The sequence below is a fragment of the Camelus bactrianus genome, chromosome 20, assembly GCF_048773025.1.
Source record: "Camelus bactrianus isolate YW-2024 breed Bactrian camel chromosome 20, ASM4877302v1, whole genome shotgun sequence".
NCBI lineage: Eukaryota > Metazoa > Chordata > Mammalia > Artiodactyla > Camelidae > Camelus > Camelus bactrianus.
The window spans coordinates 3,752,622-3,895,366 of NC_133558.1; the positions used below are offsets into that span (position 1 = coordinate 3,752,622).

A 142,745-nucleotide genomic window follows, 5' to 3' on the forward strand; every position below is an offset into this window, starting at 1 on the left:
TATTTCCTCCTTCCGTAAAGATTCAGAAATCAATAATAAAGTGACAGTGCCGGGTGAGGAGGACTATTCATTGTTTTGCTTTCATTTGCTTTTGGAAAGAAACTGGAACAACTTTTCTTCTGAAATTTTTTTTGAAATATTTGCAGAGTCACATGCAGCTGTGAAAAATACTACTAAGAGATTTTATGTTTGCTTTACTCAGTTTCCCCACTGGTAACATTTTTCTACACTACGGTGTAACAACCAGGATACTGACGTTGACATGACTCACTGATCCTGTTTAGATGTCCCCAGTTTTACTGGTACTAGTGTTGGGGGGGGCCCTCTGGGCAATTTTATCATCTGTAGATTCAGACGCCCACCACCACAGTCAAGACACTGAACAGTTCCACCACCACCAGGAACCTTCATGTTGTCCTTTACAACCACACCCAGCTCTCCTCCAAGCTTCTGGCAATCACTGATCTGTCCTCCATTTCTAAAACGTCGTCACTTCAAAAATATTACATGAATGTGGAATAATACAGTTTATTACTTTTCAGGATTGGACATACTTGTTACTCAGCATAATTCCCTGCAGACTTGTCCAAGTCACAGTTTGCACGCACTCACTGGCTTCACCATTCGCCTGGCAAAGAACATCTGAGCTTATTCAAGACTGGGCTGTTAAATTAAACTTCTTAGAACCTTAGTGTGGTGTTTTCAGTATCAGGCTTCTGATGGGGAACATCTATACATCCTCACTGTCTAACTGTAATTCCTCTTCGGTGAACTAACATTTCACATCCTACTCCCATTTTCTAATTGGACTGTTCCTTTTCTGACTGTTGGGTTTTAAGAGTTCTTTCTATGTTCCTTTTATACATTGTTGAATTCGGTTTGCTAATTTTTTGTTGAGGATATTTGCATCTCATTCATTGTGAGATATTGGTCTTTGGTTCTTTTTTTGGACTGTCTCTCTGGTTTTGGTATCACGATAATACTGGCCCCCAAAAATGAATTAGGACACGTCTCCTTCTCGTGTCTTCTAGAAGAGATCGTGCAAGCCTGGCTGTAATTCCTCTTTGGCTAGTGTTACAGAATTCTCCAGTGTGCAGGAAAGAGTTAACACCGCAGACCTGACACTGTGATTCTAACAAAGACCTGCTTGCGAGATTGTCCCTTAGCTGGTGTCTGGGAACTCGGGTGGTAAACAGAGCCTCCGGCGATAGACCACCTTCCCTAAATGCGTGGAGTGGCTGTGGTGGCCACGCCGGCAGGGCAGCGCGGCGATGCTGACACTGCTTTCCTTCTGGGCGGGTGGGACTTCATGCCCGTGGTCAGTCACACGGGCCTGGGGTTCCTGTGTGAGTAACCCCGATTAGAAAAGAAAGAAACGACGAGATTCTGAGGCTTGGGCGAGAGTCCCAGGTGGAGCCCACATCACATGGGTTGTCGCAGCTCTTTGCTGGAAGATTTAAGACCTGTGTGACTCCACGGGGAAAGGACTCTCGGAAGCCTGCACCTGGTATCCTCCGGGCTTTGCCCCAGGGGCCTGTCCCTTTGCGGAGTTTACTCTCTATTTCCCTGGATTTTGCTGATTTTGCTGTAATCAGTCTTTGCCATGAGAACAGCAATATGCTGAGTCCTGTGGGGCCCTCTAGTGACCGTCCTGGGAACCCCCAGCACACGCAGGGCAACCATCTGGGCCTAAAGATTTGTTTTTCATGGTAGTTTTTATGGCAAATTCAATTTCTTTAATCGTTATAAGTATGTTCAGGTTACCTGTTCTTGTTTGAGTGTTGGTGGCTTGCTTTCAAGGAAATTGTGCATTTCTTCCTAGTTTTCAAATTTATGAAATAAATTTCAAATATATTCATTTTCATATTCTTTTTCATTATAGGTTACTGTAAGATATTGAACAAAGTTCCTTGATCCATATAGTAGAAATTTGTTGTTTATCTGTTTTATATATAGTAGTTAGTATCTGCAAATCTCGAACTCCTTAATTTATCCCTCCCCCCACCAGTATCTACAAGTTCGTTTTCCATGTCTTTGACTTTGCCTCTGGTTTATAAATAAGTTCATTTGTCTTTTTTTTTTTTTTTTTTTGAGATTCCACATATAAGTGATATCATATGGCATTTTTATTTTTCTGGCTGGCTTACTTCACTTAGCATGACAATCTCCAGGTCCATCCATGTTGCTGCAAATGGCATCATTTTATTCTTTTTTATGGCTGAGCACTATTCCATTGTGTATATATACCACAGCTTCTTTATCCAGTCATCTGTCAACGGGCATTTAGGTTGCTTCCATGTGTTGGCTATCGTAAACAGTGCTGCTACAAACGTTGGGGTGCGTGTGTCTTTCCAAATTAGAGTTCCCTCCAAATATATGCCCAGGAATGGGATTGCTGGATAAGTCTATTTTCAGTTTTTTAAGGAACCTCCATACTGTTTTCCAGAACGTCTGCACCAAACTCCATTCTCACCAGCAGCGCCCTTTTGGTCAGGAGGACGTACTTCCTAGTAACGGAGCTGAACTGGCCTTGGTTCTCACTTTAAGGATTCTTTCCCTTGTTCAGGCTTGGCAGCCATGACGTATCTGGGATACAGCCAGAGGAGGTGTTGACCAAAAGTTGCAAGTATAAGAAGACTCCAAATAGTCTTTAAAAGAGCAGGGATGAGGCTGCCTACCTGCGCGGAATTGGCCAGGGGGCCCGACATAGACGTGTCCCTTTGGAGTCACACCTGGGACCCAGTCTGGGCACAGCCTGGGCTTCTCCTCTCTCCTTCCCCTCCCTTAAGGAGAAATCCTCACCTTTGGTGCGGATAAATACAGGTAAGTGAATGCGGCTGGGGTTGGGAGCAAGCTGGCTGGTGTGGGTGAAGATGGCACTAGAGAGATGTGCCACAGCCTGGTGGGGAGAAGGAGGAGGCGGGTCCCACACGGTCCTTTGTTTCGTTCCTTACAGTTAAACACTGAAAAAGGCTGAAATGCCCGGAGACAAATTCTCCGTTCTCATCTCCACTAAGCCCAAATTGAGACATTTATTAGAGCTGAATTTAAATTTTTTTTAAATCTCTTTCATCCTAGAGGGAAAAAATCCTGTGTAGCTGGTGTGCCCTGTAATAATGGCTATAATTAATCTGCTGAAGTTCTGTGCAACCAGAAATGCAGCAGACGGGGCCAGTGGCTGGGCCTCAAAGCTGCAGCCTGTGGCTTCAGAACAAAGGCTGCCGGATGGAGAGGCCATGACACCACGTGAGACCCAAGGGCCACCTTTTGTCAGCTCCTCTGTTACATCCTCAACTGCAATGCCCCATGGGTGACAACTTCGGGGGGAAATGTTACATTTTAAAAATCAACTCTCCCATGTTTGGCTATAAATCTCGTATGGAAATTAAAGATGAAAATCACATTTCTTTTCCATTGGTCTCATTTGTCTAATAAATGCCTCAGGGACTCACAGCTCAATCAAGGCTTCCAATCTCCTGAAATTAAATTAACTTCCTTTCATGAGCTAGATAAAAATGATTTAAGGAGGTGGAATAATTTGGCTCTTATCTTAGTGCTGCTGACTGAACGGCACTGCCATCAGGGTCTCTCCTCTCCTGTGTTACTTACTTCAAAAGCAACCTGAGGGCACTGAATACACATACGTACACATGTGTATACACACACATACATATACATGTACATGTATATTATTTCATTAAAGAGCATGTTTCCAAAATAATCATACTCAGCAAATAGAGGGCACCCCGTTTACCCTTTGGAGTGAAAGTGTAAACTTGAGGCCAGTGGCCTTCCTTGAGTGAATGTGGATTTGGTCTCCCCCACATCAGGGCACTCGTGATAAGTATAGAGCGTTCTTACGAAAGGGAAGAGGAGGACACAAATCAGAATTACAGAAGAAACACAGGAAAACCCTCCGTCCTTTTATAAGAATAGTTTATCTTGGTGTATTTTAGTTCTTTATTATACCGACATACCATATGCTACCATATTGGATAACGTGATTCTAAAGCCATCTTTCTCAGCCTTCAGTCTGCATCAGAACACCCAGACCCTCTCAGTTCTGATCCAGGTGGTCTGGGTGAGGCCCCAGGGACTGATGCTACTGAGAAGCAGTACTCAGTACTGAGTACTGAGAAGAGGGACTCAGGTCCTAGGAGGTCAGCATGGGGCTGGCACTGTCACGTCCGTCCGCTGCACCGCCCACACCGCCACACGAGCCAAGGCAGTTGAGTCAAGAACAGCTTCCAAGTTTACCCCCTGGAAGCCGAGAGCCTCTCTGGGCACAGGAAGGAGGGGGCAGGCCGGTTAGAGGGGAACTTTCTGGAGATGTGATTTCTACTTGAACAGCTGGAGGCCAGCATCTCTGTCCCTGGTTTCCCCGCCTGACAAGCACGTGGAGCCCTGGGATTTGGACAGAACCACTCCGCAGCTGTCCCTGACATTTTAAAACCTGTTCCCAGTCTGAACGAGGTGGGTCACCAGTCTCGGATTTGAAAGCTGTTGCCAAAAAAGGTTGTAGAAAGCAGTTTATTGCAGCCTGTGCTCCCGGTTGCAACTGACCTTCTCCGTAAAAATGGGCGAGACCAACAGGCTTCGCTGTCGCTGCTGAGATCAGACCCCAAGCCCTCCCAGGGCTGGTGGCCTGCTGTCTGCCTCCCAGAGAGGGGCTCTGCCTCTCTCCCCAGGCTGGGCCCGGTCATACTGAGGTCTGTGCGAGTTTTTGTTTGTTTGTTTTAGGGGAGAGGTAATTAGGTTCATTGAGTTATTTGTTATTTTAATGGAGGTGCTGGGGAGCGAACCAGGACCCCGTGCATGCCAAGCACGGGCTCTACTACAGAGCTGTGCCCTCCCCGACGCATCCTGGAGGTTAAGCTGATAAAATGTGCTTATTCCACGTGTGTCTTTTCCGTTTTCTCCAACTGTGTGAAGCTCCGTCCTCGGGGAAAAATCAAACACTGGAGTGTGCTCCGAGAGCTGTTCTTCTCCCGTTCAATAAAGGAGGAACTATTTATGTGTTTCCATGATTTCCATTTTCACAAAGACATGTCATTTTATTTAAATATTTCCTGACAGGCCTTTAACATCTTATATTAATCTTCCCAAGACAACTCATTACAGCTGGAAAAAAAAATCCTCCTCTTGCAAAAATCAAAAACGCTGATCACTTTAAAACTTCCTCCTGCTCTGGAAAGTGTGACAATTAGAGAAACGCAAAGATGGTGGCCCTCTAACGGGAAGCGGGCTGGGGCCCCTGTGTAGACGTTCTTCATGGTCTGAGGAAGTGATACTAGAAATGAAAGTAACCATCTCTGCTTGCAGCAACCAGTTGAACACTAGCTTTAAATTTGGTTTTAAGTTGCCCAGGTGCTAGGCGGTCATTGTAAAGGAAAGGTAAGGCAGAGTAATCCAGCGCCTCCGGCTGGAGCGGCTACAGCAGGGAGGCTCAAGGGACGCAAACGGCGCTCTGTAATCCCAGACTCACCGATAACAACCTTTGTGAAGTTAGGCGAGAGCTGGAACCCTTCTGACCCTGCCTTCACTCCTTGATCACACAGTTCCTCTGTTTATTGAAGCAACAGAGTGCTGTGGTTCGGGAAGTGGATTTGAGTATCAGCCCCAGATTGGAGTCTTGGCTCTGCCCTTATGTGACCTTGGACAAATCGCTTAATTGCTCCAAACTTCAGTTTCTTCATCTGTAGATAAGAAGCATACAACACCTGCCTTCAATCCTGTCAGACACACATCTGGCCTCTTGGAAGCCCTCAAGAATATTAGTTGTATTACTATTATGATATTATTATTATTATCGTCAACTAACACTAAGGACCATGAATAGTGGGTTAGACACCATTCAAGGCAGCAACAATGCTCAAGGATAAATGGCCAAGTCCCTTCTTCAGCGGAGAAGCCGGACACTGATCTGACTGCCCATCTAAACGAGTGTTGCGAAGCTCAAGTAAGAAACCAGAGAAATCCCAGGGTGGAAGTGTGTGCTGCCATGTCAGTGTCCATCTTGCGTACAATCTTTTTTGTTGGCAAAACACAGTAACCAAAGCACGAATGGAGTTCTGGGCCAGTCATTCCCTCCTGAAATCGGCAGGCTTCACTCTGAGGTGAGTGGGAGTAACTCACTCTCCTTTAACTGAAAAGAGTGGTTTCTGCCTGTTTCCCAAGAAGCTCAAATCTTCCGAACCCCGCTGTTAGGAGCCAGGGCTGTGCTGATGTTTTTCTTCACTGCGTCCTCTGGGCAGAATTACTGCGCTCATTCACAGAGAACCCGGCCCCCAGTGTGTAGTGAGAGTTATTCCACAAAGGGGTTTACCAGGTTTTTAGGGCCAAATATATAAAAAGCACTTTCCATACCTACTCGATCCAGTTTCGTTTTCAAACCTGAAACGAGGGTTTAGCAAGCTTCCTTTTATAGATGAGAATCTGTGACTTGCCAAGGTCACACAGTGGTCAGTGGTGGGGCCAGACTGAGGATGAAGGTCAGTGTGACTCCACCCACCGCCTTCAAAGCTTCCTCTCCTGGTGGGGGCTTAGGCGAGAGCATTTGCTGAGCAATAGTGCTTCCTGTTTGTTCAGGGTACACGGAACTGGTCACACATCTTTAGTTGCTCTTCCCAAATATCCGGGGGGGTCTCCAAGGAGACCATCCACTCGAAGTTGCACCAGCAACTGTCTGGAATCGTGTTCACTGTCAAGAGCAATCTGCACACAGTCCCACGGAAGCCGGTGGTGACGGACAGACTATTTTTAAGCGACTTCATCTTTGATTCCCTGATGGGGAGTCTCCAGTCTTCAGGTTCAAAAGCTCGAACAAAGGAAAGACCAGCTTTTTGAGCAAGAAAGGGACAACTCAGGGCCGTGAGTCTAACACAATTAAATGCCAGGTGAGCAGAGGTCACAGCCGTAGAAAGCACTGTTTTGCCTGAAAAGCACAAAGTACTCTTTCCCACTTTTTTCGTCAATAACCTGACAATCGGAGCTGACACATCCAAGCTTCAAAGCAAGAGCAAAGCGCTCGGTTTGTGAATATTAAGCGTCTTGCCGTGAAGAGGTCTGACCCTTTGTTTCAGCGGCGTCCAGGGGAGACAGGAAAGGTACCATTGACTAGCCCCCTTCAGGGCTGGTCACCGCTGGCCACCTTCCATGGCCTCTCTCTTCTGAGATTTCAACGTCCTGTTTTTCATCGTCACTTCAAATTTCTAGTGGGAAGATGCTTCTTCTTTTCTTGTTGTTGCTTTTGTTTTTTGTTTCTTTGGCAGGGGGAGGTAATTAGGCTTATTTATTTATCCATGTATTTATTTTTAGAGGAGGCACTGGGGACTGACCCCAGGACCTCATGCATGCTAAGCACACGCTCTGCCACTGAGCTCGACCCTCGCCCCGCCTGGAAGATATTCCTTCTAATGAGGAGATGTTTATGACCCACCTAGCTCCACCCATTTAGTCATTGCCTTGGGGTGTAGGGCCAGGCTTTGGCTGAACAGAAAAGTCTGCAGGCGAGATACCTGAGAAACTCTTGAATCTGGCGCTGAGGGCATCCCCCAGTGTCTGGTTTCCTCGAAAAATAAAAGTACTCGCGGAAAAGTCTACCATTTATTATGATCGACTATTTCAAAGGTGAAGAAACTTACATTCAGAGAGGTTATGTGACTTGCCGAAAACACACAGGAGAGGCTAGATTTCAGCCCAGGCCTCCCTGGCCACAAACCCATTCCCTTTGCACGACTCTAACTGGCCCTCCTCCCCTTCTGCTGCAATTCTGCTCGGACCGAGGGAAGCCAGGGTCCAGCCACTCCTTGCAACTGCACAGGCCGAGCCCATCAGCCTCCACATGGTGGAGATAATTCGCTTCAGTATCACTTAGAGGGGAAGATAAGCAAGCAGAAAGGCACAGTGCGAAAGAGATCACGTCCCCAGGGGCCCAGGCCTTGAGTTCCGGGCTCTAACTGTCTGACTTGCAACTTGTGTTGATCAACGTGTTTGATCTTGGACTTGCTACTAACGATGTCTCAGTTTCCTCACCTGGAGAACAAGGATTGTCATAAAACAAGTCCAGAATCCCTTACCTGAAATCTCTGGGTATAGACATATTTTAAGGTTCAGAATTTCTTGATTTTAGAAAAGCAATAGGGTTTATATATCATAACAGCCCCAGTGGGGTCGGGGGCAGGACCCACCACCCACTAGTCAGTCACATGAATACTTCTGCCGTGAGACAAATTAGTATTCGCCTAGGTGAGATGAGTTAAGATGATAAATTAAGACTATTAGACGCATGAGACCTTAAAGTCTTATCAATGTAGATCAGAGTTTCTACCAAAAGAGTTTCAAAAAAAATTTTTCTTTTTTCGAGACTGGGATTTCAAAGTTGTACATGGAAGAATCATGGGGCCTCACCTACTTTGTATGTGTGTGTATATATATATATATATATACACACACACACACACACACACACACATACATATATATATATATATATATATATATATATATATGTTGGAGTGCTTAGAAGAGGCTCCAGTGCACAACGGGGGTCCAGCCCACTTGGCTTTCCTTATTGATTCCAGAGGAGAAAAAACACAGGCTACTTCAAAGATTATTATTTATATGTCAAAATTTCTACTGAGATGGCTTTGCTATTTCAGAGAAGAGCAAGCTCTCCAAGATGTCTCTTCAGAAAAATTCTAGGTCGATCCAGCAGCCACTGCCAACAGAGAGGAATCAAGAAAACCTCCAGGGGTCGGAGGCAGAGAACGGGGAAGTTATTTTATTCCAACTACCACCTGCCAGCCCAGCAAAATGTGCTCTCAACTTGGCTTCCACGTGGCAAGAACAAATGCTGTAATGACCGGCGGAAGCGATGGAACCAACTGCAGCTGGAGGCAGCTGAAGCCTGGTCCGCGGATGCCAGCGGCCACAGCAAACAGGGAATCCTCTCTACACCAGGGAAAGCGCACTCTCCGCCCTTTACCACACTTCCGGTTTCCTCCCTAATGCTTTTCCTCCCGTTTATTAAAATCATTTCAGTCTCATTAGAATGAAATCTTGAGAGCATTCTCAACTTGAGCAGGGATTTAGCTACAAGTTGCTAATTTGTCCCATTCCGTAGAGAATTTCTAGGCAATGTGCAACAGTCCTTTCAGACGAGACCTGCCCTCCCCAAGTCTCAGAGCAGTTTCTTCTGCCTTAATCAAACACCACAATTTCTTCTTTTCCTCATTGGGGGATGGATCAGATTGAGCTACAGAGCCCACCTCGTCCTTGGCCCAGGAACACAGTCCTTAATCAAGCCAAATCACTTCTATTTTTGGTTTCTCATAGAACTTACAGGTTCATTTAGGAACCAAGTGCTTTGCATATTGTGGCCCCAGAATAATTAAACATTAATAAACTTTAATTCAACATTAAATAGTAAATGCGGCAATAATGAGGAAATTGGGGAAACTGCTACAGTGTATCTGCTGGAGCGAACAGTTATTGGAAAACCCTGATGAGTTACCAGGCTGGGGCAAATTAAAAAAAAAAAAAAAAGAAAAGGTTAGGTGTGTATATGCAATAAGCTGAAAATATTTCAGAAAGTTCGGTCCAATTGTCTGTGTGAAACCCAAGCAATTTTTTTAGGAAGCAAAGTCTCTTTTACTAAAAATAGTACTAGATAAATGTGTTGATTGCTGTCTCCTCCCACTCGAAAGTAGGGGGCTCAATGGTGAAAAGGACCTTGTATTCCTGGTTTTTGGAATTGTGTGTTTCGGGCTCGCTGACGTGCTTAATGAATACTTGCTGAATAAATGAGTGAGTGAATCTGAAGCAAGAAGGCAAATCGATGATTTTGCCCTGCCTTCCATAGAAAGCAGGTTGTTTCTACATGTTTCTATGTGATACGTGCATGGACTCCATGATACCAAGGCTCCAAGGGGTTTTAATGAGATCTCACGCTTTCCTGGGGAGGAGGCTTCCAGAAGTCTGGGAGACCGTGGAAAGACTCTGCTGTAAAGCTCAGCCGGCTGGCACCAGCTCTACAAGATACCCGTGCAGCCTTCGTAGCAGTAGGTGTGAACACAGCCAAAGAGTAAAACACCAGCCGTCAGCCCAGGGGGCGGCCCCATGGCAGTCCCAGCGAGGAGCCGGGCACCTGCCCTCTGCACCTGGGGAGCTGCGTTTAGGCCGCACTCAGTCCAACCCAGAAGACAATAGCAAGAAGCGATCACACCTGTCTCGCCCCACCGCAGTGGGGCAGAAACACAGGGACAGGCCACAGAGAAAAGGGACCACTTGCGAGGGCCGGAAGGAGAGCAGATGTCACCTCACACCGTGAACGCTGGAGGAGCACGAGAGGAGAGCGGCCGCAGTTGAATGCAAACAATGACGACGAAGACATGTTTGCCCTTGGAGACAAGGGGGCTCTACCAGCTGTGCTGTGCGGTCACGGCTGCCTGCCCGCAGCTGGCACACGGGACATCAGTCAAACCGCCCCGAAGCCCCTTCCATGCACTGGAAATGCAGTGCCCGCCCGCAAGCTGGAACCTGTAGTCCCTTGGGAGACACAAGCTGATGCAAATGTGAGACCCCGCCCTTTTCTCAGTACACACACGTTCCTGGGGTGTATGTCGCCACAGACCTGTGTGGGTCACAGAGGGCAGAGAGCTGGCGCAGAGCACACCCCACAGCAAACCACCCAGAATCCATCCTTAGAAGACCCTGGGCTCGTCCCACTGCAGGCAGCTGCTTCCTCCCCCAGTGGCAGCCTTTCCCCAGCTCCTTCCCCCTCCTTCCCTCCCACCTTTCTCTCTTTCCGCTCTGCTCTCTGCGGCAAAATCCAGGGATCAGATGTCATCTTATTTCCTCCTGTGTTTCAGCATCACCCTGACTTAAGTCACTGCACTCTTGCCCTCCGTCTCCCTTTTATTAAGTCTCTCCTGAAACAGAAGAGCTTTCTTAAGAGCACTTTCAGTGACAGCCATCGTGATGAGCACATCTCCACCTGGCGAGAAAAATAAGGCACCGCCCCCAGCAGACCTCTACGGAAAGCAAGCTTGAGACACAGACGACGAGGACTATTTAAAAGAGTAGAGGAGGAGGGAAGGCACAGTTCAGAGGTAGAGCTCGTGCTTAGCATGCATGAGGTCCTGGCCTCAATCCCCCAAAAATAAAATACAAGAGTAGAGGAGAGACCTGAACAGGGCAGAACAGCACAACTTCTGTAACGCGATGTGCTAAGGGGCAGGAAGTCAGCGTCAGAGCCTGCTGGGGTATTTGATTACCACCTACATACAGGCAGCCATATTTTAAATAACGATCATCAACTGATTCTAATTGTATCTTGGAGCTAGAGAACAGGACATTCTCAACAAACTCTTTTGCTGCCTTTACAAAGCTCCAGGCACTAGGCACCGATTGGACCAGGTGAGCCCCACTGATGGCTTCCGGCAAATCCTGGCTCTCAGTACAGGGCTCCTGAGAGAGAAGGGCTCACTCCTCATGCCTATGTGGGTGTGCTACGTGTTACACAGGATGGTGCCTGTCATTTAGTACAGGAACATTTTATTAGGAGCTTAGATGATTTTTTTAAAAATTGTGCACTCTGCAACAGACCAAACCCCACCATCTAGAGTGGAGGGTCTCAGACTGTGGCCCCCAGACCAGCAGCAAGGGGACTGCGTTAGAAATGCAGGTTCTCGTGCCCCACCCCAGACTGGGTGTGGGGCCGGGGATCTGTGTGAAGGAGCCCTCCAGCTAATGCTGCTGCCCTTTCAAGTTCTAGCACCACCGTGCCTCCAGAGCCCCCGGAGAGCCCATTTCGAGTATTTCCAGACGCCAGTGCAGGCCCTGAGTTATGATTATTTTCATCCCTTAGGTTCTTTGACTCACAACAATCTGGAGCCCGGGCCTCAGACGACATGGCTTCTCTGTCGGGGCAGCTCGTGGTCTCTGCTCCCTGCTCTGCCCTGCAGGGTCCTTGACTGGTGGGCGGTCCCGCTGTTTCTGCAGGGGTCGCGGGGCGTGGCCTCAGCAGTGCTCCTCACTCTTGGCTGGCGCTGTCCCAGCAGCTCCTGGGGCCCCACGATCCTGCCCTGGAATCGCCTGTGGTCGCGGGCTGCCTCCAGGGTCCGCCGCTCTCCCGGGAAGCTCTCCCCTCCTGAGCGCTGCCCTTCTGCCCTCACAGACCAGGTGGGGCTACTTTGTCTCTTTTAGAGCAACGTACCCACCTCTCCTCTGGGCCTCAGACTTCCCCACGGGTCTCACAAAAGCCGGGGTGTCCGAGCAAGTGTCAGACCCACCCGGTGGGCTTATGACAGCAGAGGGCTGGGCGCAGCCAGGAGCTGCTGGTTCGGCTGGTTTGCACGCAGCCTGGAGCTTGCATCTCTAACCGGCTCTTGGTTGGAGCTGATGCCGTCGGCCGGGAACTGCACTGGGAGGATCACTGCTGAAAGCCAGCATCACTGAACCTGTTTGCAGAAGAGTGCCTAAAACACACGTCCCAAATGACCACACCCTGCTGTCTCCCCAGAAATCCAAAGTATCCATCAATTAAGTCAACGTATTTGTCTTTCCTGGTAATTAAATTCCACTTACTTTGAAAAAAGCATTGAGGTGACTTTAATTATGATTTAAGTCATGGACAGAAATAGTCAATTGACCCAGCGCACTCAGAGAAATGGTCTTCCTCCCAGGGAAAGTGTTCTCTGTTGCTTGTCAAACCTGCAGGCCTTGGCCCTGACCCCGGGTCTCTCACGCTAAGCCAGAGTTGGGATTGGGGTGGGACTCGAGGCTGAGACACTTGGCTGTCACGAGGCAGGACCCCAGAGGCAGCAGAACAGGGAGAGAGAGTCTTGGCTTTGAAAAGAAAGTGGGACATGTCATTAATAATCCCCCCAATGACCCAGGCAGTTACACCCCCATCTTCAAGGGGAGGTGCTCACTTCCCCATCTTTCCCCGCCCTTCCCTGCCCTGACCTGCAAGCTGAGCCCAGAAATAGAACCCAGCTCACTTCTGGGGACCGTCCCCTCCCCCGGTCTCCAGAGACCACAGCGGCCGCCCCGGAACCCGACCCTGTTCTCACAGCTGCACACATTTTGCTGCTGAAATTCCAATCCTGAGGACAGAGCTGAAGCCAGAGGCGGGAAAAGTGCTAACCAGGCAAAAGCTTCCTTCCAGACCCCACAGGTCCCTCTGCAGCGCCCCCAAATGCCAGACGCTGGACACCGGTCCCGGCCAGGCCCCGGGTCCACAGACCACATCGGAGGCCTGCGGAGACGGGCGCCAGGCGGTGGGAAGCACGTGGAGGCCGGTGGGCTGGCTTTCCTGAGCTCACTGCCCCACTGAACCCTCCATGGAGGGCTGTCTGGGGGCCCAGCCGGAAGGTCACATGGCACTTGCTGTCTCCTCCTTTGAGAAAGTCAAACATCCACCACTCCGGACCCAGACTGGCCTCACCCCGCAGATTTAAGCGCCGGAGGTTCTGGGAGCTGCACTCAGAGGCCCCTCTGCTAACTGCCTTTTGCATCTCACCCCCCAGGAGCGTGAAATGTGAGAAGTGAAACTGAACAAGTCACCCCTCTCTGAGGGGAGAGGAAGCACCCTGGGGCCTTTTCTGTTGGGCCAGTTTTTCTTCCCTTGGTCACACACGGGCCCTCGCCATGAAGGGCTTCGCAGCCGCCTTCCTCGTCTGGGCCCTGGTTTCTCCCCAGGGCGGCGGGGAGACCTGGCCCGCACACACGGCCTGCAGGGACGGGAACTTGGAAGTGCTCTACCAGAGCTGCGGTAAGGGCTTTCTCAACATCCTTTTCCATGGGTGGGAAATTAAGGCTCCAGGTGTGCGTGAGCGGCCTGAGCGCTTGGTGGGGCTGGGGGAGCGGGGAGGGGACGGCAGCGACGCCCGGTCTCCGCTTGCAGCAGGCCTGCAGCAGCACAGCGAGGCGTGTGACAAGGCACGGGCGGCCCACAGAGCCAAAAATAGTAACTATTTGGCCCTTTATCGAAAAAGTTTGCTGCTCCCTGGTAAAGATCAGGAAGAATCCCCCAGGCGCTTCACCAGGCTCTGGTCTGGGCAGTTCCAGCCACAGAGAGACCGCATGGCCAAGGGAGCCTGACGCAAACCCCACCAAGACTGCAAAGCATCTGTAGGCTACTTTGGAGAGAATCACCACGTCATAACAACCTCCTGTTTTTGCAGAACACTGTAGTGTATAAAGTCCTTCCGCTTAGAAGGTCTCATTCAGTACAAACAGCCCTACGAGGTGTGTAGGATGTGAATCTCCACTTCCCAGATACAGAAACTGAAGCACATGCATTTTAAGTATGTTAACAAAGTAACACACCTGAAGTCATCATGCGCCCGTGACTTAAAGCCGATCGCAGAATTCTGATCCCGAGCAAGCCATGCCAGCTGATCCCAGAATCAAAGGTGGGGACGTGGAGAAGGCACAGCTCAAAAACTGACCCTTTGGGTAAAGAGGTGAAAACCTTAAGTACTAGCAAAAAAAAAGGAGGAGGAGGACGAAAGAGGGGAAGCGGGGGGGGGGGGGGGGGGGGAGGCAGGAAGGAGCAGGAAGAAAGGAGGAGAGGGAGGAGAGAGGCTTGTCTCCTGGTTCAAGGGTTGTTTCCTCATCTCCCTCCCTCCCCCGCAGCCTCCCCTCTCTGCACACATCAGGCCAGTCTGGCTCCTCCCAGGCCTCCTCCAGGGACCTCCAGCAGCCACAGAGGAGGAGGAGCACACGCGCCAACATTTCTCAGCCTCGGGTACCAGGTTCTTTTTTGTGCCAAGGTGTCTGGAAATGACATCTCTCAAATTAAAAGAAGCAAATGAAAGGCCATTCTCCTGCAAGTAAGGACAGCATATTTTATAGCAAAGCCCTCCTGGGCAGGCATCATGATTCCTCCAGAGAGAAATCCTATTTCCCCCACACCTGAAAGCATCTTCCTCCAGGGGGAAGTTGATGAGTGGGGTGGGGTGGAGGGGATGGGCAGCCCTATCTCCAGCAGTAATTTGAGGGTTGTAAGCGGTCCCCATGGGACCAGGACGGGCCACCCGGGAGGTTCTAGGATCAGGGGACCATGGCATCTGATCACCGTGCTTCAAACTTTCAATCAGCACCTGCTCTCTCTCCTTGAAGGGATCAGCCTTGTTCACTTCCCCCCCATATAGGTTCCACTTTATCTGACCTCCAAGGATTCCTCAATGACAAAGTCAAAATCAGGTCAGGCGCACCTGAATAATCCATCAAGATAGTCACACAGGACATTGAACGGCTCTAAGGATGCAAAGCGATGCTGGCAGCATCTTCCAAACAGAGGGTGAACTGCAAAGGCCCGGCGGCAGAGCAGAAGGCACAGCACATTGATAAAATGTCACAGAAAAAAAGAAAATTTCAAACAGCCTGGAAGGAAAGGGCGGGGGTGGGGGGAAACCCGCTTTTCTCAAAAACTAATAATTCCGAAGTAAACAGAGCATAAGACGCCCAAAAGAAGCAATGACATCAAAAAATAACAATACAAATGGAAAACATCACAGGCCAGTTATTTGGTCATTTAACAATACTTTAAAAAAACGATCCGCAGGAAGCAATTGCTCTGTTTATTTTCCTAGACTAGGAGGGATGTAACTGCTGGGCGAGGGAAGAAAAGTAAACAAACAGCCGGAGAAACAAAGATGCAGTTTCAGAGGGACGACCTGGGGCAGCAGGATTAAACAGCCAGCAGCCTTGAGCAGAAAGTGCAGCCTTTCTGCCCACACTTAAAGACAGGAAGTTGATTTAAAGAAAAGAAAAGAAAAAGAAGAATTTCAGCCCTGAGATGCAGATTTTTTAAAAAGGGAAACAGGAAAAAGTAAAAAGTTGGCAGGAGTTTTTGGAAACACAGCCCCGCCTTCAGGTGTGCCTCTGCAAGCCCTCCGGGGTTCCACCCTGCTTCCCGATGGCTGTTATCACCTATGGCCGAGACTCCAAGGCAACGTTACTTCTCCTAAGTGCTTTGCTTTGTTTTGTTTTATTTCTGATTTTTTAATTGAAGTATAGTCGATTTACAATGTTGTGTTAGTTTCTGGTGTATGGCACCGTGATTCAGTTTCATGTATATGTTCCTTTTCATATCCTTTTCCAATATAGGTTGTTACAAGATATTGAATATGGTTCCCTGTGCTGTGCAGTAGAACCTCGTTGTTTATTTCATATGTAGTAGTTAGCATTTGCAAATCCCAGACTCCCAATTTATCCCTCCCCATCCCTCCTTTCCTCCTGGTAACCATAAGTTTGTTTTCCATATCTGCGAATCTGTTTCTGTTTTATAAATACGTTCATTTGTGTCTTTTTTTTTTAGATTCCACTTAAGCGATATCAGATGGTATTTTTCTTTCTCTTTCTGGCTTACTTCACTTAGTATGATCATTTCTAGGTCCAACCATGTTGCTGCAAATGGCATTATTTCATTCTCTTTGTGGCTGAGTGCTTTCTAAGAGATGCTAACTTAACTGAATAGGGACTTCTGGACAGAAAAAAGTCGAGTCTGTGAGTGGAAGAGGCTTTTTCCATCCTCAGGCAAAATCAGAGGGGCAGCTTAGCTCACGTTTGGGGAGAAGCCTCTTTGGGAAGGTAGAGACGGGGTAGGGCTGTTCCCCGCTGCAGCTGTTTCTACAGAGAGGACAGCACAGAGGATATATTCCCAAAGCAGCCGCCAGCGTGAGGTCCTGGACCAGGGTGCAGACTCAGGCCTGCAGAAGGGGGAGTGCGGGACCAAAGGCAAGGAGCCCCGCTCACGTGGCTGGAGCACCTGGAAAAGCCCGGCAGGCACCAGGCTCCCGAGACCCAGGCACCCCCAGCTGGCAGCGCCCTCTTTGGTCAGAGCACTTGGAAGGCACAAAGGGGCGTGCCCACCAAGCTCGAGGTTAGAGGGGTGGGAGGCTGGGAAGTCACTCCCCTCCAAACCCCAACCCCAAACAACAGGCTAGGGGTGAATGTTAATTAAAAGAAAAAGGCGACCCACCCAGAAACTGCGTGTCCTCTGGGCTGGCGTTCCTTCCTTGTCTGGGATGCCTTGTGAAGTGACAGCCCAGGCTCCTGACCCAGCATTTCGTTCTGGGGTCCCAGAGCAGACAAGTGAGCCCCCCCAGAAGTACGCCGGGGTCTCCCAGGGAAACCAGCATCCCAGTATCCCCGCCCCCGCCTGGACCGCGCTGCGGTGATTGCTGCGCGGCGGGCAACTTGCACGCCAGCATCTGCCAGCCTCCTTGTGAGGGGTCCAAGGAGGCCTCACTGTGCCTCCGTGCCTTCTTGGAATTCTGCGCCAGTTCCCCCTGCAGTGCCTATCTGCCTTCAGAACAGAAGTGAGCGGTAACCAAGCCAATGGCTGGGAGGAAAAAGAAAAGGATGCTCAGCCCAGAAAGAGCCACTTCCAAGCACAGATACGGTGAGATTCACACAGGCTGCCGGCCGAGCCAGTGACGTTCACGGGCTCCCTCAGCTGAGGCCTGACATCTCCGCTCTGGCCAGGAGGAGCTGTGCCAGCCCCAGTGAGAACCCCAGATTAGAACGACCAGGCTCCCTCTGCCTATCTGCTGTCAGAAGCCTTCCCCACGCTGAGCTCTTTCTTACTGGGAGGGAGGGCTTCTCTGTCTGTTTTAGTGCTCAGTTCAGTGCTTCCCGTAAGTATTACAAATATCCCTTCGAACAATTAAACTTCTACTTGCATAATTAATAAATCAAAATTTTGTAAATTTAGCCAGTTAACTGTATCACAGGCATATCTATACATGGGTCACAAATGTATTCATAGAATTGTCTTTAGCATCTAAACAAATTCCTTAAAAGCTTTAAAAATCGTTAAAAGCAGGCAAAGCCAGCGTAAGTCATCACAGTATTTGGTCCACCTACTAGTAACCTTTTCCTAAACTGGTGTCAAAATATTGGTACTGTGGGTTTACCTTTATTAATCATCTTTACATTGATATTTATTCTTCCCTGGATTCTTGTATTTTCCTGGGGCTATGGCAACGTACTCAGTATTTTCGGTATTTGTTCAGTATGTTCAGTAATATACTCAGTACACTCAGTATTTTCCTAGGTGTCGAGTATGTTCCAGACCAAAGGTGAAGTCTACCACTCAGACCAGCCAAGGCCTTGAGTTACCAGTCAGTTGACCCTGGGCCTGGTGGCTGGTCAGAAAGTCGAGCTCTCGGCCCTCAAACTTGACCTATTACGTCCTGAGGACCCTTTAAGCCCCTTCCTTGCACAGAACTCCCTGTACCCTGCTGCGCTCTCGTGGTCAGTCGGTGTGGGTTCCCCTGGGTCACTGCGATGTCGTTCATTGTCCTAGCGCTGCTCTGCATTAGGCGGGCCTGTCAGCTTTGCTGGAAAGGCCTCCCTGCCAGCTCAGTGCCAAAGATGTAATCAGAGGGGTCATTCAGAGGAGGTGGTGCGTTCCGTCTGCACAGAGGAGGCTTGTCTTTACAACATTTTGCCAGTCATCCTCTTAGAACGTGGCTTTGGACTGTCTCGCGACCTGCATGTTCTCTGTGGTTGCTGGTGCTGATGTGACTCTGGTCCAGCTTTCAGCCCAGGTTTTATGTGAGACCACTTGGGCGGATTGGTCCTTTTGTTCTAATTTCTTCTGAGTCCTTTTGTTACGTGTGTGTGTGTATATACTTTTTTCCCCCCTAGCTTATTCACAATTCTTCGTCCTTACTCCCACCTACTTACAAAGATAGAAAAAATGGTGTCGCTCTCTCTGGTCTATCCAGTCGGGTGAAAACGCCCTGAGTCTCCAAATAACTAAGAACAAGGCTTCGCGCTCATCCAGTGCTTAGGATGCGACCCAGCTTCCTCCTCATCTTTGTTCAGGCTGCGTCACCCGGACAGGTCTGCTAAGCGGTTCTTAGACGGCATGAGGAGAGATGAGGTCTTCAAAGCCACAGGCACGGCCTTTCTTCCTGGCCCCAGAAGCTGTCTGGGAGTATTGCCCCCGTCGGCAAAAGAGAGGACGCTCCCAGTCACAGGTGGGAAACAGCCCCACGCGCGCTGCCTTGCTGTCCGTCCCCAGGCCCGTGGCCGGCGTGGAGGTCTTCCCCGCTGCAGTCTGCAGTTGCTGTCTGGCTGCAAACAGCGGGGAGGGACGCATGTTCCAGCCCCGGGCCGGGTTCCTAGAGCAGCTCCCGGGCGCAGCCTTATGCTGTGAGGCTGAAGGCTCAGTTTCTGACAGTGGAACTTTGTGGCCACCTATTGTGGTCCTGGATGTGAACTGGCTTTGAAAGGAGCCAGGGTGGCCAGGCGCTGTCACATGACCACTTATTTCTCCACAAGCCTGGTGTTCTGCAGGCACGTGGGGAGAGGTCGGCATCCTTCCAGCCCCCGCCCACAGGCTCAGGGTACACTGGGGACCTCTTACAGAGCTGGGAAATGTTCTGGCTGGACAGAACCTCAGGGCTTCAGTCCAAGCACCTCTGTGTTCAGAAGAGGAAACTCAAAGCCCAAGAAGCAACGTGTCCCGACCACAGCCGCAAAGCAGGACCCTCCCAGGCCAGCTCCCCGTCCTCTCTCTGGCCTAAGAGCCGTGATGTGAGCTCACTCAATTTCAGGTCACAGAGACCACCTGCTCCAAGACCAGACCTTCCCCTTCATACCCTCTGCCCCGAAGTGCAAAGGATCCCCTTTCTAGGCGGCCCTTCTCTTAAGGTGTTTTACCCACGTCCCTTCTAGCCAGGCCCCTATGAAACAAGACCTTTCTACATACGAGAGACCTACGGGGGCTCATTTGTAATACTGAGAGGACCATTTCGTTCCATAAATGCATATCATTGCAGACTCCATAGAAATGACATCGTTTCATGGCGCAGACAAGGCAAGAAGTTACTTGGAATAAAAGCTGCCTTCTTCGGTGGTACAAGCCTCACTAAGGATTCCAACACCACTTAGAAAACAAGTAACCGTAACAGAGGACCCCTGATGAAAACACAGCAGGTGACTCGGGCCCCTGAAGCCCCGAAGCTTGATGCCAGCAGCCTGCTTCCTTTGCTCCTTCCTCCACATGTAGAAAATCTTGCCAAGTACAACCAGCTCCAGCCACCAAGGCAGATGCCCCAGTCCTCGCACCCCACCTCCACTGGGGTTGGCAGGCTCAGCTCTGGTTCTTGGATGATGGCTATTCCAGAAGGGAAATCCTAGGAGCCTCAGTTCTCAGAGGCTAAATTCTGGCCTGACCTACACGGCGCTGCTCGGAATCCAAGCAAGATGGAGAGCGGGCAGAGAGACTGTTTTCCAGGGCGAACGGCCCCTCCGCCTCACATTTGGCTTTGGCTCTAACTAAATGAAAGAACAATTTTTGTGTGAGTGACAGTGTACAGCCCTCCCCTCGCCCAAAAAATGCGTGAGGAGAACATTGTCCATGGCTCTTGGTTGACTTGGACCAGAGGTTAAAAGCAGCACAAGTTAGCTAGCAAGTATCATGTCCTAATGCAACTGTGTCTGGGGTTTCAGAGCCAGCAACCAACATGACGAGCAGGAGGTGACTGCAAAGACTGCCTGCTCTCGGGGTCTCAGCAGAGCTGCCTTCCTTGGGGAGCAGACCTTCAGGATTCCGGAGAAGTGGGGCAGGAGAGCAGCAAGAGAGAGCAGGCCATGTGGTTCCTGCAAAACTCCCCGTCTCCTTCCATCCCGCCCATCCCAGATGTAGAGCCTGGGTCAAATGCTCAAGTACCCTCATGGAAAAGGCAAACTGTGAGTGAGTGACGTGTGTCAGTTGTAACAAACAACAGAAAGTGACAGTGACAGGAGCCCTTGTTTCGTCTCCACGTGGAAACGACTGTCTGGTTCAGTTCCAACCGATCACCACGTCGGACTGTGGGGCCTGGGGTGTCCAGTCTGCCTCGTCTCATGTTTCAAAAGAAAAGTTCCTGATCTAGAAGCACAATCTTCTGTTTTATGAATTTGGCAACTAGTCTGAGTGTTTTTAAACCTGGTGCAGGCCAACAGAGCACCTCTTCAAAGCTAAGAGCAAGTCAGGGCCTAGCCATGTGCAGCCTCTGCTGTAGGGAGGGGAGAGTTCAGTCTGGTCACGTTACTGAACCAAACTTGGGCCCACTCGTCCATGCACAGAAAGCCAGTCTACTGGCACGGGGCTGTGCTGAAGGAAAGGGCAGCGTTTATTATAGGCACCAAACAAGGAGCCCTGATGGCCAGTGCTCCGAACACCCAGACTCCCCGATGGCCTTCAGGGAAAGGGTTTTAAAGGCAGAAAGTGCTCAGGCAGAGCCTTAGGTGACCGCAGGAAGGCTTTGGAGGGAATGAGCACTCTGCTGCAGCGCCCGTGTGCATTGGAATCACTCACGTACACAGAAGCTCTCACGACGAGGAGACTGGCGGAACAGAGACCAAGACAACCCACAAAAAATGACCCGTGCATACAGAGCGAGCAAGCTTCTGGTCTCCACATCATGGAAAACAGCCTTGCTGCAAAAAACCTGGGTAAAATGGGGCACAAATATTTTTAAATGCATAGCTGAGCTTGCAAGACAAAAGGATAAGTGGGAGGTCTCCAGAAGCCAAAACTAAGAGAAAGCACAAAAGCAGAGTGAAAGCCAGCACCTAAGCCATGTCCGCCCCCAGAACAGCTGTCGGTCTCCAGGAGCCAGACGTGGCTTCCACGGCTGTGTGGGAGCCTGGCAACCATGCCTTGTGCTGCACAAGATGGAAATCAGTCCCACCATGAAGCCAGGACCTTCAAAGAGTTACAGACACAATAAAAAAAGTGGGTAAGAAAAAAAATCCACTCTTCAGCAAAATGGAAGACAAGGAAACTTACTTGACTCTGCCTGGCCTCTGGAGAAATAGGGCTTCCCTGAGAATCAGTCGCCCCAGACCTGAGATCACCACAGGTTGGGGCTTAAATGTATGTTATCTTCATGATCCAGGAAGTCCCAAGCCTAGAAATTTAATTAAAGTAGGTCTTGATTGGGAACACCTGGGGCCAACTGGCAAGAAAAAATGTAGATTATCTCTGGAGGGACACACTTTCAGTTCAGATTTCACATGATTTCTCAAGATTGAGTTCACAATGCAAAATTTTAAAACACAAAGAAATAAATGACCATGAGGGAAAGTCATCAGAAAAACGAAAAGCAGAACCGTATCCCTAACTAAGTAAGATTTAGAAAATACAAGCTACAGAATATAAAATAAGAACATGTCATTTGTTAAAAGTTAAAAGAGGGAAACTAAAATGTGAGCAAGGAAAAATATAATGTCAAAAAAAAAAAAAAAGAGCCAAAAGGTTTGAAAAAGAATCAAATAGAAGCCCTTAAAATAAAATATATAATTGTTGAACTAAAAAAATATAAGGGTTAGGTTAAAACAGATTTAAAAATAGCTTAGTGAGAACTAATGAACTGGATGAACGATCTGGAGATATTACTCCAAATGCATCACAGAGAAACAAAGAGACATGAGCTCCAGCTACAGAACAAAATAGAGAAAACAGGGAAAGGGCAACTTCTGAAGACAGAAAGGCTGGGATTCTCTGGAATTGATAAAAGACATGAATCTTCAGATTCAGCAAGCCAACAATTCCCACGTGGGATTCACGAGAAGCATTCCTCAGCTAGACCATCGGAGTAAAACCACGAGCTAACAAAGGAGAGACAACTGGTGTAAGCAGCAAGAGAGATCACGCGGCAAGAAATCCTGTGTAGACTGACAGCAGGTTTCATCGCAACAGCAGGACACTGAGGAAAAAGGACACACCAGTCAACCTCGAATTCCGTATTTAGCGAAATACCACTCAAAAATAAGAGGGAACTGAAGGCTGTTTTGGACAACCAAATCTAAAGCCACCAAGAGACTCTCAGGGATGGAATTTTATAAAGCGTACTTCAAAAAAGAAATAAAATGATCCCAGAAATAAGTTCTGAAACACAAGATGGAATGGGAGGGAAAGATTGAGAAATTTAAATAAGCAGTAAATGTGAGGAGGATGATAATAGTATCTAATTCGAAACAAGAATGTATTTTTCCTATTGTCGTGTAATGAATTAACCTAAAAGTTAGCTTAAAACAACAAACATTATTATCTCACAGTTTTTAATGTCTGAATATTTCATTTTATATATATATAAAATACATATATATCATATATATATGTATCACAACTTGTTTACCCAGTCATCCCTCAAAGAACATTTAGGTTGTTTCTATGTCTTGACCCTTGTAAATTATGCTGCTATGAACATGGAGGTAAAGATATCTCTTTGAGTTAATGTTTGTGTTTCCTTTGGACATGTTCCCAGAAGTGGAATTTCTAGATCATATGGTAGCTCTATCTTTAATTTTTTGAGGGTCTACCAGATTGAATTTTAAAAACCATATCTCCACTCTTTAGAGAAATGTACCTAAAAGACAGATCGCCAGTCAACATCACATTTAACGGTGAGACACTGGAAGCATTCCCTTTAAAACCAAGAACTGAGCAAAAGTGCCCACCCTTGTCACTTCTATTCAACATTGCACTGAAGGCCCTAGCCAGCACAGTAAGCCAAGAAAAATAAAATGCTTAAGGATTTGAAAAGAGGATATGAAATATTATTACATGCATACAGTATGACTGCTGACATAGAAAAACCTAATCTAAAATTTTTTTGGAATTAATGAGAGAGTTGAATTAACAGTTTATTTTGGGACTAACATATTACGTGATTCCAAGACATAGCTAGCATGCATAGCGTTGGCTAACCCGTCTTCACAGCTGTGGAGTGTATCATTATTTGCAAAGACTACAATTGTATACATTCTCCTTTTGATAAATACTTAGGTTCTTCCAATTTTTCACAGTGACTAACTGTCATGGGCGTCTATGTCTTCTTGTGTCAGAAAAAGCTTCCCAGCCCAAGACTCTCCTTTCCATTTCTCTGCAGCTTAAGTCTGGGCAAAGGTATGTAGAAGAATTTCTCTAGCTTCACCAGTTTTGTCTAGTAATGTTTCCATACAGTAATAGTTTTTAAATGCCATGTTCTGAAAACACACGAACAGATGGCAAGAAAAGGCTGTAAGATATCCAAATGGTTCCAGCGGTGGTGCGAAGGCGACGGGTGAGGTGTTGAGTGAGACTTCGCTGGGATCAGCTCTCAGGCTGCACTGAACTCGCGTGCTGGTCCGTGGGGGCAGGAAGGCTGTGCTTGTTCTGCAGGTGCACAATTCGCATTTATTCATCTGAAGCCAGGTCTCCCATCTTATTTTTCATGCCAGTTTGCTATCTTCCAACAGAACTCTCTTTATATTTTTAGCAAGAGTATTTTTAATCCTCTAATCAAGAGGGAAATAATAGGATTGTGTTGATTCAGGAAGCAGAGAAATGAGTCCTTTTCTTAATTAGGAATCTCATTTGCTGGCAGAGGGTCCAAGCCAAAGGCAGCTGGTTCTTTCCTCCTCCAGCATCGACCAGTGAGTGCTTGCAGTCCTGCTACTCACGCCATGGGAGACTATTTCTGGGTGGTCTGTGTCACACCAGTGAGAAGCATCTCCCACTTTCCCGTCAGGGACAGACTTATTGCCAGGTCGGGACATCCAGCAGACCCATGCTGCTCCACCTCATGATGTGAGAAATGCAGTGGGATGAGGAATCTGGCTCCCCTGATTTCAGTACAGGACACAGGAACTCCCAGTGGGTACCCACTCCACCTTCTCGGGAAATCTCCATGGTATCTTTAGGAAGAGTTGATTTCATGTCCTAGAGATACTGCCTCTTATTCTCCGGTGAAGAATGAGTCTGTGATCCCCCTTGAACACTTTGTCTTCCTTCCAGTGTCTTCTGTGAGGCACCTGTGCTCATCCTAAATCAGAGTGGTCACATTCAGAAATAGTGTCCCCTTTGCCGACTGCTAACAGTGAAGAGGAGGGTCTTCCCACCTGTTATAGACTGGACGTGTCTCCCCCAAAGTTCCGTGCTGAGGCTCTAAATCCCAATGTGATGGTATTTGGAGGTGGAGTCTTGGGAGGTGACTAGGGTTAGCTGACGTCATGAGGGTGGGGCTCTGTAATAGGATTAGCACCCTTATTACTAATACATATATTAGTATATATATTATACACTCTCTCTCTCTGCCATATGAGCACACATCCAGAAGCCTGCAAACCAGGAAGAGGGTTCCCACCAGGACCCGAATCAGCCAGCATCCTGATCTTGGACTCTCCAGCCTCCAGATCTGTGAGAAATGAATGAATACCCAGTCTGTGGCATTTTGTGATGACAGCCCAACAGACTAGGATAGCCCATCGGCTCCGTCACTAGGCTTGCTTCCTAGGAAGGGTGTAAATTGATGTTTCTTCATGTGGGTCTGATGGGGGACCAGAGGCAGCAGTGGACGATTCATTACCAAGCATGGGGAGAGCAACACTCGAGGGGGAGAAATATAGAGTAAGTTGACCTCACACTAGAATGAACTTGGGGGAACAACTCTCAAGAATTATCCCTTGTTCTTCAGGACTCCAGGTGACAAAGTGTGACCAAAACTGCCTCGGGGGCCCTGAACGCAGCACTGGGAAAGAAGGGGGGATGGTAAAGAAGGAAACCCCATCACGGTTGGTCCTCCAGGCTGCCCTGCCCCATCCAGGCGTTAACAGTTAGCCATGGCTGTGTGCACACAGCACGGCTCCTGGTGTTCCATCATTCCTGGGAGCGTCAGTCTCCTATCATGGAGGGAGTTTTGCCAGAATCTTGAAGGCTGAGTGGGCATTGATGCTGTTGACCCCACGTTGACTGCAAGCCCCTCTCCTGATTTCTCGCAGGGGACAAGATTCTTTGGCAAGAGTTTCTCTTCAGAGGACCTGCCTACAATGCTGGAGGGAGTGTAAAATGTACAGCCACTCTGGAAAACGGACTGTTTCTTATAAAACCAAACATGCACTTACTTTTGCATATTCTTCGCCCAGCAATCTCAGTCCGGGTATTTATCCCAGAGAAATGAAGACTATGTTCACACAAAAGCCTGTAGGTGAAAGATCGTAACAGCTTTATTTGTAATAGCCCCAAACTGGCCAGAGGTCCTTCAACAGGGGAGCAAACGAGTTACATCCACGCTGCAGAAAACAACTCAGCGGCAAAAATGAACTAGCTACTGACACACACGACCCCCTGGATGGGGCTCCAGGGCACTAGGCAGAATGAAGAGCCCCAATCTCAAAAGGCTGCATATGTGGTGGTCATTTTGTAATGTATGAAACTATTGAATCACTATGCTATACACCTGAAACTATATAATACTCTAAGTCAATTATACTTCAATTACATATATACACATATATCTATAAGATGTATATATATATATAGCAAGTTAAGAAGAAAGCTTACCTACTGTATGGTTCTATTTATATAACATTCTCAAGATGACAAAATTGTATTGATGGAGCCGAGACTAGTGGTTTCGAGGGTAGGGAAGGGAGAGGTAGGGTGGGAGTGGCTGTCAAAGGGCAGCATGAGGAAGGTTGTGTCTGTATCTTGATTATGCTGGTCGTTACATGGGATAAAATCGCACAGAACTGCACATGCCCACGTGTGCACGCACACACACGAACGCATGTGAAAAGTGGTCTGTGGCTTGCATCAGTGTCCATGTCCTGGTTTTGAGATCCAGTTATGTAGGACGTTAGCGTGACGGGAGGTTCCTAAAGGACACACAGAACCTCTCTGTACTCTTTTGCAACTTTCTGTAAGTCTATCAGTATTTCAGAATAAATAGTTTTTAAAAAAAAGACCTGACCCCTAACTTTGAGCCAGCGTCTCATTTTCAGGAATACTGTCAGCAGGGCAGGTCCCCACCCCACACACAGTGCAGACTCCCCGGCCCTGGCCATCTGAGGAGCTGGCACCAGAAGAAAGTGTGGAGCTTAAAATGGTGCCAAGTTCCTCCTTTTTCAGGTGAGGCAGCGCAGGGAGGCGGGGTGATGGCTGGCTGTCATCCCGACGGAATTCTAAGTAGGAGCAGCTGTTCCTAGAACTTCGCTGAGAAAGAATTCCCTAAAGCAGCCTGGACGGCCGGAGCGAGACGGGGCGGGGGTGTTGTTTCTGTGGGTGGGTGTGTATATGTGTGGTGGGTGTGTTTGTGGTGGGTGTGTATGTGTGTGGGTGGGTGTTTGTGTGTGGTGGGTGTGTTTAAGGGCTGCAAAGGCAACCCGGCTTGCTGTCAAGCAGGAATCAGGGGTGCAGGAATTCAGGCCCACGCGACGGGTACCCAGCTCTTTGTCGGAGATGTTGAAGTAGCCCCTCCCGCTCTTACTTTCTCGGCATCTACCCAAAATAGGAAGAATTAAATTGCGGGCACACTGTGAATGCTGCTCTGGTTTCAGGTGTGTGTCCCAAACACAGCGGAACTGGAGGACTATTTACTGCCCCCTCCCCGGACTGAGTTCAGAGAACTATGACAGGGAGAGTAATCTTTATGCCTGTGTGTAAGGAGAGGGGAAACTGAGGTTCAGACTTATTAAAAAGGAAACATGTCAGCAAAACAGTTGAGGAGCTAAAGGACCAGGTGACCTATTTCCGACATCAGTTCAGTTACAGCTAAGGTGACATGGTCCCTTACTTCCCCACCCTAACCCCCCATGTGATTGTTTATCAATGTTCCTTCATTCACTCAACAAACATTTATCCAGCCCCCTTCTCATAGTGCAATGAGCCAGACAAGGAATTGTCAGAGTGGGGAATTCAGAAACAGTAAAGGAGCTGTGAGTTGGGTTTTTCCTTTCATTCTAAAATTCGTAGGGAGATATAATCTGGATTGTCTGTTTATAGCTTAAACCTTCTTTCCTGAAAGAGGAAAAGTTGTTCTTGGGGGTACAGCCTATATTTGTGCCTGTGTCCAGGGACAGAAACAGCTGCTCAGTAAGGAAAATCATGCTCAGGGAAAGAGTTGATAGACGAGTAGACATTCTGTCCCCAAAGGTCACGGACGCCTGCAGACAGAAGTCAGACGTGCACGACATAACACGACACGCTCCGCCGAGAGTGGTACCCAACCCAGCACCTGGGCCGCTTTCCTAAGCACAGAGGCCGTTGGAAAGTAAAGCTGATCAGGCTACAAAAGACGGGGCTGGCGTTTTAAGCATTTCCTTCATTAAGGCTGACGTCTATTATTTACAAACACAAGTTTTTTTTTGTTTTGGTTGCATTTCGAGGGTTGCTTGGATCCCCACACACAAATGATCGCTCTCCCCTTCAGCTCAGGGCTCTGCGGAGCCCCCGCAGGTCCCGGCTCCCCAGCCCCAGGCTCCCCAGCACGGCTGCCCCACCCTCTGTGCCCTGCCCTGTGCACCGCCTCCACCCCACAGCTGACTGTCCATCTTCTGCTCTGCTCTGCCCAGCCCTGGTCGCCCCATCTCACACCTTTCCCTGCGTGAGTTAGTGTTTGGCATTAAGACAAAGCTCCTGAAGTTAAATACAAAAAAAAAAATCCCTTAGGGGCTGTTACAAGGGTTCTAACTAAGCAGATCCCTGCCTTTCTTGCAAGAATTCCTTCGCAAGTCACTCCGGGAGTTGCTGAGGCCCCAGGGACCTGGTGGCTTCCAAGTGCTCAGCACAGAGATGAGGAGAAACATTTTGTTATTTCTCTAGAGAAGGAGGTTAGAGAGATGAAAACGGAGGGAAGGAAACAGGAACAGGATGACAGGTAGCCTGGGGGTGGGGGTTGCTTCCCTGAACCCCCTAAATCTTCACAAATTCTGTGAAACTTGGGAAAAGGTTTGTAAGGAGATTTCTTAGGAAATCCGTGAAGGGGGTAAACTTTCAGCCTGAAGTGATGCAAAGCAGGTCTAAGAGCCCCGCAGGCAGCTCCCCCACCGGGGAGTGCGCACAGAACTGCTGTGGCTCCCAACAAGACTGGGTGAATTCCTCGGCGCCCAGGCAGCACCGGGACCCTGGGGGGGACCCAGGCGGCAGTAACTGTACAGAACTGCCCGGAAGACTCCACTGCGCAGCCAGGTCGGGGAACCAGTGGAGAAAGCCATCCCCCACACAAATGGCGATTGGCATGATCCTTCTTCCACCTCGAGGGCTGCAAGGGCCTAGCTGACATCTGGGTTTTGTTTCAGAAACATCTCTTGCGCTTACAGAAATTATTTTGAACCTAGAGTGGTCTTGCGTTAAGAAGAAAAATTTGAAAAGAGGTTGGCTTCATTTTCTGCAACTGCAGAAATGTGAGAATATTGCGTTTCCAATAGGATCTACCTTTTTTCCTCAACTATCCGGGGTCCACTATGCACCCAGCACTGGCCTGGATGCTTCCCATGCATTATTTTTCTCAATTCCTACAAATACCTTCTAATGCCTCTGCATTGTTCTCTGGCTATTCCAGCTTTCTTTGGGCTGAGAAACAGCTGTCCCTTTGCAGATGACAGTGGCCTGTGCAATCCTAGCCAACAAGCCCGGAAAACTGCAGCTCTGGGTTTGCCCTGTCCCTCCCCATGATCAGCCTGAGGTGTGACAGAAGCAGGGACTCGGCACGTGTGTTTGGACTCTTGGCTCTGCCCCACGTTCTGCTTCTTTCTTCAGTTAGTCGGCCTCCCTTGCCTTTGGTCTCTCGTGCACAGCAGTGTGAGGACAGAGGCTGAGTCTGGAGACTTGAGACGGTCACTCGGCTGCCCTGGATCTCAGCCCCTGCATCACAAAACGGGACATTAATACCTGACGCCCTGGCCACTCATGAGGCTGAGAGAGAATCAGTGATTCAAATACATGTTATTTCTCCTAGGGCAGTCTACCCAGGCAACAGAAATGCAAGCCAAAATAAACAAATGGGACCTAATTAACCTCATAAGCTTTTGCACAGCAAAGGAAACCACAAACAAAAACAAAAGGACAACCCAGGAATGGGAGAAGCTATTTGCAAATGATGTGACTGACAAGGGCTTCATTTCCAGAATACACAAACAGCTCAGACAACTTAGTAACAAAAAAACAAACAACTCAATCCAAAAATGGGCAGAAGACCTAAACAAGCAGTTCTCCAATGAAGACATACAAGTAGCCAATAGGCATGTGAAAAAATGCTCAATATCACTAATTATCAGAGAAATGTAAATCGAAACTACAACGAGGTGTCACCTCACACCAGTCAGAATGGCCATCATTCAAAAGTCCACAAGGGAGAAAAGCTGGAGGGGCTGTGGAGAAAAGGGAACCCTCCTACGCTGCTGGTGGGAATGCAGTTTGGTGCAGCCACTGTGGAAAATAGTGTGGAGATTCCTCAGAAGACTAAAAGTAGACATACCCTGTGATCCAGCAGTCCCGCTCCTGGGCATGTCTCTGGAGGGAACTCTAATTACTGGGGGAAAAGGGGAGGGGGGAGGGATAAATTGGGAATTTGAGATTTGCAGATACTAACTACTATATATAAAATAGATAAACAAGTTTATACCATTAAAAAAAAAATGTTAGAATCTCCTGGTACTTTGGGTTCAAATCCTGTTCTCTAAATAAGCAACAACAGGCTGATGTCACTCGTCACCTCCCAGCCAGGTTGCCAAGCCCTGTCACCCATGCGTCATGCTGGGGACAAACATCTTAGCTGTCTCTCTGGAGCCGTGCCCCGTCCGTGACTTTCAGAGGCAGGAGGGGACTCCTTTGCAGCACTTCCCGCATTTGAGGAAAGCCCCAGAGCGCATCTTCACAACGTCACCCACCGTCAAGTCAACCGCCCTGTTCATCGTGGCCCGGGGCTTGTCCCTGTCAGAGCAGGGACAGATTGGCAGGACCTGCGGACATAAGATATGACACTGGCTGTGTCTTGGTGTCACCAAACGCTGCCATGGTTCCCACAGTTCCTAGGCCCAGGAATCCAGGAGCCCACAGACTGCCTTCCGTGGAGGGGTCTGCCTGCTAGCGCAGTCCGAATCCTCACCCTGGACGTGCAGTGCAGACGCACGCTCTGAAATCTAACCTTCCAGAAAAAGACAGAGCAGCCTAGCTTTCCTCAGTCCTCCTGCCTCCCACGGGCTGAGCTCAGATTAGTAACAGAGCGTTAAACAGTTATCAACACCAAGCCGAACAGGCAAACCCCCGGTGCTTCTAGACGTGGGGGAAATTGGTCATTTGGGCTGTGGGCTCTGGGCTCTGGGCTCTGGGGAAACTGGCCTGGTCGGGAGCTGGCCCTGCCATGGCCCCACAGCAGTGAGCACTGTCCAGCCCGCATCAGGTAGTTAATAAATACTGTTGAAAGAATAAAGAGCAACCCTGTCACTAAGACTGAGTTTAAACTGCAAAGGGGCCAGGCCAGGTCGGGCGCAGCGAGCCCATGGGAGACATGCCCGGCCCACGGAAGCCTGGGTGACTCGACACTGACTACAAAATGAGAGATTCGAGTATCCGTGCATCTTTCATTGAGCCTATTTTTTGGTCACACAGCATCATCTGATTTGTCTGTGTCCCCGAGGCCTAGCGTTCTTCTGCCTTGTGCCAGGAACTCGGTAAAAGGAATGAGAAGCTACGTCACAGTTTCCATCCTGGAGCCACTAAGGTGCTCCGTCACCTGTAAGATAAGGTCAAGTTTGCTCTGACCCTCACGTTGAGATTCCACGTGGCAACGTGGTACCCCCTTGGTAACCCAAGGTTCAACCGTGCACTCAGTGTTCATTGTCCGTCTACGCCCAAGGTAGCGTTACCTTCCTGGAGGCTTCGGGCGGGGGTCGTAGATGAAAGCGTGTCTTCACTGCCGTTTATCTCTTTGTCTCTAATGTTTCTGTGATGATACAGAAACCATCTCCTCCTCAGCTCATGGAAGCCAGTCTCGGGGTTATTCCGAGGAAGTGGGTTTCAGAGGCCAAGGGGGACAGGCAGGTCCGTGCCCCTCCCATTTCTTTTGCATAAAGAGGCAGACAAGGTGAGGGAGCCAGAATTTTGAACGTGGCGGCCCAAAGCTACCTTCCCACTCGGAGATGAACCCCCCAGTCTAGCAGGCAGCCCGCGGGGCGCAGGGCCTCCTGCCCGCTCTGTAACGAGCACACAGTAGATGTTCCACTGTGACCGTGTTCATTGTACTTTGGGTGTGTTTGAGATCAGGATCTGTGTTTAAGCACTTTGCACACCCACTCCACATAGCAGAGCTGAAGACGCAGGAAGCTAGATCGTGTATCCGACCCTGGCTGTGTGAGCCGATTCCCAGTGGAATGCTGATGGGGAGACTTCGGCGGGGGTGGGGGGCTATAATTATTTGAAATAATGGCCCATCAGGGGGCTTTGCTGTACTGTCCTCTAGTAATAAGATTTGACAGGTGGACAGAAAGAAAAATCTGGAAACAACAGAACAATGAGCTAGAATACCTTTACCACCTTGTAAGTCTTCTTCTTCAAAGGCGGGGAAGGAAGGTGGGGGAAGGAAGGTCAGGGAAGGGGGAAAGGAACTCACCCCAGTTCAGCAAGGACAGAAAAGAGGAAATTAATTTTGTGTTGCCATGGTAATGGATTTCCAGCAATGGCAGTTTGCCAAAGCCTTCCTCACAGTCTTTTTTGAGAGATCCACAGTGACCCTTGAATGCTATCCTAGGAATCACACGAGACATTGAAAACACCCCAATCAAAACACAGCCGTGCAGGATAGCAAACTTTCAGAACCAGGCCCAGCCAGGCCTGGACTGTAAACAGAGAACAGTCCTGCAGGACTGGCAAACACCCCGCCTAAGGGAAGAAGTCAAAAGCAAGATCTGTTTGTTATTTTGTTTTATTTGGAAAAGAATTCTGCAAGATGGCAGAGGTACATCTGCTGACATCTGGCCTGGGACTAGATTTCCAGCCACACTCAGGAACTCCATCCTAAGCGCCAAAGCAAATATTCCCTGTTATTACGGTAATAACGGTGATGTACCGACCCCTTCCCAAAGAGCCTTCCAAGGGAGGGGGAAATCACCATCACTGGCTTCGAAACTCAGGCTTCCCAAGTGATCACCAGCCCCCATCAAAGCTGGAGGTAAAAGCCCAACTTCCCTTCTGCCTTCATCAGACTGTCCGACCTTCTCTCCTCTCCTTCTGCTTATCCAACCAGCTGACGAACCTCTACGATCAGCAGACTTCGAATAAAGCAGGTGATCCTCCACCGTGTATGGGCCTCGTCCAATCAGGTGAAGGCCTTAAGACTGAGATGTCCTGAAAGAAAGGCAACTCAGTCTCAAGTCTGCAATATAGAAATGCAGCCTGAGTTTCTGGTCTGCTGGGCTGCCCTGTAGATTTCAGGTTGTCAGCTGCACCCAGTTCCTATCCTAGGAGCCGATTCCTTACACTAAATCTCTCCACAGATGATCGACAGGTATCGCATATGCTGTGTACATTCTGTGTCTGTACATGACATATGTTCTCTATGCCCTGTATCTATGTCAGCACCTATTTATGTATCTATTCTATTGCTTCTGTTTCTCTGAAGAACTGTAACATATTGGGTCTTATTAAATAACAAGAAATAACCAGTGCCACTTTATGAACCAACCAGAAGCAGACCAGTTGTGCTCACAATCTGTTGGCCCAAGTTTTCCTTCCCTCCATAAACTGTTAGAGTCGAGTTCATGGTGCCTCTGAGTGATGGGCTGAGGGTAAGCCCCTCCCTCGCCTCTGTTGTGCGCTCGACCCTCACCGAGTCTCGCTCGCCTCTATTGGAAACACACCATGTCGTATGTAACACCCCTGGGGTAACCTGTTTCCTGCCAACAGCACTCTCAGGAAGCAACACCAGCTCCTAAAGTCATGTGGGTCCCAGGGAAGGAACCACGAATGTTAAGGTATTTTAGAAGCAAGTCAGTGTTCTGGATCTCAAGATGTGGTCCATCAAAGTGCTGGCGGGGAGCACAGAGAAAGAAGGAGGGGAGGAAGGAGGGAAGAGGAAGGGAGAAGGAGAGGAGAGAGAGACTACCTTCAGGCAGCAAGAAGGACACGGACAACCTTGGGTGGACTTGGACCGGAACGTGGGAAAGGCTGGCAGAGGAGAGGCTGGAGGGTTGTCAGCTCTTTTCCAGGGTGACACTGATGAAGGACTTCCGTCCTCCCACGGGAGCAAGAAAGCCAACGCTCCACCCACTTTGCAATGATTTTTAAAACCCAAGCAATAGAACTCCAAGCACAGGCACGCACGCACACGCTGTACAAGTGCCCGTAGGACCGGTGAGATTTGAAGACGCTCTGTGAATTGTGCCAGCTTCGACCTCCTGGCTGGATATTGTGCTCTGCGGGAGGTGTCACCGTGGGACGATGCTTGGTGAAGGATGTCTGGAACTTCTCTGTATCTTTTTGCAACTTCCTTTGAAAATACCGTAACTTCAAAGTACAAAGTTCAAAGAAAGCTCAAGCAGAGCTATGAAATATGGAAAATGGGATGGGCCGCATGAGAGCTGGCCCCTCCTCTGTCCCTCACACCACCCAGTCAGAGACACAGCAGCCCCCCCCCCCGGGTCCAGCCCCGCCCGGGAGACCACAGGCCACCAACAGAGCTCGGAAGACTGGCTCTGGAGCAGAGACATGTGAAGACTCTGCACACGCTAAGCCCACGTGTTTATCTCAGTCCGCTCTGCTCCATGGGGGAGCGAGGAACGGGCCCATGACACGTTTGACTGTCGCCGCTGGCAGCTTCCCCACCCACTTCCTCCTGCCCCCAGGATTTATATCTGCTCTTTGGAGGAGCCTGCCTTCCAGGCACACGTGTCCCGGGGGCGTGGGGGCAGCGAGACAGTTTGGGGCACGTCAGGCTCACTCAGTGTAAGTACCACCCTCCCCCGGGCGGACGCCGCACACGTGGACAGAACAGACAGAAAGAGCCTGCAGCCTAGAGTCTAAGGAGAAAAGATGTGAATGAACAGATCGCGGATTTCCCCACGGAGCTTGGCCTCTCTCCTCAGCTCACGTGCGGCCACACGATGAAGGGTCTGGAAGAAACATCAAAGCCCTCAAAGCCCAGGACATCAGCTCTCGTGAACTGTCCAGTTGTGTTCTTTCAGGAGCTCCAGATGCAGATAATCCAATTTATATGTGATAAAAATTACCCGAGGCCAGTGTCCAAGGGAAAGCCTTCTCCCCGTCAACTTTATTTTTTATCATCTTTACCTTGATGTTTATTCTCACCTGTATTCTTATATTTCCCTGGGGTTATATTTAGTTCAGGATGTTCCTAGGTGTCATATAGTAGGTTCCAGATCAAAGAGGAAGGCTATCACTCAGGCCAGACAAGGATGCCTCAATTCTTATACGGTGTAAGAAAAACTACTTTAAAAAATGCAACCTGCTGTCTTTTATTTTGCTAGGTGTTTTGGAGGCATTTGCCTGGCAATTGAGAAAATAATTCTTTAAAGCAGTGGTTCTCCACCCAGGAATACGTGGCAGACGTTTTCGGTTGTCACGCTGGAGTAGAGGGCGGTCCTCCTGGTATCTGGTGCGTGAAGGTGTGCTAACATCCTACAGTCACAGGTCAGCCCCCACCAAAAAAAAAGGATTTCCACCCCAAAATGGCAATAGTAACAAAGCTGAGAAACCCGGTTTTAAAGCTCTCAGCAAGCTGACCACCTCTAAGCCCTATTATTCATTCAACAAACCACTACCTGGAACCTGGTACAATCTTAAGACCTTATGCTGGGCCCTGAGGCGGGGAGCCTGCCTGGCAGGATCTCGCAGAGGAATGACCGGTTTACAAGAAAATCTAACGCAGCGCAGAGCGTGCTAAGCGCCTGAGTGAAAACGCAAGTCAGCGGGGGGAAGCTGCAAGCGCGTGGGGGACGGAAGGCACGGATGGCACTTTCCCCGAGACGCCTGCAAACTGCACATTCGCTCTCAAACGTAAAATTCACTCTCAAATATTAAGCTGAAATAACAGCAAGGAAAGATCACCAAGCCCCAAAGCGCGTTTTAAGCGATCTTTCTGTTTTTATATTCACGTCTCCAGAGACAAGCAACCTACTGCTTTCTTCAAGACTTTGTTCCTTTAATAAGGATGATTTTCCTAACAAGAATATTCTTCCTGTGCCAGGGACATGTTTTGTTTCCTTCTCCCGCCCCTAGTTTGCTCTCTCCAGCTATACCTTTAAAATATTGATAAGAAGACAGCATGATTCTGTAATTGCTAATTAGCTGAGCGACACATGCTTAGCCTCTCTCACCCTTCCTCAGAAAACAACTTAAACACAATTTTGAGGATGCATTTTCCTAAATGGCTATGAGTTGGCCTCTTTTTCAATGCTGAGCGCCAAACATGTAGCAGGAACGAGTGTCTGCGTGCCCCCTGCCCCCATTCTCTGAGCTGAAATAAACCCTGGGAGGCACGAGATGTTCATGGGAAAGTAGCAGGAGCCTAAGGGAAAACGGCTTTTCCCCCCAATAAAACCAGTGCCCGGGCCAGAGAGGGTTCGCTCGCACGGGGGCGCGCCTGGATCAGACGTGCAAGGCTGAGCCCCAGTGATCGTCCCCACAGCAGACGCCGCCAACAGCCGTGCATCCGCCAGCTCTACCACGCGGGCGATTTAACTGTCTGGGACCCTCACGCTGACAGACGCGAGCGCGTAGCTGAGCAGAAATGGAGGCCAGTTATGAAACAGAACGACCAGATGCCACATGCCTGCACGCAGAATATTCCAGGCACTCTCACAAATCAAATAATCAACAAAAAACGTCTTCAAGTCTCTACTTTGGGAACGCCTCTGCACAATACTGGACGGCAAATTTTTATTTATTTGTTTTTAAGTCTGGGTTTGAATCTTGGCTCTGCCACTTTCTAGTTCTTGAACCTGGGTAAGTTATCCCCAACTCTCCTGAGCTGAGAAATGAGGAAAGTCATGCCTGTCTCTGATGACTGGCATTCACTCCAACAGTCTGGGTCCAGTCCGAAACTCAGAGACCGTGTCAGTTAATTTAACAGAGAACATTTAACACAGGGAATTGTGGTGGTTAGAGGACCAGAAAGGCAAAAAAAAAAAGGGTGCTGAGTATAATGAAAAAGAACATGAAAAGGAATATATATATATATGTATATGTATAACTGAATCACTATGCTGTACACTGGAAATTAACACAACATTGTAAACTGACATTTAAACTTCAATCTAAAAGGTGGGGGGTGGGGAGGAAGCAGCTACCACCTGAGAGCCATGAGCAGACGACAGAGATTGGGGTTCTTAGAATCTGGAAGTTTGAAAGACAAGCCTGTGGAGCTGAGATGCAGGCTGCCAGGTGGCAGCCCCTGAGGTCTTGTCATCAGAGAAGCTTAGGGGCCAGTAGAGCTGAGCTCAGCTGATTTCAGGAAGGTGCAAAAGAGGGCTGGACACTGGAACCAACTGCCACTGGCAGGGTGATAGGTCATCACCAGGGACACACTTAAGGATGAGTGACTATGTAAGAAGGAGCAAGTCCGTCCCCCCACTCAGCCTCGGTCTCCCTCCGGCATGTCTCTGGCTGATGGCAGAGGAGAAAGGTCATTGCAGAGAGCCCCTAGCTGCACAGCGCAGAAGCCAGGAGGCTGGATCTGTAGCTGAGAGACCACAGCTTAACACATGGAGCACCCTTCCATTCATTCTGTGCATCTGGGGAGAGGTGACTACGCGTCCAAGGGCAAGGCTCTGTGCTGGGCACTGCAGAGCCTGGGGAATTAAGTATGCAGCTCAATGACTAGCAACATAGACCCTCAGTTCAAGTCAGCTGTCCTCTCTCGGAAACATAAAGGGAAAGGAAAACATAACAACGGAAACAGAACAAAACCCTGGCTCCTGCCTTTTAGGAGTCCCGTGTTCAGATGAATTATTATGGGACAAGTCAAAGAGCAAAGTACACCGCCATACATGCTTGTACACGTCAAAAACTATTGCAGGCATGAATGTTTTAAGAATTCAGAGAAGCAAAAGAATAGTTGGGGGACTGTCAGGGGAGCCGTCACAAAAAAATAGGAATGAGCAAGACCTTAGTGTTTAGACAATGGCCAGAAGCGCTAAGACCACGAGAAACGGGAGAAGGCACCTGTGACTTGCCGGAGAACGTACTGGCTGGAGAGCTTCCGTCGCCACCCAGATCTCCAGGATGGACTCGGCATGTACGGTACGGAAGGTGGGGCCAGCAGAACATTTCTTGACTCTTCTTCCAAGGCGTCGACGAGCCACTGGAGCTTTCTGAATGAGCAGAAATTGCGTGTGAAAAATATTGCCTTTGGAGCCCTGATACCTAACACAGTGCCTTGCAGAAAGTGGAATATTTGGAAGAAATTCCTACGTTGAATGGCATGGGATGGGATGGGATGGGATTATAAAAGCAGGTCTTCACTTTGAAAATCTGTACATATTTTCATCTGTTTTAATTATACTAATAAATGCTTTGTGAAATGTTTTATGCAATCAGGTTTAAGGCCAACAGTTCAGGAAATAAAAGAACTCAAACAGTCATAAAAGTTTTAACGAGGAAGGATGGAATCCGCCCATCAGGACACTGTGCTTATTTCACAGACTGAGACCTGTCATCGGAAAGGACATGACACAGACTTGGCAGAGCCTGGGGGGTCTGCTGAAAGCATTAGGGACTTCTGCAGGAAAAGCATTGGGCGATGCGTTGTTGAATTCATCTTGGTAATTCATATGGAAAAAAGTAACATAATTGGTGTGGATTTTGAATATGAGTTTGCAGAATATACAGTGTCCTCACACCTGATCTTTTGTTTTCTTCTTGGCAGACCCGCTACAAGATTTTGGCTTTTCTGCTGACCAGTGTTCCAAACAATTAAAACCAAATCTCAACATTCGATTTGGAATCGTTCTGAGTAAGTAAAAATTATTGACATCATATAAAGCATTGCACAACCTCCTCCTGGCCCACACACCCTGTCACTTACATTCACTGCGGTGGCCACTAAACCACTGTTCCCATCACCCTCCAGAATGAGCTATTTCCACGTTCGCTTTCTTCCCTCTCTCTGGGTAATATCCAGATAGAGCAGAATTCTCATTTATTGCTGTGCTTTTGTACTGAAGAGACCCTAGACACTCATTTGATGACATAAGCACCTGAAATCAGTATATCCAGCAAAAAAAAAGAATATTTTGAGCCTAAGTATTAATGTCTGCTCAAGAGAGACCTTTTTGCTTAGTTATCTCAGCAACAAACAAGTCTACTTCCTACCAGCAGCTTTGCATGATTTCATCCCCCTAATCGCTCACATAAGTTCCTAAACCTCTACAGCAGCCCAGACGTGGAAGAGCGCCTCCCTCCTCCCGCATCGATGTGCTAGCATGCTTTCTGACCGTGTGCTTCCGTGTGGTCGTGCTGTTACAGTCAGTGTGTTGCTGTGGCTCGTAGATGATCCCCCTTGTAACACCGTGGCATCAGAGCCAGAGGAGAAGGACTTAATAGCCTGAACACGTGGAGTCATTCTAGAGAAACGGAGGGACCACTCCCGGAGGCCAACACCTCTCATGCATCATTCCAGACCCGGCACAGTATCTGGGTTCCATAGCAGCAGCTCAGTGAATGCTCTGGGAAGAGAAAGAGAGAGAGGAAGGAGAAGTGGAAGGAGGAGTGGGTGGAAAATTAAAGGGAGGGATGGAGACAAAGGCAGAGAGAGTGGGGAGTCAGCCCTGCAGAGCAGCTGAAGCTTCCTGGCATGACCTCCCGGCATCAGCGGTAGGGGTGGGCAGGCTGGACCACAGCCCCGCCGTTCTCAGGGGAGGCACCCAGACTACGTAGCTGAGGAGCTTCAGAAGCCAGAGGCCAGGGCGTCAGGGCAGGACTGACAGCAGAGCAACTCCCTGCTCCAAGCCCACAAAATCCATGGAAGGGCCGAGCCTCACACCCAGGCCTGTCCCGGTAACATCGCAGTCCCCAGTCGCCTTGCCCAAATGCTTTTACCAAGAAGAAGAGAAAACTGTTCTCCATAGAGCGCAGACTGATGGAAATAAAAGTCCCCGGGCTCATGCTTTTATGAATCTGGACATCTCTGGTGCCCAGCGAAACTCACACTGACAGGAAAGCTGGTCTTCCCTTTCCCTCCAGGAGAGGACATCGAGGAGCTGTTTCTGGACGTCGCTCTCTTCGCCAAAGGCTCGTCCATCCTGAAATTCTCCTACCCCGTCTGTGAAGTGGATCTTCCCAAGTTTTCTTTCTGCGGAAGAAAGAAAGGAGGTAAGGTGTCTGTCTGGTGGCTGCGGGCCAAGGCCCAGAGAGACGTGGACCAGAGCTCGCGGCTCAGGTCAGGACACCCAGGAGTCCGGGTTCCGCCCTCACCAGCGGACGAGCTTAACCTCACTGGGCAGCACGGGGGACATAACAGTGACACACGGCCGGTCCCACGGGGCTGCCTTCCCGGGCGAGTGTGACCATCAAATGAAAGGTGCATATCGGGTTTATGAACAGAAATTGGTGGTGGTGGGACCTCGTGAAAAATCACCTGGTGACAGGAAGAACCAGTAGCCTCTCCAAATCCACCGAGATGCAAAGCGTTTCCAGGTTTCTCCTCAGCGATCTCTTCAGTGGCAGGGTCTCCTTGATGGATTCTGGGGGGAAAAAATGAAGCTTTCTAACCGTCATTGGTGGTTCCCTTTGAGTCAGTGGCTGAGGGGGACATTAAGTGTCTAGACTCAAAGTTCAGAAGCATAAAACCCACCAAATTATCTCCTCTTTGTCTAATTCAGTAACCCCCAACCCTCTGCTGTGGGTCCCCTCAAAGAGCACAGGAACCCCTCCTCTGGCCTGTCCCCCTCCACTCCCCCTTGTCCTCACCCGCCATCTTCACCGAGGCCCTGAGTGTCTGTTTATTTAACTAAAACTTGGATCTGATCTGTGCCTGTCCTTCACCAGGAGCTCTCCTCTTCCCCGTTCCCAGGGTCTCCTTCTGATTGCCATTGGCCAAGGGAGAGCAGACCCTTAACCCCACACCCCAGAGACACCCGCTTCTCTATTTCCACAATCAAGGAAACCACAGCAAAATCACCCGACTGTGCCTTCTGAACAGACGACCTAGAAGATTGGGGTCCCCTTCCCACACTAAGGGATACAGACAAAGGAAGTTTGCACAAGAGAGCAGGGAATGTGAGGGAGTGCAAGCGGGACGAAGCCAGGTGGCCTTGGCTGTGACGTGTGGAGGACAAGCCTCCCCTCAGCCCGCCCTGCCCGCCCTCCTGCCCGCTCCCCGAAGGGTGGGACTCGTAACGCTGTCACAGACCCGCCATGCTGGCCTATAATCGTTCATTCCCACTTGCCATCCCCAGTAGACTAGGAGCCTCCTGCGGATGGGGCAGGATCATCTCCGTCTTTTCATTTCCAGGATTTTAAATGTGTTGCTATGGGGAGTGCTGAGTACAGGACGCCATACAGAGTGAAACAGCTAATGTTATTAAGCACTCGGACCAGGCGCTGTTCTAAGAGCTTTACGTCCAGTAAGTCATTTACTTCCTGCCCCGAACTTAAGAGTTAGTACTTTTCATACTCTAACTTCACGGATGCAGAACCCTAGGCACAGAGAGCTTTAGGACCTGTGCCATCCCAGAGCCGGTGATAAACCCACAACTCACACCCAGGCGGGCCAACCCCAGAGCCCAGGATCTGAGCTTCTAAGGAATGAATGAACAAAAGGACAAACAACGAAATGAATGAACGTGCATTTTGACCAGGAGTTTATTTAAAATTATCCTTTAAGAATTCTTTCTGGCCAGTGATCTGACTTGGTTTCAATTCAGGACATTTAAAAATTCCTAGCTAACCTACCACAGAATGATTAGTCAGGTTTCCTCTCTCATCTTACTGGAAATACTTCTGATTAATTGACTGCATTCGCGTCTCTCCCCCCACGGGGAACTCTTGATGAGTTGGTCACTATTTGACCTTCTCTACCTGCCGTTAGCCATGCCCGTCCCAACCTCCTCGCCCACTGTCAGTCTCCTTCCCTCCTCCCCTCGCCTTCCTTCCTCCAACACTAAGTCCCTCCTCTGTGCCAGCACCTGGGGGAGCCTGAAGATGATCCAAGAACAGTTTCTGCCTTCAAGGACATTCGTGATGGGCGAGAAGAGATTAGAGACTCAAAAACAACTCCCCCAGGTTGCATTAAAGAGGCATAAAATGCCAAGGAGACTGGAAGGGCACAGCTCATTCCCAGTGGATTCAACCTGTTGGAACATGGGCAATCTGGACAATGTAATACAGAACTGCTTTCCTGATTGCCTTCAGGTTATTTAAAAGCCTGTTAGAGGCTGTATATAAAATAACATCATAATGCTGATGGTCTGCGAGCATTCCTGACTTTATGTAACATTTAGGAGGAACTCAAAGCATCTTAAGCTGCTAATTAAACCACAAACCCAACAAGAAAGACAACTTCGTAGGCTGCCACCTCTAGTTGGCATCTACTGTCCTATCTCCTGTCTTTGGCTTATCTTTCAAATTTTCCCCCCAAGTAAGTATTCTTGAACCCAAATGTGGAAACAGGTAGGCTCTGCAGTACCGCCTTGTTGGTAAGAAAGGACACACACTGGGCTGCCCTTCACTCCTTCCTGCTACTCCCTGGATCGAGTCTCCCTCCCGACCTGCTGGATGAGGGAAACGGCTTCTCACTGGTCCCCTGCCTCCCCACTGCTGCCAGGGTGGTCTTCTCACATACGGATCTGATCATGTCACCCACCTTCCCCAGAGTCCCAAGCGCCCCCATCCCTACCGAACAAAGTCTAAGTCCTTTAGGGACCAAAGTCTGTCACAAATTTGACTCTACCCTGCTTCTAGACACATCCTGCCCCACGTGCGTCATTTGCCACTGTCTGACCACGCCCTGTGTTTTCACACATGACGTGCCAGTGGTCCCTTAGCCTCGAAAGCCCGCTGCCCTTTGTCTTCCACCCAGACCTAACTCCAGCATCACCTCTTCTCAGAAGCCCTCCTCCAGTCCCCCGCCACATGAATTGCTCCTTCTGGACCCTCTTGGAATATTCCATTCCCACTTACCTTGGCCGGAATTGTATACCATAGTGTGTGTGTGTGTGTGTGTGTGTCCCTTGAAGGCAGACGCTTCAACCGTGATCCCCTCGAAGGCAGGAATATTTCTGGCTGTCCCTGCAGACTTGACTAAGAGAGCCTGGCACAGACGAAAGATGCAGTAAGTGCTTGTGGTGCTGTATTTGCATACGACAGATTGAATGCAGGTGCACCAGCCCGCCTCCAAAGTGACCATCTGAGGACACCTATGCAGACCACAGACGAGGCGCATCACATCTAGCAAAAAGTAGAGTATCTTGGTCCTCCAAGTTTAAGAAAACCAAACTTTTTTTTCCCTCTGTGAATGGTTTTGACAGGATTAATAAAAGAGAAGAGCTGTTGTTCCCGGAACTGAAGTGTCCAATTCAGTTCAGCAGCTTGAAAGGCTGGTGTTTATCGTATCCAAATGCTGGGCGGTTCTGAAGCCATTTATTGGCTTTATTGCTGTCGGGTTGATAACAGCACAGGCAGGCTGAGAAGCCGAACTTAGGGAATTGCTAGGAAATTTTAAATAGTATAAGAACGATCTGAAAAGTGATACACAAAGGCCACATAAACAAATGATTATGGAAATTACATAAGCCGGGAAAAGTAAAATCTTAAATTCGGAGGCTTCTTCTGGGGTGATGTAAGTTTTTTCAGCCCACCCGCAAACCTACTGCAGGAATGATTCTATTGAAAAGAAGTGATTCTTTCTAAGACCAGAGGGGAAAACGTGGCGCTGAGGGGAACTGAAGTCAATGCAAACCGAGCACAAGCATGTCACAAGCATGCGACAATGTAAGCTGGAAGCGGGGTCCCTCTGGGGTCGCAGGCCCTTCCTAGAAGAGAAGTGAGGCGACTTGGTGCCCACTGACCGCCCGTCACGGTCTCAGCCGCAGCTGAGCTGTTTGATGTTTGCACAGCATCACGGTGCATTTCTCTGCACCCTACTGGCTGTTCTCCGAGCCAGGTAAAACTGCAGAACAGGTCAGGTTAGTGGGACCACATACGAAATGTCGTTTCCTCTTCTTCTGCATCTTCCTCCGCCTCCTCTAAGGCAAGAGCACGCTGGATTGGAAGGCCCAGTGATGCTCGTGTGGCGTTGCCATTTACGATGCGATGGGTCACTCTGCGGAAACAGCCTATACGTCCGATTGTAGGGAAGTGGCCGGGTAGACCACTGTTCAGCCAAATAAAGGTACAATATGCTGTGCTTTGAAGTGAGGTTGAAGGAGACTATTAAAGTACAGGAAAATATACTCGTAAGAATATTGTTAAGTGACAAAGAAGCTGCCACAAACGAGGGCTCACTATTGGATCCTGTTTTTACTGAAATGCGTATAAGTGTGTACGCCCAGGAAAACGCCGAGATCGTACGCACTTAGGAGCTTAATCGCAAGGACCTGTAAATGGTGGCGCTGCAGAGCTTTATTTCCGTCTCCTTGGAAATCTCTTTTGCTTTTATAATCAATGTACAAGGTTACTCTTTCCAATCTTAGTTGATCTTTGTAGGAAAGACAAAGGAGGATGAATTCTCTTCCCAATGTGAGTACGTTTTCACAAAAAGAATCATAACCTACTTAATACTCAGTGACACTTGGAATTAAGCAAAATCTGAATCCAAGTGTTGCATAGAATGTCAAGGGCTCGTGTAATGTCCACTCTGAGCTCTGTCCTTGGGTGCCTGCGGCCCCCTTTACCGGCTGTGGGTTCACTGAGAGGGGCTAAACAGGCCCCCGTCTTGCTTCCTACTCTGTTACTGCTCCCTCGTTCCTTTCTCTACTCTCGGCATCAAGTCATGCAGATGCATTTGCTTTCTTTGATCTTGATGCTTTCAAACTCGCTCTGCCAATTTTTAAGACTGAACTGGCATTCAGCTGAATGTCCTTAATGACCACAACTAGTTACTAACCCTGAGGAGGGAAGCTTCAGTAAACCGCCTTAATACTCAACTTCTAACAGTGATGCCAGTAGAATCTGCATGTTGTTAGACAGCTTTGGTCGGGTCCACAGTCACGGACCGCCCTTACCCCACCGCATCTCAATCTTGGTTGCACATTCATTAGATTCATGCTGTTTTATGTGGAGGCCACTAGCCACATGTGGCTACTCGGCCACGGAAACATAGCCAGTCCAAATGGAGATGTGCTGTAAAGGTAAAATACGCACTGGATTTCAAAGGTTTGATCTGAAAAAAGAAAGCTGCACATTTCAATCGCTGTTGTCTTGGGTACATGTTGAAATGATAATGTTTGGGATATACTGAGTGAAATAAAACATATCATTAATATATCACTTATTAATTATCAACAATAAAACATGATATTTAACATTGTTAAAATTAACTTCACCTTCTTCAACGTTGCTACTAAAAGATGCAAAATTACACATGGGGTTCTCATTGTATTTTGTGAGAACAGTGCTACATTATAATGTCCCCTTCAAATTTTTGAAGATCCTAAAACTCCATACCCCAGACCAATGAAACCAGAATCTCTGGGATTAGCACCCAGGCCAGGTGGTTTCAGCCAAGGTTGAGGCGTAAGTACAGCCTTGGCTGAAACCTTGGCCCTAGGCAGGGACTGGACTGCACGATAGCAAACAGCATCCTCTTAGCACGTGAGGTGTGCTAGGGGCTTTCCAGGCACCTTGTGAGTATTAACTAATTAATTGGCATCAACCTTTTGAAGTATAGAAACTACCTTTATTAACCTCATGTTAACAGATGAGGAAATTGAGTCCCAGAGAGGTGAAGTAAGTTACCCTAGGTCACACAGCCAGCAGGCTAGGGAGCCGGGACCTGGTCTAAACCCATCTGCTACATACCCTCTTTGAACACAAAGGAACTGCCGCCGTAGATGTATAACTCATTTCAGCCCCCTACCAGGACTAGAGAAAAGATTTTAAATGCATGACCAAATTACAGGAATCAAACAATCATCTTTGGGTGTAACCAGCAGCTACATAAGGCCGTGTTTCTCAAAGTGTGGTCCCCAGACCGGCAACGTCAGCAACATCTTGGGAAAATGTTAGAGTCGCACGTTTTTGGTCCTCACCCAGAGCCAGTGAACTAGAAACTCTGGGCTGGGGCTTAGCGCCCTATGTTAACAAGCCCTTAGGTCACCGGTCAGCAACCTTTTCTGCAAAGGGCAAGACAGCAGACATTCAGGCTTTGCAGACCACGTGTCTCTCCCACAACCACTCACCAGCGCTGTTGGAGCGTGAAATGACCACAGACAACGTGGAAATGAATGGGTGTGGATGTGTCCCAATAAAACTTTATTTATGGACACTATTATCTGAAATTAAATATTCCACCTAGGTTTTCCACAACATGAAATATTATTCTTTTGAGTTTTTTCCTACCCTTTAAAAATGTAAAATCCATTCTTAGTTCACAGCTGCTCAAAACAGGCATTGGGTGGGATTTGGCCCATGTGCTGGAAATCACCAGCCCTGCCCGAGGTGCCTCTGTAGCAGACTTGCCTTTGGGAAAGACGGCTGTGAAGCCAGTCAGAATTCAGGGCTCTTCATCAGATCTGTGAACACACGTACCCTCTGGCTTTCGTTACAGTGAACACCAACCTAAGGTTCGGGATAAAATTCAGATCCAGGCTTCTCAGGAAAATATAACGACTTGACATTGACTCTGCTTTGGCACATGCCAACAAATTAGATTTGGGACAAAGAGAGGGGACTTAGCACAGAGACGGATGGTGGGAAGAAAGAGCACCTGATGGAACGTGCACCCCAGTGTTCACAGCAGCGCTATTTACAGCAGCCAAGGCATGGAGACAACCTAAATGTCCATCGACAGATGCCTGGATAAAGAAGCCGTGGTATATTACAGTGGAACACTACTCAGCCATAAAAAAGAATAAAATAATGCCATTTGCAGCAAGTGAAGTCAGCCAGAAAGAAAAAGAAAAATACCATATGATATCACTCACATGTGGAATCTTAAAAAAAAAAAAAAGACACAAATGAACTTATTTACAAAACAGAAACAGACTCACAGGCATAGAAAACAAACTTATGGTTACCAGGGGAAAAGGGGGTAGGAAGGGATAAACTGGGGGTTGAAGATTTGCAGATACTAACTACTACACATAAAATAGATAAACAAGTTTCTTCTGTGCTGCACAGGGAACTATACTCAATATCTTGCAGTAACCTACAATGAGGAAGAATATGAAAAGGCATATATATATGCATGTATGTGTATGACTGAGACATTATGCTATGCACCAGAAATTGACACAACATTGTAAACTGACTATAGTTCAATTTTTTAAAACATGGGGAAAAACACAGATCTGAGAGAGAAAGAAAAGAAAGAAAGAAAGAAGGAAACAAAGAAGGAAAGAAGGAAAGAAAAAGAAGGAAGGAAAGAAGGAAAGAAGAAGAAAGAAAGAAAGAAAGAAAGAAAGAAAGAAAGAAAGAAAGAAAGAAAGAAAGAAAGAAAAGGAAGGAAGGAAGGAAGGAAGAAAAGGAAGGAAGGAAGGAAGGAAGGAAGGAAGGAAGGAAGGAAGGAAGGAAATTGAAGACCACCTGATGAATAAGCCAGGGAGCAGGGCTCCTCCCCTCCCCATGGCTGCCACCTGCAGGCTAGGGCAGAGCCCTTTCCTTCTGGAAGACTTTTTAATCCCTGCTTCTCACTTACTTCATCCACGAAACGGGAGTAACCAGAATACTTCATTGGAAGACTAAATAAGAAATAACAACAGTAATAGTGAGATACATTTAAAATTTAGTCCACCACTGTTTCTCTGTAGCATCTGGAAAGCTTGTAGCGAAAATAAATATGACAATGACACCGCTGGAAGCTGAGGAGTCCTTAAGTCAAAGACATAACGCTCCCTGGTTTATCTTTCACATAAATCGGAACTTACCTACTTTGTTTGTCCAGAGTGGGGAATATGTCATGATTAGGTGAATTTCAGCGTATAGCAAAGAAGATCTGCTGAGAGCTGGTTTTCAAGCCTGACATGGCAGTGCCCGCCGGGCAGGTGGTACCCCTGACAGCGCCTAAGGGATTCTGCTCTGAATCTCACTGATCTCACACCTACAAATTAGACAAGGTGGAAGTGCAGTGGGTACTCGTCTTGGCCGCCTGTCCTCCACCCCTTTCATTCACTTGGGCGTTTCCCATCTGTCCTGGTTCACGCTGAGCCCGTGCCCCTGACCGTCCCCCGCGATCAGTCATTGTCAAGGATTCCCCGAGCATCAGTCTTCGCAGACGCTTCTCAGCCTCACTGTCTGCAATTATTCAAACTTCGGTCTGAACAGTGCTATCTGGATCAGCAATTCACTTTTTGGCAGCTCAAGTTCCTTAGACTTCACTATCTCTGTTTCTAAATGCTCCTTTTCACAGGTCTAAGAAATGGAGGAAATTTGGAAATTGCCTAGATTTGGAAATTCTTCCATAAACAACGCTTTCCACAAAATGCCTTCTACCTTGCAGCGCTGTAGTAGAAGACAGGGCAAAAAAGCACCTTCCAGGCAAGTGCTGCCTGGAAGAAGTTCCACCATTAATCTCTGCCCACGACCCAACAGCCTCCGACAAGCACACTGTTTTGCATTCACCGCACACGTAGTAACAAATGCAGGTCCAGGAACGCGCTCATTGATTTCTGCTGTAAAAGAAGGGGAGAAGCGGCTTTATCTGAGGCCTCCAGCTTAAAACGCATCTTCTCTGGGGTGGCAGCCCCTGCCTATTCTCTTCCGTTTGATTTCCTTGCCGTTGCAGACCTCCTGCGTCTCCAAGTTGCTTGGCTTCAGGCTTTCTGCTCCGCTGGCCCTGTGCTCATTCTCAGTCTCTCCCTAGTCCCGGCTTCTGGGCCTGTCCTTCACCCACCGCAGCTAACAGCCCAGGGACAAGGTGGCGCAGGTGGGGACTAGTGCGTCTTGCTTCCACTTCCTATGCTGAGTCAACAGCTCCAAGGAGGGAGTGGTTCTCCATGGTTCTCCGCCACCTGGGAAACTGCAGTTTGTCCGCCATCCTCACCCCCGCTGTCACTTTATAACTGCAGGCGGCTGCTGCCCAAACCGCTATCTCTCTATGAATTTCCTGCTCCCTGCTTCGCCGCACCGCCAGGCTGCCTTGGAGAGCACGGACCAGTATCACCCGGATGATTGTCCAACCGCAGATTGCAGGATCGACCCACAGCTTCCCAGCCAGCACGCCTGGGGGTGGGGAGGAGCCTGAGAATGTGCATCCCCAGGTGAGGCCGAAGATGCTGGTCCGGGGACCACAGCTTGGCAACCACAAGCCTAGTTTTAAGTAAGCACAGGGTTGGAAGCCAGACTTACAGAGAGCTGGACCTTTACTGTCACTTGGGTTATGTGACTTCCGGCAAACTACTCAGTCTCTCTGAGCCTCAGTTTCCACATCTGTACGACAAGGAAGATACTTCATGGCACTGCTATAAGGATAAAGCCAGCGGGGTGGGGGGTAAAGTTCAAAGTGGCTAGAGCTCATGCTCAGCATGCACGAGGTCCTGGGTTCAATCCCCAGTCCCTCAAATAAACCTAGTTACCTCCCTCCCCCCACCCAAAAAAGAAAAAACTAAATTGGGCTGCTCTCTGCAAAGCCCTTGGAACAGAGCCCAGCACACAGTAAGCACCGCAAAAGTGATCAATGGTTACTACTTCACGCAGCTGATTAGGGGTTTCTCAAGGAAGGGCTCTGAGCCCCTGAAGTCGTCAATCTCAGAGTGGAACCTGCATTTCAACCAGGCCTGGAGGCGTGGTGGAGCCTCGGAGCCTTAGACTTTTAAGAGCTGCTCCTCAGGGGTAGCAGGAACCTGACTTCGGTGCGAGCTGTGTACCCTCTGGCGGCTGACCAGGCCAAGCCGAGACTCCGTGGCCCCCTCGCGCCTCTGGGGAGAGAGTCTCGTCTGCGTTTCTCATGAAACTGGAAATCTGAAGCACCAGCCACTCAGCCACCTGCCTTTTCTCTCTTCATGTTTTAGTCTTTGTCTGCACACTTCAAGCAGCTGTGGGTTTCCCACTTGTGATGGCCGGGCAGATGCTGCTGCTGCAAATTCATGGAGCATCAACAGCAACAGTGATTTCTTCTCATATGAGCAGAAAATGCCACCCTTGAACTGCAAAAAAAGACGAAGAGGAAGAGGAAGAAGGAGGAGGAGAAATAATTATCCCTCTAGAGTGAGTACCAGCAATGACCAAGAGAAAGAGGACTTTTTTTAAGAAAGGAAAGGAAGGAAGTGAGAGAGAAGAAAGGAAGGATAGATGGATGGATGGATGGATGGAAGGAAGGAAGGAAGGAAGGAAGGAAGGAAGGAGCGAGCCTGTTAAGGAATCCTTTGCCCTGGGAGCTTTCCCTCCACCTTCAAACTGAAGTCTTTGTAAATGAGCCAGGAATGTGTTGAACCCGTCCTTTGACACTCGTCAGTTCTTTATTTTTGTTGAGCCCCGCTACTGAGACCAACAATGGCCTAAGACCAAAGCATTTTTAATTTTCTAAAACAATACAGGATCCTTTACAAATTTACAATACAGGATCCAGTTGTGGAATTTCATAAATCTGGTTGAAGGACTCACACTTCTGTACAATAATCGTTTAGGAAGTTAATTGAGCAGGCCGACCCCCACCCCCGGGTACCACTTCAAACCTCCGGCCAGGCTTGCCGGTGTTTGCATTTTAATAAACATCCCCAGAGCTCTGCCGGGCGGGCATGGGCCCCAGAGGCCGCCAGTCTGAGAAAGGTCACCCTTCGTGCTGTCTATTTCATTATTTCCAATCACAGAGCACTTCCCCGTGGCTGCCGCAGGTTTCTGAAGATCAGCTCAATTTCTTCTTTCTTTCCTCCTATCACCATCTTCTTCATTTCCATCTCTGGGAACCCAATCAGCCCACCAATTCACAACTTGTATTTTGAGAGTCGTATTAAGTGTTTATCTACAGAAATCCAGAAATAGGTTGGTAGGGGGAAAAAAAAACTTAAATCCTCCTTCCTCTCTCATTGCCAGAAGTTATATATTTCACAGAGGAGACTTGGGCAGCTAAGACAAAAAGCTCTTGTAGGAAGAATAAAGTTGAAGGAAATTATTTCACCTTCTGGGCTGCAATTTCTCATCCACAACTTAATAATTGGCCCTGTCCGGTGTAGCAGCCACTAGTCACATGTGGTTATTGAACAGCAGAAACGTGAGCAGTCCAAAGAGAGATGTGCTCTAAGTATAGAGCAGGCACCAAGTTTTGAAGACTTTGTATAAAAAATAGCATGAAAAAAATTTAAAATATCTCATTAATACTTTTTATATTGGTTCTACATTGAAATTATATTTTTAATATTTGGATTAATATACATGGATTTTTTAATTAATTTCACTTGTTTCTTTTTCCTTTTTTTCAACTGTGCCCCTAGAAAACACAAATTAGAAATGTGGTTCGCATTATATTTCTATTAGACAGTGCGGACCAAAAAGTGCACCATCCAGTATGGTAGCCACTGGTCACCAGTGTCAGCTTAAATCATTTACATTTAAATTAAATTAAACATTCAGCCACACTCACCGCCTTTCAAGCTCTGAGTGGCCACATGTGGACTGCAGCTGCCATGTTTAATGATGCAGACACAGAACATTCCCATCTTTACAGAATGCTCTCCTGCACATCCACATCGCTGACCTGGTAGTTTCTATATTGCTTTAAATATTTTTAACTCTCTGTCCTGAGTTCAGTTGTATGAATTTATATTGGAAATTTCACTCTCTAGCCCGGTGGGGCCCCACGGGACCGGAGAGTTTAGAGAAAGCAGAGCTGGTCAGAGCCAGTCAGAGCCGGTCAAAGCCTGAGAGGTGAGGGGCAGTGCCTGAGCCTCCACTAGTGGCCAATTTGGTGCCTTTAAGGAAACACCCAAAGGCAGAGATGAGGCTCTCAGTCGGCCTGAAATGCTCTCTCCCTTATCTCTTTCTCCTGGGACCACTGCCCACAGCAGCCCCTGTACAGGGGTATCCCAGACCCTCACTCCCTCCTACTCACTGGAGGGCAGGATGCGGGCTGTGTCCTAGTTCAACACTGCGCCCCAGCCTCCAGGGCTCCAATGTGAGTAAATGAATAAATGATGATTTAAAAAATCTTTGTTCTGGGTGGGGAGGTACAGCTTAGTGGTAGAGAGTCTGCCTAGCATGCATGAGGTCTTAGGTTCAACCCCCAGTACCTCCATTATAAATAAATAAACAAACAAACAAGCAAACAAACCTAATACCCACCCCTCCAAAAAAACCACCTTTGTTCTGAACACACTAATCGGCCTATTTATGATCAATCATAACTCAGTCTTCTTATACTGTCAAAGACCCTCCTGATACTTAAATACTGATGACATTTTTGTAATAAATTTGAAAGAATGGAGGGGATTCCTGTAAGATACTAGCAAGGTCTAGGAAGTGGTGCAATTCCGCATAATGGAATCCACACACTCAGCGAGCACTTCCTTCCGGACCAGCATGTGAGCTGGTGACTGAGCACAAGACGCTGGAGGGCAGGACACAGCGCCCGGCCTCATGCTGGTCTAAACCTAAACCCTTAGGGATCTTTTATTACCACAATTTAAAAATCCATTTTTTCTCTCAGAAGACACTAGGTACAAAGCACACAAAGATCTGGGTCCAAAAAATAAAGACAATTGGCAGAAAAGACTTCATGTGTTCAGAAGCAGGAAGGTGAATTTTTTTTAATCTACTGCACATGAAAAACTTATCAAGATTCCAAGCGAAGGAAAGGAGGAAGCGGGTACAGATACACTGGGGCTCTTTTTATAGTACTGGAGTGTGAGGATGTTAATTAAAGGAATCTCAGAATCGGAGATGATCTGAAAAAGGAAGGAGGGAGAATTTAATTTTAGGTGTTGTTTCATCAGGTTAAAAAAAAAAAAAGACAGTTTCATGAGTTACTTGCGGAAATTCTCAGGGACTTCATGGGCCCCCAGAAAAGCTCCAGTTGAAACTGTAAAGTGAAGGAGTTCATGCCAGTTTCTCGCCCCAGTAAAGGACCTTAACGGTGAAGCACAAGTGAGCAAAGCTCAGGACGTTAAAAGAACGTAACAAAATGTTGGGGATCATCTGACTGGTATTCTTTTTGAAGAATGAGCAGCACTCATCCACTTTTTAAAACAGAAGCTAAAAAAAAAAAAAACCAAGACACCAGCAGAACTTGGCTGTTGTGCACACTGGCTCAGGAAAAAGGTCTCCAAACCCAGCCTCGGTGTGGTTCCCAGTATCCCACGTGAGCCTTCATCACATCACTGTCCTTCACGTCTGCTGAATAACTGTACAACAAGCAACTGGGGACCCCATTCTTCTCCGCGGGCTTACCTGCAACCTCTCTAGTCCCCTTCATGCCCTGGAGGGGAGGCGTTCCTATTTCTGTCTGGCAGATGCAGAAGCTGAATCACAGGACGGTTAAGCAAATCGTCCACCAACACTTAGTAGGAGAGCTGGGTCCTGAACCCATCGGTCTGCCTCCAGGTCAAGCCGTTTGCACTACGCCCCTTAGGACAGCAAGTAGAAGCATGAAGTGGGCATAAGATGCGTCCGAGGGAATCCAGCCAGACCTGTGGACGGGCACACTCACTCTGCTTCCAAGCTAGACGCGCCCCGTGCCCTGAGAGCCAGCTGGAGTGACTCTAACTGGTCCATACCCATGGCAACCTCAGTCCTTGAGCTGCAGGCGGCAGAAACCTACTCCAGCCAACAAAAGCAACGGGATTTTCTTGAAAGTCTACCTCGGAGTCACAGAACTTGTGAGAAGGCTGCAAGGCAGAGAGTGGACAGGTCTAGACTGGACAGCTGAAACGAAGAATATCTGGGTCTTGGGTCTCTTTGTGCTTCTGCTCAGACTGTCCTAGCGTGGGTCAGAGCATCCACTAGGGAAGAGAGAACAGATTATTTTGTTGTTGGTGGTTAGGTCCTTGTCTCACTGCAGAAAGAATTCAGAGACAAGACACGGAGGTTAAGAAAGTAAAGTGAGGACTTATTAAAGGATGGATAGGACACTCTCAAGGCGGGAGCGACAGGCTCAGGCGAGCGGCCGCGCTGAGTTTCTTTGGCAAGCTGGTTACATAGGACGTAAAAATGAATGGTTGGAATATTCACTGGGGAGGGAAGGGACTGGGGTCTTATTCCCAGATTTCCATCCCAGCTCCACCTTCCAGTGGGGAGGAGGGATTTTTGTCCTTATTGAGTCTGGATCGGAAGTGTTACGGCCTCGGTGCATGATGGGTACTTCAAATCTGCAAGGCTAATTTTATTATAATGAGGCCATAATGAGCAAATTTACACTCGGACACTAGAGATTTCTGCCTTTCCCCACGTTTCTTTGTCTGCCTCCAGGACACCTGTCACCCCAAAATGTGTGATTTCTTATCAGCCCCGAGGTTCCTGCTTTTCTGTCTGCCCGAGGATCCCTGTTGTTCACATGATGTATGGCCTTCTGCCATTTGGCCTGGGCCCCCCTTTCTCTGCTCATATTTAGCTCTCTCTCTGCTCTGACAATTTCCTTAAAAGAAACCACGTGCTGGTAGCTGGGCCTCCGTGTCCCACAACCCCAGGGGGTCCATTCATACGGACTGTAACAAACGGTCGGCCCTGGGTTGTAGGCCGACCAGGACCACAGGCAGCACCCCCGCACCGCTGCTCTTTTAGGCACACCGCCCACACGCTCCGCTTACTCCTCACACAGTCAGCTCTCTAGCCGGATGCTGTGTCTTCCCCAGCTGCCCTGGGAGACCCCTAAGTATACACCCAGGACTATAAGACTTCTGCTTCTGATACCACATCACACAGAGCAACAGTTTCCAGTGAACCTCTTGCTTATACCCACAACCAAACATATGTTTCTTTTTAACAATGAATGGATCAGTATATTGAGAGCAATGAACTTCCATCTGGCACCCACCATGTGTTTGTGTTATCCCCGCAAGGTACTAGGGAGCGACCACCGGAAGGAAGGGTAGCTACGTTAAGGATATGGGCATTTAACAGACGCGAAAGGCTACACTGAGAGCAGGTCTCCTGGTAGAAGTTCAGGTCTCGGCTGGCTCCAGGGAGGCCTTTTTAAAGGAGATTATCCTTGTGCCCCTGGTATCGTTCCACGTGAGCGGCTGCTTGGGCACCAGTCACAGAGCCCCTGGCCCCGCCCCTTTAACTGGGGAGAGTTTGGTCTGTCTCCAAATATTAACTGAGCATCTGTTAAGTGTCAGGTGCTGTGTGAGGCAGGAAGTCGCTGTACCAGTAAGAGAGCCCAGTACCCAGCGCCATCCATAAACCAATGAGCATCTGTTCTCCGGCATCCTCCTCCTCCGTCCCTCCGCCCTCATCACCAGATTGGCTGCTCCGAATGGCTCCTTCCCTAGTCCAGGCTCCTGCGTCAGCATACCCCAGGCGTGGATCCTTCCAGCGGGAAGTGGATTACAGTAGCAGGAGCAAAAGGAAGTTGGTTGGCAGGCCCGTATCCCGGCTCTGGACCTCTGTTCATTCGATAACCTCATTCAATAACCATACATTGCACCCGTGCTCTGCGTTAGACTCTGGGCAGTGGGAGCCTCTACGACACATTTCTGTCCTTACCTTACACAGACTCTCAGCTGCATTCAACACAGTTGCTCCAGTGCCTTCCAGACATTGTTATTAGTGCTTTATGTTGATGAACTTTCTTTATTCTTCACAGCTCTGTTATTGTCATTATTATACCCATCTTAAAAATGAGGAACCTGTGGAGGAAGGGTTTAGCTCAGTGGTAGAGCGCATGCTAGCATGCATGAGGTCCTGGTTCAGTCTCCAGTACCTCCATTAAAGAAATAAATAAAGCTATTCCCCACCCCACCCCACCCCTCCGACCGCCACCAATGAAAAAACAAAGGAAAGTGAGCACAAAGAGATAGTAACTGTCCAAGGGCAGGCAGCCACTGGAAGCGGTCTTAGGATTTAGCCTCGCCCAGCCCAGCGCCAGCCTGGCCTCTTGGCCATCACTCCACCTGCCTAACTCCCATTACCTGCATGTCTCCTTCCAGCACTTTTTAGGACCAAGATGCATTCTCGCTGCATGGTTTCCGTACCGTCAGTCTCCTCATTAGAACACCTGCGACGTGAGGACTGACACCTTCTCGTCCATCACTGGCTCCCCGGGGCACAGTGGGCACAGATAATAGAGTGAATCACTTTTGTCTTAAATGATTGAGTGACATTATGTGTGTTTTGTCTCTTTTCCAGAGCAGATTTATTATGCCGGCCCTGTCAATAATCCTGGATTCGAAATTCCCGTGGTAAGATTTTGCTTTTCTGTTTTTTGTTTCTTGATTATTGTGTTGAGCAGTTTCTTGAAGGAGGAGATGCAGAAGAGGATGGGGGCGGGAGAGAGAGGAGAACAGAGGAGGAAGAGGAGGAGGTGGGAATTAAGCTGACATCTCAGAGCTTTCGTGTCGGCCAGCACTAAGGAGACCCTTTCTCAGCGAAGCTGCCCCCTCATCTTGGGCACTAATGCTTGACACGTGGGTTTTGGCATTTCGGTGTTTAACACTTTTGTCCTGGAGCATCCTCTGGGAAGACACCTCCCACTGAGGAGGATGCCAGTGGCCTGTCCTGCGGGATGTCTAGGGGACAGCCGGGTGGCTAGAGCTGTTGGGGGCAGGGCGAGGGAGGCAGCCAGTGGGAAGCTGGCTTTCCTCTAGTATTGTGAAACTTTCTGTCTTGAGCTCCAATCTGACTGGGGTTGCCAGATGAAATTCAGGACACCCTGTTAAATTTGAATTTCTGATAAACAGCAACTACATGTTTGTACAAATATGACCCATCTAATATGGTTCAGAGAAAAATAAGAAAAACACAGCCGGGAAAGCCTAAAGGTCCCTCAGTTACTGTCCTTGCACAGTGGTCACCAACTAAATGAAATGCCCACGACTTGCACATGGACCAGGGAGGCCCACAGGTAAGGTACACTTCTCCACTAATTCCTTTTTACTCAACATACTGTGACTTTAAGAAACGGCTGAATTCCAGCAGGTCCGACATAAGCTGTCCATTTTCCGCACGCTGCTCCCGAGGCCACCCTATGGAACAGCAGCAGAAGGGTCACCAAAATGTGACAATTTTAACTATTTGGTTTTCAGCTCCATTCTTCCAATCTTTCAAAACCTGTGTGTGAGTCTAGAAAAGTATTTCCTTCATAAAGAATCTGCCGAACTTTGTTTCATCCCTCTGTATGCTTCCTTTCTGTCCCAGCCTCTGGGGTCTCCTGTTTAAAGCCATCAAGCCTTCAGGCGGTCTTGGACTTTGCTCTGGTGTTGCTCTGACAGCTGGGAGGTGTCCAGCCTTCCCTTCCTTCTCTGAGTCCTCCTCCACAGACTCTTCAGGAGAATATGACAGTTTTGCAAACCCTCTTCCCGTCTAGGATGTGAGGCTGAATGTCTCCCAGTAAGATTTTTCTTCAAATCTTTGCCATTTGAATGCTTTTTCTTTCCCCTTTTTCCTTTGGACACCCCCACCCCCATCCCCCCGGGCTGGAGAGCGACTTAAAATTTGCAAATAACTGATTTTTGTCTTGCACTATTGACTTTATTTTTAAAACCAGTTATCCTTAGCAACTGCTCGGAAACAGAGGGGAAAGAACTTAGAGTCTCAGGATCCCTTTGAAAGAAAAGTAGCAGAGATGTCAAGAGCTGTACTGCAACCACCCAGGATGCTTGGGTGGGTCCACCGCCTGCCTCCGAAGACCACCAGCAGGGCTCCCTGGGATGCGGCCCAATGTGAGGCCGAGACAGTGGCCAGCTCGCCTGGCCCCGGGCCTGCTTGTTTAAACATCTGCAGACGCTCTCTGCCTGGCCCTCCTATCTCTTCCTCTTCTGAGGCCGGCGCCCGGGAGGCAGAAATCCGGCCAGCCCTGCCCTGCCCCAGGCAGGCCTGACAAGGGAAAGAACTGGAGGGGACACATGTGACCTGTCACATATGCAGCAGAGACAGCTGGAGGCCTTAAGCCTAACTTGGGCTCCCACGCTGGCCCAAGACCAGCTCAGTCAGCCCAGAGGCTCCGGGCCGACAGCCAGCCTGCCAGGCTCGGAGACTTTGCTTCCTAATATGGGACAGAAATGGTGCAAAGACTTCTGGTTTTAAAAGACCTACCCGGGATCGCTCCCTACTCCTCCCACCAAATCCCCCGAGATGAGCTCTGTGCTAATTCCATCCCCGCGCGGCCACAGACTTTCCCGCGCAGCAGTCAGTCTGCAGGGCCTTGGTATTATTTTCTTTCAACAACACAGCCGGCCCCTTGGTTGAAGTCCTGCCTGCAGCAGGCATCCGCCTGTGACGGCTGCATTCTGACTTCGAACCCAGAGGCCCTTTGGGCGCCCAAAGCGCACGGACAACTTGCAGGTACAGCCCGAACTCAGCCTCAGTGCAGAGGGCACAACTCCTAAGTCGCAAAGCCAGGGCTCTCCTCAGCTGCAGAAAGGCCGCTGCTTCTGCCCATTGTCCCTCCCCTGTCCCCCTTGTCCTTCTAGCTTGTCCCTCCTCCTGCCTGCAGACGGGCACCATTGCCTGAATCCTCTTGCCCCTTAAACCAGAGTACATATACCTTCTAATTCGTGATCCAGAACCCCTTCCTGATAAAGCAATGACGAAAACTTCAGTTGCTTTTCAATAATTTTGCGTGGTGTGCACTTCAACACACAGGGAAGTGGTTAAAAGTAATCACAGACACAGGCAATCTATAAGGAAAAAGAATATGAAAACGAATATATATGCACATGTATGGCTGAAACATTACGCCGTACACCAGAAATTGACACACTGTAAACTGACCATACTTCAATTTTCTTTTAAAAAGTAAACGATGGTGATAATGCGGATGGTGATGATGAAACACCGTCAGATGCAAACGGGAGCTGGTCTTTACTCAGAATTAATTCTCTAACTTTTACACTGTGGGTTGAAGTCCTAACACTGCCTCTGAAATCACAGCTGCTTGATACTTGAGCAGACTCACGGGAACCTAGACCGTCACAGAATCTTCGGGGTGAGGGGTGCCTTAGGTCACTCTCATCAACCCTCACACCCAAGACGTCTTCAGTGTTGGGGAACCCGCTTGCTCCTGGACCTCTGCTAATTGCTGGAAAGTTCTCTTCTAACCAAAACCACTTCTCATGCAACATCTACCCAGTGGTCTGATTTAGCCCTTCCCTCCGGCTTATGCAGATTGAACCCCTTTCCTTCCCCGGGTGACAGGCTCGTCAAAGATGCTCCAGGAGTTTCTTGAGCGTCCTCTGCCCTGCTTACCGCTACCTCCACCACCCAGAGTGTTTCTCCAGAGAGTCTGCAGACACGACACCCCCGCGTGGCCGGTGGGGCTGGACAGGGCTTCAGCGATGAACAACACAGACGTGGCTCGGCCCTGGGTTCCTCCTGCAGATCCACATGCAGCCTGGCTGCCAGCTGGACCAAGGGAGTCCTCTACGGACTGTCATGGCCAGAAAGGGAAAACCTAAAAGGCAGGGATTCTTTTCCTAGGAGCGCGCTTTGGTTTCATGCAGTTGAATCTGGCTCCCTCAGCTGACTTCTCCATCTCAGAAAATGACATTTTAGCCTTCTTGCTACTCAGGCCAGAACATTTGGAGTCATCCTTAACCTGTCTCTTTCCCACCCTCATGGGTTTCCCCAGTAAATCACATCGGCTCTTCTTTCAAAATCTATCCAGATTCCCACCCCTCTCCCTATCCCCACCGCCCTCTCCAAACCTTTGCCATCTCCCACCTGCCTTGTTACTGCCACCGCCTCGTCCCTGGTCCTACTCCTTCCTGCCTCTCCCCTGCAGTCTCTTCCCAGCAAAGAGCCAGAGGGCCCCTGTGGACAGAAGAGGCCACTCCGTAGCGAGGAAGCAGCAACCCCACCACGGCGAGCGAGGACCTCCCTGACCTCATCCCCTCTCCCCGTGGGTCCTCTCCCCATAGACCCATGAGCCTCCTCACTGTCCCTGCAATGCAGGGCCGCCAACCCCTGGACAGTGTGGAATGCTCCCGCATCCCCTTCAGGTTTGCTCAAAGGTCACCTTCTCAGGGGACCTGCCTTCGCCACCCTAGTTAAAACTGCAAACCAGCACCAGCCCCCCACCACCCCCTGGGCCACCCAGCATCCCCACCCGCCCCTTCCCTGTGGGACTTCCATCTGAAATGTGAGATGTTCATCTGGGCTGTCCCTCCCAGCGAGCCTGGGAGCCCCCAGGGGTGCGGATCATCCCCCGAGGTTAGCACAGAGCCTGTGCAGGGCAGAGCTGCACACCACCTGCGGGACGTCGATGCCTCTGTGGGTCACACACCTCCCGCTTTCCCCGCACCCCTCCAGGGAGAGTACCAGGTCCTGCTGGAGCTCTACAACAGAGACCACTCCACCGTGGCCTGCGCCAACGCCACCGTCACCTGCTCCTGAGCATCTCCAGGCGCCACCAGCTCTGTCTCCGGAGAACCACAGCCCCTCCCGCTGAACCTGCCATGAGGAAGGACCAGTTGACAGCAGAGGAAGGCTCCTGGAAGGTGCAGGCACCGATCTCAGGCCCAGGACCAGAGGTCCCTAGACTCCACAGATGCAGTGATGCCCCCAAGGACCTGCTCCTTAGGAACTCCTGGGGGTCGCCAGGGTCTCAGGGTCCGTCCTCCTTCCCCAAGTGCTCGCCTGACAACCGCTCTCTGCTTTTCAGCTCCTGGGGGGCCCTTCTTCAGTCACCCAGAATAAAGAAACCAGCCCACAATTGTGCCTTGTGTTCTGTTCGAAGTCTTAGTACAACCCTGAGAGCTATAACGTTAATTTCCTCCGCATCCAGTGCTGGCCGCTGCCACAGAGGAAGTGACGCTGACAGATTCAGGACCATGATGGCCCGGCTGCGGTGACGGCACCGGGGACTCAGCTGCTCCTTCTCCCAGGGAAGCCCTGCCCTGGACGTGCGGGCCAGAAGCTGATGAAGCCCCACAGTGACGTCACGATCTCACCTGAACAAACTGAGTTTTAACTTCATTCCCCCAAAGCGTGGCCGTCCCGGCACCAGCGCACTGGGGCTCTCACGACTGCATTCGTTCATTCACTCGGTGAGCCACTGCCGGTCACTCCTGCACTGGGCCCTGTGAGCGGCACTTAGGATACTCTGGGGAGGAAAACAGACACACTCCCTGCCTTCATGAAGCTTGGTATCCTGAGATACCAAACAGCCACATAGCCACCAGGGGCCACATCCACGTACACACAGAGACACCTCCTTCGATGTCCTCTGTAGATGGTCAGATTGCTTGTCTGTTCCAGAGCATTTTGGGGAACCCCGTCTTCTCATGTCCCTGGATGCGCAGAACCTCATGGTGGGCCCCACCGTCCCTCCCCTCTCCCCTCCCCGCTGTCCCTCTCTTTCCAGCATCCCTGGGCCCCAAGGCTGGCCCTCTTGCTTTGGCCAAAGGGCTAGAGTCGCGAGACTGGGAGGGCTTTCTCATCAACACGTCTTTTACCACCATTAAAACCCCACCATGTTAGAGGTTAAAAGAGGAGGAAAATGCAGAGTTTAAAAACGGCCATTGCTATTAATCACTGTCTGTACATGGTTGAACTACCCGGAATAGCAGGCCGTAAATGCCTGGTGAATCGAAACCTTAAGACCAGCATCTGAAGTTTTCTGGGTTGTGGAGCGACAAAATTAGAGCAGTGACCGCGGCTACGCCCAAAACGCTCGGAGAGAAGACGTGCTGTGGCCGCGCCAGGCTCAGGGGCAAACCTCTGAGCACACACGGGTCACAGCGTTACACACCCAGACAGCAAACTCAGTGGCTGATGGGCACCATTCCCTCCAGAGAGACACGCCCTCTTTCAGTAACATCCCCATGTCCAGCAAGGGCCCTGGGCAGGCTCTGGGAGCTCAGGACAGCTGTCACAGCCTTCCCAAGACAGGGACAGGAAGGAGGGGACCAGCTCACTTTTTATTTTTCTGCTAGGCAGCTGTCCCTTCTCCTATTCTTCGCTCTTTTCTTAAAGTTCATTGACAGCGTGCATACATGTGTGTGTATTTATGTGTATTTGTGTGTGTGTATATTTGTATATTTGTGTGTGTATATTTGTATTTGTGTGTCTATTTGTGTGTGTTTGTGTATTTGTGTGCATTTGTGTATTTGTGTTTGTGTGTATGTGTATTTGTGTTTGTGTATATTTGTGTGTGTATTTGTGTTTGTGTATGTGTTTGTGTATGTGTGTTTATGTGTTTGTGTATGTGTATATTTGTGTGTATTTGTGTGTGTGTGTGTGTGTGTGTGTGTGTGTGTGTGTATTTGCCAGAGTTTAGATGCCACAGGTTTGGTTAAGTAGGAGTTTCCACACATGCACGAGCTGGCTCTCTCCTTCACTGAGTACACAGGAGCACACAGCAGTTACACTAAAGGTGTGATTTCAGGAAAAAGAAGTGTTTCTGCCCCCAAAACATGCCTGTCCTTAGTGTCCAGTCATGGGCCTTAAATTTCACTTGAGTTCCAATCCTGCAAGTTGAGAACGTTTTTCACTGTTTATGAGCCTCCTATTAAAAAATGCGAACAGTCCTGGCAGGAGAAGTGCCAGAAGCGTTGCTGCTGTTTAACACTCCAGCAGAACGTCGTATGTGACTAAGATGCAGCTTGGAATTGTCATCCCAGGAAGCAGGAGGTGCTAAGGGGCAGGTGGGCAACCCAAAGCACGCCCCCTCAGGCCCCTCAGGCTGGCTGGCTGTCTGTGGGCGCCTGGGGCAGGGCCAGGGCTGGGGGTGGAGAATTTAATCACATCTCGTCTTCTCATAAATGGTTTGCTACTGCTTCAAAATACAAAAAAAAAAAAATTTATATCCGTTTGATTAAAGATTATGCTGTGCCCTCAACCAAAGAACCCTCATGGAGTAAGCCAGCTTCAGTCATCTGGGGTCCACAGGCTCTTCCTTGTATTTTAAAGGAACCTCTCTCTCTCTCTCTCTCTCCATATACACACACACACACACACACACACACACACGCGCGCGCGCGCGCGCGCGCGCGCGTATGTATGTATATATCTTTTTTTTTAAGGGAATGCCAGTGCCCAAGGAAAGCTTTGCCCGGCTAGGGTCCAGGCAGACCCTGCAGACCCACTGGCTGGTGTGATCGCCCCCCGGGAGTGTGGTGTGGCTGTACCCAGCTCGGTCTGATCACACATACAGCTCAGCCCTGACAGCGGAGCCCCACGTGGTTCAGGAAGCAGCCGTGGTTTGCTGCAAAGGTTCCCACTGCCCTCGGTGCCTCTATTTCTTAGCCGTTCCCTCACCTCTGGCCTCCCTGAATATCGGCTTTGCCCTCAGACGGCCTCTGTAACAGCAAAGAGTCTCCCACTTGTCCCAAGTACAAAGGGAGAGAGACCTTTCTTCGAGAGCCCGGCAGTACCTGCAAGTGCGATGACTTGGGTCACATGACCAACTCCTGGCCAGTCACCCTGGCCCTGTGCTGATTGGCCGCCCTGTGTCACATGACCCACCCCCAGAGCTGGACTGGCATTGGTCCCACTGGAACCACACCACTCCCTGAAGGAAATGGGCGTTGGGAAGGGCAAAGGGAGGAAAAGGGGGAAGATGCTAGGGGTGGAAGGCATGACTAGAATTAGACGGGCCAGCTTTTCAGTTCTAACTCCCCCAGCTGTTAACTGGGCCAGTGACTTGGATTCTCTAAGCCTCTGTGTCCTCATCCGTAAGTGTCAACGATATTAACACCTGCCTTACAGAAATACCATGAGAGTCAGACGCACGGAGAATGCTCAGGACAGCGCCGGCACGTAACTCAGCGAGTGTGAGCTGTGATTACGTAGGGAGGTGCCTGCGTCTTCCCGGAATGCTGTAATAAGAACGCCGTAAGCCGGGTGGCTTATAAGCAACAGACATTTATTTCTCGCATTTTTCTCATTCACTTCTGGAGGCTGGAAAGTCTAAGACCAAGTCACTGGCAAATTCAGGGTCTGGTGAAGGCCCACGTCCCGGCTCAGAGACAGCCGTCTTTCCCTGTGTCCTCACATGGAGGGAGGCGTGAGGAAGCTCTCTGGGGTCCCTTTTAGAAGGGCACTAATCACATACTCACATCCCAAAGACCCACCCCAACACCATCACCCTGGAGGTTAGGATTTCAGCATATGAACCGGGAGGAGGTGGGGGGCACGTTCAGTCCGTAACAGGCGGGCGTGCGCCCTGGAGCTGAAGCCCTGCTCCCTCACTTCCCTGTCACGTCCGCCCACCGCACTGGGGCGCCCTTCACCTGCAAGCCCGGCTTCCCTTCTGAGTCCTGACGCGGCCCCTCGGCACCTCAATTTCTTCTAAGTGCAACTGGTTTTATTAGACCTGGGATGGGGGCGTGTTGCCTGAGCTGCGGGCTCAGCCCATGAACTCTGAAGAGAATTTAAGGGACACATTCAGGTACAAGTTTCCCCTGAAATAGAAACATTATACCAAGGCCAAAAATACCTAGGAAAGAAAATGTGTGTAATTTTTAATTAAACTTGTTTCCTGTTTAAAAAAAAAAAAGATTCACATTCAAGATGTGAAGAACTAAATGTAACATCTGCAAATTTAACAGTTACATCTGCCTTCAGAAAAAAAAAAAAAAATCACCCAAAATAGCTAGTGAGAGAAGAGGCGACATCCTGATTTTAACCTGGACTCGCTGGGGAGAAAAAGCTTGTTATCCCAGCAGTTCAGTTTGAATCAGCTGCACTTTCTCAGTCGCCCTTCTCAGACAAATTCCCCGTCTAGTTTCCTGGGCCCTCCATCTGGCAAGCAGGGGCCCCGAGGAGCTGGGAAAGCGCTCTTTGCCATCTAGTTTGTAAATAACTTCAGTTGTTCCATTGGAACTGAAGCCTTCAGCTGCCTTCGAATGCACCAGCCTGATTTTCTTTTCTCCTCTAACCCGGCTTTCCTTTGCGTGACAAAACCAGATTCTTTCCTCCAGGATCTTAGTCTCCTCACTCCCGAGGAAAAGAACGTGTGCATCGATGTTATTTCAGCTTAAAAGAATAATTTCTTCCTCCAACTAATATTTTCATGGATTCTCCGAAACCCAACCAAGGATGGAAGGAAAGAAAACATCCTTGCCACGCAAGCCTGTTCCATCTATTATTTATTCTGGTTTCTCTTCCTCTTCTTCTAATCAGAAATGGTGGAAGAAAATTTGAGAGGGGGCCAGAGGATGTTACTGATGTGATCAAAGGGACACAGCAAGGTTTCCACAGAAAGGTGGACTAAAACGATTAAAAATATGTGATATAGAAAGACAACTGGGAAGGCAGAACAAGAAAAATAGTAATAGCAGTTGTTTAAAAGCTCACAATTATTTCAGCATTTTCTAGGCTAGGTTTCTCACCTGCACCTCAGTACTTCATCTCAGTACCAGCCCACGGTTCCCAGGTAAGGAAGTCAGCCCCCACTTCCCCAGGCTCACGGGTTCAGCAGCGAGGATTCGAAGCTGCCTGACTCCACCCCAGCCTCTCGCCATCTGACGCTGCCTTGGCTGGCTGGCTGGAGACTACAGAGTGAGGAGCACCGTGTAGTGAGGGCTTGCAGACGGTGTCAAGCCAAGCAGCAAACAGGCTAAAAACACAAGGTAGAGTAAAAAAGTGTCAGATTAATTCACTGATGAGAACACTCCCCCTCCACCACCACCACCACCCAAAAAAGACCGTGGATGCTCACAAGGAGTATCCTGATTTGAGTTCCATGATCTGGAGGAATGCCACTCTGCTTTTCAACCAAAAAAAAAAAAAAAAAGACTTTGATCATCTGCAGTCAAACTCACGCAGATGAGTGGACCAGGCTTTATCATGTTGAGTCTCCTCCCTCCCTCCCTCTCTCTCTTCTTTCCTTCCTTCCTCCGGTAAATCTTTATTCAGCACTGACTACTTGCTGGCCACTGTATTAAACAGAACATAAAATATAGAACAGAGAATATAAAAATGAATAATACACAATTCCTGTCCGAAATCCACTTACAGTTCAGGAAAAGGGAGGAAGGAAAGTACTGAAGGTCTCCTAGGATGGGGAGCCTGTGGTAAGTCACAGAAGAGGAGGATGAACAAACGTGGGTTTGGTGGGGATGACACACGGGTTGGCTTCATGGTGGACGGAGCACGTGAGCTGTCAGGATGGGTGGGACTTTAGCGGTCCCGGCGCCCACGGCTGGCGCCGTCTCAGCTTTGGTTGCTCAGCTGTCAGCCCTGGTGGTTCATTCCCAAGGACCAGGACAAGCTGCATTTCTGCCATTAGAACTGTTTCAGACAAAATAAAGTATAAAATGACACAGGCTTTTGCCCAAGCACAGGCTTTTTTGTTAATACTAAGTTGTGACTCCAGGAGCTCAACAATTTAGCAGGTGTTTTTGTTTTCCCTTTTCTTTTATTTTGTTTTAAATTCTTATTTTTTATTGAAGCGTAGTTGATTTACAATGCTAGTTCCAGGTGTACAGCAAAGCAATTCAGTTTTATATATATATATATATATATATATATATATATATATATATATATATATATATTCAGATTCTTTTCCATTATAGCTCATTATAAGAAACTGATCATAGTTCCCCCTGCTGTACAGCAGGTCCTTCCTGTTCACCTGTTTTATATACAGCAATGTCAGTAGGTGTGTACTGAGGTCAGCTGTGGGCCCAGATCTCACCCAAGTCCGTGCCCCTACCAGAGCCCCAAACTTTGGAGACACAAACAAACATTCAGACCTCACACTGATCTCCATTCTTCTTTCTCTCACTTCATTTTTGGCAATGAAATGAAAGGAATGGAAAGACAGCTTAACACAAAACTGCTCTACTGAAAATTAATTATCCCAACCACTGAAAAGAAAGGTTAATTATGTAATGTGACAGAAGCACTAAACATCACTCCCACAGCAATCGGATTAGCACGTGCCAATGTATCAAATTAACACCTTGCACACCTTAAATTTGCACAATGTAGTATGTCAATATACTCAATTTTTTTTTAAAAAGTAAAAAAGGAGAAAAATCCCTGTATTATTCACCTGCCCACGTCCGCAGCAAGTAGTAATGACTCTCTCTGCCAATCTGGGTGACAAATGTCATATCTGGAGTCATTTAGAAGAACAAAGGTGCTTTTCACTCCTGCCTCGTTCCCTGGTCACAATCCTTCATCATCATATTGGATTTGCCCATTGTTGCCTCCCAGGGTATCAGACCATTCGTTTGTCTGAGTCGAGGGGTTTTTTCCCTTCACTTTCACAGCCTGAGGGCTGTCTGTCTGCAGTTGTTTGGTTTTTGTTCAGTTGTTTTCATTGGGTTTCAATATTTTGTTCAACATTGTACGTGTTTTGACTGCACTATTTCACAGCCACATTCAGGCTTCCAGAACCCGGGGCTCGGGAACAAGCCCCTGAGGGCACCTCTGGATGCTGGGGCTCACCTGCTCTCCCGCTCAGGGGCGCATTCCCAGAGGCTGGAGACATACAGCCCTAAAAACTGTATGGAATTAAAAACCAGCACAACTGTAGAAGGAAACCAACCCTCCTCGTAGCAAAGGACACCGTGTCAACTCCTCCGGCTGTTTCGGGGCCGAGCGGTGACGTCGGCCCCGCCCTGGGGGCGAGCTCTGGGGGCGGGGGCGGGGGCGGGGGCGGGGTGGGAGGAGGGCCTGGCGTCCCGGGGCCCCACCCAGCCCCGCGCATGCGCCGCCGCGCCTCCGGGACAGAGAGGCGGCAGCCAGTCTGCGCGAGGAGCTGACTCACCAGGGGTTCCGGGCCCCCAGGGTGCTCTGTGGGGGCCCCCCTGGCAGTGGGATACAGGGTGTGACACAACAGAGCAGGGCTTGCTGCACGAACCCGGGGGACCCGGCACAAAGCGGGGAGGGGAGAGCCAGGCCTGGGCCCGGGCGCCCTGCTGCCCCCATGCCGCGCCTTCCTGCAGCCTGAGAGCTTGGAAAACGGCCCGGGGGAGGTGCCCGAGAATGAGATAGGAAAGCACTGCCCTTCTGCTGACAGAGGATCCAGAAATAACACGGAATGTTCGGAGAGTCCGCAGAGATTCCCTAATATGCAAGTGGAGGGATCCGTCCGTGACCTTTGATGCAGTGGTTGTCGTCAGAGCGTCTTTATAGGAACCTGGGGATTGACACCTAAGACGTTCCAGCTTTGCTGGTGGGCAGGATTCCCCTCCCCCAGAGCCACTCCGGGATAGGAATCTCATTTCCTCACCAAGCGCTCCCTCCCCACCTCCTTCTGTTTCTCCAGGGACACGGGGGAGTCCTCTTGGACCTCCTGTAACCTCCGCACTGTCCTCATTTGATTGTTTTCCGTCTGCTGGACGACAGGCAGGATGTGCTGCTCCTGCTGTGAAGAGTCCCTTCCTCACCCTCCTCCTTGGGATAAGCATTAGACTCTCATCTCATGTCTGTCTTTGTTCTGGACTGAGCACCCCCTCACCCCCTACAGTTCACCTCACTCCCAAAGCAAATATGCCGGGGCTGGGTGGGGGTGGGTGTTGACTGGAGAAGAAACACCAAACTCTCAGTAACTTAAGAAGTATTAGACCTCTATGTAGGTGATAAGAGTGAAATATATAGGAAACATGGTCCTAGCTACAGGCAGTATTTATAACTAATAGTTATTCGCTAACCGCTTGGAGCTTTTTTCGGTCCCTTCCTCTCCAGGCTCCACAAAAACCAGATACCAGTTCAACCTCAGGGTCATGAGCCAAAAGCCATATAACAAAGTTTCAGACTAGCAAGTTAACTGGGAGGTAGTAATTAAGCTAATGAGAATACAATTAGAGTTTCCATTGGATCCACTCTAACTATGACAAGGACAAGCCTTCCAATGTATAGAACAGGCTTTATTTCAAAAAACAAATGCCTTGTCCTGTAGCCAGACCAACGCCAGGCCTGGGAGTCCCACTGGGATAGATGGCACCTTTGAGTGCCCCTTCCCAGGGGAACCAGATTCATTACTTATCTCTTGGCAAGAAGATGACACCTTTGTGCAAAGAAAAGGGGTACCGATCCTCTGGGCAGACACATGACTTAGTAAGTGAGCACATGCTGGATTTCAGTCTCCAGTCTCCTCTTGTGCAGTCAGCAACCTACACAACCTTACCCAGTGACTCAAGCCAAGCTTTGGAATCCTCTCCCGCCGCAAGGTGTATGTTCCAGAAAGAAGGCTAAATAACAAGAATATGCTGCCTCAAGAAGGCATCAGTCTCTGCCCCTTGATTGGTGGTCCCTGATCTCACCTTCACCCCACCCTACCCAGTCCCCACTCACCTCTACCAACCAACCAAACTTAGTAAGGGGGCACCTAGCTAAGACTTATTCTGGAGGCAAAACTGCTAAGTGAAACAAACACGTTGACTAACGTCTCTCTAACCTTGCTCGCTCCTTGACATTTTTCATATCGACTTGGAACTCAGCTTATTCTGTTATAAAACAGTCATTTACAACCTTGCTCCATGATCCGAAATGCCACTACGTCATTTTTGGAACATCATTCCCTCTGAGACGCTGTCTGTCTCTGGTGTCCAGGCTGGGTTAAAGGTCCACCTTGGGGCTCCCCCGCATCTTCCCCTTGGCTTCACTGTGATGTGACACTGGCCGCATCCTACCATAATTACTCATTTACTTTTTAATTGAAGTCAGTTACAATGTGCCAATTTCTGGTGCACAGCATAATGCCCCAGTCATACATATATATACATATGTACATTTTTATATTATTTTTCATTGGAGGCTATTACAAGATATTGAATGTAGTTCCCTGCGCTATACCAAAGAAATCTGTTTTTACCTATTTTTTATATAGTAGTTAATATTTGCAAATCTCAAACTCCCAAATTTATCCCTTCCCACCTCCTTTCCCCCAGTAACCATAAGATTGTTTACTATGTCTGCGAGTCTGTTTCTGTTTTGTAGATGTGTTCGTTAGTGTCTTCTGAAATTTTTTATTTGATTTTTTTTAAGAGGTACTAGGGGTTGAACCCAGGACCTCATGCATGCTAAGCATGCATTCTACCACTGAGCCATCCCCTCCTCCTCATTTACTTTTTGTCTCTGCCACGAGGACATAAGCAACCTGAGCGAGAAACAAGGTCTTACTCACCTCTAAGCAAATTCCAGGACTTGGCTTAAAATATTTGTTGCATGAATGGTCTAGGAAAGAAAGATAATGTCAGTGGTGCTCTGCTCTGGTTGGCTGCTGTAGCAAAGACCACAAACTGAGTGGCTCCGAACAACAGAAATGTATTGTCCTACACTTCTGGAGGCCAGAAGTCCACAATCAAGGAGTCAGCAGGTCCCTGCTCCCTCTAGAGGTGCTGGGAAGAATCACTCGGTGCCCTTCCTAGATTCTGGGGACCCCAAGTGTTCCTCTGCTTGGAGACGCATCACCCCAATCCTCTGTCTTCACATGACCTCCTTCCTGTGTCTCTTCATGTCGCCTTCCCTCTCTGCATGTCGGTCTCTGTGTCCAAATTCCCCCTTTTATGAGGACATCAGTCATATAGGACCCAATAGGATTTGGGTCCATTCTAATGACCTCATTTAATTTGATCACCTCTGTAAAAGCCTTATTTCCAAATAAGGTCACATTCCAAGGTCCTGAGGGTTAGGACTTCAACACATCTTTTAGGGGGATTCAATTCAACTCATAACACTTAACCTACCACCTCGCCAGCATGTTCAGGAGGGTAATTTTGCTTGATCTTCATAGCAATCCCATGAAGTGGATAGTACAATTCCCATTGTTCATAATTTTACAAAACTAAGACTCAGTAAGAAAGCACAGGGTAGTAATTAGTGAAGCCAAGTTTCCCTGAGTGTATGTGACTTCAGTGCTAGACAGTCAGTGTCACGGCGAAGATGGACTTGGACGTGGGATGCAGACAGTTGGACCTTAGTCATCCTTCCAGTGCCACCTCTGGATCACGTGACTTCCATCCCCTCGTCTGTAATAGAGGGACAATAACAGAACCTAAGTTTTCCTGTCTTTTGGAGATAATAATGCAAGTAAAGCGGTTACCATCTCTGTGGTTAGCACAGAGATTGCCAAAAACCAGCTAATGTCATGTCATGTTATCACTCTAACTACATCTTCTTAAGGAGCAGCCCCAGGGACACAGCAGAACTCAGGAACGGGGCATCATCTCCGGTTTATCTCTTGTCTTGCAAAGTCCACCCACCCTCATGAAGAAGCATCTGCTTCCTTCTCAACACTTCCCTCCTTCAACTCAGATATGAGAACCTGAGCAAAACAGGAATGTCCAGGAGCAGTGGCCAGCCCAGACCGCCTCCCCTCCGCCGAGAAGCCCATCACCGCAGAAGTCTCTGCCTCTGTCCCTTCCTTGTCTCCAACCTTACTGCCACCATTTCACAAAGACGGGCAACAACCAGGCTACGTTAATGCAACCACAGATCATAGAAATTCTTTAGAGGTCCTTTCAATCAAAGGATGCCCAGGGTAAGAGAGGAGATGACTGCTGAGCCCTTTAAAATCTCCAGCAAAGCCAAGCCCACAATCTTCTGGATGGACCTTTCAGGAACTAGCAAATCAACAGTCCTAAATTTTGTGTCTCACCCAGACTCCTCCTCTTCCTTCCCTTCGTGCTGGAGCTGCCCTAAGCATGGGAGCACGTGCTGCTGAAAATCAGGTTGGAGCTAGGTCTCAGCTCCATCCCTTTGCTGTGTGGCTTTGCACAAACTGCTTAATTCTTCTAGGTCTCAGCTTCCTCACCAGCAAAACGAGAGAACAGTTCCTGCTTCACAGATCATTGTGTGGGATCCGTGACACATCAGGCTTCACAGGCAGGTAATAAACACCTCGTCTTCCCGCCCTTTGTCCCTTCAAGTCATTTTTAACTGCTTGCGTTCCGACAAGCACCTGAGGTTATATAGAACACTGGACCGATTCTAAATACAGTCAAGAAGAAAATGTGGGCTCTAAATTTGCTGATGCAACTTGTATCTTAAAAAACACAAAGGTCAGTTTGGTGAAAAAGTTCTGGACATGGACAGTGGTGATGGGTACACCGCAAAGTCAATGTACTTAATGGCGCTGAGAACTTAAAAATGGTTAGAACGGTGTATTTCATGTTATGTAGAGTTTACCAAAATTTTTTCTAACTTAAAAAAATTAAAAGGGGTTCATTCTGAGTCTATTTTTTTCATTTTATTTTATTTGTTTATTTTTTTGAGTCTATTTTTTTTTTTTTAGTGGGCAAGGAAAACAAAGTGGAACCATTAATGTTTAATATTCAACAGGCCCTTCCCAAGAACGTCACATTTTTTACAAAATGCTCACGATTGTCTGGATCTACTCAGGTTTCTCTGATCCCAAGATTTTGGCTGACGTTGATGCTATAATAAAAACATGTTCCAAGGCATTGTTTAAATTTTTCTCAAAATGCTTTGTTCTTTGTAAGGGTAGCAGTCCTTTTATCTGAGTCTGGGAGTGAATTCAGACTCTCGATGGGACAGAAAATTCTCTCTTATCAGAGGAGCGCAGAGTCTGTAACACAGAGAAGTAGCACGGCCGCCCGCACACCCCTCCCTCTCCCTTTCTCTTTTTCTAAAGGAAAGAAAAGACGGAAGCAGGGGGCTCTGATGCAAGACTAGCAAACGAATTAGTTCAAAAACCTCAGAAAGGTGCTTATTATGGGCTTGCTTTTAAGGGCACCGTGCTAGACGCCTTCTCATAAATCAGGTCGTGTGAGAGCCACCACTACCCGGTAATGGAATGTTATCTCCACTTGAAAGATCTGTTTACTGAGTTCCAGGAGGTTAAATAAACAACCCATTTACCACGACTGAAACTGGTGTCTGGTCGGCAGTTTACGGAGAGCTACTCCTGGCAGGATCCCACTTTTACAAAGTACGGACACCAGGCGTGTAAGTCGGCCAGGGCGTCGGCCCCAGACGGGGGCTGCTGTCCGAGCTCCTCACGCCCCGTGAAGGCCGCGCCCCTCAGCCCGCGTGCTCCGGGCCAGCGCGGCGCCTGCCTCCCCCTCCCCTGGGCGACACAGCGTCGCCCGGTCAGCGGTGCGTCTTCAGGGGGTGTTCACCGCCCCTCCCCCAGGAGGCGAGGAGGCCCCGCCACAGAGGGGGGCCCGGTGCGAACGAGGCGGGCACAGCACGCATGTCCAGGGCACTCCTGGTGTGACGGGCAGTCGCAGCAGGAGAGCCCGAAGTGTGAGCAGGGGACCCCGGGGTACCCACCTGTGCTGGTGTCCCGCCGCCGCTGCACGGAACCCCCTTCAGCTTCTGGCCTCTCACCTCATGGAGGGGGCACCCAAGATTCAGTCACGCTGTCGTCAAATCCCTCCACTGCCATGAACTCCAGCCTCTTCTCCACCTGAAAGTAAAGTGCAGTCAAACTTCAGTTTGCGAAGAATGACTGAGCTTCAAGAAAATAAAAAAAGAAAACTTCCTGAATTACACATTTGAATAAAAACACAAGTGAAGCCCTCTGCTTGTTTTACAGATGTGGCTGGGTTACAACCCTGCACTGCCAGTCAGAGAGGAAGAGAAAACGTGGTCTCTAGCTTTGGTCTCCGCCGGAGCTGGCTTCCCCCCTGCGCTCCCGCCTGCTGGACAGCAGAGAAAGGCAATGAACGTACAGACTGGTTTTCAACCTTAGTTAGATGCAGCGATTTAAGCAGTCCCTTTGGTGTTTGTCCTGGAGAGAATTTTATCTCAGTCGCCTTACTTCCATGCCCGCCCCTTCCATGCCCGTCTAGTGTGTGGGGGAGGAGGCATCCTGTGACCCCATGGCGGCAGAATGAAGAGGGCTGGGATCCAGGAATCCTCCTCAGTCCAGTACTTGTTTTGACCAACCCAGCCCCACCTAAGGTAGCGCTGGCCTGATCTTGCTATTGGATCTGCCCGTTTGCTGATGCCACCTGTCCTCCTGAACTTGTGGCCCATTCTTCCCCAGTGGGTCCTGGATCACAGAGTCTGCGTTCCCTGGCCAGGCTCTTACCCCTTGGCCAACTCACGGGTTTTCAGCTCCACATTTACGCCATGTGGAAAACTCGGTAGAGTTGAGAGTGCTAACTAGACTCGCTCTCAGCCCGATCGTGCCGTCCCCCGTGCTAGACCGGCCCGTGCTGGCCTGAGTCCCTGCACGGTGTCTTCCTCCAGGGCTCCGCCAGGTGAGGAGGAACAGGATGCCCCGCCCTCTGCCAGTCCCCTGTTCTGCTTGATCCGTCTGTCACCTGTGGTGCTGGTAGCTGGACGACAGGCTTTCCAGGGACTTGAAGGGTTTGCCAATTATCATGGCGCAAATACTCACACCATGTCCAATTTCAAGCTGCCAACTGTGTAACGATCAGTTTGAAAATTTTCCTGAAATTTTAACAGCCGGCTTTCAGGAGCGTCCAAGCCAGCTCCAACACACCTCTGACACCCCAGCACTCTCAGTCCCCTTCAGCATAAAAATAGAAAGTTGCAACAACAAAAAAACCACTTTTAACCAGGTATTTCTTTTGCCTCTTTTTTCACTGCTTTTCATCTTATCGTCTCCAAGGATGTTAAGGGTTGAATTTTCCCTCTTTCTTCCACCCAGAACAGTGAGCTGAAACAGGCACCCTCTGTACACTATGGAATGACCTCCAAGATCTAAGCCCCTCAGTCTTGGTTCTTGAGATGTGAAATAGGAGCAAAAAAATATTAGAAGATATTTTGCTTTTCCAAAGCCTATTGTCAGACTGTAAAAGTCTATTTTGAATGTCAGAAGCTGAACATTCTATTATTCATATTGGATCATTTCATTTCTTTTTCTTTTTTGTTTGGGGAGGTAATTCAGTTTATTTATTTATTTATTCTTGGAGGAGGTACTGGGGATTGAACCCAGGACCTTGTGCATGCTAAGCACGTGCTCTGCCATGTGAGCTACACCCTCCCTCTGGATCATTTTTATTGATGTGTCTTCAAAGTCATCAACTCTTTCCTCTATCATCTGCATGGAGCCCATTTAGTTTTTTGAATGTTGGCTACTGCATTTTTCACTTCTAAAATTCCCATTTGGTTCTCTTTTTCAGTTAGTATCTTCTATTTGTTTGCTGAGAATTTCTAACTTTTCGCTCATTTCTAAAGGGTTTGCCCTTACTTCTTGGAACATTGTTGTAATTGCTGCTTTAAATCTCTGTCAGATATTTCCAACATCTGAGACCTCTTGGCTTTGGCAAGCTGGGATTTTCCTGTTCTTTGCATTCTGAGTAGTTTTGGATTCTTTCCCGGCTGTGTTGGATATTACAGGGCTCTGGGCCTAACTTCAAGCCTGTGGGGAATGTGGCCGTTTTTGCATAGGCCGCCAGACTGCTTTGTTTCGCAGACGCTGTGGAGTTCAGGCTGCAAGTTCTGAACAGCCTTCTCCTGGTGTGCTTTAAATGGCGCCACTATTTCCAGCTTTTGCAAGTGCTATCCAGCCGTGTCTTACGTGTGTGCCACCCAGTGGACAGTCTGGGGCTGAGCTCTGGTCTACCCCATGGGTCACGTCTCAAGCTGTGTGCCATTCTGTTTAGGGTCAGATCCATGTGAGACAGCTCAGGGGCGATCCCAGACGTTCATAAACAACTTTGTCACCTTCCTGAGCTCCTTCCTCTCTGGGATCTCCCTAAGAATTTCTGACCCCCTGGAGCTCCTCTTTCCAGTCTCCAGCCAGAAAGCTGGGGCTTCATGTGCCTCACTCTGCCATACACTTGCTGCAACTGAGTCCGTGTCTGGGACCAAAGGATGGAAGAGGTTTTAAAGAAAAGCAACAAGGGTTCAACCCACCTTCTTGGGGCCACAGCTCCTCCAACTTGAGACGTGCTCTCCCTTAGAGTTTTGGGCTCCCCAGTTTTGCCACTGTCCCTGCTGCTGCCTCAGGATTGCTTAGGGGCTGAGATGCAAGAAAATGGAGAAAAGGGGGGAAAAAATGAGGATTTCTCCACCCACTCTTAGCATAAGGCAGTCCCTTCCCCACTCCTTGAGCCTGAACCTGAGAGCGTCTCCTGGGTTACAGAGCTTTTCTCTGCTGATGCTGCCTCCCTGTTTCTGGCCGCGCTGAGCCCAGGAAATAGCAGAGGGGAAGATGTACCTCCTCCCTGGTTTAGTGGCCCCTCAGACCTGCTCTTCTCCCCCAATCCACCTGCTACTATTTACTTTTCAGAGTCCTCACATCAGTGCTCCGAGCATTCTGTCCAGGTTTTACGGCTGATTTCAGTGGAGAGATTCAGTGGAGCGTGTTTAATCTTACCCGGTTACCAGAACCACCACCGCCCCACCCGTGTAGTCAGAGAGATCTTTCTAAAGCACAGTCTAGTTACATCACTCCTCTGCATAAAGTTCTTAAATCCCCCTGCCTTGTGCCCTCAAACCCCTCCATCTGGGATGCAACCGCCTCTGTAACCCGGCCTCTCCTCCTTGCTCCAGCTTCCAGCATCCCCACCTTCCAGCATCCCCACCGTGCTGTGAAGCAGCACCGGACAGCTCGCACCTCCTGGAGCAGAGTGTTCCCACCCTCCCAGCTTTGCACACGCTGCCCCCTCACCTGGAGTGTGCGTCTCCCTCCTTGCCTGGCTGGTCTCCCACAGGTCTCCGTCGAGATGTGCTCTCTCTCTGGGGATCCGCTCCTTACCCACGAGATGGAGCTGCTTTCCCTGAAGTGAGCTCCAGCACGTCCTGTCACAGCACGAACCGCCCTGAGCCATGATCACCTGTGTATCGCTGTCTCCCGCACTCAACTGGGAGCACCTTGCAGGCGGGCACCGGGTTTCCTCCAGTTTCTAGAAGGGGGTTTGGCACTTAGTAAGTTCTGATCAATACCGGTGGACTTGAGCTGTGTCGGAACCAACCAGCCCCAGAAGTGGATTTCCTGCCCTCAAACTGCCGCCCTCTTGGTCAGGGTCCCTGATAACTACTCGTTATTTGGTCCCCTGTTAACAGTACGTTCCGCCCTGGGTCTTAGACTCCACCCTGGACGCTGGTTTGCACTCTCCAGGCCTCCACTGTTCAGAATATGGGGAGCCCCCAGATTTTCAGCCTGTCTTCAGACTCACATGACCCAGTGCTCATCCCTGAGAGGACCACCCTTTGACCCCAGTCAACACCTGTGCAGTTGAACTGTGTCAGAACCCACTGCACCCTGGGAAGTAGATTTCCTTCCCCGAACCTCTGGCTTTTTTGTCTGAGCCCCTGTTGAGCACCAGCTACTGACCAACTGGACCGTGATTTCCTGATGTATGTTTCCACCCCCATCTCACCTGTCTGCCTACCCCCATGTCTTCTGAAAGAAATCTGACGTACAAGCCATCCATATAATTTAAAATGATCTAGAAGCCATATTTTTTAAAAGGAAAAAGAAACAGGTGAAATTACTTTCCATAATATACTTTATTGAACACCCTATGTCCAAAAGTGTTAGCATTTCAAAATGTAATTAATACTTTTTTAAATATCAGGGAAAGTTTACATTCCTGTTTTCATACTAAAACTTCATAATCTAGCCTGTATTTTATACACATCTGCAGTGAGACCTTGCTTCCCGCGGGCTGCTCCCAGCCTCAGCGTGTCAGTGATCCTAGAGCAGGCTCCTTCCAGGAGTCCTGTGACTTCTCTGATGGGCGACCTTGGATAGAGGACTGTACAAAGTATCTGTTGCTACATAACAAATTACACCAATATTTAGTGGCTAAAAACAACACACGTTTATTCTTTCGCAGTTTCTGCAGGTCAGGATTTAGGTGTAGTTTAGCTCAACCGTCTGCTTCAAGATCTCTCACAAAGCAGAAATCAGAGTGCCAGCCGGGGCTGTGGTCTCATCGGAGGCCACGGGCCAGCTCAGAGTCTGTGGTTTCTTTTGTTGAGGGATAAGAAAGGAAAGGGTTCTGAGAAGTCCTGCCAACATCTTAATATGACTCTGAAATCACCCACCTGTGGATCTCAGCGCATTTGATATTAAAGGTAAAATACAACCCTTACCCCCCCCCCCCGCAAAAATGTTTTAAATAATTGGGAAAAATGTATTTCTTCCTTGGTCAATGTGTTACAATAATCCTCTACCTGACTTAGAGTTTGAATTTCTAGAGTGTACAATCTTAAGAATAAAATCAATATGAAGAAACAATGAGGATTGATACCAAATCTTATACTTTTTATTGCATAATTTAAGACCTGCCTTAGGGCTGATAATTTTTTTATGTTGCACTTTTCACTTAAGCCCTTAATTTTGTACCAATTTTCCAGAAGTGTTTGGTAGGGTAATCTAAATGTGCTAAGAAGTCAGCTTTAGAGAGTAGGCAGGTCTTAAAAAACTCGGAGAAGAAGTAAACCCTTGCTTTGGAAAAGCTAGTACTGAGTCAGAAGGTGCAATAAATTGCTCTGACGGAGCCTCTCCCTTGTGGCCTCAGGTCAGAATAGTCCCCTGTGTTTTTATTCATCGTTGCTGTGTCTGCTTCATCATCGCTGCCAATATGAAGTATGCAAATAAATACTCTACCTAAAGAACGTTCCTCTCATTTCCCTTCTGCACCACACAGGTTATAAAAAGGAGGAAAATGAGGTAAGTAAGCTTTCTTGGCACTGTTTCCCTAGGGAAGTCCATATAATGTAATTTACAGGCTCAGCCAGGAGGTGGCAGTCGTGACCAATGAGAAAACCCTGACCCTTTGCCCCAGCGGATGCTTCCTGGATCTAATCTGATGCTTATGAAAGCGATTTCCTTCTTACAAAAACACCAGCCCCAAACAGAAACGAACCTCATCCTGCAGATAAAGAATGTTTGTGCCTTACAAGTTGTCAGACCGTCTTAGCTGTAGCCAGACCTTCAGTAAGTATTTTCCCAGCAGTGAGAGGAACTGCGGGCTAGGGGACGGGAGTGGACACTTCATCCCCCGACACTGAAGCCTTGCACCTTATCACGTCCCAGCTCCAGGAAGGCTGAACCCGCGGGGGATTCTGCAGGAAATGACTAGAAGCTGAATAGCTGTTCTGTTGAGTTAAGAGGGCTGTTCCCAAGTCCCGAGTCACTCAAACCAAGTGCTTCTACCAGCGACGCCCAAGTGTCTCCCTCACGCAGACACAGTCCGATGGCCTTTCCCGAGAGGTGTTTAACTGAATGGGCGTTATGGCCACCTTTTAAACTATGGGACTAAGGTGCCTGCTCAGACAGGGAAGGGTTCTGGGGGATTGGGGAAGCCACTCCAGGAGCCCGGACCGACCCCGAGCACAGTGGGCAGTCAGAGGTTTTAAGCAGGGGGATGAGAGGGCTGATGGAAGGGAATGTAGACTTGGTGATGGAGAGAAAACGGAGGGCGTTCTCCTCTGTCCTGAACCCCAGCATCCATTCATGGTACTTCTCACAACATAATGTGCAGACCGGCAGTGTGCCTCAGGCTCCTCCCTCTCTGCGTCTGTGGAGGGGACGCAGCCCCCAGCCCCACCGAGTCCTCAGCAAGACAAGTGATGGCAGAGTAGCTTGCGGGCTGTGGCATCAGTGGGACGCGGCTTCCGGACTTGGAGAAGCAGCATAAGCTCTCCAACCTGTGCTTTGACCTCACAGGTGACATGACTGCGGTGAGGGTGAAATGAGATCCTGGGGGTAAGTCCTTAGGAGAGCGCTGAGCTGGATAGAGCCCCCGGGAAACTGATTCCCATGGACAGACTTGCCCTGGGAAGAGGTCGTGAAACAGAGCAAACTCACCAGGAGATGCTGAGCGAGCGCTGGGGCTCATCACACCCATGGCCCCCAGTGCACACACGCGCGTGCACACACACACACTCAGGCATGGAGGGCTCCTCCTCCACCCGACTCCCACCCCCGAAGCTGAGAGGCTCTTCTCTGCTCCAGCCAAGATGCCCTGGGGGGTTCCCTTTTCCGTCTGCATGCAAGTGCATCCGAAGGGCCCACCCGGGGTTCAGCCCCCAGGACTCTGCGCCCCTGGGATGGCCCTGACTCTGGCCCGCCACCATCCAGGGCTCACCCTGACCAGCCCTCTTTCACTGCACCGGAGTGCTGATGGGTAACTGGTAATCACACCTCTTCGCCCCCGAGCGAGGGCTCGCTCCAGCCCCAGGTGTTGCTTGTAGGTGAACCAGGTGTGCTGCTCACCACGTGCTGCCTCTCCCCACCTGGCATCTTGTGAGAACTTGCCCTATTTCCCGGCTGCCAGTGAGCTCAGGCTCCACCCAGATCCATTTCAAATGCCTTCCTTCGCAGGCCACGTGGGGCAGGTGCCAAATGGGTCAGCCTTTGGTGCCCAAGCTTCCAAAGCTCTGAAAAGGGGTCTTCCAGGAGGCAGGAGGCCCCTGCTGGGCCCAGGCTCTTCTGATGTACCTGGATTCCCATAACAAAACCTGTGAGGCCCCAGCTTACTGCGTCCTATGCCCCAGATGTGGTTTTGAAAGTTGGTTTGGAATGTATTTTCCCAGCAAAACAAGGAGGCTTGGACCTGGGAGTCAGGGAAAGCCTGATGGTAAGTTTAGGGGGGACTGGACCAAGGCCAGATTTGGGGGAGAACTGACAAGAAGGGCCAAGGAACAGAGTGGGCCTGGGGAAGGTGTACAGAAGCCAGAGGAGATGATGGAGGATTTGGGAAGACACTCAGGAGTTTGGACTTACTCTGAGGGCAACAGGGCACCATGAAAACATTTTACGCAGGGAGGCCACCTGATCACAAAGGGGGAACCCTTCTCCCCGTGGGGAGTTGGGACGTGGCTGTAACTCAGCAGAGGGGCAGGGTACTCATGAAGGCTCACCCCACGGTGCACAGGGAGGGACACCCTGAGAATTTCAGCTTCAGTTGAGGAGTGAGAGGGAGAGAGGGGTTGTTTGTTCAAAAGGCCAACAGGCCACCAAATCTGAGATCAGGGGCTAGTTTTAGATGGAAGGCAGGTGGACATAAACTGGGGGATGCCTGCCTTCTGCCCTTTTAGAAATGCTATTTCCTCCCAGCCTGGAAACTTCCATCAACTCAGATACAGCAACTGAACGGCAGCGCCAGGACTACAGGAATCGTACAAAACGGAAAGAATGATCTGTTTTATGGGAAGCCTTTGTTATCTCTAAACTTAGGACGAGGCCAAAGTCCAGCGCCCTTCAAGCCAGAACAGACTGATTTCTCTTTGTGCCCAGATTTGGACAGCACGAAACTTGAGGCTGGAGGGGAGTCATTTAAAGTTGAAATATTTTTATGATATAATAGTGTTTTACTAAAAGGAAAGATAGTATAAATACATATACACCTGCAGCACTGATGATAAGGTTAAATTTTTCTATATAAATACACTAATAAACAAATCCATGAGTACAAACCAAGGACCCACATGTCCTTAAGCACGGGTCAGTCAGTGCACGAGCAGGAACACTTTTATCAAAGCCACGTCAGATCTGCACCAATGACTGTTCTCTCCAAAGGGCACGTTTTATAACACGAGTATTTTATAGCTCTGTGTTTATTTCATTTATATATAAATTTCATCTATTGATTTATTTTTCCACCTTTTACATATTTTATATCTATTTTTTATTTGTTTGTTTATTTTAGACAAAAGCCAGGATTAACAAAAACTTAACCAAAAATACACCCAGAGACATAGCCATGGTATTGGAAACTCCCCTCCCAAAAGCAAAAGAGTTTCTTAGCTGAATTATAAAATTCCACTGGTAGGCTTCCACGAGATTTTGAAAATGGTTTAATGGCAAGATGGCTCACATACTTCTCCATGAATATATTAGACACAGACTGATAACCACTGAAGCATAAGTACTACCGTATTTCTTGGTATCTGAGGCTCCACTGGTGTGAGACATGGCGATACTTAACGAAGCACTCGGCAAGGGAAAGTGCTGACAGCTAACTGACTAGGTGTGTCACCGAGCTTTCTGAAACACTTAGGATTTTTACTTTAAACACGTTAGAAAAGATCTTTTAGATCTACTTGAACACAGACCGTTTTAAATCTCATACCACTCTCCTGCAGGCACGAAAGGGAAATGTAGGCTCCATGGCTTGGTGAAGGTGTACCTAGAGCTTTTCCACACGCAGAATCTGCCTCTCTGGAATCACTCTTTGATGCAGGACCTTTGGAATCCTTGTCTTCCATCCACCACTGACCCATGAGTTTCAGGAGAGTTTGGGTAAGGCCGTATTTCTTTGAAAAGTGGTCCACAATTGTCTTCGGGATTTTCCTCCGAGCCTCTGACACCCGTTCTCTAAGCTTTGATGCCCATACAGTGGCAGCGACCCGGTGACACGCAGCTGCCTAGTGGGCAGCTAGAGGAAGACCTGGAGATTTCAGAATCGGGGAAGCACAGACAGTGTTCCTCCTAGAAATCAATGAAATGGGTACTATGGACTGAACTTTGTGTCCCCCTAGAATTCAGATGTAGAAATGCTCACCCCCCATGTGCTGGTATTAGGGGGTGGGGCCTTTGGGAGGGAGGGGACCGGGTCATAAAGGTGGACCCCAGAGAGCGCCCCGCCCCTTTGTGCATGCCAGGAGAAAATGAGAAGTCTGTGGCCCGGAAGGGGTCCCTTGCCCGACCCTGTTAGCTCCCTGAGCTCCGTCCTTCAGCCCCCAGACCTGCGAGGAGTACATTTCTGATGTTTGTAAGCCACGCAGTCTCTGGCACTTTGTTACAGCAGCCGGAACTGCCTGGGACGTGGGATCACTCGAATTTAACACGTGCTCTTGTTGTCTCCCGTCTCCACTTCCCCCACCCAGAATCAGAGGGGGTTGTGTGTGTGTGTGTGTGTGTAAAAATAACTTGGGGAGAAGGAGGAAAATCTGACACCCGTAAAAAAAAAGTAGGAAAGACCACGTTCAAAAAAAGCATGGCAAACTCATGATCTGGGATGATCGTGGCTGTCAACCCTCCAGAATGCACCCAGCTAGTCCACAGCGTGAACCAGCCGTGCGGGAAGCCAGCCTTGTGGGTTAGGGAGCCAGGCTGTGGGGAGAGGCGGGGAGGCTCACCAGACAGAACAGCACGGGCTTGGGGCAGGCGTGGGAGGCATGGGTGGTGGTTTTCTCCTAAGTCGCCCTGTGACCATCCTCTCTGAGCTCCAGGCTGCTCATCAGCAAAAAGGATGATTACAGTCCAGAGTGTCAAACAGAATAAATAAAGCAACCTATGGAAATGCTATTCATAAAAGCCAAACACGTTTTGGACCCCCCCATGTATCCATGCCTCAATTTACAGCCCCCAAGCTCACCCCAAAGGCTGAAAATAAATCAGAAAACTCAGAAAATTTAAAAAAAAAAAAAAAAAACCCAGAGAAACAAAGTGAGAACAAGAGCATGTTCTTGTCTATATTTCAGAGTTTCCTGAGAAGGGGACAATTTCTCCTGAAAAATTATTTTTCACCAACATATAAAAATAACATCTTAAGATTGGGGAGCAATTTTTTCTGCATTCTATTACAAAGAGTGATCTTTTTAGAATAATATGTTAATGACTCAAGTCTGCAGAGTTCCACTCTGCCCTTTGGTGTCCATGGACGGAGTCAGAGAGACTCTTTCCGGGCAGAGGCAAGCCCAGCCCTGGGTAGACAGCCAGCGATGACACAGCCGGAGCCCAGGGCGAGCAGCCCAGATGGGCTCCCCCGCACCTCGTGGGGCACACCTGCTACAGCATCCTCCCGCCCATGAGGTGACAGGCCCCAGCACAGGGCATGCAAATGCCAACCTCTGCCTTCCAGGAATCCCACAAACCTCCTTCCCTAGGGTTGGTTCCAGTCAAAGGTGGGGCTTGGCGGCCGTGGGCAGGAAGCCCGAAATGTAATCCCACACCCAGAAGCAATTTTCTTTCCCGGCTCTGGGAGATCAATTAACCACTTGGCCCTGGTTTCCCATCTCTACAATGAGAACAATGGTCTCATCAGAAACGTGGCTGCTTTGTTCCCTCTAATGGGTGGGCCGAAGAGGGACTGCAGCACGACTGTGAGTGGCTCCCAGCCCAGCCACCCAGTGAATCACGTTCCTGGAAGCCTAGCTCGACCCCCACTCAAGGTCATTTATATATGGAGCGTAATCTTCTCTTTCTTTCTCTCCTGTTCTTGGTCTGTGCAGCTCATTTCCCCTCTGCTCTCCTTTCCGCTGGGCGTCTGCCCTTTCCCCACCATCACCACGGCACCGCATCCCACCCCATTCCTACTTGGGAGCCCCAGGCAAAGACCCAGGACTCAGGTGGTCTGGCTAGTTCTAAGACCCGATCTGCGTCAGCCCAGGTCTCCCTGAAGGCCAGGTGCCACCTGCAGTGGTTTGTTGGGGAAGAAGGTTCCAGAGCAGGAGCGAGGGAAGGAGGAAAAGTCGACACAGAGATGTGTCCTCACCCACCACGGTGGGTACCTGGAAGGAGACGCGTATACACTGCATCTCAGAACCATCTGCCTGCAGGATGAGAGGCGGGAGTGTTTATCCCCTGGCCCCTGCCCGGGCCCCACTGGCCCTCATTTCCAGGTTGAGTGTATTTGAGTGTTGGGAGCGGGGCTGAAGGCGTCCCTCCCCAGGGTTTAGGAGAAACATGGTGGAAGCCGTCAACAGCCCCAGTTGAGACAGGAGACATGTGCAACCCAAAGCATCCTGATTGATGGCGTGTGGATGTAGCACCTAAACAGCCCAGCAGAGAAGGGGACATCATGAGAGGAGGGTCGCCTCCATTGGACAGGACCGCCCTGCAATTAACAACAAGTAATTGGAGCCCCTTGAAGACCAAGAGTCTAAGCCTCTGATGACAGAAGTAAATTTTCTGTGAGCACAGGCAGACAGCCAGGAAATCTCAACAAAATCTCGTTTTCGTAGACACACTATCATCTGGCTCATGGCAGATGTCTGTCATCTGTCTATATACCTAATCCATCCTACAAAGGAAAATGTCAAGATGGAGCTGAGGGCACGGAATTTTCTGACTAATCGTAACCCCCCAGGGGCCTCACCGCCTCTTACAGTCTCAGCCGTCACCTGGAAGCAGATGAGGCTGGTCTCCACGTCTCTGGTCCAGACCCTTCTCCTGCGGTCCCACCCACACCTGCAGTGACAGACCAGACCCCTCCTTGCAGGTGCCTTGGAGGCACTGTCAGCGCTACACATCTAAAACAAAACTCATCCCCCACCCCCAGCCACGGGAAATCTCTTCTTTGTCCTGACCTCCTGCCTCCCCAAGGCCCTGCCCTCTTCCAGGCCTCCCTCGTCATGACCCGAGAGGAGCCACCTCCCACTTCCCTGACTCCGGATCCAATTGGCAGTGGCCTCTGAAGTGGCCCCGGTCGGTGGGCTCCGTGGCACTCCTGCTGCCCCCACCGCCGTCGGGGCCTCTCTTCCTCTGCGCGAGGGGCGCCAACAGCCACCCCTGCACCTCGCACCTCCGGGCCCCGCTGCCCCAGTGCAGCCCACACGTGGGTCTCCAGGCCCACACAGCTTCCACTGCTCCCGCCACCCGCTAAATGCAGACTTCCTGTCCTGTGACTCAAGTCCTCTGTAACTGGGCTACACTGTCCTCTGCAGAGTCAAACAGCCACCCCTGCCTGTTCCACCAACGCACCGCTGTAGAAAATCGCTCCCAGCTCACTCCGTCAGTAGCACTGAGGGAAATCGCTGGCCCAGCGGAGAGGCTGTAGCTCTTTCCGGATAGCTGGTTGTCTCTCCGTCCCCGCCTCCTTCTGTTCCCCTCCCAACACACACAAAAAGATTACCCCTTTAAATCTGAAAGGACACTTATCGGAAATAATCAGCAAAATTCTAGGATGTAAAGATATCCTACAAGGAGCAAGGGGTGGGGTGGGGATGAAGCATACGGAAAATACAGAAATCCTGCATCGTAACCAGCTCACACCCAGAGAGGCGTCCGTGACACAGCTCTCCCGCCGAAGGATAAACGGGCTACAATGAGAGATTTCCCTGAGGCTGTCCAAAGACAAGTAGGATTCGGTTTCAAGGTCAACAGGTCTCCAGACAGAAGTCTGTGTGCCTGAAAATTATGAGAATCCTCTTCCTTGACACCAAAGAGTTAAACAGAAAAATGTACATGGAGACAGTTCTGAGCGGAAAGGAGGCAGGGAAGAGAATGCGGCCCATTTCCTCTGTCGGTCAAAAAGAAAAAAAAATGTTTAAATCAAGCAATGGGAAGACCTTGTGATCAGATACTGTGCTGCGTGTCAGCTGGTGAGCTATTAATACACGGCCCAGCCTGGAGCTTGACTGACCACGGAGATCCTTCCAGCCTCCTTGCAATGACTCTTGTAGGAACAATGCTGAAAACAGTGCGTGTGTGTGTGTGTGTGTGTGTGCATGTGAGTGTATGCATGTGTATTTGCACATGTGTGTGCGTGTGTTTTTGTGCATGTGTGACTGTGTGTGCATGTGGGGGGGTGCATGTGCGTGCACGTGAGTCTGTATCTCAGGAGGAGCCAGCACAGGCTGCTTGGAGGAGAGCTGCCCAAGGCAAGTCTGAGTCAGTGGGAGAGTCAAAGAGGAAAGAGCAGACAGAAGAAAAATTTTTTCCTCTCCTTTCATCCTCATTTTACTCCTAAGTGCAGGAGCCTTTAAAGTTGAATCCCAGAACACAGTATTCCTTAACTTGCATTCAGTTGACACTGAATCCCCTGGGCCCCCCCAGAGATGCGGAATCCCCTCCTCTCCACTCCCCTCCCCCACAGAGAATTCACAGTGCACCCCACAGCCCCACCCACTCTCCTTCTGCACATCCACATCCAACTGTCCCTCCTCTCTTCACTATGGTTACCGCAGCCTCCACCCTCAACTTCCCTAAGTCAAAAATTGGCAAAGAACCCAAGGAAATGAGTGCCCTGCCAATGAACTGAAGTTTTGCTCAGCGCTGTTTGGATAATAGCATCCTAACAGAATACCTGGAAATTACAGAATATATTCACTAAATGTAGCTACCAGTTCATGTGGACTTGAAATGTCTTGGGAGTCCCAACAAAGATTTTTCTGGGGACAGAGAGCCAAGCAGTGCCTAGATCCTGTGCAGGAATTAGATTTCATTTCAGAGATCACTTGCTACACTGTAGTAAGACTGTTTCAGGGGCTGAATCAGAATCACAAACTCAAGGGCAATTGCTCCAGAGTTAGGATTTAACATCCTGGCAAAGACCTCAGGGAATGGACAAATTCTCTGCTGGAGAAACTGATGGGCAATGCTGGGTGAAGCAGAAAAGCCCAGGCGGCCCCGGCAGGTGGCTGAGGAAGGGACAGAGAGGCAGCAGGTGTGCTGGGATGGACACAGTAGATGGGGCAGAAGACCCACCAGAAGAGGACGCTCACAGGAGGCCCAAGGCCGCGGGGGGTGTGCTGGGGAGGGGGCACCAGCCTCCCAAGATGCTCAGGATGGCTCTGCTCTGCTGATCATAGGCCAGGTGGTCACAGAGCAGGGCTCATGAATATCCGTGGTCAGAATGAGGAGGAAGCCCAGAGCACTGGCAGCCAGGAGGCTGCGTTTAACCACCAGAAGCCACGGGGCTGCTATGACCCTACTGACTGGTGAGGTCACAGAGGCAGCCACAGAGGCCTGACCACCAGGGAAATGCAGACACGGCTAACAGGGCACGGTGTTCCCAAGGGAGACGAAATCAACGGGCGGCTAAGAAGCGAGCTGCGTAACGCCTACAACAGCACCAAAGGCAACCATGGAGGACCAGGAGGCTGCGGGGCCGCCCCCAGTGAAATGCCATGGCTTCGTGTTTGGTTTCTAGATTCCTGCCAGTTTTCAGATTTGGAACCAATTGGCTAAAGAGGCAGAACCTGCAACATCACGGCAAGTTTACTGGGACAGTGGGTGCGTTTGTTTCCTGAAGTCCCAGAAGTAGGGGGCCAACAACAGGAGAATGGATTCTCCCACAATCTGGGAGGCCAGAAGTCTGAAATCAAGGTGTTGGCAGGGCCAGGCTCCCTCCCAAACCTGGAGGCGACCCTTCCTTGCCTCTTGCGAGCCTCTGGTGGTTTTCCAGCCACCTTTGTCATTCCTTGGCTTGGAAATGCATCACTCCAATCCTCCGTCTCCATGCGGACTTCTCCTTGTGTCTTCACATCATCTTTCTTCTGCACATGTCTGTCCCTGTGTTCAAACTGCCCCATTTTATAATGACTCCAGTTACATTAGATTAGGGTCCACCCTAAGGAACTGAATCCATCCAAATGTAGTTAAGTTTGCAAGGATTCTATTTCCAAACAATGTCACATTCACAGGTATGGGGGTTAGGACTTCAACATATCTTGTTTTGGTGGGGGTACGCAACTCAAATCATAATAACAGAACCCCCATGGTCCTCAGTGGCTAATCACTGAGGAAAGGGAAATACCTAGACAATTCAGGGACTATTGCGTTCAGGCTGACATTGACACCTGGAGACCCTAAGTGTCATCATGGCCCCCTTGCTGGAGCGAGGGCCTGCAGAGCCGGGCAGTAAGTGGAGTCCTGGTTAATGTCCAGCTCACAGTGGTCCTGCTGGTTCCACTGACATGCCTGTGGCCATCCTCTTGCTCTCTGATTGCATAATTGTAATGGATAGACTTGGCGGTTCCACCAGCTTCAACACTGGGTCCCTGGCCTTGGGGATAAATGCCATCATAGTGGAGAACCCCAAATAGAAACCTCTGGAAATACCCACTAGCCATCAGGGCAGTAAATCAAAACCAATACTGCGTTCTGAGTGGGATGGCAGAAATTTGTACCCCACCAAAGACCTCAGGGGTGCAAACTGCTGGTACCCATCCTATGTACATTTAATTTACTGGTTTGGTCCCTGCAGAAACTGAGTAGATGTGAGGGAATGAATATAATGTACAACAAATTAAACATTAAACAAATAGGAGCCCTGATCGCAGGTGCTGTGTTGGATCTGGTCCATGGCATACAATCATCGAGCTGGCAGATGAATTATTTTCAATTCCAATGAACAAAAAGGATTAGAAACAGTTTGCATTCATGTGGGATGGAAAACAGTATTCAATTAGCGCTTTGCCTCTTGCCTTTTGAACTCTCCTGCCTTTGTAAAATATGATGATATGTGGACCATGTGAACAACCTACAGAACATCATGGTGATTGGACAGAAGAAGTAACATTGGCCAGTTCACTGAGACCTTGGTAAAATGCATGCACTAAGGCAGAGGGTCGATAAACCCTATGAAGATTCAGGAACTTACATTTCAATAAAGTTTTTAGGAGTCCAGTGGCTAGGGAATTCCTGAATGCTGTCTCCAAAGTAAAATACACATTTCTACATCTTGCATCCCCTCTCACAGAAGAGGAAGCACAGAGCCAGGTGTACCTCATTTGATTCTGAAGGCAAAACACTCTACACCTAGACATACTGCTCCAGCCCACAGCCTGGGTGGCACAGGAGGATGTTAACTCTCAGTGGAGCCTGCAGGAGGTCCAAACTGCCATGCAAGCACACCCACCACGGGAGCCATGTGATCTGGTGGACCCACGAGGTTGGAGGCGTCAGTGACGGGACAAGATGCATCCTAAGATGGAAACGGTACATCTGAGATCAAACCTGGGCAGCACCACAGAGCACAAGTGAGTTGCATGAGCTGCTAGCCCAGGCCCCGCTGCGTGAACTCATTTACAAGGCCAGTGGGGCTCCTGCTGCCTCTGCATGTCCAGCCAGCACAGAGGCCTCCTCAGGAGGGGTCGGAGCTACATCCCACTCTTTCCCAGCCCCCACTGGCTTCCTCCCCGTATTAGCCTCCTGTGGCTGCTGTAACAGATCACCACAAACTCAGTATCTAGACCAGCACAAACTAGCATCTTACAGTCTGGAGGTCAGAGGTCTGAAATAGACCATCAGGGCTGCATTCCTTCTGAAGGCTCGGAGGGAGAAGCCATCCCCCGCCTCTTCCAGCTTCTGAGGCCACCCACATTCTTTCCTCACGTCACTCGCATCCCTGTTCCCATCATCACAGCTCCTTCTCCCGCTCTGCCCCTCTGTTCCCCTCTTACACCGTAAGATCCTGTGATCACAGTGAGCCCCCCAGACGAGCTAGGAAACTCTCCCCATCTCAAGACCCTTAACATAATCACTTCTCCCATGTCTTCTGGGTCATGCATAGTAACATCTTCACAAGTTCTGGGAACCAGGACATGGACATCTGTGTGGCATTACTCAGCCTCCCCATGCCCCACTTCCCCTAGATGCTCCCTGAAGACGTTTCTTGCACATCTAATCTTGTCTCAGTGTCTGCCTCTTGGAGAATCTGAGCTGGCACCTGCGTCGCCCACGAGTTCCCCTTAGATCCAGGCAGGCCGGGTCCTGGGCCAGCTCCCACGTCTCAGGGGCCCATGCAGGGGCACCTTCTCCAACTCTGTAAATTCCCCTCTGGTGCGTGGGGTTGGTCAGGCTGACGGCACCACCCAGGCAGGGTTCCTGGGCCTGTCTGAGACCTGGTGGGCACCAGTCCCCATCTCCCCTTTGGAACACTCTCCACCCCTCCACCCCATGCGTGAGTTTGAACAGATGCTCTGAAGGGCTCTTAGACTTGTGCCTAGGGGTTGTCCTGGGCACCCCCATCAGGCCCCACTTCCAGGAGGGAACCCCCACCTGAGCAGAATCCTCCAGCTGGCTTCTGTGGTATTGCTTCCAGATGGCATGAGATGGGGCCTGCAGGGTACCGCTCAGGTGCGTGGTAGACAACACTCACATCACATTTAGGATGAGTCCTATGCTCTGGGCAGACAACGACCTTTCATAGACCCTTGGCTTAAGCAACATTGGTGGCCCACACAACAGCTCTCCCCACCCCTGCTCATGTCAGGCAGTTTCCTGGGGGCTCTGGAAAGGCCCTTGGAGGGCTTTCCAGCCATCACTCTGCCTTGCCAATGGGCCGCTCCAATCCAGGCCCACTCCTGACTTCATCGATATGAAGATGTCACACTCTGCAGGGGCTCAGGTTGTGCCGGGGGAGGGCTGGGCGTTCCCTGCTGAATGGGACTCTCTGGTTGCTGCACCCAGGGCCCCTGGTCTATCCTTTGCATTGGTGGTGACATGTGGAAGGTGGGCTGGGGTCAACATAGAAAGAGAACACACTCTAAGAACGCAGGATTATAGTCTGAAGAGTTGAGAGAAGATGTCATTGAAAGATGTGCTCTTCTGCCCTTATTCTATAACATTCACTGCTTTTTGAGCAGTAATAAATATTTCATTTTTCACCATACATAGTTGCAAATTTTTTTCTTGTGATAAGACCTTTCAAGATCCACTCTCCTGACTACTTTCAAGTATGCAATACAGTATTACTAACTAGAGCCACATGCTGTGTGTTACATCCTCAGGACTTACTCATTTTATAACTGGAAATCTGTGGCTTTTGAACCCCTCCACTATAAAACTCAGAATGATGCATTTCATAACCAGAGGAAGAATCATTGGTCACATTTTTTGCCTGCTCTCAGTAAGACCTGGGACTGTGACCTTCATCAACAGAGCACAGTAACAACTTCGAGAGTCAGCAGAAGCCAGTACACACCAGACGAGGCAGCCTTGTGAGTGGTCCTGTAACTGCCATTAAACACATGGTACTGGGAGTTTGGAATTAACATATATGCACTACTATATATAAAAGAGATGAACAACAAGGACCCATTGTACAGCACAGGGAGCTGTACCCAGTATCTTGTAATAACCTATAATGGAAAAGAATCTGAAAAAGAGTATGTATGTATATGTATAAGTGAATCACTTGGTTGTACACCTGAAACTAACACAGCATTGTGAACCAACTATACCTCAATTTAAAAAGACACATAGCATTAAAGCCTGCAGAGGCAAGAGGATCTATGTCATTTCAATAAAGCAAGCTTGGAAGAGCCTCAGTACCGTGAGTAGTAATCATGTTGCATGAAGGATGCACAGTTAGCCAAGATTTTTAACAAAAAAGAACCTGAAGACATAGTTCCTGGACCTGAACAGAAAGAAGTGGTACCTGGACACTAAGAAGAATCTTCGTAAAGGACAATAAATAAATATGTGAGCGCATCTTCTGTACCCAGAACACTAAGTCTATCAGTCAGTCCATCATGATGCCTCCCGGGGGCCCAAACATTTTGTAATCCACTTTTTAATGAAATTGTTTACGGTTAACAGGGGTGCCACAAAAGTAAGTGCCCCAGGCTTATCCACAACATTTACCGGGTTCTGACTTGAACAAGCATGGCACTGGATGTTGCAGACACAGGAAAGAAGGCAGCACAACCCCAGACTGTCTTCCCGAGCTAAACTTGTGGCCGTGGGTGGGGGCGGGGGTCCCGTGGTAGGGACACAGGTAGGGGAGCTGGACAGGGCACACCAGTTGGCCTCATCCGAAGAGCCACTAGCAGATGGACAAGTCTGTTTCAGGGCCACCCTGTGACTGCAAGCCCTTCCTCCTCTGATGAACTTTCTCTCTGCTCTGGGCCCCGGCCATCACAGCTTCTCGTCAGAGGTCAGTGGAAAGGTGGGAGAGCCCCGGGTGTGTCTGGGATACAGCCTGCTCTGCAGCCACTGAAAGCCAAGCTCCCTCCCCAAGACCTGTTCTCCTTCCAGAAGCGGGTGCAGTAATAAGGGCCTAATAAAAGAACGCTCTCCAACCACACATCATGGTTACAGAACTGCCTAGAAACAGAGGTTTTTCAGGAGAGGATCTGAAGGCACTGGATTCTCCGGGATTTTTCGTTGGTTCCCGGTCGGAATCGGCTGGCGTCTCCCCTGACGTGGGATTTCCAGCCCACGTGTCATCCTTGGCTGCACAAGCCCCATGGAATTCTCATCACCGGGAGACGTGCAGGAAGCCCTGAGCGAGCGGCAGGGCTATATGAGGACATGGAGGCCTGATGAGAGCCTATTTTTACTTGAAGAATTGCCTCTCATTCCATTTCTCTGAGACACTTAGAGGAGAAAACTCATGGAGACCGTGCAGGGTGGTGGCTGCCAGGGGCAGGGGGAGGGGTGGGGAGTTGGTGTTAGGTTCCGACAGTCTCAGCCTCTCGGTCTCAGCGCAGGAAGAGGAAAAGCTTTCTGGAGATGGAGGGGGCGCTGGTGGCAAACAGTGAATTTATTTAATGCCACTGGACCGTCCACTTAAAGGGTTTCCGTGACAAACGCTATGCTGTACGTATTTGACCACAATGAAATACTCTGAGAGAAACAACAGGAATGAGGCCTGTGTTGCTACACATTACACCATGTTACACCATGGATGAACCTCGAACACATTATGCTATAAAAAAGAAGCCAGTCACAAAGGCCACTTAACTGTATGATTCCAATTATAGGAAACCTCCGGAACAGATACATCCGCAGGGACAGAAGGCAGATGGGTGGTTGCCGGGGCTGGAGGAGGGGAATGGGGGGAGCTGCTTCTAGGGTGATGAAAACGCTTTGGAACTAGGCAGGGTGGTGTCTGCACGACACTGAATGCGCTAGATGCCACTGAACGGTTACCGTAAAACGGTTTAGTTTATGTTATGTGAGTTTCATCCTCCATAGATCATTATAATAAAGTCCAACAAAAATTATCTATCAGGCTGCTGGGTGCTGGCAGGAATGCAAACACTCAGTGCTGGGAACCAGCCCCAAGTACCGGCGGCACTTGGCCCAGATGCTCCCTGACTCCCCACCTGTGGGCCCCAGCAGCTTTCCGGCCTCAGAGCCACTGGGCAGTGCTTTTTCCCCTTCTCCGTGGGCTGTCTGTGGTTATTAGATTCCGCGTCAGAGCAAGCCAGGCGGGGAAACAACATGGGCAACTGCTCAGTCCACAGTAGGCGGGTGGCCTCCGCTTCCCACCGGCTCACCCAGGGACTTGTCAAGGTCTTGCCAGCAGGGTGCAGGCACGCTGTGTGACCAGACAGGGACATGGGGACAGGAGAGAGTGCTGGGGCGGAGGGGGGGTGGGGGGATGGACCCTCTGGGGAGAGAGGGAGGCGGGGTCTGCGCTGGGGCCGGAGGAAGAAGCCAAGTTACTGAAGATGTTCTGTTGTTTAGGGAGTGCAGTCAAAAAGTGCAATCAAAACAAACAAACAAACAAAAACAATCTTTAGGTGCAGGAGACACTGAATGCTCAGAAAAGGAGGTGATGAAGGACCAGGTGCCAGAGGAGGTGGGCAGGAGGGCACCCGGCTCAGGGGAGAGAAGCGGAGAGAGTGGGGCGGGTGGAGGATGTCAAGGGTGGAGGGTGGGAACTTCAGGGAGCACAGAGCAGATGGCCTTAATCTTCCAAGTGGGAAAGGAGGCCCGGGAATTTGGCCCGGGTGGGGCTGGGGGAGGACTGAACCGGAGAGGGGACAAGTCCCAGTGGCGGGAGGGGTCCGGGGGAGGGCATCCCGGGTAAGCTGCAGCATGTTTCCCAAGCTTGCCTCCTGAGAAGAATCCCCAGAAGGGACGTCAAGATGCAGATGCCCCGACTCCTCCCCAGAACTGAGACGAGACCAGAACTCTGCACTGTTAGGACAGCCTGAGTGTACACTTCACAGCAGGCAAGTCTGGAGAAACGGTGGGTTGAGCATGGAGAGCCCAGGAGAGGCCGCAGAACATGAAATTTAGGGGAATCCTCAGTGTCCTTTTCACCTCAAAATACTAACCCCCAGAAGCCCTTTGAGAGAAAACTGATGGTGGGGGTGAGCCCTGTGAGTGGGCTCCATCCAGGAGGGTGCGCTTCCCTGGGGGGTGTGGAGTCTACCCAGGGGGTGGGCGCTACCCAGTGGGTGGGATCCATCCAGAAGGGTGGGGGTCTTTCTAGGAAGGTGGGGTCTACCCGGGGGGTGGGGTCCTTCCAGGTGGGGGGGGTCTACCCAAGGGGTGTGCTCTACATAGGAGGGTGGGGTCACCCAGGAGGGCGCGGTGGGAGGTCCTGGGCGTGGGAGATGACTGCCAGCACAGTTGAAACACTTGACCTTGGACCCACACTTGGCAGAGACGGAGAGTGAAGAGAGGGCTGATAGGCTGGGAGAGGAAACTTGGAGGGAACAGAGGTCAGTGAGGGTGAGGAAACGGGAGGGTCTGAGTAGGAGGTGGGAGTTCAGGGTGAGCCATCTCCGAGCTGGAGTGGGGGCAACACTGCTCAGCTGGGAGAGGCTGTTCCCAGGTCACCCAGCCATCCAAGGTGGTTCTCCTGAGGCAGCAGCTTTACCCAGATATTTGGGAAGGAAATTATTTTTATATTATACTAAATACATTCCATTAATTCACATGAAATTGTAAGATTTTTTATTTATTAAAAGAAAAAAGACTTCAAAAGCCTTTCTGCTGCCTGCTTCAGGCTCCACGCCCGGGGTTCATGTCCCTCTGAGGCCTGGGGATGTGAGTGGGAGAGTCCGGGAAGCCCTGCTGGGGGATCTGTACCAGAAAAGCAGACGTTCCAAGTCTAGTACTGAAAGGGGACTCTCGGGGGACGGGTGGCCAGATTTAATAACTGCAAGCTAATGAAACAGCCAATAATTCACCACTTCACTTATGCAAATGGCTTCTTCGTGTAACTCAGCCCAAGGCTTAGAGTTCCTTCCGAGGCCTCTCCCTCATCACCGCCTCCATCATGTGGCCACAGGGAGGCACTGCTCCTCTTTCTAAACTGTCCAAAGGGCAAAAGCCACTTCCTGGGTTTCCAGAAGCCCCACTAAGTCAGGGTTGGAACAAAGAAGATGATTTGAAAAGGCAGTCATCCCAGAGAGACACAGAAATCTGGACAGCACAGCTCCCTGGACCCTGGGACCCTTGGACGTGTCCCCAGACCAGCAGCATCAGTCACCTGGGAGCCTGCAGAGTCACTGGCCAGCCAGACCTACTGGATCAGAATCAGTGTTTTAACGAGGTTTCTGGACAATCCGAATGCACCCGACATCTGAGAAGCACGGGTCCAGCTGGCAGATTTTGCTTCCTGGGCATCTGCCTTCCTCCCCTCGGCAACCGGGGCCCTGCCCAGTAAGCACCCACCCCCAGGAATGCCCTCTTGGACCCCCCACCATGTCTCACAATCGACGGAAAGCCTGGGTCTCCCAGGCTGAAAGGCCAGCGTTCGGAGGGATGGCAGCCACCATGTGTCCCAGGAGAGTCAGCAGACTTTCCTGGGCTTCCCCTCCCGTTCCTCTCCCCATCATCCCTCCCCTCGTGGCACCCACATCAGTTCCACTTATTCGAAATGACTCCTGGTCTCTGCGAAGAGTATTTAGATGACCAGAGGCTGGACAAGGTCTAGGAGGGAGAAGCCTCAAATGGGGCAAAGGGCTGAACTATCTCCAGCAGCTGCTGGCGCTCTATTGAGATACACCGTCTTTCAAAAGACAATGGGAAACTTCCTGCACCACCAAAAACTGGCCTCAGCCGCAGGCACGTCTCCCCCCAGGGCGCACAACTGTGATCTTCCCATCACCTGTTCACAGGCCCCCGCTGGCCTCGCCCAGGTCCTGGGGAGGGAGGCTGCTCTAGACCCGCCTGGAGCTGAACGCAAGATGAACAGTGTTTTCTGCAGGGAGCTGGCGGGGCTGGGCTGCATGTGGTGAGTCACAGAAGCCTGGATGGAGAGGGAGAAAGGAGATCAGGACTGCGAGGGGACCCCGTTATCAAAGGCTGTGTCCCCCAGAGAGCTGGCATGGAGGAGAGGCTGCCACTTTCCAAATAGATCAGGGAAAACTCAAGTTATGATTTTGGTGTTTGTTTGATTTTTAAACTGAGTTTCATGTCTCTGGAAGTCTCAAATGCAACTGGCAGCCTTAGGAAAAGAAAAAAAAAGATGAAAAGTGTCTTAAGATGTGGTGCGGCCCAGCCTGACAGGTTGGGGTCCGAGAGATGCGGGCCCGGATGTGGCTCTGCCCCTGCCTGGCCTGCAGGCTGCCCTGTGAGTCACGGCCCCTCTCCGAGCCTGCGCCCCGGAGACACGTCACAGCTTCCCTGCTGCCTGTCATGAGGCTCCCAGGGAAGTCAGACAGCGGGGTGTCTGTTCCAAGGGGCGGCTCCGGGAGAGGGGCTGGGTGAATCTGCTCTGAGCCAGGGCATGTGTATATTTTTTCAGTGTACCCAGGAGTCACTCAGTGCATTCTGAGTTTGTCCTTTTCTCCACCAAGCCAAACATACCGCTTGTTAGAGAGACCGGGTCATCTCTGCAAGGTCACAGGGTGGAGTCTACAGACCAGTTTTTCAGCCCTGCTCTGTCCCTAACAAGTTGTGCAGCCCTGCACAGAGAGATTACAGTCCTCCTTCCCTCCTTCTGAGCCTTCATTTCCCCTCGGTCACAATGAGAACTCTGGACTAGATCCATCATTATAAACTATTTTGTAGCACTGAAACCTTTCTGCAGGAGAAATCCTCCCCAGAGCCCCAGATGAATAAAATGACTCCGGGGAGGGAATGACGGTCTACTCGGCTCCCCAGCCCACCTGCTCTTAGAGGTCAAACAGAAGGCACCCCCCCAAGGGCTCCCTGGACACAGAGAAATGCAGGGCCACATCCGACATCTCTGTGTCTGACGTTCTGAGTGTTTACAGAGTTGCTTGGCACATTTTCCAGCCGAACAAAATGAGCTCAGGGCCGATGTGTAACACATATCAGAAAGAATAGAGCCAAGATGCCCCTCCACACCCAGCTCTGCACACCGGCTGCCGCTGCCCGGACAGAAGTCACTTGGCAGGAAGTCCCTTTGAACTATCTCAGCTGGAGACTCTGCAGCTTTGGGGGAGGTGGGGGAAGAGGGGGAAGTGATATGAAAAAAAGCGTAATCTTATCCCGAAGAGAGTGTCCTGTGAGTGTAAACCAATTAGAGGAGACCGTGGACCCAGGACCTGTAATAAATCAGCGTGAGCAATAAGGGAGCGGTGGCGTGGGGGAGAAGGAGCACTGGGCAGGGATCAAAGCACTTAATCCCAGGGCGCAGTCACCGCTGACCCTGCGCAGGTCGCACCTGTGTCGCAGCCACCTCCAGGGCAGAGCTAGACCAGGTGGGGCTTTCGCCCCGAGGGGACGTTTCCAGCCACAAACTTCTGGGATTCCAAGCATTGCAGGTGCTTAAGAATGTTGATAACAAGGTTGCCAAACTGTCCTTGTTAGCAATTTCCGGCTACTCGTGTTCATTCCCCCTAAATATTCTTCAGCTCTGATGTGAGTAACACATTTAGGCCACTGGCAGAGCTTGGGGTCTGCTTGTAAAGACGGGGGGATGGCTTTGAGTCCGTAAGGCCAGTCTGTACAACAATTCCCAGAGGCAATTTCAGCACGTGCGGGCACGTACCTAGTCTAGGAAAGATGGATAAACATTTGCGGGCTGGTAGAACTGTCTAGGTATCTGCAAGGATTTGCTATTGCTCTGTGGCTTAGCTAATGTTTTCTGAGGTCACATTCTGAGGGTCTCAGATTTACTAATTTTTTTTACCATTATTATTTTTTTTAATGGAGGTACCGGGGATTGAACCCAGGACCTCATGCATGCTAAGCACGTGCTCTACCACTGAGCTTTACCCTGCCCCCTTACCATTATATTTTAACCTACTAAACTCGGTGACCTTGAAGTTGGAAGCCCGAGGAATGAAGACAGAGAAGTTGATTTAACCCTGGATGTGACCGGGCTAGGCTTCTTCGGGTCACAGAGAACTCTTACGAGGTCATCCACCTGCCTACAGAGGGCAGCGCATGTAAATGCAGCATGGTTAAGGAGGGCAGATGTCTTGGCTGGGGAACTGTTCTCAGGGGCATTCCGCCTGACATCTGAATGCAAGGCCTGATTGCCAGCTCCACCCCTTCAGTCGTCTAAGTTCCAAAGTCTTATCTGGATAGACTCAGTGGCCCCTGGTGTTATGTACCCTTCGTCAACAGCAAGGAACAGAGACGTGCAGCCAGTAGGAAAAGGGAGGAAAAGCAGGGAGCAGACTCGTGAACGACAGAATGTCCCACTCTGTGCGTCCGGATGCTTCCATCTGCAAGAAGCAGAACACTCAGCTCCAGTCAGCTTTAAAAACAAGCACAGACTTTTTTTTCCCTTCTTTTTAATGGAGGTACTGCAGATTGAACCCAGGACCTCGTGCATGCTAAGCGTGCACTCTACCACTGAGCTACACCCTCCCCCACAAACAAGGGCTTTTTTATCTCAGGTGATAAGAAGTCCAGTTGAGACAGGAGGGAAGGGGGCAGGGCACAGCCAGTAAAAGAATGACGCAGCAATGAGCACCAAGATGGTGGAAGAGTCAGCTCCCAGGAGATCTTGAGCTTCAATACACGCCCATTAAAACACAATAGCCGCTGCCCGGCCCTCCCAGGGCGCCAGGACAGCTCCCGGGCAGAGCAGCTCCTGGGAATCCCAGCCCTTTCCCCGAAGTGGCTGGAATAATCCTCCCATTTGTTAGTTAGCATATGAGGTTACCGAGCCCATAAAAGCCACCAGCCCCCACCCCCGTGGCCGCCCTCATTCTCCCTGGCCGCCCCCGTGCTCTGAGGCCGCCACGCTCCCTTCTGAGGAAGACGGCCCGCACTCTGCCTGTGGCGTGTGTATCTCCCAGGCCTTTCTTCCCTTCTGAGACGGCCCGCACTCTGTCCTCGGAGTGCGCATGTCTCTGAATACATCTACTCTCACTCAACCATGGCTTGCTCTTGAATTCTTTCCTGCGCGAAGCCAAGGACCCCCACTTGGTGGGGCGTGTCCCAGGGACTTACCTGAGACCCAGGACATGGCCATCCTCTCACGCCCCTTTTTTTTTTCCTGTAGCACAGTGAGCTCCCAGGGGATTAAAACCAGTGGGTCAATGATGTCATCAGGAACTCAAGTTCCTTCCAGCTCTCAGCTTTACCATCCTCAGGGTGCTGGTGTTGGCCTCAGGCATCTTGTCTCATGATTTCCAGAGCCCTTAGCAGCCCTGGTTTCACATCCAGACCAGCAGAGCTGCTTCCTGGGCCGTCAGTCTGAATAGTGTCCCAGGGCCCTGTGCTCACAAGGGTCCCACACTTGGTTTAACGCTTTGCTGTCGCCATCTTGAAATTCCTAATAAATGTACCTTTGAGCATGCACATGAGCAGAGGACACAGATACTTGTCCACCCTTCCCTGCTGCCCCATTCATACATCCCTGATGCCATGGGCACAGAGCCCCAGGGGACCCACATGCCCGGGAGTCCAGTGAGACTCCAGCACGATACACCTACTCTGAGTCAGGGGCACTGACATCTTCGAGAAACCATGGTTTCCATCCAAACCAGAACTTGCTTTAAAGACAGAAAGAAGACGATAGAGTTCTAAGAAAACACAGAAGACCAAGAAACCCTATCCTATTCTTCCTACCTTGTGTTACTTCCCTGTATGTGCCAAGCACTTAACCGTGAGAATGGTGACATAGAAGGAAAAAGGGATGTGGTTGTCAAACATACCTGCGTGGCCTATTCTGGAAGAAAATCAGTAAAACTCCAGCCTGAAAGCCTCAATTTCTTACCTCGTTCCTGTCCCTTGATTTTTTCCCCCTTTCTTCTATCAACAAAGCAGCAGGGCAACCACCTAAGTTGCGTGCAACAGTCACCGTGCCGTGGATGTCTGTCCGGAACACAGTGCCGTCTTCCTGGACTCTGGCCCCTCCACCTTCCATTCCTAAGCTCTCATGAGAAAAAGCCTCCTCGGTTTGGTGTTCACTTCCCTAAAGCAGCAACTCTCCAACTTCTTCAGTTCTCCCAAGGCCGTTTTGAGAAGAAACCAAGGAGCACCCAGCGAGGAGCCGGGAGGAAGGCTGATCTTCCACTGCACACCCTTTTCCACATGTAAACGTCTTACCCTGGGTGTTGACGGTCTATAAAAAATGCCTAACATGCAGATTTTTTTTAAATCACCTGCTCTTACTTGTTTAAGGGAAAAAAGCCTCAAACCTCTTTAACAAATACTAAAGAAAAGTTATGCTAATGAGAAATATGGTAAGTGAGCTGTAATTCATCCCAGAAAAAGGTACAGGCCTTCTCAAAGAGTGACACGGAAATGTCACAACTAGTCATCATTTCTGTCTTGAGAACAACTGGGGAGGCAAGGCCCACAGAGGACTCCTGCCCGGCCCCCTCTCACAGGACCAGTCCCCGGGCCGGGGACCTCACCCCGGCCAGCCTCCCTGCCTGCCCCCACCTGCCCCGTGCCCAGCAGCTGCCCCTCAAGCACGTGTGGGGCCAGGAGGCCGGCCCGCAGGGAGCAGCTCCTGGAGTGACAGGGCTGCTCCCCGGGCTGCTTCTTCCCTATTTCATTCTTCCTGTCGTGTTTCAGCAACTCTCCACCCTGACTCGTGCCCGGACTTGTCGGAGAATAAAACCTGTTACAGCCAGGAGAGAGCTTGAAGGGTCCCACCCCGAGGAGGGCCGAGCTCCCAAAGACGCGTGGCAGGTGCCTGAGGCAGCCGGAGTTAGACCCCAGGGCGCCGAGCTCCCAGCCGAGTTGTCTTCCGACCACAGCACCTAACTTCCCAGACTCGCCCTCCACGCGTCAGCCCAAGACCAACTTTTGTCCAGAAACAGGAAGAATACTCTTCTGTTTCTACTTCCACACTGCAGCTTGTAACATTTAAAGACAGAAGACTTCTGTGAGAATCAGTCTCCGTCACTAAAGCCAGCTGGATGGGGTTTTTTTTATCTCTTAAATAAGACCGGAGAGTGTCGTGAAAGCAGTGTTGTCCGCATCAGGGTCTCCCACTCGGCACGGGCAACGCTTGGGGCAGGACAGTCCTCGGTCAAGGGGCTGTCCTATGCTTGGTGGGCAGAGCGCATCCCTGGTCTCTGCCCGCCAGCTGCTGGTGGCACCTCCTCCCCTCAGACCATGACAGCCAGCAGTGTCTCCAGACATTACCAGGTGTCCCCTGAGGAGCAAAACTGCCCCTAGTTAAGAACCACTGATCAAGAGGAAACCAGATTATTTGGTTGCCACTAGAAAACACTTGTTAACAACAACAACAGAATGTCCACAATCATTTTAGCTTGGTAGCCAAATAATACGGGGAGGTGGGAGAGTCTGCGGCACTCCTCCACACTGGTGTATGCTCCCACGTGACCTGTGGAGCCACCAGAGTGGCCGGAGCCCAGAAGAACACGGGCGGAGTGTCCCCACCCCTTTGCCTGGCTTCTGGAGCCGCTGGGGAGGCCACTGTGGTCCTTCACCACAAAGCCCCGCACCCTGAGGCCCTCAGCTTCCAGCTCTGGAGTCAGAACTGGGCTCAGATTCGTGTGATTCAGGACAAGTGCCTCTGTGTATGTGTTTGGTTTTTAACCTTTTTTAAAAAACAGTATACAAACAACATAATACATACAGATAATAAAAACCAAACAACACAGAATGAACACACACTCACTGCTAGGTGAAAAGTCCCCCTCCGTCCCACTCCTTTCCCCTTGGGTGACATCCAGTCATCATTTTGCTGTAATTTCTCTGGAACCTTCACTCTGCATTTACATGAGGAGGTGACTGAATTTTTATTATTTTTGCCGGAGAGGGTGCAGAGAAAAGAGACACCCCCCCACCACGTGGTTAATGGGAATGTAGTTTGGTGCAGCCGTTACGGAAAACAGTCTGGAGATTCCTTAAAGACTGAAAACAGAGTTACCATATGACCCGGCAATCCCACTCCTGCGCACACACCTGGAAGAAACTCTAATTCAAAAAGACACCTGCACCCAAATGTTCACAGCAGCACTATTTACAAAAGCTAAGACATGGAAACAACTTAAATGTTCATTGACAGATGACTGGATAAAGAAGCTGTGGCGCATGTGTGTGTGTATATATACACACATACACATATATATGGATATTACTCAGCCATAAAAAATAAAATAATGCCATTTGCCACAACACGGAAGGATCTAGAGACTGTCATACAAAGTAAAGTAAGTCAGAAGGAGGAAGAAAAATGATATATCACTTATATGTGGAATCTAAAAAAAAGACACCAATGAACTTATTTACAAAATAGAAAGAGACTCACATACATAGAAAACAAACTTACGGTCACCAAAGGGGAAAGGGTGGGGGGAGGGATAAATTAGGAGTTTGGGATTAGCAAATACAAACTACTATATATAAAATAGATAAACAACAAGGACCTACTGTAGAGCACAGGGAACTATATTCAGTGTCTTGTAATAACCTATAATGAAAAGAACATGAAAACTAACACACATGTGTAACTGAATCACTCTGCTGTACACCAGAAGCTAACACAACATCGTAAATCAACTGCACTTCAACTTAAAAGAAAGCAAGCATCTGTGGGACCAGAGGGGGCCGGGGAGGGGGAGGGGCGGTGCGAGGCTGGCCAAGGGGAGAGAAGAACGAGATGGCCCAGCAGCAGGACACCGGCCAGTTATGCGAGGAGAGAGTTCACCGTCTCAGGAGGCCTGGACCTGGAGAGGTGGGTGGGTCAGCAGATGCCTTTGCCTGAGATTCTCAGTGTGTTGGTCCCTGTGATACCCAGATACCCATAGTTTAGCAAACATATTCACGACTCTTCAAGACCATTGGAGTCTAACCTGTGCCCACCCTGGGCTGAGAAAGGCCCGGAAGCAGAGGGAGCAGGAAAGCTTGTCTCCGGGGCAGGGGGCTCTCTCACTGGCCAGCTCCCCGGTTGCACGTCTCATCTCTTTCCCAGACTGGAAGCTCTCTGAACGCAGGGACCATGTCTGCTTCATCCTTCCGCCCCCTGCTACACAGCATAGGCTTACCTACAAGAAATGCCTGGATCCCTTTGAAAATCCCACAAACTGGCCACATCTGTATCAATCTACACCTTCTTTTTTTTAACCTAATTACGTGTTCAGCTTCTACCACTTCCTGGGGGCACTGAAGTCCCAAGTCCCCCATCCCCGCGCGTCCTGACCAGGCCGGAGCTGCATGACCATCTGAACACTTCTGGGTTTGTGATAAACGTGGTCAGCGTGTCGGAAGAGGAAGACCAACAGGCCCTCTGCTTTTCCAGCGCACGCAGCTCAGGGGTTGGCGGAGGTGGTCTGTGAAGGGGGCCTGAGGAGAGCCAGGCCAGGGGCCACCTGGAGAGCCCAGGAGGGTGAGGCTTCTGGTCAGGGGCCCCAACCCAATTAGCATGTGCCTCCCCACAAGCCATGCTCTTCCATGATCTGAATCTAGTTCTGTGTTTGGAAATCGGGTGGGAAATGAGCTCAGTGCCAAGAAGAGAGATCTGGGGGCTGCAGGCAGCAGGCATGACAGAGAGGGAACGCCGGCCAGTCCTTCCCACACCGGCTCCTTGGGAAACACCCTGGTGAGTGGGCATCCAGGGCTACCCCAACCCAGGCTGCTCTGCTCAGCAAGGGAAGGGGTGGGGGCAAGAGAGCAGCAAAGCAGAGACCTGGAAACGACACAGAAGGAGAGAGAGGCCAGATCCAGCATCTGAGCGTGTCTTCTTTCCGGGAGATGCTTCGAGGCGTGCAAAAGTGAGCGGTAATGACTTGCAGTGACCCATGTAAGAGCCCAGACTGGACGAACGCCCTTCCAAAGTGGGGTGCGGGCTGCAGCATCAGGCAGCGTTGTGGCCCCGCACAGAACAGCTTCATAGCGCCGTTTGGCCTCCAACCCAGGTCAGCTGGGGGGTGGATGGTTTTAGGATCCATTTGTATACCATGAAAACAAGCTTCCACCCTTCCTAAGGTCTGAACTTCCAACTTTTTGAGCCACCAGAGAAAAAAGCCCAGAAAAACAAACGCAGTGAGAACAGAAGGTTTTCTTTGTGCCAATATCCCCACACCCTCCCCCTGACAATGACTCTCCCAGACTTTCACCCTCTGGCAAAACATCGTGTTGTCTCTTCAAATAAAAATAAAGCCAGCAGAGCAAGGAGATGGGGCAGGAAGCGTGAAGGGGGACCTTCTTTGGCGTTAACTTCCTGGCGGCCACTTCGAGGAATAAATGGCTGCTCAGTACCACTAGAGGAAGCCCAGTATCCCAGTGAGGACCAGGGCCCCAGGGCCGACGGCACACTGACATCAGTTGAGTGAGAGCACCCGTGACACTCAGCCCCGTCCAAAAATGTTTTCATTAAGATGCAGCTCACGTGATGTGCTGGGTCAGGAAATGCGCCTGCAAAACCAGGACCTGGTGCAAAGCAAATGCTTTTTCCTGTTACTTTCACTGTTTGCACTAAGGAGTTAGCGCCGGTCCTGCCCTCGGTCTGCAGCACAGGCAGAGCTGCATAATTGCATGCCACCGGTCCAGCTGCAGGAGCTGCCTGCCTGGAGAGGCTGTTTGCTAACAGCTGCACAGCAGCAGGGAAGCATCCTCTGCCTGCCGCTTCCTGGCCCTGCCCAGCTGCCCCAGAGATGCCGAGGCAAACCAGCCCTCACCCGCAGGCCTTGGTTCAGCTGAGGAGGGCAGAAGGCTGCCGGGATGAAGCAGAGCCATCTGGGGAAACCTGCGGTCCCTGAAACAGACCCCTGGATTCTGGGCTTCGTCTCCTTTAAGAAAGGCATTGTGTACCATGTTTCAGATAAATAAAACAGCGAGGAGGCAAGGAAAAAGAAAGGAAAACCATTTTCAAAGCCATCCTTTAGTTCCCCAAGAAGAACAGCTCTGCTGTCCAGAAAGAGCTTCATCTCTACTTGATCAGCGGACGGAGCGGTCCCCTGGTCGGGCCAGCATCCCTCTCCACAGACACACCACGCACCTGCGCAGAGTGGCAGCTGCACAGAGCCCAGAGCTGGTGCGCTGGTCACGCCCCTGAAGCTGGTCTCTGTGTTTCCAGGAGTTTGTCTCCACGGCTGGTGGTCACTCAGGGGGCTGATCCATATCCAAGTACTGTGCTCTTCCTCTTTCCCGAGACGTGCCTCCAGTTCTCTGCTTAAGGCACCATATTTTCACATCCCAGGGCGGGGACTGTTGTCCTGGAGCCTCAAGACCTAACACTCGATACACCCAGTGGAGCTGGAGACCCCTCAACCTCCTACTGATGGCCTGAAGAAAATAGGGACCATGGAGGAGAAGGGCCAAGATGCAGCCACTGGGCAGAGAGAGCATCAGCGGTCAGCCGCTCGTTAAACAGGCAGGGCTGGGGAAGGAGCCATGGGTGAGAGCCGCACGGCTTCTCCATCAGTCTCATTTTTAAACTAAGGGCCTCTCTAACTCTGTCCTTAACACGAGGTAACGGCACACTGGCCAGAGCCGGTTTCAACCCTGCTACTCATCCTCCCCTGAGCTGATGGGCTGCAAAACGCGCAAAGGCGGCACAAACAAGCAACAGTCCTAAAACACCCCACAGACAAAGTGGACAAAAGGCTGCCTAGAGTTTGTCAAGCAGCGAGTATACGGCAGGTGGAAAGTATGCCTGGCTTGGGCTGCAGGGCTCCGGTCAGCAGGACCACACAGAAAGGGCGCCTTCTCTGATGGATGCTGGTCGGGCACCAGGAGCACCCGGAGGTCACCAATGCAGGAGGTGAGGTCTGATCGTCTCCAGGGGCAGAGGATCTTGAGCAAGGTCGTTTTCTATAGGAGCCTCTAACCCCAACCAGGGCTGCGGAGGAGGGCGCCCATGGACCTCTCCCAGCTTCACTTCCGATGGGGCCACCCAAACTAATGCAGGGACGCAGGTGGGGCTGGACGCTACCACTCCAGGTACGACGGCAAGCAGCAGCAACGCCAGCAAAGGAGGCCCAGGGTCAAGAAAGAATAACTGTCACAGAACAAGGTTACTTAACATTGAAACAAACAGAGAGGGAGGCTAGCTTCTCTCTGAAACTGCTCCATGTGGTTTATTCACTCATTTGCTCATTCACTCTCCTACCAACTTCTACAAACATTTCTAGAAACTCCGTCTCTGCAAACCCAAACCGATGCTGGGGGAAAAACCTCTCCTGAGACCAAGGGAGGGGAAGCACACGTGGGCATCGTACCTGTAAGCTGTGGCTTCCAGCCACTGAAAGGCACTTTTCACTGACCGATGAGAGTAAACATTTAAATGGACATGCAGAAAACGGTTCCCGGTCCTCAGTAGTCGAGGAAGAAGCCTGTGCTTATCGGAAGATGCTCGCGCCCACCCCCACCGACACCCCGAGCTTTGCAGCGCACGTCCAGAGCTGGTCCCGCGCCAGCTGCAGACTCCTTGCTGGTTTCAGCATCTCCCGTGACTCTCAGGCTAGTCTTCAGGTTCTGACAAGTGCACGGATTTTCCCTAAATTTTCATAAAACACAAAAGAAACTTCTGTGCTGTGCAACTCTGTTGGGGTTTTGGTTTCTCACCCGTGGCTTGTGCCCTGTCACTTATATTCATCCACTGAGCTGTGCAGGGGAAAGGGTGGGGAACACCCACTTCCATCACTGCCCAAAGGAGGCCACAGGTGATGTAAGGAAATGCGCTGGGACTAAACTCAGGAGGCCTGTGTGTCTACACCTGTCCTGCCACCAACTGACTCTTGATGCCTCATTCTTACTGCTGTGGTAAAAAGGGGGAGAGAGGGAACTGGTCCAGGGTAGGGTTTCTCAACCTGAGTGTTACCGACATCTTGGGACAGATGATTCTTTGCTGGGGGGTGGGCGGCTGTCCTGTGCACTGTAGGATGTTTGGCAGCATCTCTGGTCTCTACCCAACAGATGCTAGTGGCATCCCCTCCAGTTGTGACAACCCAAAACCCTGGTGGGAGGGAGGATTTTCCCCAGGGGACCCCTGCTGTAAACCAGCACCTTCTGGCCCAGAAGCCAGGTGGGGTCACTGAGCATGTAAAGTGTGGCTGGCTTAAACCAGGGTGTGCTGTGAGTGTAAATATACACTGGATTTCAAATATTTAAATGAAAAAATGCAAATATCTCATGAATATTTTATATCACTACATTTTCATACTTTTTATTGATTAGAGTGATTGTATTTTTAATACACTGGGTTACATAAAACAAATTATAAAAATTGGTGTCAAATCTTCTTTTTATTATTATAATGTGGCTACTTAAAAAAATTGAAATAATATACGAGGCTCACCCTGTGGGGCATTAGATTTCTATTGGTCAGCACAGGTCTAGACGCTGCCCGCCAAGGTCCTCCCAGCTCAGGTGGTCCAGATTCCTTGGGAGTGACTCACTGCCATGCAAGCAAAGCAAGCATCTGTCAGACTGTCTGCAGGCCAGACAGCTGAAGCGTGACGGAGCAGACACAGAGTCCCGGCAGAAAATCGCCAACACTCGCCCCCAGGTGTGTCAGATTCTCTCTAACCTCGGTAACAAACAGCAAAATCTGCTATGTCAGCGTTCAGAGCCAATGCCCTGCTCCATCCCAAACGGAAGCAGCCCGAGTCACTGACATCCAGACCCTGGACACCCCCACCCCACCCCCGGTGAAGCCAGGACAGCCTGCCTCCCCAAGGTAATTTTCCACTCCCATCGACCTGCAGGAGAGCCCGAGGCCACGCCTTCCTCTCCAGCCAGGAGAGCCAGGTCCTCACAGGGACTGGAGGAGAGCATCACAATTTGCCACGTGCTTCCCACAACCATCACGTCTCTTAATTCCCGCAGTCACGTTAGCTGAACCCCAGGCTGTCTCCATTTTATCTCTATGTGGCCAATAGCAATTTTGCTCCAGAAACTCAGGTCATAAGAACTGTCAACGTCTTCATTTTTATCATATCAATTTAATTCCATCTTGGCCCTTTTTTCTTCACTACCACTTTTCACCCCAATTTCTTTGGTTGTTCAAAAGGCAAAGGTTTCAGAGTCATAAGCAAAGCCCCCTGTCACCCCTGATGTGCCACTGCTTTGGCCCCCTTGATGCCTTGGAGGGGTCTGCATGTTGCTAACAGGGACCGAGGTTCAGCCACCTTCCCCAGAGCTGGCACTGTGACAGCACAGGACTGATTCTTGGGGCTGCTCCTGGAATCCCCAGCCCACCCAGTCTTCCCGAGTTTCAGGATAGCACTCTCTCTGCAGTTTTTCCTCTTACCGAAAATCAAAACCCAAACAAAATGAAAAGCATGAGTCTCAATCACCACCCCCAATGCCTCCTCTCTCCAGAGCACACACCCCATCCTCTGGGCACCAGCCAGGATCATCTCCTAAATGCCTCACACTTTCAAAATAAAATCCAAGATGGTGGGTTTGGCGTCAGGCAAACTCTGCCTTCTGCCCTGCACTGCAAACCTCTGGCGAGATAAGGAGCTCGAAAACCTGACCTTCTGGGAATGGAGACCAAAAAAAGACCACGGACAACATGCAGTTTAAAATTCAGATGATAAATTATGCTGTTTCCACAAGTGGAGAAAGCCAGACCCTGTGGGGTCAAGAGACTTGCTGAGTATCACGTTTCTGGGGTCAGAGGAGACGCCAGAACCAGGACCCCTGACTCCACCCCTCCTCCACACCCTGCCCCGAATCAGCAGCGAGCATGCAGGGACAATTGTCAGCTCCCATCGCCCGATGCTGACGGGCCCAGAAGGGGCAGCCAGACCTCCGGGCCCTCATCGACTCCTGGAAGTGACTTCCTCTGAGGAAATTCTTACTGTTAGGCAGTTGCCACGCTCCAGCTGACCAAGTTGGGACACACTTCCTGTATTCCCTTCCAGTAGCTGGAACTTGCTGGAACATTTAAATAGGACCTTGTTAGAAGTTGAGGTTAACACATCTGACTTACAAAATACTTTTCCTCTCAGTTCTCTACATAAATGATTTAAGAAAAGGAACGTATTCAGTGAAACCCAAAGGTGCCTCAAGGGTTTGGCAAATATGTGATTCCAACTGCAGGTTTGTTTTGTTTTTTAAATTGGACGGAAGGGTTTGTTAAGAAAGCTTTTCTTTTTCCAATTTTAATTGTAATTTTATTTTCAAGGGGAGGGTAGGCAATTAGGTTTACTTATTTATTTTGTAAGTGGAGATGCTGGGGATTGAGCCCAGGATCCTGTGCATGCTAAGCACGCACTCTACCACTAAGCTACACCCTCCCACTAGGAAAGATGGTTTTGAGTAGGTATGGAAATACAGAGCAATTTTATCACAAGCAGTCGGTTATCACCAAGGTCACTGAGCCACTGGTCAAACACTTCATCATAAAATTATAGAATCCATCTTCAAATTGGAAAGGACATTTGCCGTCTGAGTAGGCCTGGCTCCCGAACATGCAGGAATCTGACTTGTCTGCTCTTCGGGCTGTGAGATCTGCGAGATCAGCAGAAATTGCTCATGTCCCCACTGGGGACCGGAAGCCCAGAACCTAACAGAACTCTTACAGATGTGGCCGGCAAAGGCTTCTGTTGAGAGTCAAGGAGGAAATGTGCTACACAATGCTCTCGCAAAATGCTGCCCAGTTAATAATGGAACTGGAAGGATCTACTATAAAAACCCTGCTGAATATGATATGGGAGAATGGGAAACACACGAAGAAAAATCAAGCACACAGTAACTTCTTACAACCCTGGATGGCTGTTAAAAATTTACCAACAAAGAGGGGGAATATAGCTCAGTGGTAGAATGCGTGCTGAGCATGCACAAGGTCCTGGGTTCAATCCTCAGTGCCTCCATTAAAAGAAAGAAATAGATAAACAAATAAATCTAATTACCCCCCAAAATATTTATCAACAAAACCTGAGTTTCACAAAGACACACACACAAAAAAAAGCCAGACAAAACTATGCATACTGAATAGTTCCATGTATGTAAAGTTAAAAACAGGCAAATCTAGCTGTGGAAAACAGCATGGAGGTTCCTCAAAAAATCACAAATAGAATTACCACGTGACCAAACAATTCCACTTCTGGGTAGACACTGAAAAGAACTGAGAGTGGGGCCTCTAAGAGATATTTGCACACCCATATTCATAGCAGCATTAGTCACAATAGCCGAGAGGTGGAGGCCAGCCAAGTGCCCATCAGTGGATGACTGGAGAAACAAAGCTGGTATAAATGCAGTGGAATACTATTCAGCCTTAAAAAGGGAGGAAATTCTGACACAGGCTACAACGTGGATGAACCTTGAGGACATGATGCTCAGTGAAATGAACCAGTCACAAAAGGGCAAACACGAGGTCCCCAGAGAAAGGAAAATTTGTAGACACAGAAAATAGAAAGGTGGGTGCCCAAGGCTGGGGAGTGGGAATGAGGAGTCTGTGATTAGTGGAGATGGAGTTCTCTTTCGGAAGATGAAAAAAGGACGGATGGTGGTGACGGTTCTACAATATGAAAACGTACTTAATGCCACTGAACTCTACACTTAGAAATCATTCACGTTTTGTGCTTTTCATCACAATTAAAAACTATTTTTTAAAGGGGAAAAAAAAACTACAGCACTAGATGAGAGCTGGTGCTGGAAAGGTGGGGAGGCGCCTAGGAGCTGGTCAAGTTTTGTTCCTTAGTTTAAGTGCCGTTTGTAGGCGTGTTCAATTTGTGAACCTTTAGCAAATTATACATTTAGACTTTTGGCACTTTTCTGAATGCACTTTTTAAAAAATGTTTTAACTATTGTAAAACAACTGCCTTTATCCAATTCTTCCCCCTACTCGCCGTGATACTTAAAAAGATTAAAAGAAATTATGTTAACAAAGATAAAAACCCGACAATACAGGAAAGGCCACAAGGACGAAAGAGAATCTAAAATCTGTAATGACATTCTACAGACTATTAACTTTTGCTCACGTTTTGTCCCCGACAGCTGCTGGGGCTCCCAAGTTTATGAAGCAACTGGTTTTGTTTTCATAGCCACTTCTCTTAACGCTCAAGAACAGCCAACCACCAAAAGCCAGATTTAACAAAAAAAAACTTTGTTCCCAGAGGTCCCTCCCACCAAGGGCTGATCGGCACAACTCGGGCTTAGCCACGCAGTCAGAGTGAAAAACGCCTGGGTGTGCGGGGAGCCCCCGGGACGAGCTTTGGGGGATTAGGGAAATCACAGGTGCACCCTTACCTGAACAGCCCACAGCTTACTCATTAATCAGGCGCTTAACAGGCTGGTGCTCCAAGGCCCCTCTCGGCCTGGCAGACTAGTGGCTTTGGACTGGTTCCCAGTTTGGCTCCCCCCACTGCCCCCCTTTTCTACTCCCAGCCACAATCTCTCTCCGCAGGCATCCAGACCCTAAGCCGGGGTTCTGCCAGATTCTATCCTCTGCCGGATCCCCACGCAGAGCTGGCTCCTCGGCTTTGACCTCTGTCTTCCTCTTCTTTCCCAAATGTCTGCTCCCCAGCCCGTCACGGGCTCACGCTGTGATCTGAACAAGCTTCTCTAGAAGAAAAAGAGGTCTTGGCGCTGCTCTCTCCATTTCCTCATCTTCCTCCCAAAGTATTACTTCTGCTTTGATTTCAGTTCCTCCCCTCATCTGACCACAAGTCCAGGCGAGGCACAGGGCTCGAAGAAGCCCATTCTGCATCTGAGGCGGGGTTCCCTGCTGCACCGGATAGAAAACATCTCCCAGAGCCACACGGAGCCATCTTAATGCTGGAGGGGCAGGGGAGACTATAAAACAAACCAAATCTTGGGGTGGACAACATACGTGTTATTTCAGACCCAGATCTGGTCCCTGAAGGAGACAGCACTCAGAGCTAGCCTGACCCTCTGCCTGACAGGCCCTTAGAATCCGGAGCAGGACCCGCTGTCTCCGTCCAGCCTGGTTAGGATGTATACAACTACCTTTAGAAAGCGGCTGCACACAGGGGGCGGGTGTAGCTCAGGGGTAGAGCACATGCTTAGCATGCACGAGGTCGTGGGTCCGATACCCAGTCCCTCCTCCACTAAAAAAAAATACACAAATAAGTAAACCTCATTACCCCCAAAAAATTTAAAAAACAAACAAACAAACAAAAAACCCAGAAAGCCACTGCACACATCTGAGGCTGACTAAGTGCCAACAGGCACCCAAAGACAGACAAGCCCAAATTTCAAGTCAGTTCTGTCAAAAGAGGAAATTCTTCAATTTTAATTTTTTCAGGATTTGCTGAAGGGTTTCAGAAGTGAGAAACAACCACCACCACCCCTTTTTTTTTTTTTTTTTGGTTTGTTTGGTGGTGGGTTATTTAGGTTTGTTAATTTTTTTTTTTAAACGGAGGTACCAGGGACTGAACCCAGGACCTCATGCATGCTAAGCATGTGCTCTACCACTGAGCTATATCCTCCCCATAAAAGAAAAAAATCATTTTTAGAAGTTGAGTGGGGAAAGATATGCTTCCTAATGATAAGATTCTGCAGCGTGGAGACCCTAATAAAAATTTAAAATAAATAAATAAAATACAAAATTAAAACCTGCTTCTTTTCCATGCCTACAAAAAGTGATCATATCACAAGTGGTTAGTGACTTAAACCTCACATGAAAACCAGGCTTATAATTCGAATTTCCACCCAAACTACCCACTTCCTGCTCGTCCATCCCCACTCCCTGGGTCAGTGCAGAACAATGATCTGCTCTGACCAAACAGTGGTTCCGATTCCTGGGGAACTAGCACTGTAACCTCATGACCACCACCCCCAATTTAAGAAAAACCGAAGAAGGCCAGCTCTGAGCTCTGTTCCACACTGAGTCTTTTCTCCCTGAGGAGCTTCGCTCTGTAAAACGCTGTACACTCGTGAACGCTCGCTCCTGTCTTTTCCTGCCGAGCCACAGGACTTGTAGCACGAGGCTTTACTTTTGCCGGATTTGGGCTCATTGGAGGAAAAAACACGAGTTCCTCTTTTAGCTTCTGGAGACAAGCTTTCCAGCTACCAAAACAAAATGTTTCCCAGTCTCTCCTCCCACACCGACGAACTTTGTTCCTTGATTAGGTCCCAGATGCCCCTCAAAACAGAACTGGGCAATGTCCAACCAATTTCTTCAGGTTCTTCAAACATTAACTCAACAGATGTTATTTCAAAGGTTTGCGTGTCCTCCCTCCCTCGCCCTTTTAGTGTTTGAGTTGCTTTGCCAGGCTCCATGGGGGGAGACGAGGGTGCAACATACACTGTTCCTCGCCTCATCCTGCGCCCCTCTCCCCAGAAGGGTGGGAGAAGGAGGCTGCTTTGTGGGCACAGCTGGCGGGCACTGCGCCCCACTCCCCAGCCCCAGCACGGAGGAGCTGCAAGGAGCTGCTGGAAGCATGGGCCAAAGGATAGGCTGGTCCAAGGATGGCTTCTGGTTAAAGAGCCCATTTTTTTACTTCTGGCAGTGAAACACTGGACCACTTCCCCCACAGCCAGACACGCCAAAGCTGCCTGACTTTTGACATCGCCCCAACCCCTTTCAAGAGCAAGGACTGGCCCTTTGAGCTGCCTGGAGGGAAAAATCCAGCTTACTTGGAAGCAATCTTGCTGCAGACCCTCCAGGAAGGCCTGGGGCGGCTGTTGCCAAGGGAGCCTGGAAACGGCACAGGCGGGAGCCGTTAGAGGGCAGCGTGGGATAAGTCATAGCTCGAGCCGGTGCCTTTTTCCAATTACAGGGTGTCTCCGAGAGCACAGCACTAGGGCTCCAGTGTCAGCAGAAAAACAAGTGAGGAAGGCATGAGGGAGGGGCGGGGTGGGAGACGGAGGAACATCCCTCCAAGTTGGCGCTGTGCCAGGGAGACGCTGCTCTTGGAAGAGCCAGGCTGCGTGTCCCAGCACATGCTAGGAATATAAAACCAACCGGGGAGACACAGGTTTCTGAGCGAGGCCGGCACCTCCTGCCCCATTAGACAACATTTGATGGGCTCCGTGGCCTCGGACAAGAAGCGGGTGTGAGTGCCCAGACTTCAAACGGCAGGGCAGGAGACTTGAGGACCACTCCCTTTGTGTCCTTCGCTCTTCCGCCTTCAGGAAGAAGAGGACAAAAGAACGCCTTGATGCTGGCGGACGCTGGGGGCACAGCTGGGCTTTCCGAGGAAAGACAAGATCCACCTCACCAATCGGGAGAGATCGTCTTTGCCAGGCTACGAGGTGACCCAGTTCTGAGAGCAGCGCCTGGCTCTGAACAGATGCATATCATCCTCCCAGCCCGCCGCCCGGGGCCTTGCCAGAAACGCAAGAACCTGGCATCCTTCCACCGGACAGACAGACTCGAGCTGGCGCTTAGGTCCCCCCCTGCAAGAACAGCTCTGCATCTCAAAGGGCTCCTGGCAATGAGGACCAGCCTTTGTTCCTCCGGCACAGCACCCCTCTTTCTGACTCACGGGGCACCCCGCCTGAGGGGAGAGCTCGCCGGTGTGCTGAAAAGAACATGAGCTGTGGACGGTCCTCGCCCCTTCCAGGTCAGCAGAGGCAGGAGCAAGGGCACTGGTGCCACCTGTTTATTCATTTCTTCCCACAAGCCCTTGGGGGCAGCCCCATCCACGATGCCACAGGCCTGAGGGACTTCTGAGTGACTGGCTCTGTCCTAAAAGGCCTGGGCAGGTTTGAGGGTCAAACTGAAGGTGACGCAGTCCCCACACTGAGGTCTCGGCACGCGCACAGGCCCCAGGTTCTCGCTTCAATCCCCCCAACTCACTTTCTTTTCTTCTCCTCCTGGAGATGCTGCCTGGCCTCAAACCCACAGCCAAGTCCTTAGCTAGTCCCCGCACTGCGAGATGCTATGTAACATAGTTCATAGTTCAGTGCTACACTTGACATTTCTTTTACGGAGCGATTTGGTTTTTTGAGCACCATTCACGTATGTTTGGTTTTCAACTCCTGCCCACTGAAAGGCAGTCGTGGTCCCTAGCAGGCAGTGCGGCCAGACGGACTGTGCCGGGACCCCCGAGCATCCCCAGCTTTGTACACGTGGCCGTCGGGATCAGCCTCTGGGCGCTCCTCCCTCCTCCTTCAATCCAAAGTTTCAAGTGAAAGGGATTGTGGAGCCTCTAAACTGGGGACAGGCTAATTATAGAAGTAACACTCACAATCTAGAATAGAACACGCCTGGAACTGAATGGGAGCTTCACGCTGTCGGGAGGGCTTCCAACTTCTAACAGCGCTGGGCGAGGCATTCAGACTAGATTTCCCCTGACAACAGCTGAAAAGCTGGATGATCTATAAAAGAATACCAAGTCTTTCTGTTTTAATTTTTAACTATTGAGAAGGAAAGGATATTGGCTGTTGAGACGGGGAATGAGGAAGGACTGGGACTCATTGCTCTCCAATCACCTAGGCGTCAGAAACAAGGTTATATATTAAATATTCACCCTTAAAAAAGGAGATGCCACCATTTGTAGCTTGATTGTGGTGATCTTTTCACAATATGTACATATATCAAATCATCAGGTGATACACTTTCAAGAGATATAATTTTTCTATGTCAAACATATTTCTTTTAAAAAAAATTTTTAATGGAAAGCAGAAAACAGTGCAGCAAGAAGGACGGGGGACACACGAGGAAGGGCAGCGTAATAAGAGGCAGAGCAGCACCACAAGAGGGCCAAGGCAGAGGCGGGGCCACCAGGCAGAAGAGGCGGGGCCACCGGGCGGAGGAGGCGGGGCCACCGGGCGGAGGAGGTGGGGCCACCGGGCGGAGGAGGCCTCCCGACAGGCCCTGCGGCCCCAGGACAGAAACTAGGTACCAGGTGGCCATGCTGACGTGACCTCGACCAGACAGGAGGATGTTTTCACTCCCTGAGAATCTTCAGGCGTAGGAAATACACCCATCAGTCTTTGCTTAAGACAACTGCCTGGAAAGGGCAAGACTGAGTGAAAATCGGCCTTGAAAAGCAAACTTGATCCCAGAACGCTATGTAACTTAGCAGAAGCTTAGCATCCCCTCTGGTCAGAGGCTCTCCAAACATTCGGGGAATGCCAACTTTTGATAGATGTCTGCTGAGGTCACCCTGGACACTCAGCGCCTGCCGTGACCCAGCCCTGACCACGGGGCGGGGTGGGGGGGGCAGCTCTTAGCCAAGCTCCAAGCTCAGGGTCCAGAAATGTGCCTCTCAGTCCCACCTGCCAGCTGCCCTGCTCGGGCTTTAAGCAGTCCCTTCCTCGGGAAAAAAGAAATGAACAGGATGATAACAATGCTTCTGCGGGATTTTGAGTTAGTCGGTGAGAGTGAGCTGTTTCCTTACACGTACACGACATACTAGTTCCTTACACCACACCACTAGAGTCGGCTGGGCTCGCTATGTTCTCTTAGCCTCACATACCTATAAAACAAGCCCAAGTAAGATGGTCTTGCACAGCACAAAATGCTCAGAAGAGATTTCTTTAAAGCAATGCTTTCCCAATATTTTTTGTATGCAACTTATAGCAAGAAATACATTTTACATCTGTTTCCAGTACACACAACACAGGCATCCTCAACCTAAACGCTTCATGAAACAATATTTAACCTTCCCGTGCAATATTGACAATCTGGCGTTTTCGACTCTGCTTCATTTGTTAAAATACTGGATGTAGATTACTAACAGGTTGCAACTCACCATTTGAGAGATACTGGCTGGGAGCGTCCAAACAGGGAGACAGGTGAACACACATTTTTCAGCTCTCCCTTCAGAGATCCTATTAAAATGGTAATAAACGAACAAAACAGCAGAAACCCACAAAGACAAAGAGCACAGGAGGGGATATTAACAGACAGGAGACTTCAACAAGTTTTCAGAAGACGTATCACCAGGTCCCCATCACAACAGAAGAACCCACATCTGCTGTAGCAGACAATCCTGGTCACCCACCAGTAACCCTTGCCTTATTCTTCCTTGTAACAGGATTCAGATTTTATTTAATGTCCTGAGGTTCCACTGCCAAGTTATGGTGTCAGGGAAGACCCACCCCATCTTCAGTTCCAGGGAGTAACTCTTTTCTTTTTTTTTAAATTTTTTTGTTTGTTTGTTTGGGGGAAGTTAATTGGGTTTATGTATTTATTTTGATGGAGGTACTTGGGATTGATCCCAGGACCTTGTACATACTAGGCACGTACGATACTACTCAGCTATACTCCCCACCAAGGAGCAAATCTTGATAAGTCTAAGACAATCATATTAATTTTATTTCCCTTGTCTCATGATTCACTTAGGAAGGGCCGTGACATCTAATTTTGGACATGGGGCCTTGATAGAAAGTCCGCCAATGATGGGATTAATTCTGGAAAATGTTCTACAGTTGTTGTTGGGTTTTTTTTATGATTTTTAAGCCATAATCTTTATTTGTTTGTTTTGAGGGGGGAGGTAATTAAGTTTGTTTATTTGTTTAATGAAGGCACTGGGCATTGAACCCAGGACTTCATGCATGCTAAGTACACACTCTACCACTGAGCTATACCCTCCCCCCAATATTGTACAGGTTTAAAGAGTCAGAGGAAGACACAGTCCCAATTTAAGCCACTCCCATACTTGCCCATGACGGGAGCTACCTACAGCATTCTGGCAGAACAAACAGATTCTTAAAACCTGGGTCCCGATGATGTAATTCAGCCACTAAATCGATCAACCCTAGAGCCACCTTATCTCAGTACTTCTTATGCAAGTGAACAAATCCACGTGTCAGAGGAGCCATTCTAGCTGGGCTCTAGTGAAGACACTTGCAGCAAAGCATCCTAATTGAAACAACAAGGCAGGCCCAACATCACAAAACTGCACACCACCAGGGACAGACTGAGGAGCCTAGAATTCCCAAGAAGGGAAAAGCTCAGAAAGACACAGAGGAACAAGGACGAAAATGGTACTGGACACAGCATTGGGCACTGGAAGAGCAATCAGTGACATCACCATCTTAGAGAAGACGATATTCTACCTTGAACTCAGGGATCAACCAAACGAATGATCGACAATGAATCAACAATGAAAGCAGGTAAAAGCATTTTTAGACAAACAAGGATGAAGGAAATATATCTCCCACACACCTTTTCCTAAGAGCTAGTGATTGATGGGTTTCAGGGAAAGAAATAATAACGAAGAAAAGGAAGGCCAAGAGATCCAAGAGCCAGTGAGCTCAGCCCGCAGGGTGGGGAGGATGACAACTAGGCGGCAGGTCTCGAAAATAACCAGCCCAGTGGGAGCAGAAATGTGGAGAGAGCCAGGAAAAAAATACTTAGACTTGACAGAGTAGGTCATGTGGCAAGTCTGGTGGCAAAGCGATAATCAGAAAGAAATTAAAGGGGGAGGGTATAGCTCAGGGGTAGAGTGCATGCCTAGCATGCATGAGGCCCTGGGTTCAATGCCCAGTGCTGCCATTAAAAAATAATTGTTAGAAAAAGAAAGAAATTAAAGCCATATTAATTATCTATTGCTGCATAACAAATTATCCCAAGACTTAGAGACTTCAAACAATAAACATTTATTGTCTCACAGGGTCTAAGGGTCAGGTGGAAGCAGTGTGGCAGGGTGACTCTGGCTCAGAGCCTCTCCGGAGGCTGTGATCAAGGGGTCAGCAGGGGCTCCAGCCACTGGAAGTGCCACTACCGGCTTGGCTTCCAGCGTGGCTCACACACGGAGCCTCAGCTCCCTCCCACGTGGATCTGGCCACGGGGCCAATTAAGTGGCCTCGCAACACGGCAGCTCTCTTCCTGAGCAAACAACCCACGAGGAGGGTCAGGAAGGAGCCTGCATTACCTTCCAGGACCTGGTCTCAGGAGCCACACGCCTTCACTGCTGCCATTTTCTCTGTGTTAGAAGAGGTTCACTATGGAATGCCCCCACACAAGGCAAGTGACGTAGGGCTTTACATTTTGAAGGGAAGAGCATCAAAGAAATTGTGGATTTCTGCCACAATTTGTATATAAACTGCCACAAATGTGTATATAAAAATAGCATGTGAGTAATAAATGAGGCAAATAGGTAACTTAAGGGAAAACAAATGGCTGTAAAATAGAATCATAATACGCCACTCAGACTTGCTCTAGACAATATCAACATAGTTTGGGTTTTATAAACAGAAGAGTGATTTAATTAAAAGCAGAGATATGAGGAGAATGGGGAGAGACGAATTAGAGAGTGTAAGAGTGCTACTTTCTCATTAATCCCAAGTAAGTCAACAGGCATTACCTAGAATTGATAAATCACAAATAGCCCTAAAATCAAGACAGTGTGATACTGGCAAAAGAACAAACACCTAGATCCATGGAACAGACCAGAGAGCCTAGAAATACACTCACTTAAATATAGTCAATTAATTTCTGACAAAAAAGAAAGAATAACCTTCTCAGCAAATGGTGCTGGAACAACTGGACACCCACAGGCAAAGAAATTAATCAGGACCCAGATCTTACGTCCTTCATGGAAATTAATTCGAAATGGATCATAGATCTAAATGTAAAATATAAAACTATAAAAGTCTTAGAAGATAACATAAAAAAGAATCTAGGTGGCCCTGGGTTTGAGAGTGACTTTTTAGATACAGCACCAAAGGCACTATCCATGAAAGAAATCATCAGTAAGCTGGACTTCATTAAAATTAAAAACTTCTGCTCCGCAAAGGACACTGTCAAGAGAATGAAAAAACAAGCACAGGTGGGGAGAAAATATTTGCCAAAGACACATCTGATAAAGGACTGTTCTCTAAGATACACAGGAAAACTTTAAAAAATTCAACAAGAGGGAAACAACCCAATTTAAAAATGGGTCAAAGGTCTGAACATACATCTCACCAAAAAAGATAATACAATTAGAAAATAAGCATATGAAAAGATACTCAACAGCCCACATCATCAGGAAAATGCAAATTAAAACAACAGTGAGAAACCATTACACACCTGTCAGGATGGCTAAAATCCAAAACACTGACAATAGCGGGCGTGAAGCAACAGGAACGCCCATCCATTGATGGGCGGAACACAAACGGCAGAGCCGCTCTGGAAGACAGCTTGGTGGTTTCTTACAAAACTAAATATACTCCTACCATATGATCCAGTAATTGCACTCCTCGGTATTTACCCAAATGAGTTAAAACCTTATGTCTGCACAAAACCCTGCACACAGATATTTACAGCAGCTTCATTCATAACTGCCAAAACTTGGATGCAACCAAGATGTCCCTCCAAGGGTGAATGGACAAATGAACCATGGCACATCCAGACAATACGTATTATTCAGCACTACAAAGATAGGAGCTATCAAGCCACAGAAAGACATGTAGGAATCTTAAATGCCTGTTATTAAGTAAAAGAAACCAATCTGAAAAGACTGCTTATTATATGATCCAACTATGTAACAGACAGGAAAAGGGAAAACTGTGGCAACAGTAAAAAAGACCCGTGGTTGCCAGGGGTTGAGGGGAGGGACGGATGAACAGGCAGAACACAGGATTTTCAGGACAGTGAAAACATTCTGTATGAAACTATAATGGTGGAGAGATTTGTCCAAACCCATACAATGTACACCAAGAGTGAACCTTAAGGTAAACTGTGGACTCAGGGCAATTATTATGTGCCAATGTAGGTTTATCCATTGTAACAAACGTACCACATGGAAGGGGACTTTGATGGTGAGGGCAGTGTGTGGGAGGTCATCTGGGGTACAGGAAATCTTTGTGTTTTCTGCTCAATTACGCCGTGAACCTAAAACTGCTCTAAAAAATAAAGCCTATTAAGAAAATCAGCACTATTGTGGTCTGGTCTGTGAGCGCGGCTCTGCTCGTTCCACTCCCAGCCCCCAGCCCGCCTGCCCACCTCCCTTCCTGGCTCTTCCCCACAGGAGGACCTTGTTCCCGTGGGCCCCCTGCCCCCGTGTGCACAGCCTCCCCACCAGCAACACCCTGCTCCAGATGGTGCACTTGTTACCGCTGATGAACCCACACTGACACGTCGCCATCAGCCCAAGTCCACTGTTTCAGGGTGTGAATTACTAGGAGGAGTGAAAGTGACCCCGAAGGCCTCTCTGGATAAAAGCACAGGGAGTGAAACGAGTTTTTCAGTGAAGAGACTGGGGGCAGGTGGGAAAGTGACAGGGCAAGGAACCACGTGGCTCAGGTGGGAACCCTTTACCCCCTTTGCCCCTGGCCCTTGATCTCACCTGCCCTCCCATCCTGAGCCCCTCCTCTGATCCCCACACACCCCCATCCTTCCCTCATCCTGATGGCACCGATGGGGAACTCCAGACCACTGGTGCCAGGGTCAGCTTGCACACAACATTGACCTCGGCGAGCAAGCAGCAATGAAGAAGCCCCTCCTGGCCCCACAACATCTGAAACTCAGATTTTTTTCACCCAGTTTATCCACATCTTGTCTTCCCCTCAGTCAGTGATCCTGCCACCTGCCTGTGGAGCAGGGAAAATCACAGATTTTTTCACTGAACTTCCTGCCCAGGCTCACCCCTGACCACGGCTCGGCTAACCCCCCTCCAGACACACCTCTAGAGAAACAGGACAACTTTGAGAGGGCAAACCAGAGGTCTCCATCACGATAAGGGACAGAAAAATCCACACAGCAAGAGTAGACAGTCCTGGCCATCACCGATAGCACTTGACTTTTCTTCTTTGTAACAGGAGATGAAAGCGAAGTGACTCCCACCCCAACCACCTGCAAAGCCAGGCAAACAGAAACGAGCAGAAAAACTCCTCTATCCCTCCCGTGCGCTCCTCTGCTTCTGACCTTCTCTCTTCTTCGCCAGATTCCCTGAGAGTTACTTCCCCCACTGTCTCCTTGCTTCACTTTCCCACCTCCCGTAGGCTGCGTCTGGCCCCCTCACTTCCCTCTAACCAGCCCTGATTAAGTCACCCATTAGCGCTGAATTTCCAAATCCAAGGGACACTTAACTGCTCGTCTTAGTAATCGTCTGCAGTGTGTTGACTCATCACTGTCCCTTCTCGAAATTTGCTTCTCCCGGGCTTCCATGACCCCCTCCCCTGGTTTTCACTGCCTGTGCACCCACCCCCCCACAGAAGCCTTGTCTGCCCGTCTCCTCTGTGGGCTCCTTGCCTACCCACTGGTCCTTCGCAGGGCTCCGTGCTGGTTCCCTCCGCGTCTCCCTCTGCACACTTTCCATGAGCAATCTGACCTCCTACACGCTTTCATCTACATGCTCTCAAGACACCCCAAATCTGCATTTTAGCCCAGTTATTTGCCACAAGGCTCCCCAAAGGGGAGGATATCTGCAGCTCCAGCCCCAGGAGTCACCCAGGTACCAGCAAAGGCCGAGCACTGAAGGAGAGGAAGAAGGGCTGGGGGTGGGGTGGGGGGAGAGGGAGAGAGAGCCAGCGAGGTGCTAGTTCCCGCCTCCGCTGGTGCATTAGATCGCCCAGCCCACGGGCTCCACGCTGGCCCACAATAAAGCCCCTCAGCTGTTCCCACACATATGTTCCGGCTTTGGCCACACAAGTGCAGGTTTTAACTGCGGTACAAGCAGCATCTGTTTTCAGCCTTATTCGGGGGCAGGGGAAGGGGGGTAGTTTGAGTCATTCTATACAGAGACTCCACTGAACAGAACATTGTTCCTATGTAATTAGAACAAATAAAAGCCGCAGTTGCCATGCAAAGTAGCAACTGCACGGGGCCAATAAGCGTGAACCGCACGGTCTGCAGCCACCTGCATCCTCGTAAATGGGCATCTTCCACCTCCAGGAGGCAGCCTGACCATCAGCTGCGTAGACACATCTCTAGAGGCACTGTTGCAAGTCAGCTCTCAGAGCCTGGCCATTTAGAATGTGCTAGAAAGTAATCTAACGCTTTTAGCAGCATGGATCAAATGAAAAAGTAAATCCTTTCTGTTTAGTGACTAATAGTGAAATAATAAGGTTATACCCACTGTAAAAATGTCAACAAGCTGGGAAAATGTTAAGAGAGCAGAAAATGTGAGCCAGATGATGCAAAAAGACAAAAATGGAGAACCTGGGGAGAATGCTGCCAGTCTGGGGTCAGCAGGGGAAGGAGTCCTCCTGCCACGCTGGCACTGCCAACAATCCCTACCAGGGAGCCTGCGGGGAAACTGTGGAGCCACCTGCGGGCTCAGCTGGAAAGATGAGGCAGACACCCAGCCTCGGGCGGGAGGAGGACGTGACCCAGGGCCCCAGGCTCTGGCCGGCGTCTACGCAGACAGAAGGTGACCACAGTCGTGGTGTCCATAGTACAGGGCGCCTGTGGCCTGACCAGCAGCTCCGTTTCTATCTTTTCAATTATCACCCATAATTGAACACTCAAATTTATATCCCTGCCCTGACCTCTCTGCACATCTCCAGAGCCACACCTCGAACTGTCCCTTTACGACATCCATGCGGGTGCCTGTAAGCGCTTCTGACCCAGCGTGTCCAAAGCCGAAGTCCTAATCCCTTCAACACACCTGACCCTCCTTTAGGCTTCCGTTTCAAAGGCATCACCATTGTCCTCTCTGCTGCTCACACCAGAAATTGGGAGGCTTCCTTGATTCTTCCCATCTCGCCACCAGACCTTGAACCCATGGGCCATTCTCCGTGTTCCCAGCGCCCACCGTGCCCAAGCCAGCATCATCACCTGGCCTTGTCTAACAGCCTCCTGAGCGTCCATCCTTGCTCCAGCCCCGCCGTCCATTCTCCACCCAGCAGACAGAGTCACCATTGGTAAAGCCAAAGTCCAATGGCTTCCCATGGCACTCAGGATAAATTCCAGCATCTGGAGGGTGGCTCCCTCGGGCAGTGGGGTCTGGGCCCTGCCCACCTGTCCTTCCCTCTGCAGGCACTTCAACCTGCAGTGAAAACTCTGCTTCTGTGATTTCCATTCCCACTGAGTTCTCTGGCATCTGCCAGTATTGGCCAAAGAGAAATCAAGTTCCCTTTCAGCCTAAAATGCGAGACAGAGTTTGGCTTGTTTCCCAAGAAGGCCAAACTCCAAGCCAATCTTGTAACATCTTCTGCCCACTGGAAAATTCTTGGAAAGCAAAAGTGCCAGTCCCCAGTCCGGCTCACGGCCCCTGTGCTCCCCACCCTCGTCCCTTCCACGCTGTCCTCAGCTTCCGGTCACCGCTGCAGCTGGGCTCGGTCCCTTCGGAAGCTGACGCTCCAGCGAGGCTGTGGATTTATGGCGTGAGGTTACCCAAAGCGTAAATCTGGGCCTCGGGGAATCAAGGGCTGAGACGTTTTTACAGCCTCCTCCTCCAAGCCCCTGCATGGATGTGAAGCAACTGGAGGGGGAACATCTGGTTTCACTTTTTTATCCACTACCACAGCTCCCATCTGACGAAACCCTCGGTCTTGCCAGAGTTCTGGTGACTGGCTGGGTGAATGAGCAGTGGGGCAGCTCTCTGCTAGAGATCTTGCTTCTCCTGTCTCATCCTGGGGCAAAGAAACCGCGGGCAGAACGGATCACAACCACTGCACCGAAACAAAGCATGTGCCGAGTCAAGGCCAGGGTGGCAGGCTGCCAGCTTGCCAGAGATAACAGAGGGGCATTTTGGGGGAGGCGCAGGAGGGCCACGGCCTTGCCGTCAACAAGGGCTGTGGCTGAGACTCGTGCAGTGAATGCTGGGACTTGTAGTCTCCGCGGGCAAGATGGCCACCGGGGAGAGCCACACATCCCTCTCATCTTGGACAGGACTTACCAAAGTAAGGATTCCCGTGGTGCTAAAGGTCACCCTGGAGGAAGGCACACCAAAGATAAGAAGCTGCTATGATGACCTACCTCGTTTTCAGCATGGCTCGCCCAGAGTTCCACCTCATGATCAACGCTCTTTTCATCTGATGGAGATGGCCCTGCTGGACCAGTTAGAAAAATATGCCCCCCTTACTCATGCAGTCAGTAGCCAGCAGGGACGATCAGAACAGTCAGAAACAGGTCCCCCAGAAGGATGCCCCCTGCAGTGAACAGACCATTGGCTCTCCCTGTGCCTGTTTGCTGTGTACAGCTCAGTCAGATCCAGTGATGGGAGCCCTAATCCTTAATCTGCTCCCTGAACTAGGCACTGGCCTGAATGTGCTGGGAGAAGTAGAAAACAAAACCGTCCAAACAGAACGCTGCACCGGGGCCCTGCGAGGACAGTCCAAGCGGCCAGACCTGCCCTCAGGCCTCCAGTCCCCTCCCCACAGGGTTCTGGAAGCAGACACCCCCGACTGAGGTTCCTGCACGGTCCTCACACCCCACTAAACAAGCTCCTCTCACATGGAGAAAAGGGAACCCTCCTACGCTCTTGCTGGGAATGTAAACTGGTGCAGCCATTGTGGAAAACAGCATGGAGGTGCCTCAAAAAACTGAAAACAGAACTACCATATGGCCCAATAATTCCACTCCTAGGTAGATAGCCAAAAAAAAAAAAAAAAAAACCCAAAACAGTAATTCAAAAGGATACATGTGCCTCAATGTTCACAGAAGCATTATTTACAACTGCCAAGATATGGAAGCCACCTAAGCATCCATCACCAGGTGAGTGGATAAAGAAGGTAAACTGCATATATACACAATGGACTACTACTCACGCGTAAAAAAGAACGCAATTTTGCCATTTGCAACAACATGGATGGACTCGGGGGCATTATGCTAAGTGAAATAAGTCAGACAGAGAAAGACAAATACTGTATGGTATCACTTATATGTGGAATCTGAAAAATAAAAACAAACTAGTGTAACAAAAAGGAAACAGACTCGCAGATATACAGAACAAACTAGTGGCTACCAGTGGGGGTGGGAAGGGGGAGGGGCAAAACGGGTGGGGAGTTAAGAGGTACAAACTACTGTGTGTTAAATAACCTACAAGGATATATCACACAACGGGGAAAATGGCCAGTATTTTATAATAACTATAAATGGAGTATAACTTTTAAAAATTGTGAATTGGAGGGGAGGGTAGAGCTCCATGGTAGAGCACATGCTGAGCATGCACAAGGTCCTAGGTTCATTTCCCAGTACCTCCGTATAAATAAATAAATAAAAATCTAATTACCTCCCCCTCAAAAAATAAATTTAAAAAATTGTGAATCACTATGTTGTACACCTGTAACATATAATATTGCACATCAACTATATCTCAATAAAAAAGAAAAAAAAAAGCTCCTCTCTACAACTATGCTTTCCTAGCTCTATCTCACTACCCCTCCGCTCACATCCTAAATTCTACCCAAGAGGGCTTTTTGCTAGTACTCATGGTGACCTTTTGTTACATACCATGAGCTGTCCTGGGCAATTTTTGCCCATCATCTCCCCTAATGCTACATCAATCCTAGGAGGTAGGTACCCTTCTGTCCATTTTTCAGATGAAGAAATGGAGGCACAGAAGTTAAGATCTCTACCACCTACTGTAATCAAAGCTGAAGCCGAGCAGATAGCTCTGCTAGACGTGACCCCATAGCCAGGCAGACCGTCACCAGGGGAAATGAATCTATCTCTCACGGTCCTGGAGGCTGGCAAGTCCAAGGTCAAGCTGCCCACAGATTCGACGTTTAGTGAGAGCTCTCTTCCTGGCTTGTGACCCCCGCCGCCTTCTCACTGTGCCCTCACGTGCCGGAGGGGGGAAGGGCTCTGGTTGCTGCCTCTTCTTAGAAAGGGAGCAGCCCTCTCAGCTTAGGGCCCCCAACTCATGATGTCGTTACCCTCAATCACCTTCCATCGTCACTATCTCCAAGTACGTTGGGGGATCAGGGTTTCAACATACGAATGTGGGAGGAGGGGAAAAAAGTACGCAGTTCATCACGGCCACTCTGGCCTCATTCTCCCAGCTCACCCATCCTGGGGTGACCCTGCAGCCACGTCATGAGGACACGCACGTAGCCTGTGGCGAGGTCCACATGGAGAGGAACTGACCGTCTGCCAACGACAAGCAACAGCTTGGCAGGCGTGGAAGCGAGCCGCCTCGGCCTTCCAACACTGTGGCCGCCACCAGCACCTGCACGGCCAGCTCATGGGAGACCCTAAGCGGGACCCTCTCAGCTGAGCAGCTCCTGAAACCCTGGCCCCAGGAAAAATGCACTGTTACTCTAAGCCACTCTGTCGGGAAGTGACTTCCAGTGCAGCAGGGGTAACTGATGCTTCACCTCTACCCCCTGACTACAGCCAGAGCCCTATTTTCAAAAGTATGTTCTGTCATTCCCTTACATAACATTCTTTTATGGCGTTCAGAACACATGAACAGTTCTTCAAACGAACAGTGAAACTGATGAAAACTTCCTCAAGGTCTGGCCTCTTGGCCTCATCACTCAAGCTTTCACGTCGGGACGCTTTCCTCTGGCAGGCCAGACTGCCTTCACATCCGACACCCCTCCGTCAGAAATCCCCCTCCAGGGGGTAGATAACACTCCTTGTTGTGTGTACCTTTAACCCGCCGGCTAACATTTGCCAATCCATCGCCCGCTCTGGCCCTGGAAAGCTGGTCTTTTACATCAGTCTCCCCAGCTCGAGAGCAGTCCAGGGCACCAGCGAGGCATTCAGTAAGTAATTCTGACGGAAGAGAGAATAAAATGAATAGGAAAAAAAAATCTTAAACTGTCTGACCTCAATAGCAACCAGCAACTGAGTCAAAGAGCACAACCCCCCCAGAATCCTCTACTGACTCATCTGGATAAACCATCTTCTCTCGAGTCTCTAAGTCTATTTCTGGAGGCCGGAAGCTCTGGAAATGAACGCTGACTGTTTTGCAAGTCCCTCTGGCCAGCAAGGAGAAGAGCCCGCGGTGATGGTGTGATACTCCATGCTCACCCCACCCCTCCAACCGTGGCCCCGACACCCAAGGCTTCCCTTCAGGTAGACCTGACACCCAGCTGCCATTTGAAACCGCTGGGGAACCTGGAACACGGAGATTTGAGGTTGAGTGTGGGTTTCAGAGGTGAGCCCGTGAGAGGCACGGATGGTGTGTCTGAAGGAAGCATTTACTTTAACCACAGTGACCTGCTGGGACGTACCATGTGCACAGACCCAGAGATGAGGTGATGTATGAGCAACGAGTTGGGGAGGGAGGCTGAGTGGTACTTTGTGCTGCTCGTCCGAGGGACACACTTTTCATATATGGTAGGAAGCATAAGTTTTAGTTGCCCTTTTGGAAAAAATATTTGAGAGTCAGTGAGCCTGGAGGTCTCCAGAAGGTCCCTTAGACTGGTGGTTGCCTCACCAAGGTGAAGAGCCTGAGGGTTTTATACTCAGAAAAAAAATCTGAAGTCTTCACCTGGGCTGACAAGGGTCCCAGAGCCGCGTGGTGGTCCAGACCAACCTCCTTCTCTTACTCAGCCACCTGCCCCATCCCACTGCCTGAGGCCATTACCCGGGCCTTCCTTCCAATCCTCCAAGATGCTGGGCATCCTTACATCTCCTCCTCCTCTGAGGGTCTGCACGACTGGTTCCTCCCAGCTGTTCAGCTCTACGTTGGTGTCCCGCCCTCGGGGGTGGGGGGCTTCCCCTGCACCAGCTTCCCCAGGGAGCCCCTCCCTCTGAGAATGTCGGGCTGCAGCCAGGAATTCCAACTGGGGAAAGGAATGCTGATAATAACAGCTCAGAAAGTGCACGGAACTACTGTTTTTTCAAACCAAAACTCACGTCCACCGGGTGCTGGCAGTGGAGGTGGGAGGGGTGAGGGGTCCTCCTTTTTGCTCTCAGCCTTTTTTCCTGAAATGAGTGCTTTCAGGGTTTACTCCACCAAGGAAATGGAAGGGGGAAAAAATCCAAAATGTCTGGTTTCACTGTAATGTGAATGGTTTATTTTATCCTCAGGTATTTATTGTCTGGTTGCCTTGAATCAGGGAAAACTGAAAGATGCCCATGACTTAGACACTAGCAGTGATGTCCCTTCACAGGGGCGTCACCTTGAGGCAAGGGGGTGGCTCTGTGCTCCAGCGGGAAAGGGAGGAGGGTAACCAGGCGGGCTCCTTCAGTCAAGGGCAAACCTCTGGGGAAGGTCCTGGGAGGGAGTTCATAACTGCTCACTCACAGCAGCAGGGTAAGGGAGGAGCCTTCTAGAAGGAGAACTGGAGCCCGGTGCACCCGGTCACCTCCAGCAGCACCCGGATGTGAATCTTCCATCACCAAGGCCAGTGTGGTTCTCACCACGTGAGACTTCACCTTACTCTGGACTAACTGTATGTCTCATTTTCTGCCCCAGGTATTTTTTTTTAAAACAAGTATTTATTTCTCACAGTTCTGAAGCCTGGAGGTTCACAATCAGAGTTTCAGCATGGTCAGGTACTTGGTGAAACCCTCTTCCTGGTTTATAGATGGCAGCTGTCTTCTCATTGTATCTTTTTTTTTCATTGAAGTATAAGTCAGTTAACAAATTTGCGTTAGTTTCTGGTGTGCAGCACAGTGAATCAGATATACATATGCGTATTCCTCTCCATATTCTTTTTCATTATAGGCCATTACAAGGTGTTGTATATGTTCCCTGTGCTGTGCTGTAGGACCCTGTTGTTTAGCTATTTTATATATAGTAGTTAGTATCTACAAATCCCAAACGCATAATTTATCCCTCCTCCCTATTCCCCTTTGGTGACCACGAGTTTCTTTACCTATGTCTGTGAGTCTCTGTTTTGTAAGTTTATTTTTTTTTGTTTTGTTTTGTTTTGTTTTTTAGATTCCACATATAAGTGACATCACACGGTACTTTCTTTCTCTGTCTGGCTTACTTCGCTGCAAGTGACAAGGACCTGTTCCTGATAAAGCTCACAGCTGAACGAGAAAGTGGAACAATCAGGCTCACAGCTCCCAGGCTGCTCCGTCCGGAGGCGGCAGCGGTGGCGGCTGGCTAACCGGCTCTACAGGAAAAGGGACAGCGAGGCAGCGTTTGCCAGTTTCTCTGGTGAAAATACTCCTCCGGTGGCCGAGCAGCTGGCAGAGCTTCTGAACATTTCAAAATCAGCTCTTAGGAACCCTCGTAACACAGCACCGCAGAGCGCCTCTCCAGCGCACTGATGGTGGGGTGAGCCCCTGACTAAGGAAAATAAGGATCAGCACTGTTTTCTAGAAGGAATCTGAAACAGTGCTTCAAAAACTGGAGTGAACAGCCACGAAGAGTCACCCATAATCACTGCGAACAGACCAGCCCCCGACACAAGAAGTGAACTGCGTGGCTAGTGCGGCTTCCTGGCAGGCTGCTGGGCGGGAGAAGTTTCTAGCGGGCAGGGACCTTGCCTCCTCCTGTTCCTTTGCCCTCCAGGGTAGCAAGAAAGTGCTCAGTTCCCAGGGAAGCTGCATTATCCTCACAGTGGGGAGCAGCCCTTATGCAGGAATCCAGCCCGTTAAGAGCCTTGCCTGCACAGAAGAGTCAGGTCAGAGCCAGAGGCGAGGCTTGCCCAGGAAGGCAGCAGGACCGAGTCCCACGCCTCTGGCAGATGCAAACAGCCTCATCCAGACTGAGCTGGAAGGCCACGGCCTGCCTGCGGAGACTCACCGGGCCCCGGCTCAGGCCTCCTCGCAAACTTGGACCTGCCCCAGGGACAGCAGGACGTCAAGGGCTAGGCCATGTCTGAGCCTGTGCAGAAGGAGAGAGGTGTGATGTGGACGCCCCACCACGCCCCGCACCCCCGGCAAAGCGAACCGCCTCCCGCCCCAGCCAGAGGAGCAGGAAAAAGACTACGCCGCATCGTGGAAAAGGTCAGCAAAACAGCTCTCAAGACCAGATGCCCCAGCCCTGCTAGGGAACGGCTCTGCCCTCTAACTCCCCCTTGTCATGGAAAAAAGGAGGAAAAATACACAAAAAGTAGATGTTCTGCACATATATGTCACTTAGATAAAAAATAATCAGTCTGTTGGTTCGTGGATCTATCACACAAGCACTGAGCGAGCCCTCACTCCATGCCAAGAACTGTGCAAAGTGCCGCGGAACTCCTCTCCCCGCTACCCCGGGCCCAGGAGACCTGGCAGGGCACCCCTGGGCACGAGTGTCCCCAGACTGCAGAGCACGGAGCCAGGACACAGCAGAGAGAGGCACCTAGAGGCAAAGGCGGGATTCGGCCACACAGACAGCCGCACAGAGCGACAGGGAAGCCCAGGCAACGGACACCAGGGGGGTGCTAGGGGCAGAAGGACTGAGGCCGCAGCCGCCAAGGCAGAGTCCGGTAGGTTTGACGCAGAGTAAAAGGCAGCACCTGGGAGATTCCAGAAGTGGTCTACTTGGGCCTTTTTTTATAGGATGCCTGCATGCCCCGCTTGGCTGGGAAGGGCGTTGTTAAAGCCACTCTCACCGGTTCGGGACCCCTCAAGGGCCCCACATGCAATATTCCAGCAAATCTAAAATGCAGTCGATAGTACTGTTACTTGGTGTGCCACTAAGAAAGAAATAAACCTTAACTAATAATGATTCACCACTGATGTTAAATGTATTCCAACCTCAGAAATGTGAGTGTATCATAGACTCAATTAAATACAGTAACTGGACATAGATATCTGAAGGCAACAGATGAGAGGGAAATGGACACCAACACTGAATTCCCAGGATAGACTGGAGAACGGCTCCCTGTTTGGGATCCGCTTTCATAACATTGGGAATCCTGGTAACCATGGAGACAGGCAAGCACAGCAAACAGAGGTGACGATGGAGTGGCACCAGCTTAGCTGCTTCTAAGACAAGAAGATAAATCCGTCAGGAGTCACAATCAGCAAGTTAGGGACCCACATAAACTCACTGCGCTCCACTGTTCCAGGAGCACCTTTTCTCTCCCATCATATCCATCCACGGGGGAAAGCTGCACCGTGAGCCCCTGGGTGCAGCCGAGCAGGGAAGTCGCTGTGTGAAGGCTTATAATCCGTGCCCCACCTCCTCACGTTCATAGAAGTGATTTTTTAAATTTACTTATTGATATAAAAACATACTTATACATAAATATCTTTTATCTATTTTATACACATGCATCCCATCTGGTAAAAATGAGTAGTGATACTGCCCACCGCCCATAAACTTGGGTGTGGGGGGTAAATGACCCCAGCTGGGGGGCAGGCAGCAGAAAGCTAGGGCTTTTCAAAGGTAGGGCTGTAAGACAAGTTGAGAACAAAAAGACCAGGTGAGACCACGCTGATGGTGAGCCTTGAAGATGTGAATTAAACAGCCATGAGGTGGGGAAGGCAGGGTGTCTTCCACATAGCCCCTGTGGACGTGTGTGCGTGTGTGTGTGTATGCATTATATATATAAAAAATATAGATACTCTGTGTGTGTGTGTATATATTCTGTGTGTGTGTGTGTATATATATATACATATACACACACATATACATATATATATATACACATATATACAGTTGACCCTTGAACGTGGCAAGGGTGAGGGGCATCGACCCTCCGTGCAGATGAAAATTCTCATATAATGTAGGGCAGTTCTCCCAATTCCACAGTTCTGCCTCCTAGGATTCAACTAACTTCAGGTATTTACTGCCAAAAAAAATCCACAGACAAGTGAACCCACGCAGTTTAAATTCGTGTTGTGCAAGGGTCAGCTGTACACCATACACTATATACACACTGTGCACTATACGTATATACTATACACTGTATGTATACCATATACTATATATATGCTATGCACTGTATATAAACTTTATCCATTTACATGAAATTATATGTGAAAATTTTTTCATGAAACATATATAATGGCAGGGCATGCACTGGCCACTTCCAGACGACAAGTATATTGATTTAAAGTGACTTTAAATCCTGCAAATCTGTATCCTGACTTAAAACCACTTGAAATCTGGAAGGACTTCCCAGGAATATGATGAAAAACACTGAAATTCCCCTCATGGCAGCAAGTCAGATTTCCCCTTCATTTCATCTGGTGGAGTGAGCTGTGGCAGGAGTGTCTGGCGGGGACGGGAGAAGGACAAGCTGGGGGTGTGGGTGGGGAGCAGGGAACAGGGCACCAAAGAGTGGAACCCAGCACTCCCCACATTTACTCTCACTGCATGGCTCCTCCCCACCCCCGTCTCTGCACACCCGAGTCTTTCTGTTTCCTATCCCAGCATCAAGGTTTAAGACTAAACTGCCTTGCATAGAATGTGCACATTTTTATAACCAGTCTTTATAAGAATCAAATCTGTCAGGTCCAGTCCTAGAAAAAAATAGCTTGACATCTACTTTTAAGGCAGAGTCTCTGATCTCTGTCTTAGCTCTCTCTGCCTCTGTCTCTCACTTTCTATAACACACAAACACACACACACCTCCCACAAGAAGGTTCTTTGCTGACCCAGCCCCCCAGGAACACGGCACTCCACGTGGAGCCTGACAGGAGAGTCCCTTCAGCCCCAGGGTCCCGCAGCCCCTGACTCAGGGGCCAGGATGCAGGATGCAGGCACAGGCATGCACTCTCGGGAACACTGAGCAGCCACGGCACAGGCACATGTGTGGTACCAGGGCACGGACGCCAGCAGTGCTGGCTCCACATGGAGTGTGCCCTGCCAAGCCTCCTCTCTCTTCTCAAGGTCACAGTAATAGATTATGAAAGAGTGGAAAAGCACTGCACAAAAAATGGGCCATGGGGACTTTCCTCCGGGTGAGGAAGGAGAGAAAAAGGCAGCGAGGCTGCAGGTCACAGGGGCTCCGACAGGGACGGGGACTTGGAGTGCGGGCCCCTCCCAGCAGCAGCCTGGGCAGCACCTCCCCTCTGCAGGCGCTGAAAAAGTGTGATGTCCAGACAACAGGGGAGACGGGACAAGTGGGCAGTGATTTCTAGGGCGTTTTTACGTAGAAGAGATTCTATCACAAAACTGTGTTTCACAAGAACCAAATACTTTTCTATCATGTTTCATGGCAACTACTTTTTTTTTAATCCCTTGCAAATTAAGGTGGTACAAATGGTCTCATAAAATAAACATCTCCCTGACTTTAAAACCCACTGATAAACAATTCAGGCCAACGAATCCTTGTCTCTCCTCAAAACTATGGGAGGGGGCAGCAGACAGAGCCGGCCCATCAAGTGCCCTGACAGGACAGAGGGCCCAGCTGTTGACAGTTGTGACGCCTAAGTGATGACACTGGTTTCCCAGGAACTGTAGCAGCCGCACTCAGAGAAGACACTCTGTGCATGACGCTGCAGTAACCGCATCTCAAGTCTTGACTTCAAAAATAACTCAACCACGAAAATAAAGTGAGACAGGAGGGAAGGGGGCATGGCACAACCGTTAAAGGAATGACACAGCCACTGAAGACTCGACTCCTAGTAGACCTTGAAGCCCAAGACGGCGTGAGATGTGACTGCTTCATTATACGCTCGCTGTAATATGTTGGCTGCTGAATGACACGCCCACCGTGCCAGGACAGTTCTGAGGCTGACCATGAAAGGTCAAAAAGTGGTCTAGTTCTTGGGAATCCCAGCCCCTTCCCCAAAGTAGTTGTTAGCCTATGACTTTACCAAGCTCATAAAAATGAACCACCCCACACCTCATGGTCACTCTCTCCGGCCTTCTGAGACGGCTCGCATTCTGTCTGGAATTTGCATCTCTGAGTAAATCTACTTTTGCTTAACTATGGCCTGCTCTTGAATTCCTTCCTGGGAGTGACCAAGGACCCTTCCCGGGCGGGGCGCGCCCCAGGGACTCGCCCCAGACCTCGGCCACAGCCACCCTCTCGCGCCCCATTTTCCAGCATCAAAAGGAGCAATACCCCTCCCCTCCTTTTTTAAAAATCCAAGCCACACTCATGGTCTTGAAAAATGTTTGGGGGTCTTAACTTTTTCCAGGACAATAGCAAGTGGTTTAGAGTAAATCAGATTCATGGGAATCCTCAAAGAAGATCCCAGGCACTTGGATTTTATTTCCAATATAATTAACTCCCAGGGAGTTCAGCGAAAAGGCCACCCCACAGCAGGATCACATCCTGGGTGTACAACGTCCAGTGGAGACAGACGGTCAGAAACAGAGGTGGAGACTCCAGAAGCTGTTCCAGACCCTATAAGTTGCTGGCAGCAGCTCTGCCTTCTGCCCACCCCAGATGCTTCTCCTAACCGTGCTCCTGGCATCTCCCCAGGCTGCCAGCCTTGGAAACCAGTCCTACTGGTTCCTGAGCCTCCAGGCACCCTCTCTAAATGTCTGAACTACAGGCCCCTCTCCTGGGGCTGGCCCGCAGAGAACTGGCCAGGGTGTGTGCCGCAGGGCGACTGCAGGCCTGGACAGAGGCAGACCCCAGAGGCCCAGAAAAGCCACTGACCCATCTGGCTCCCCTGAGGCCCCTGGAAGCAACAGGCCCTGGGCTGGGAGAGTCAAGCCCTTCCCGGAACAGCTCAACTCAGAGCCCAGCTCAAGGCCTCACATCTCAGCTGGATCTTTTCAGCTCTAGTTTTTCCTCCGGGTTATTTATCTTCCCTCTGCGGCTTCAGGCCAGTCACACCCTGCTGTTCCCCCCTCTTTGTGAAGCGGGCAGATTACTACTGACTTCCCCAGGACAGATGATTCATCCTGGATGTTTCCAGCCAAGAGACAGCAAAGGGAAACCGAGGCTACATGGTGCCTCGCTCCATCGCATGCCTGGGGACCAGCGGAGCTGTAGGGATGCTGGGGGCCAGGACCAGGTTCCCTGCTGTGCCAGCCTCAGCCCGTGCTGCTGCCCTACGGGGGCGGGGGGGGGGGCACAGCCTTCGTGACTCCAGCATTCCTGGCCCTGCTTGGAATCCGAACAAAGGAGGTGAGGAGGGAGAGGCCACGACATCCCCAAAGGGCTTCCACCAGATGAAAGAGTATCCAGTGCCTTCTGTTTAAATATGTTTTTTTTAATTAGGAAAAAAGCTATGTAGAAAAGTACAGGAACAAGGTACCCATCAATTACTTTAACATGTTGCCATATTTGCTTCAGATCTTTTTCTTTAAGGAAAAAAAATAACCACTCAATGGACCACAGGGCACCTCCCTGGAGGGTCTTGAGGCCGAAAGCACCGGAGGGAGTAAGTGCAGGTGGTCCCTGCTCGCCCCCCAGGACAGCTCCGGGCTGTGGGGCTTCCCTACTCCCTGTGCTGAGCGCGGCTAGGGATCCAGTGCAGACTCGGCTGTCCTCACAGGAGCTCCCTGCTTGGTCTCACGTCCGCCAACCCCAACCGTGGCTGACTCGCCACTTTGCAAATGCAGCCGCTTCCAAATCCTTGAGCAGGCAGCCCCCACCCCCACTTTTCCCCTCCCTTCCTCTCCCTCCGGAGCCCCACCCATCCCTCCACGTCCCCTGTCCCCGGATGTCCACAGGCACCATTTGGCTCCAATTCCACATCCTAAGCATTTCTATGAATCTAGGCTTTGTGGACTGTTTATTCATGTGACATTAATCCCACAGGGGAATCAAAGCAGCGTCAATGCCATTACCCTTGTTTGCCTTGGATTGTCTGCCTTAAACACTCACAGCTGCCGGGGTGTGGAGAACGGGGAGTGATGGGCAGACGGAAGGGGATCCGAGGAACGGGGGGCCTGGCAGCACTGGCACTGATTCCAAGTCTCAGCTGAGCGCCTGGACACCGCCCAAAGCCAGGTGCCCAGAGGGGGGGACTTGCTCTGCACAGAGTGGAGCCCCGGGCTCCCTGGACCACTCTCCTGATGCACCAGGTCACTGATTTTCCCCAGCTCTGGTGCTGAAACCCCCACCGCTCTCTGTGGAGCTCTTGCAGCCCAGCAAACCTATGCTTCTGAAAGTAAGAATAACACAAGTCAGCACGCCTCCTTCTGCAGGGCTGAGGACGCAGTGGGGGCTGGAGCCCAAGGCCCAACCAGCAGGATGCCTTCTGCAATTCGAAGGAAGACGCTGCTGGGAGCAGAGGGGCGGCTCCGAGGGCAGGCGGCCCCAGCCCCTCCGCTCCTAGCAACGTGCTCCTTCTCAGGCCTGAGAAGTACCAGCCGTGCATCTGGGCTCCCGGAGAAGCATTACCAGCCACCACTCGGGAGGCCACAGGGCTGCGCCTGCTGGTAACAGCTGTTCCCTTGAGTTTCTGGAGGAGGAAATTGACTCTGAGGTCGTAAAACAGTGGTAGGAACTGAAACTGGACCGTTTCTCCCTCTAGCTCACGTCCTCTTATTTACGAGCGTGCGCGCGCGCGCGCGCTCCATGGCTGGGCACGGGCCCGCGCATCCCCCACTGAGGACATCTGTGGTTGCATACGTGTTGCTCATCCGCAGTTTGCATGGCTGGTAGGCAGGGCTGCGCCTGAGGAAACGTGTATTTAATCATAGCCAGTGCTTGCCATTCTGCATCCCCAGCCCCTGTTCCATTGGCCGTGGGCAACACTCCATTTTGTCTCCTCTGGGCGGCTGGCAGCTTGGAGCCACTGGCAGGTGAGAGCTGCTTCTGGAAGCCCAGCGATCTGCATAGTGGATTCAGCTGCAGTGAAGACCCTTCACACCCCCAGCAGAGAGCCAGGAGTTTTGGGAGGAGTCCGAGATTTCCCCGTAAGCACCCTTACAGAAAGTGACCGGCTTCCCACAACGTGGGGAGATTGTGGGGGAGACTGTGGCAGCCCTCTGCTTCACCAGTCTCTGCCCACCCAGCCCACAGAGCAAGGAGAAGGGGCTGCAGGAGGGCGGGGCAGGGGGACAGCTCTAATCAGACCTCAAGAGACAGCAACCGAACAGGCCCAGGAGAAGTACACCTAACAAGGGAGGGAAGTTGTGAAGGAAAGTAGGAAACGGATTCATCAATAACTAAGCTATCCAAGGAGGACATTAGGACTTCTGTTTTTTAACAGCTATAAGGATGCCACATTGCCTGAGAGTTTCCCCATCAAGTCCTACTCATCCCCAAATCCAACCCCTTGCCCTCAGTATTGCCAGTTCTTAAGGACTTCATTTTTTTGCTCAGGCATCAATAAACCGTACAAGGTGTGTTCTGAGTCTTATCTTAGTCCTTAAGCCTTACCTGAGGGCGACTGCTCAGGAGTCAGCTCTCTCTGGGCGGGGTATGTCTGTCACCTCTGTCAGGTTACGAGCTCTGTCTCTCAGCCTGTGGAGGGGAGGGGTGCCCAGTGGGTGACAGTTAGCCAGGTCCCAGCCCATAGCTGCCAAGGGCCCTGGGCATCTAGGAGCAATTGTAAGGGGTCCTTGAAGCCACATTCCCACCAAATATTGTCTAAAGCAACACATCTAATATGGTAGCCACCAGCCACGTGTGGCTGTCGAGCACTGGACACGTGGCCACTGCAATACGCTGAAAGAATAAGATACCTGACAGACTTTGAAGATTTCATATGAAAAAAAGAATGTGAACTATCCCGTTAGTAATTTTTTTGTATTGATTACATGTTGCACTGATATTCCGTTGGGTTAAATATGATACAGTATTAAAATGATCCTTGCCTATTATATTTATTGTGGTAAAACATACACAACATAAAACATACCATCTTAACCTTTTTTGTTTGGTGGGGGGAAGTAATTAAGGTTTTATTAATTTATTTGATGGAGGTACTGGGGATTGACCCCAGAACCGCGTGCATGTTAAGCATGTCCTCCCACCCCTGAGCTATACCCCGCCCCCAATCTTAACCATATTTGAGTGTAAAGGCCAGCAGTGCTAAGGACTTTCACGCTGTTGTGCAGCCATCACCACCACCTGTCTCCAGAACTTTTTTATCATCCCAAACAGAAACTCTGTACCACTAAACAGTAACTCCCCAATCTGCCTCCCCCAGGCCCTGATAACCACCACTCTACTTTCTGTTTCTATGAATCTGACTCCTCTAGGGACCTCGTATGAGCGGAATCACCCATGATTTGTCTTTTGTGTTTCACTCAGCGTACACTCATGAGCGTCATCCATGTTGTAGCCTGTATCAGGATTTCCTCCCTTTTTCGGGCTGAATCATACTCCATTGTGTGTGTATGTGATGTTTTGTTGTCCATTCATTTGTCTGGGGGCACCTGGATTGCTTCCAGCTTTGGGCTCTTGTGAGTAATACTGCTCTGAGCATGGTGTCCAAGTATTCTTCAAGACCCTGCTTCCAGCTCCCAGAAGTGGGATTGCTGGGTCATACGGTAACTTTTTAATTTAAAAAAAAAACCACCATACTGTTTTCCAAAGCAGCTGCACCATTTTACATTCCCACCAGCAACGTGTAAGACTTCTAATTTCTCCAGCTCCTCGCCAACACTTGTTATTTCTTTCATTTTTTAATAGTCATCCCAGTGGTTGTGAGGTGGTTTCTCATTCTCTACTGATTCGTGATGCTGAGCATCTTCTCATGTGTTTTTTGGCCATTTCTCTATCTTCTATAGAGAATCATCTGTTTGCTTTTACTTTTTTAAACGTGTCTCCTATAAAATTTAAAGTTACACACATGACTCCTATTTTATTTCCCCTGGGTAGCAACAGTCTAAAATGAATCAAGGCACAACTGCCATCACACAGGAATGTTCCGACACTGAAAGGAGCCCTGATGGCTAAACGCATGATCTCCGAGTTCTTCCAGTGATAACGTTCTATGCTCTCTCTCGCTTGCTCGCTCTCTCTCTCTGCCCTAAGAACTTAAACTAGAGCTTTCATTGCAAAGAATATGTCAAGAGTCCTTCCCTCTATGGTGAGGAGGCCCCTACATACCAACCTGGAAGATCCAAAGATCCAGGGGTCCTCTGGCCCCCATGGAGTGGGCAGTCCCTGCGATTGGGGGCGTCTTGACCAAGGCTTGGTACTGTGTTTCAAACTGAGAGGAAAGTCGTCCATGGCTAAAAATTCAGCTGGTGACATTCTGCACCATCTGAGGAGGGACGCCGAGGCCTGGGGATAGAAAAGGTGGTCTCCGTGGACACCTCAATACTACTGGTCCCTTCTGATGACAGAGACTAACCCTGTTCCGAGCGAGGGGACTGGGTGCCATCAGAATCTAGTCCCTTGGTCTTCGGGGTGGAGATGCAAGTTCGTTGCACTGGAATGAATGCATTGACTGTGGCAGCCAGCCCACCCACAGAGGACGCTCCCACCCACCCCTGGGCATCATAAATTCCATCTGGGAGAAGAAGACAGCTATCCCTTCCATCACTGAGCAGTAGTAAGAAGGGGCTCCAAAATCCTGCTGCTTTTCATAAATGTCCCTGTGTTCTCTGAGGAAATAGCTTTGCTGGTCCAGATTTCCTTCCCTTTATCTTCCTAAAAAATCTCGCACAGCCATGGCCCTGCCCACCAGGGACGGGTTGAGCCCACAAATGCTGTGGCCTGTGACTTAATTTAAAAGGAAGAAAAAAGAAAACATTTTGTGGGAAAAGCAGGAACTACGGTGAGGCCTCTTATTTCTTCTTTTTAGAGGCATAAGCTTCAAGCGTGTCTGCCATGGACGAGAGTAGTTAATGTGGTTTTAAAGGAAAATAAGAGCAGTATTTTGATGCCAGATAAGAAAGCAGAGACTGGGCAAGAATTAAGAATCAGATGAAAACAGTAGAACCCAGTCACCTACTGTGAAGATAATGTAAAGAATGATACTAAATAGAAGATATTTGAACATATTGGAGGAAAATGCTGTATTAATATAAGGCTTTATAGTTTATACATAAATGTAGCTTATAAAAATTTGCTTTGCTATCTAGAGTCATATAAATACAGGGAGACTGATTCCTCAGTAATAATGGCAAATCAGACCTTGATAATTTCTTTTATATCTAAAGCTTTTAAACCCCATCATCCCTGTAATATAGTCATCTAATCTCTCTTAGGTCAGTTTCCTCATCCGAAGAATTGATTAGAGGTATAAATTTCCCTATATGATTTTGGGGGTTGTTGAAAGGATTGAATGAAATACTAGAGGTCTGAACACTTTAGAAAGTTAAGAATACCGCGAAGGGCAGGGCGCTGTAGCTCAGGGGTAGAGCACGTGCTTAGCGTGCACGAGGTCCTGGGCTCGGTCCCTAGCACCTCCAGTAATTAAAAAACAGAATACCATAAAGATAATTATTATAAAAGTAAGTACAGTTAATTATACTAGACTTCCTATCAGGGAACTGAGAAATATTGATTTTCGTAGAAAGAAATGAAGAACTATACTGGCCACGTGAAAGACAGAAAAAACAGGATTTCCCACCCAATCCACCGATGTGAATCATCTTTTCAGGAGGCCTATAGGGAAGCTGTGGTGTAATACACACCATACAGTTCATATTTAATGTACAAAACTTTTTCTTTCAAGTAAGCTGGATGAGGATGGGAGAGAGTTAACCAAACAAAACTGAAAACAGTACTGTAACCTCTGCTATTATATGAAGAAGGTTTCCTACTAGTAGTAGCCAAGTTCCCAGAGATTGAAAAAAAAAAGTGTGTGTGTGTGCATGTCTGGGTGTGCATGTGTGTGACTATGTATGTGTGTGCATGTGTGTATATGTGTGTGCATACCTGTGTGTACATGTGTTTGTGTATGTATGTGTGTGTATATGTGTGTGCATGTGTGTGACTGTGTGCATGTGTGTATATGTGTGTGCATGCCTGTGTGTACATGTGTTTGTGCATGTATGTGTGTATGTGTGCACATGTCTGTGTGCATGAGCATGATTATGTATGTGCGTATATGTGTATACGTGTGTGTACATGTGTATGGATGTGTGTGTATGGGTGCGTGCATGTGTTTGTGTGTGCATATGTGTGTATATATGTGTGCATGTCTGTGTGTGCTCGTGTTAGTGTATGCATTTGTGCGCGTGTGTATATGTGTGTGCTTGTGTTTGATTGTGTGTGTGTGTATGTGTTTAGCTTCACAACCACAGTACTCTCGGGTACTGCTCACGTTTTGCCATCCTTCCTTCCAAAAATGGAGAAAGCATCACCTGGAGCAGCACGGGTCTCAGAAACCTTGGGGTTCTGTCTCCAGTTCTTTCTGAGTAATTACACCAAAGCGTAGCTGAGGGCCCTTGAACCCCCTCCCCCAACAGCCATGGCAGCTCGGGCCCCAAGCAGGTGTGGCAGTGACACAGGTGGTTTGTTTTTCAGGGTCAGATTGGCACATTTCTAGCCTGGGGCTCTGGGTAAATGTTTAGATTTCATTTTCAGTCATACGGTGTTCAGCTCCTCGGTGCCCAAGGCAGGCCCTGCACCCTGCCTCCTACATCCGCTGTCTCCTCTCCCAGCCTGGGGGAAGGCAGGAGGGGAGAGGAGAGAAGAGGGAGGGAGGAGAGAGTAGAGAAGTGAGGCGCGGAAGGGAGGAGGATGGGGACGGGGGGGGGGGGGGGGGGACGGGGGGAGGAGGGGAGGCAGGAGTGAGGGGTGGATGTTTTGCAACGTTTCCAACTCTCGCCAAGAACCACTTTCAGGCACATCAAATTCCTCTCCTTCCCTCTCCTG

At 49.7% G+C, this 142,745-nt stretch overlaps 1 protein-coding gene and 4 long non-coding RNA genes across 9 annotated transcripts; 1 reads left to right on the forward strand and 4 right to left on the reverse strand.

Annotated features, from left to right (window-relative positions):
• Positions 1–13,403: 13,403 nt before the first annotated feature.
• Positions 13,404–60,680, forward strand: LY86 (lymphocyte antigen 86). 2 transcript variants are annotated; one of them, XR_012500926.1, is made up of 6 exons: positions 13,404–13,777; positions 38,655–38,741; positions 39,971–40,099; positions 56,159–56,211; positions 59,751–59,967; positions 60,278–60,680. XR_012500926.1 is itself a non-coding variant. In XM_074348051.1 (5 exons), the coding sequence occupies exons 1-5, from the start codon at positions 13,654–13,656 to the stop codon at positions 60,359–60,361; spliced, it is 477 nt and encodes a 158-aa protein (XP_074204152.1). In that variant the 5' UTR covers positions 13,467–13,653; the 3' UTR covers positions 60,362–60,680. The 2 variants fall into 2 exon arrangements, 1 of the variants encoding a protein (XP_074204152.1); XM_074348051.1 differs by lacking the exon at positions 59,751–59,967 and having other exon boundaries at positions 13,467–13,777.
• LOC123612379 (uncharacterized) lies at positions 25,989–40,067 on the reverse strand. Its single transcript, XR_006719591.2, has 4 exons — positions 39,936–40,067; positions 39,223–39,453; positions 37,952–38,100; positions 25,989–29,638 (listed from the first exon to the last, which is right to left on the reverse strand). It is a non-coding gene; the product is annotated as an uncharacterized LOC123612379 (long non-coding RNA).
• Positions 40,365–43,143, reverse strand: LOC141574190 (uncharacterized). Its single transcript, XR_012500931.1, has 2 exons — positions 42,908–43,143; positions 40,365–40,470 (listed from the first exon to the last, which is right to left on the reverse strand). It is a non-coding gene; the product is annotated as an uncharacterized LOC141574190 (long non-coding RNA).
• Positions 52,307–59,588, reverse strand: LOC123614073 (uncharacterized). 4 transcript variants are annotated; one of them, XR_012500930.1, is made up of 6 exons: positions 58,515–59,588; positions 56,916–56,994; positions 55,942–56,264; positions 55,517–55,659; positions 53,264–53,814; positions 52,307–52,761 (listed from the first exon to the last, which is right to left on the reverse strand). It is a non-coding gene; the product is annotated as an uncharacterized LOC123614073 (long non-coding RNA). The 4 variants fall into 4 exon arrangements; XR_012500928.1 differs by having other exon boundaries at positions 52,307–53,814; positions 55,942–56,062; XR_012500927.1 differs by having other exon boundaries at positions 52,307–53,814.
• Positions 60,681–65,041: 4,361 nt separating the features above from the next.
• LOC123614074 (uncharacterized) lies at positions 65,042–114,261 on the reverse strand. Its single transcript, XR_006721559.2, has 7 exons — positions 111,729–114,261; positions 76,479–76,713; positions 75,722–75,827; positions 73,163–73,298; positions 70,053–70,896; positions 65,928–66,202; positions 65,042–65,528 (listed from the first exon to the last, which is right to left on the reverse strand). It is a non-coding gene; the product is annotated as an uncharacterized LOC123614074 (long non-coding RNA).
• Between the last annotated feature and the right edge of the window lie 28,484 nt (positions 114,262–142,745).

What these genes read in the sequence shown, in the direction of transcription:
- LY86 (XM_074348051.1), top strand. Translation starts at nt 13,654, where the DNA reads ATGAAGGGCTTCGCAGCCGCCTTCCTCGTCTGGGCCCTGGTTTCTCCC. An exon ending in AGTGCTCTACCAGAGCTGCG is followed by an intron (nt 13,778 to 38,654) that starts GTAAGGGCTTTC and finishes TCTTCTTGGCAG; the next exon opens with ACCCGCTACAAGATTTTGGC. An exon ending in CTGCGGAAGAAAGAAAGGAG is followed by an intron (nt 40,100 to 56,158) that starts GTAAGGTGTCTG and finishes TCTCTTTTCCAG; the next exon opens with AGCAGATTTATTATGCCGGC.